We start from the raw sequence: 144,179 nt of genomic DNA, 5'->3' as shown, positions 1-144,179 counted from the left end.
TAGAGCACACGCAGGAGGAGAAACAGTAGTGCAAGTCAAATATAAAGGACATTTATTATATACTAATCCAGCAAGAACTAAGAACTCCAGGGCACCTATCTAATACATCAAGCAAACACAGAGAGTCAGCCAGAATGAGGAAACAAAGAAACATATCCCAAATAAAAGAACAGAAGAAACCTTCAGAAATGGAACTAAATGAAGCAGAGGTAACCAAACTATCAGAGACAGAGTTCAGAATACTGATGATAAGAATGTTTAAGGAACTTAGAGAGGACATCAAGAAGGATGTAGAAATCATAACGAACAACCAGTTAGAATTAAGAACACAGTTACCGAAATAAAGAACTCACTTGAAGGAATTAACAGCAGGTTAGATGAAGCAGAGGATCGAATCAGCGACTTAGAAGACAAGTTATCAGAGATCACCCAAACAGAACAACAGAAAGAGAAAAGAATAAAAAACAATGAAGATGGTTAAGAGACCTATGGATAACATCAAGCGCAACAACATGCGCATCATAGGAATACCAGAAGGTGAAGAGAAGAAACAAGGGATTGAGAACATATTTGAAGTAATAATGTCTGAAAATTTCCCTAACCTGATGAAGGAAACCAACATACAAGTCCAGGAAGTGCAGAGAGTTCCAACCAGGATAAACCCAAACAGGTCCACTCCAAGACACATTATAGCTAAAATGGCAAAGATTAAAGACAAAGAGAGAATCCTAAAAGCAGCAAGAGAAAGACAGAGGGTTACATACAAGGAACTCCCATAAGACTATCAAATGACTTTTCTGCAGAAACATTGAAGGCCAGGAGGGAGTGGCAGGAGATACTCAAAGTGATGGAAAACAAAGGCCTACAACCTAGGTTGCTTTATCCAGCAAGGCTATCATTTAAAATTGACGGGAGATAAAGAGCTTCCCAGAAAAGAATAAGCTAAAGGAATTCATTACCACCAAGCCAGCATTGCAAGAAATACTAAAAGGACTTCTGTAAATAGAAGAAAGACGAAAACAATTATCCACAAATTTAAAAATGGCAATAACTATGTACTTATCAATAATCACTTTAAATGTAAATGGTTTAAATGCTCCAATCAAGAGACATAGGGTGGCTGAATGGATAAGTAAGCAAGACCCTTGTATATGCTGTATACAAGAGACTCACCTCAGATCAAAAGACACACACAGGCTAAAAGTGAAGGGTTGGAGTAAGATATTCCATGCAAATGGAAATGAGAATAAAGCTGGAGTTGCAATACTTATCTCTGACAAAATAGACTTTAAAATGAAGAAAATATTAAAAGACAAAGATGGACACTATATAATAATAAAGGGATCAATTCGACAAGAGGATATAACCCTAGTAAACATCTATGCACCCAACATAGGAGCACCTAAATATATAAAACAGATATTGACTGACATAAAGATGGAGATCAACAGTAACACTATCATAGTAGGGGACTTCAACACACCTCTGACAACAAGGGACAGGTCTTCCAGACAGAAAATCAATACGGAAACAACAGCCTTAAATGACACATTGGACCACTTGGATTTAACCGATATTTTCAGAGCATTCCACCCCAATGCTGCAGAATACACGTTCTTCTCAAGCGCACATGGAACATTCTCCAAGATAGACCATATGTTAGGCCACAAAGCAAGTCTGGATAAATTTAAGAAAATTGAAATCATACCAATTGTCTTCTCTGACCACAGTGCTATGAAATTAGAAATGAACTACAGGAAAAAGACTGGAAGACACACAAATTCATGGAGGCTGAATAATATGTTACTAAACAATGAATGGGTCAAACAGGAGATCAAGGAAGAAATCAAAAGATATCTCGAGACAAACGAAAATGAAAATACAACGACCCAAAATCTATGGGATGCAGCGAAAGCAGTCCTAAGAGGGAAGTTCATAGCACTGCAGGCCTACCTAAAGAAACAAGAAACATCACTAATCAACAGTTTATCTTCACACTTAAGGGATCTGGAAAAGAACAACAAAATAAGCCCAAAGGGAGTACAAGGAAGGAGATAATAAAGATCAGAGCGGAAATAAATGAAATAGAAACCAGAAAAACAATACAAAAGATCAATGAATCCAAGAGTTGGTTCTTAGAGAAGATAAACAAAATTGACAAACCTTTAGCCAGACTCATTAAAAAAAGAGAGAGGACCCAAATTAATAAAATCAGTAATGAAAGAGGAGAAGTGACAACAGACACTGCAGAGATACAAAAATCCTAAGAAATTTCTATGAGCAACTGTATGCCAACAAATTTGACAACCTGGAAGAAATGGACAATTTCCTAGATGCATACAACCTCCCAAGGCTAACTCAAGAGGAGACAGAAAACCTGAATAGACTGATTACCACCAAGGAAATTGAATCAGTAATCAACAATCTCCCAACAAACAAAAGCCCTGGACCAGATGGCTTTACAGGTGAATTTTACAGAGCGTTCAAAAAGAATTGTCACCTATTCTCCTCAAACTCTTCCAAAAATCCAGAGGAGGAAGACTCCCAAACACTTTTTACGAAGCCACTATCACCCTGATCCCAAAATCAGACAAAGACACCACAAAAAAGAAAACTACAGGCCGATATCGCTAATGAACATAGATGCAAAAATCCTCAACAAAATACTAGCAAACAGAATTCAGCAATATATTAAAAAGATTATACACCATGATCAAGTGGGATTCATCCCTGGTATGCAAGGGTGGTTCAACATCCGCAAATCAATTAATGTGATACACCACATTAACAAAATGAAAAATAAAAATCATATGATCATATCAATTGACGCAGAAAAAGCATTTGATAAAATTCAGCAGCCATTCATGATAAAAACCCTTAAGAAAGTGGGAATAGAAGGATCATATCTCAACATAATAAAGGCCATATATGATAGACCCACAGCTAACATCATACTCAATGGGGAAAAACTAAAACCATTCCCCTTAAAATCAGGAACAAGGCAAGGCTGCCCACTTTCTCCACTTCTATTCAACATAGTGCTGGAAGTTCTAGCCACAGCAATCAGACAAGAAAAAGAAATAAAAGGCATCCAAATCGGTAAGGAGGAAGTAAAACTGTCATTATATGCAGATGATATGATACTATATTTAGAGAACCCTAAAGACTCCACCAAGAAACTATTAGAGCTGATAGATGAATTTAGTAAAGTAGCAGGATACAAAATTAATATTCAGAAATCAGTTGCATTTGTATATACCAATAATAAAACATCAGAAGGAGAAATTAAAAAGCAATTCCATTTACAATTGCTCCAAAGACTATAAAATACCTGGGAATAAATTTAACCAAAGAAGTAAAAGATCTGTACTCAGAAAATTATAAGACACTGAAGAAAGAAATGAAAGAAGATACAAATAGATGGAAACACATACCATGTTCATGGATAGGAAGAATTAATATAGTTAAAATGTCCATACTGCCTAAGGCAATATATATATTCAACGCAATTCCTATCAAACTACCAACGACATTTTTCACAGAAATAGAACATATAATCCTAAAATTTATATGGGATAACAAAAGACCCCGGATATCTTCAACAATCTTGAGAAATAAGAACAAAGTGGGAGGTATAACAATACCTGACTTCAAATTATACTACAAGGCTACAGTAATCAAAACAGCATGGTACTGGCATAAAAACAGACCCATAGATCAATGGAACAGAATAGAGAGTCCAGAAATAAATCCATGCCTATATGGCCATTTAATCTATGACAATGGAAGCAAGAATGTACGGTGGGGTAAAGACAGTCTATTCAATAAATGGTGCTGGGAAACTTGGACAGACACATGCAAAAAGATGAAGCTGGATCACCTCCTTACACCACATACAAAAATAAATTCAAAATGGCTTAAAGATTTAAATGTAAGATCTGAAACCATAAAATTCCTAGAAGAAAATATAGGAAGAAACTTCACAAAAGAAATTTGTAGGGTTAGGATTTTTACTGGAAAATTTTTACCAAATTTTTAAAGAATTAACATCAGTACCATACAATCTCTTCCAGAGAAGAGAAGAAGGAACAGTCCCCAATTAATTTTATGAAACTACTATTACACTGAAACCAAAACCAAATCAAGATAGTATAAGAGAGAAAATAATAGATCAGTAGCCCTTAATAATATAGACATCAAAATCTGTAACAAAATATTAGCAAACAGAATTCAGCAAAATATATTTAAAAATTATACACTAGTACTAAGTGGAGTTTATTCCAGGAATATAAGCCAATTCAATATTTAAAAAAAATAATCAGTCATTGTAATCCACAATATCAACAGGCCAATGAAGAAATATTACATAATCATATCAACTGATGCATGAAAAGAACTTGACAAATTTCAAAACTCATTCATTATAAAAACTCTCAGAAAAATAGAAATGGAGGGGGGAACTTTCTGCATTTGATAAAAAACATCTACAAAAACCCTATATGTAATATTATACTTGATGTAAGAATGAATACTTTCTCTCTAAGATTGGGAATGAGGCAAAAATATCTCTTTCATCACTTTGATTCAGCATAATGCTGGATATTGTAACCAGTACAAAATGTCAAGAAAGGGTATATAGACATATAGATTGAAAAGGAAGAAATAAAACTATCTGTATTTGCAGATGGCGTGATGGTCTACGTAGAAAATCATGAGGAATCTACAATAATGTTTCTAGGATTAACAAGTGAATTCAGAAAAGTCACAGGATACAAGATAAACCTACAAAAATGTAACATATTTCTATGTACTAGCAATGAACAAATGGACATCAAAAATAAAAATACAATGACATAGACTTGCTCAAAAATATAGAATACTGCAATGGAAATCAAACATATTCAGGACTTGTGTGTTGAAAACTACAAAACACTGAATAAAAAATCAAGAAAATATAAAATTTACTATTTTAGCTGTTCATGGATTTGAAAATCCAACATATTAAAGGTATCAATTCTATCTTAATTGATATAAAATCTTGATACATTTCCTACCAAATCCCAACAAGATTTTTGTAGATATAGCCAGAATTAACCCAAAATTTATATGGAAAGAAAAAAGGGTAGAATAAAACAATTTTGGGAGAAATTTGTGTACCCAATTTCAAGACATTATATAGCTTCAGTAATCAAAACTGTGTGATATTGGTGGAGGGATACATACATAGGTAATGAAACAGAATAGAAAACCCAGAAATACACCCACATAAATATGTCCAATTGATTTTTGACAAAGGTACAAAAGCAATTCAATGGAGAAAAGACAGCCTTTTTCATTATTTGTGCTGGAGGAGTTAGACATCTACAGGAAAAAAATATACCTTGATATGTTTCACACCTTATACAAGAATTAATGTTAATACAAAATGGATTGTGGACTTAAATAATAAATAAGTGCAAAACTATAAAACTTATAGAAAAAATAGAAAAAATGTTAGGATCTAGAGGTTTTTTTTTTATAAGACTCGATAGCAAAGCATAATCTATAAAATAAAATATTGATAAACTAAATGTTATCAGAATTAAAACCTTGCTTTATAAAATATTCAGTTGAGAGGATAGAAAGACAAGCTGTAGTGTGGAGGAAAAATTTAAAAAATAATTCCACATATCCAGTAGTATCTAGATGATATAAAGAAATCTCAAATTCAATAAAATGAAAAAAACATTCAGTTAAAAAATGGGCAAAATAAATAGACATTCCATTGAATGATATATATGACATATGAAAAGATGTTCCACACCATTCGCTATTAGTAAAATAACAATTGGAGCCATAATGTTATCAGTACACATCTATCAGAATGCTTAAAATTAAAAAAAAAAAAAAAAAAGGTGACAACTCCAAATGCCGACAAGGATGTAGAAAAACTCAATCATACATTGCTGCTGGGAATATGAAATGCTACAGCCACTCTGGAAAATATTTTGACAGTTTCTTAAAAAACTAAATGTGTAATTACCATATGACCCAGCAAGTGCATTGCTGTATATTTATCCTAGAAAAATTGAAAATTTGACTTACATAACACCTGTACATAAATGCTTATACCAGCTTTATTCGTAATAGCCCCAAATGAAAACGACTCAGATGTCCTTCAATAGGTGAATAGTTAAACTATAATACTCCATACCATGGAATACTACTTAGCAATAAAACGGAGCAAAATCTTGATGCACACAAAATGGAGATGAATCTCTAAAGAATTATGCTGAGTGAAAAAAGCTGGTTCCCCAAATTTTCATACTGTATGATTCTATTTATATAACATTCTTGAAATGACAGAATTATGGAAAAGGAGAATGGATTAGTGGTTGCCAAGGTAAAGAGAGTGTGGGAGCTAAAAAGACAGACTTGATATAAAAGGACAACATGAGGGAACTTTGGGGGAGGGAAACGTTCTGCATTTCGGCTATCAATTTTAATATCCTGGTTATAATAGTGTACTATACGTTTGCAACACATTATTATTGGGGAACTGGGTAATGGCTCTCTTTGTATGATTTCTTACACCTGCATGTAAATCTACAATTATATCAAAATAAAAAGTACATTTAAAAAGCAGACTATGTGGTTCTTTAATGCTAATAAATAAATTATACAAACTAAAATTTCACAGCCCTAGAAATAAATTAGAGGAGTCACTTAGGGAGGAATTGGGCCTGTCTGGTATTTCCCAAATCCTTTCATATATATAGAGGTTGCCAAAAAAATGTATACACATGACTTGTATTCATCTTTTGTTATCATATATATTGAGTATTCAAATTTTGATACAGTTTTTTTTCCTTTCTGAAAACGTGTATACATTTTTTGGAAAATAATAAAATTTACTACCTTAGCTGTTTTTAAATATATAGTTCAGTGGCATTAAATTCATTCACGTTGTTATGCAGCCATCACCAATATTCATCTCCAGAACATTTTCATCATTTCAAAATGATACTCCATACCCATTAAACAATAATTCCCCGTGCCCCAAAATATGAGATGCTTCATAAACTTTCATGTTGGGCGGCTGAATGGCTCAGTTGTTTAGAGCTAGAGCTCTGAACAACAGGGTTGCTGGTTTGATTCCCACATGGGCCAGTGAGCTGTGCCCTCCACAACTAGATTGCATGCAATGAGCTGCTGCTGAGCTACCGGAGGGGCGGCCGGTTGGCTCAGTTGGTTAGAGCGTGAGCTCTCAATAACAAGGTTGCTGGTTCAATTCCAGCATGGGATGGTGAGCTGCGATCCCTGAAACAAAGATTGAAAATGGCAACTGGACTTGGAGCTGAGCTGCGCTCTCCACAAGTAGATTAAAACACAATGACTTGGAGCTGATGGGCCTTGGAGAAACACGCTGTTCCCCAATTAAAAATAAAATAAATAAATAAATATTTTCAAGGTTTTCTTTATTAAAAAACAAAACAAACAAACAAACAAACAAAAAACTTTCATGTCATCCTGTGCAAAAGCCATGCTGATTTCTAGAACAATATGTTCCAATTTTAGTATGTGTGCTGTTGAAAAGAGCACCAAAAGCCTTTCTTTTGGGTGGCTATTTTTTCCACCTGTGCATGATAGTATCTGGATGATAACTCAAATCTGTCATTCCTGGCAACCCTATGATTGGCTTAGCATGTTGTGGTTAACAGAGTCAATTGTTTGAGCTGATTCTTTTGCCTTGCGACAATTTCACAGTTATTTTAAAAATTATGTTTGTAACTAAATTGATTCTATTTGGAAACATCCATTTCCTCATTTCTGGTTTCTTGTGTCTGCACTATGAAACATGTTATTGGGTAACCAGGATGCTCATTCTACTTACCCTAAAATTTTATATGCCTGTGGATAATCTGGACCCAAAGAACTTCTGAGGGAATTCTTTAATAATTCAAGAAATCAGCTATTTTAATAATTTATTCCTGGTAATTTTTGTTTCTCTATCTTTTAAAAAATGCATAGAATTCTAAACCTTCTGTTTTGAAAGCTTTCCCCTATACATAATTCTTTTCAAAAGTACCTTGAATTCAGAAATGTTGAGTAGAATGTGTTTTATTTAATTTCCCCAATTAAGTTGAGAATGTATTTTCTAAAACTTGTGTCAGAAATTACAAGAAACTCTTTTGATATTGAAATATTTTGAGTATTTAACATTTTACCTTACTGTGGAAATTGGTTGCATTTTATTTTTCAGATGACTTTACTTTTTAGCAGAGTTTTAGATTTATAGAAAAATTGAGAATCTTTTACAGAGAATTCCCATATATCTTGCACCCATTTTCCCCTATCAGCATCTTATATCACTATGGCATATTTATTATAATTAATAAACTAATATTGATACATTATTATTAACCAAAGTTTATAGTTCATTCAGATTTTCTTGATTTTTACCTAGTGTGATTTTGCTGTTCCAGGATCCCATGCAGGATACCACACTACATTTAGTTGTCATGTCCCCTTAGGCTCCTATTAGCTGTGGAGTTTCTCACTTTCCTTCTTTTTACTATTTTGACAGTTTTGAGAATTACTGGTCGATTGTTTGTAGTATGTCCCACTATTGGAATTTATATGGTGTTTTATCTCAGGAAGAAGAAATCAAGTGCCATTTTCACCATGTAGGAAATATCTGCTAAGTGTGTGAGAATTAGATAAGAAATGGTTGGGGACATGGGCTCAGGATTGCTTGGTTTACATATTACTGGCATGCTTTCACACCAGTTGTTTGCTATCTCTAGGAATTAGCTAATTTTGGGAAAGGCAGTCCCTCCCTGGTCCCACAGGCCCCAAGTTGTCAAAGCATTATAAAATGCAGAAAATAAAAGGCATTATTAATACAGAATTACAGATCATTTAATTGTCTCCTAGTTCTGCTTTGTCCAGAATGTCACATAATTGGACTCATATAATATGTAGACTTTTCAGATTGGTTTCTTTCCCTTAGCAACATGCATTTAAGGTTCCTCCAAGTCTTGATAGCACATTTATTTTAATTTGGTGAATAACATTCCATTGTATGGATGTACTATTATTTGTTTATCTATTAACTTGCTGAAGGACATCTTGGTGTCTTCTAGTTTTTGGCAACTAATGAATAAAGCTGCTCTAAACATTCATGTGCAGATATTTGTATGGACATATGTCTTCAAATCAATTAGATAAACATCTAGGAGTACAATTGTTGGAGTATACGAAGGTCTGACAATTAAGCTCGCGAACTTTGTTGCAAAGATGTTGATAACCTTTTTTATATATAGCAGAGGGATTATTCATTACGAATTTGTACCAACTGGACAAACACTTAACCAAGTTTACTATTTGGAAGTGCTGAAAAGCTGCATGAAAAAGTTAGATGATCCAAACTTTTCACCAATAATTCATAGTTCTTGCATCACGACACTGCACTAGCTCACACAGCACAGTCTGTGAGGGAGTTTTGAGCCAGTAAACAAATAACTGCATTGGAACGCCCTCTCTTTTCACCTGACCTGCCCTCCAGTGACTTCTTTCTTGACATGAAGATAAAGGAAATACTGAAAGGAAGACATTTTGATGGCATTCAGGACATCAAGGGTAATACAACGACAGCTCTGATGGCCATTCCAGAAAAAGTTTCAAAATTGCTTTGAAGGGTGGATTAGGCACTGGCATTGGTGCATAGCTTCTGAAGGGGAGTACTTTGAAGGTGACCTTAGTGATATTTAGCAGTGAGGTATGTAGCACTTTTTCTAGGATGAGTTCGCAAACTTAATTGTCAGACCTCCGTGTGTTAAGACTGTGTTTACCTGTGTATGAAATTGCCAAAGTGTCTTCCAAGGTGGGTGAACCATTTTGCATTCCACCACTGAAAGAAAATTTCATGTTCCACATCCTCATAAGTTTTTAGTATTTTCAGTGTTTTGGAGTTTAGCTATTCTAATAGGCATGTAGTGGCATCTCATTGTTGTTTAATTTGCAATCACCCAATGAAAATTGATGTTGAGAATTTTTTTATATGCTTATTTTCCAGCGGTATACCTATTTTGGTAAGATGTCTCTTCAGATCTTTCACCTATTTCTTTGGTTGTTTATTTTCTCATTGTTGAGCTAAAGAGTTTCTCATATATTTTAGATAAAAATTCCTTATCAGTTATGTAGCTTGCAAATATTTTCTTTCATTATGTGGCTTGTCTTTTGTTTCCCTTAATAGCCTCTTTCACTGAGCAAAAGTTTTTAAGTTTTTAATATTAATAAAGTTGAGTTTATCATTTTGATTTTGCATGCATGAATTTTGCTTTTGTTGTTACATCTAAAAGTTCATTGTTAAACCCAAAGTCACGTAGATTCTCTCTTTTTTTCTCAGAAGTTTTATATTTAGTTCTAGAATCTATTGAATCTATTTTTAGTTAATTTTTGTGAAAGAAGTAAGATTATTTTATTTTATTTTTTTCACATGGATGTCTAATTGTTTCAGCACCACTAGTTGTAAAGATGATGCTTTCTCCATTGAACCACTTTTGCTCCTTTGTCAAAGATCAACTGATTATATTTTTGTTGGTTTGTTTCCGGGCTTTATATTCTGTTCCATTGATATATGTGTCTATTCATTTGTCAATATCACACTGTTTCCATCCTGCAGCTTTGTAAAAAAAATAGACATTTCAGAGGGCCATAGCATTGGTCATTTAAATTTGTCAGAAAAAGGGCTAGGGAAGTGAGATTTTTAGTTTTCAATTAAGCTGTTGGTATACCTGGAATGAATGTATCCATCATTCATATCCCTCCAATACCTACATTTTCCAGCTTATTTTAAAAAGATAGCATGGCAGAACATCTAGGTAAACAGAATGTCAAGTATTTTATTAGCTTAGAGAAAATAGTTTCAATATATATAACTCGCAAAGACTTGGTATCCAGAGTATATAAATAACTCCTATAAATCTATATGAAAATTTGGGTAAACAAATTTTAAAGTAGATAGGCATATGAATGGGCAATTCACAGAAGAAATTAAAATAGCCAAATTAAAAAAAAAGTAAGAAAATATCCCTCACTATCTCCTTGAGAATCAAGATTTACAAATTAAAACAACAACAACATTTCGCACCAATCAGATTCACAGATTCACACAAATTAAAAAGCCTGATCATACCATGTGTTAGTTAGAGTATGGCACAATAGGAAAATTTATTGTTATTGCAAAATCAATTACTGTGTTTCCCCGAAAATAAGACCTAGACGGACCATCAGCTCTAATGCATCTTTTGGAGGAAAAACTAATACAAGACCCGGTCTTATTTTAATATAGTATAAGACTGGGTCTTATATAATACAATACAATACAATACAATACAATACAATACAATACAATACAATATAATACCAGGTAACATAATATAATATAATACCGGGTCTTATATTAATTTTTGCTCCAAAAGACGCAGTAGCGCTGATGGTCCGGTTAGGTCTTATTTTCGGGGAAATACAGTAGTATGACCACTATAGGGAGTGTTTCAAAAATATATAATTATATTAAATATTTGTATTCCCTATGACACAGCAGTGATTTTACCTCAAAGTATGTGTCTTAGAGAAATTGCTAAATAGGAACAGAAAAGTTTCCTTAAAAATATAACGAATTTTTTCTATATTCATCCTTATCCTTACTGGCTGATGTTACCTGGGGAGTTAAAAGAAAGCAATTACTCCAACCCTCCTCTTTTCCTAATCTGAAACCCTCATTTCCTAATCTGAAGCCCTAGGTTTAAATGTATGGGCAGGCAAGCCAGAAGCAGAGTAGTTGAAACAGCAAGCATCATAGCTAAACTTGCATCTAGGCAATTTTTCTGTTAATTACACTAAAGGAGAAAATGGCAAATAATTACAGAAGATGCTGCAGAAACCACTCCCACTTTCTTGTTGCATGTCATTTGGCAAATGAGTGGTAGAATTTTTATCATATTAGCAAACAGTCTTTATGATTGTATTGAAAACTTCTATGGTGTAAGACACCACGGACAACTGGAAATGCCGGATATTTCCATGCTATATTTATACTAAAGGGACTTTTAGAGACAAACTAAACTTGAAAAAGAGCTTTGGATACATTGTGTTTTGCTTCAGAGACGCATTTTAGAAATTAATGATCTAGCAAAATGCCTTTACAATGTTTGGAAGCAGACATTTCTGGATATTTTAACCTTGTAGAAAGTTAACCTTTTTGAAATCCAATTTCTTTGTAAATAAAATGGACCTAAATAATGATAACTTTAGAGGGTCTTGTGAGGAATATATGAATTGTAAAAGGAGGCTTTTAGCATCATGACTGACACAGAATAATAGTTTGATGAATGTTAATTCTCCTTTTTCCAATTTTCTTAGAATGATTCCAACATGCAGGGTTATAGAGCACAATAACACAAATGCCATTTAAAAAAATTGTCATATCTTATCAAATTTGCCTCAAATGATATTTTAAGAAATAAATCATTACAGGCAGAGTTAAAGCTCCCTGCGTCCTATCTCTGACTGTATTTGTCTGCCTTTCCCAAAGTAACTGTTACCCTTATTTGTTTATCATTCCCATGCATTTCTCTATGTTTTAATTATATATATATATATATATATATATATATATATATATATATGTTATTTATATATTTATATAAATAACAAACAATAAGTATGTAGATACTGTGTTTTTAAAATTTATATAAATGACAATGTTTTATTTTTATGAATTGGGTGGATTTAAAGTATAATGCATTTTTTCCAATGTAGATAACAAACTGTCCCAAATCAATATATTAGATAGTTTATTCCTTTCCCATTGATTAATAACATCATCTCAATCATATATTAATTTTACTTATAAGTGTGTGTTTGACTTTAAATTTCTTTGTGTTCCATAAATCTCACCATACATCCCTGTTTCATGACCACATTATCTCATTCAAAATAGCTTTATAATAAACATTTTAATTTTTTATGAAAACTTTTTATTTTGTAAGGAAATCTCTTCTATATTCTTTTAAATTATAGTAGCTATTATTGAACTTTTCATTTTTCATATTAATTAAAATCTGATTATTAAGTTACACATGCACACATTTCAGACTTTGATTGGTATGATATTAAATTTATGGTGCAATCTGGACAGAGTTGAGGTTATTATAATACCGTGTCTTCTAATTTATACACATGATATTTTTTGATACATTCTGTCAAAGAGGAACAAAGCCAATCAGTTGTTAATCAGTAAAATAGATTTTGAAGTAGGGAAGAGATTCCAATGTAAATTGAGCTCCACTTAAATCCATGAAGAGATGACTAAGCATATTTAAGGGAGACTGAGAGAAGAGAAACGATTGGGAGCTCCGGCAGAGTCAGAGAAAGGAAAGATACAGAAAGGGGTGGGGCAGTTGATCAGTGTGGTTAGGCTATCTGGGTTTGCTCCCTCGTACATATTGAAGTTCAGCTCCTATCCTCCCACTGAGACTGGCATATAGGAGCTCTTGTCTTCAGGTTTGGTTCCAATCACTAGTAAATTGTTTTTGGTGGCTTTGAGCTTTCCCAGGCAAGCACTTAAGGGGAGCTAGGTAATCACAGGGACATGGCTTTGAGCTGTTGTTAACCATACTAAAGTCTGTTCAACTCTCAATGTTGGCAGGGGGGACAAAATTGTGCTGAGAACCAAAAGTCTTTATAGGCCAAAGCTGAGGCCTCGATCTGAAGAAAGCTCAGAGGAGCCTGACTTTGGTCAAAGAGAGAGTCTGTCAATTCAATTTTTATGTTCTTTAATAATGTTTTGTGATTTAAAAAAAAAATCCCGTGATGAATTTATAAGAGAGTTAAATATACAATGACCTTAATAGAAAATCGGTCAATTGTTTTCAAAGTTAATAAGTCAAGAAAGCATGTGAGCATATCATATAGAATAAGTTGTCTGTTCTAAGCAGACTGAGAGACTTAAGCCACCATGAGCCCACTTATACAAAATAAAGGAAGTTATGTTTTTGTATATCTGAATTTTGGATGTTTATATTTCTCCCCTGCTTTATACACACATAGCTAGTTAGACAGATAGATAGAAAAATAGATAGATGATAGATAGATAGATGATAGATAGATAGATAGATAGATAGATAGATAGATAGATAGATAGATAGATAAAAAGGAAGAATGTATATTCAAGGAAAAAGCAACTGACAACCTTTTAGGAGCTGAAAAATATGAGACAGAAATTACCTAAATTGTCACAGGAAGAGGTCAGGCAAATGATTCTGGAGAGGTTCTAGAATGTTGTAGACATATGTCTCTTTTACAAAGGATCTCAAGACACAGATGAAAAGGTCAAGAAGGACATGAAAATGGGAGAACAACAAAATCTGTTAGGGAGATGAAAGCCATATTAAAAGCAACACAAAGTAAAATAAAACCTAAAAAGCATTTATTATAGCAAAATCACAGATATGGATGAGACAAGAGCTATAACACATATGTAATTGACATTCTTGGAAAGGACCAGATACAATATAAAATGTACTGAAATATATGAACTCAGAGAAAATCTCTTCTAAAATAAAGAACATTGTTATGTGCAGAGCAAAAGGGCACATCAATGTCCAGAAGATTTTGATATAGAAAAATTAACATCAATTTATATCTTGAGAATATTGAATTTCAAAAGTAAGTAGAAGTCTTATGTGGCTAGTCACTGAGGCAGATAAAGCACATTAGGTAGAGTGTGGGCCTCAAACTTTCTACATCAACACTCATTCCAGAAGACAGAAAATAAATTCTGAAGAAATTCTGTGGGAAATAAAGTGTGACCTAATACTCAGATCTGCATCTCTGTTGTCAATTAAAGTATGAAGATAACAAAGAGACATTTATAGATATTCAAGAAGTTCAGAACTGAAGCATCTGAGCTCCTGCTACCAAAATTAACAAGCAACCAAACAAACTCCAACAATCACAAAACCCATCTAAATAGGAAAAGAAAAATGACAGAACTCAAGATATAGAAACCATGTTGAAAGCACCCACGGTGGACATTTAATCTATTTAGTTAGAGACATAAGATATAACAGCTGTGAAAAGTATGTTTATAAAAAAGAAGATACTTTGACGTAGGCAATATAAAAATAATAATACGTGTAATGAAAATTTTGTAAGAATTTGAAAAATCATTGAAAGAAATTTCAATTTTTTTCACACATTGTAGCCAGAATTGAGGAATACAGTAGTCCTCCCCTTATCCACTGTTTCACTTTTTGAGGTTTCAGTTAACTGAAGTCAACTGTGGTCCAAAAATATTAAATGAAAAATGCCAAAAATAAACAATTCATAAGTTTTAAATTACGCACCATTCTAAGTAGTGTGAAATTGTGCACCGTCACACTCCATCCTGCCTATCACATGAATCATCTCTTTGTCCATGCTATATCCATGCTATACATGTGTGCTCCCCACCAATTAGTCACTTAGCAGCTGTCTGGTTTATCAGAGCAGTTAGAGAGAGAGAGAGAGAGAGAGAGAGAGAGAGAGAGAGAGAGACCACATTCATATAACGTCTTTTCTAGTGTGTTATTATAATTGTTCTATTTTATTATTAGTTATTGTTGTTAATCTTTTACTGTGCCTAATATATAAATTAAACTTTATCAGAGGTATGTAGGTATAGAAAAAACATAGTATATATAGGGTTAAGTATTATCACAGTTTTAGTCTTCCACTGAAGGTCTTGGAACGTATCTCCCATGGATAAGGGGGAAACTACTGTAGATACTAACATTGGGATGTATGGTTTAAAAAATACAGTGTATCAAATAGACTATTTTTTAAAAAGCAGTTTTAGGATCACAGCAAAACTGAGTACAAAGTACAGAGAGTTTCCACACACACCCGGTCCCTCCCTCAATCTCCCCCACTGTCAAAACCTGCATCACAATAGTATATTTACAATGAACAAACTTACACGAACACATCATTATCACCCATAGCCCATAGTTTAATTTAGGGTCCACTCTTGGTGCTGTACATTCATTCTTTGGGTTTTGACAAATGTAAAATGACATATCCACCATTTGAGTTCAACCTGCCAATTTTTAATGTCATTTTCTAAACTCTAGAGGTATGTTTTAGGGACCAGATATTTCTTATATGGTATATTATTCAGGATTGGCTGGGATATATTATAGTAACATACAACTCCAAATCTCAGTGGCTGAATACAAGAAAGCTTTGTTTTTTTACTTATTGCAAAGTTGACTACAGGTCCAGGCATCCAGGCATCTGTATCCATTAGATTTCATCACCATGTAGCTATATAATCTGGATTATGTAGCCTCCTTGGTGAACATGGCAGGATAATAGTGTTAGATAACCATATATGGCAATGGAATACTTTGGCCTGAAAATTGCATTATAATTTCACTCCTAGTTGGCCAAAAATAGTCATATAATTCCACTTATCAGCAAAGGAACACAGTGCAGTGTAAATCTCTCTGGAGTGCCAAAGGAGAGGAAAATCAGAACAGAGAGGGTGAGAACACGATAGCTCTACCAAAGTCAGAAGGATAACTCTCTGAAGTTCAATCACTCCGTTAGTTTTATATTAGTGTTTTCTGTCTCTCATTCTCTATGTTTCACTTAAATTCAACTGAATTCCAAGTTATCATACAATTATATAATGTTTCATAAATTTGTTTTCATTTCTTTTTTCTCTTTCTTCTTCCTACCCTAACTTTCTTTCTTTCTTCTTTGCTCCCTTTTTCTTTCCCTCCCTCTCTTTCTTCCTTCCTTTTTATATATGCATAAATATGAGAAGTAACTACAATAATACCAAATGATTTATAAATGTTAAGATTATTTTAGTTTAAATTTTCTTGATTTTGTTCTTTTTAATACAAGGATATAATATTTTAAGCACATTTAAAATGATAATAATAGGTAGAATTTTAAAATTTTGAATGAAATAAAAAAGGATAGGTACTATATAGAAAGGCTTTAGTGCATAAGGTAGATTCAACACTAGGTTCAATACAACTCCACCTCTTGTATATGTAACATATTTCTGACTCCATATATTGCTTCTTGTAATTAATGATGATAATAATTATGATAATAGTGACACAGTTTACAGAACTTCCTGACTCTTTGCTGCTTCCAGACACATCACTATCTCACTAAGTGTTAATTTCCATCTGCTAGAGTGCAATAGTCTTTAAGCAAGCCTAATTCATTCGTCATAACCCACTGACAACCTCACGCATTAAATCAGTTCTTCCAGATCATTCCCATTTCTTCCTTCTTTAATGATTTTACTGGTACTAAAACACACCGTTTTCTAGCTTTTAAAAATACTTTTGAAAGATCATTTAATCACAGTATTCTATCTTAGAATAACAAGATTCAGTAAGATTTTATTTTATTTTATTTTTAATTGAAGTTTATTGTGGTGGCAATGGTTAGTAAAATTATATAGGTTTCAAGTGTACAATTCTATAATACATCATCCATATATCACATTGTGTGTTCACCACCCAGAGTCAGTTCTCCTTCCATCACCATATATTATACATCCTTTTCCCTCTTCTACCACCTCCCTCCCCCCTTACCCCATGGTAACCACTAAATTGTTGTCTGTGTCTATGAGTTTTTGTTTCTTCATTTGTTTCTCTTGTTCTTTTGTTGTTTTCAGTTTTATATACCACATGTGAGAGTAATCATATGATTCTCGACTTTTTCTGCCTGACTTATTTTGCTCAGCATAATAATCTCAAAGTCCATCCTTGTTGTCACAAATGGCACTATTTCATCTGTTCTTATGGCAGAATAGTATTCCATTGTGTATATATACCACAAATTCTTTATCCAATTATTTATCAAAGGACACTTTGGTTGTCTCCATGTCTTAACCACTATAAATAATACTGCAATGAACATTGGAGTACATATATCTTTACAGATAAATGTTTTCAGATTTTTTGGGTAGATACCTAAGAGAGGGATTGCTGAGTCACATGGTAATTGTATTCATAATTTTTTGAGGAACCTCCACACTGCCTTGCATAGTGGCTGTACCAGTCTGCATTCCCACCAACAGTGTATGAGGGTTCCTTTATCTCAACAGCCTCTTCAACACTTGTTTTTATTTGTCTTTTTGGAAAAAAAAAAAAAAAAAGATTCAGTAAAGTTTGTCCTTCATGGCATTCTTTTTATTTTTACGATTTGTTATTTTTCAATTACAGTTGACATTCAATATTATTTTATATTAGTTTCAGGTATACAGCATAGTGGTTAGACATTTATATAACTTACAAAGTGAACTCCCTGATTGGTCTCATACCGACGTGGCACTATACATATTTACTAGAATATTGTTGACTATATTCCCTATGCTGTACTTTACATCACCATGACTGTTTTGTAACAACCACTTTGTACTTCTTAATCCCTTCACTTTTTTCACCCAGCCCCCCAATCCCTTTCTACCTGGCAATCATCAATTTGTTTTTTATATCTATGAGTCTGTTTTTGTTTTGTTTGTGTATTTCATTCTTTAGATTCTACATGTAAGTGAGATCATATGGTGTTTGTTTTTCTCTGTCTGACTTACTTCACTTAGCATAATATCCTCTAAGTCCAACCATGTTGTTGTAGATGATAAGATTTCATTCTTTTTTATGGCCAAGTAATACTCCATTGTGTATATATACCACATCTTCCTTATCTAGTAGTCTATTAATGGGCACTTATGTTGCTTCTATAACTTGGCTATTGTAAATAATGCTACAGTGAACATAGGGGTGCATATATCTTTTCTAATTATTGTTTTGGATTTCTTCAGATAAATACCCAGAAGTGGAATCGGTGGGTCATAAGATAGTTCTATTTTCAATTTTTTGAGGGATCTCTAAACTGTTTTTCCACTTATTTCTAACCAACTCCTATTTATATCAAGTTCATATATAGTTTGAAACTTGGCTTTTGGTCATAGTACATCTATTTCCCATCTGGTCTACACAACTGCTAGTTCTGACTTTTTTTTTCAAGGGCTTTGTTTAAACTTTTTTTCTCCACTTTTTTCCTGCTCCATGAAGCCAATCCTGTCCATGTTGACCCCTCAAGAGCCAGCTCCCTGCCCTAGCCCACCAGCTGGGACTGTAGCATGCTGAATACATCTTGTGGTAAGGAAGCTTCAATTAAAGGCCACACACAGGGTAGCAGTTAAGTGCCTAATGTTTGGAATAATCTAGCCTTGGTCCCAATCCAAATTCTGACTTTTACTGGAATATGACTTAGGAGCCATAGGTAAGTTCTCCAGTTCTCAGTTTCTTGGTCTGTTTAATGGAAATCAGCATGCTTTTCTGTAAGGTCATTGTAAGGATAAAATGAGATGACTTACATAGAGTGCTCACCACAATGTGAGCTGTAGGGGAAATGTTCGTTAAGGGTGCCTTTCACTTACTATAAAATAGCAAAAGCAAAGACTGTTGTAAGAAACATAAACTGGTGCACATTCTGAGATGAAAATTGCTCTTTCCAGATGAATGACTTTAAAATATGCTTTTATTTCTGTGTCCATGAGAAGTCATGAATGTAGCGACCATCTGAGTACCTACCAATACCTTAAATTGCATTTTCCTGCCTCTGAAAGACATTTTAAATTGCCCCATAGGTAATTCACATTCTTCAGAAATCTCTTTTATTCTGTTTCCATGAAACACTCCTTCGTCCCCAAAATGTAGATGAAGAAGCTTTCCCATCAAAGAGCAACACGAGTCAACTACAAACAGGAAGACGCTGTATATGGTGCACATTTCTTTTGGGAAAATCATTGTCACATATCTGACTCAACACTTATTTCTAGAAGAACAAGTTGTTCAGGAAGGAAATCTATTTCCACATCTGAAATGAAAGTTTTATTTAAGAAGTGCAATTGGAATAAATCACACAAGAGAAAGTGGTTAAAGTGCACAGCTGCCAGTTTCAAATTTAACACTATTTCTATATGAAAAAGTAGCTGGGAAAGTTTCACTTTTAGTTCTAGACCCACCGGGTAGCTTCAGGGCACATGAAAGTGTTCCTGATTCCTAGCTTTTTTTGCAAAGGCCTTTGTGCACAAGCTCTGTGGCTTTCAAACAAATAAGCAACAGCAATCAAATAAAAACCCATGCCGGTTCTTGGATTGGGGTTTTGATTTTTTTTGTGGCTGCTATGTTGAACAGAAGCAAACTATTTTCCTTTTCCTTTTTCTTTTTTTTAAGATTTTTTTTATTGGGGAAAGGGAGAACAGGACTTTTTTTTTATTGGGGAACAGTGTGTGCTTCCAGGACTTTTTTTCCAAGTCAAGTTGTCCTTTCAATCTTAGTTGTAGAGGGTGCTGTTCAGTTTCAAGTTGTTGTCCTTTCAGTCTTAGTTGTGAAGGGCGCAGCTCAGCTCCAGGTTCAGTTGCCATTGCTAGTTGCAGGGGATGCAGCCCACCATCCCTTGTGGGAGTCGAGGAGTTGAACCAGCAACCTTATGGTTGAGAGCCCACTGGCCCATGTGGCAACTGAACTGGCAGCCTTCGGTGTTAGGAGCACGGAGCTCCAACCGCCTGAGCCACCGGGCTGGTCCCGAAGCGATCTATTAATATAAAGGAATGCTTATCTGAGGGGATCTAGAACTAGATGGTGATTAAGATATCAGACCCAAGGCTATGTATTCAGGGGAACTCTGAGACCCACAGCCCAACACCTTTTGAGGCACTATGGGGAGTTGGATCATCTTATTAGGCATTTCTTCACTTTCAGGGTTCTCCCTCCACACCTTGCTCTCTAATTCCATTTTCCTCAGTCTTTTCACATTCTTTCTCTTTTCCCTTATCCTGTTTCCTCTTCTGTCTTTCCTTTTGGCTTTTCCGTGTGAGTGAGTGTGTGTGTGTGTGTGTGTGTGTGTGTGTGTCTTCTCAAGTACTATTTTTCTCCAAGGTTTTCTTCTCTTTCCACCCAATTATTTCTCCCACTTTTTCTATGCTTTCATTAACACTTCCTAGATCTATTTCTCTTTATTTCCTATATTTTCTGCATTCTGTCACCCATTGAATGATGATTAGAAAATATATCTTACTATGACTGGCAAGTTTACCATATCTTCATGAATATTCACCTTATTCTGCACTTGGAAGTGATTTCCTACTTCCCTGGATTTTCCTAACACTTGATCCATCTCTGCTTTGTCCTTGCCTCCCTCCTTCTAGCAATCTGAGCACATGCCACTTTCCTGTATCATAGTGGAAGCTCTTTTTGTGAACAGATAATGTCTTTTCCATCATTGCCTCCTTGGTAAAACTTAGGATGTATATAATAAATGCTGGTGAGTTGGCTCTACTCCTTGAGTCCCTGTGAATGGGTGACATCCACCATATCCAGTCCTCAACAGCCCTGCTCAGCTCCTGTAGACTCATGCCTATGGCTTCTTTTACAGAATCAATCCATCTCATATGTGATTTTCCACTTTTCCTGCTGCCTTCTATTTCCCCCAGCTTCATTTAGTCTTTTCCAAAGAACCCTGCCTTCTCATGATGTGCCTGAAGTAAGACAACTTCAGTTTTGTCATTTTTGCCTCCAGTGATATTTCAGGCCTAATTTGTTCATGTTCCTGGCAGTTCAGGGTACCCATACAGCTCTCCTCCAACACCATATTTCAAATGAATCAGTTATTTTCCTATCAGCCTTTTTCATGGTGCAACTTAAGCATCTGTACATAGTAATCGGAAATACGAGGGTGTGGATGATTTTAGCCTTGGTCTCTAATGATACATCTTTGCTCTTGGCAATCTTTCCTAATTCTTTCATTGCTGCTCTTCTGAGGCTCAGCCTCAGCATAATGGCTTGCAATTGGTAGAAACATTTGTTCAATAAATATTTCTGAATATACACATAAAATGGCTACTATGGCAATTTAACACGTGATCAGAAGTTGTAAGTTTTTATCTGTTGAGAAAATGCTACAAGTAACTCTCTCTATTCTGCTAAAAAAGATTTATTTAAAAACTAAATTTCCAAGGAAATGTTCACAAAAGACATGATTTAAGTACTGTGAGTTTAGTACCAGAGTAACCACTGTATTTGTCATTCAGCATACAGGGGCCTTAATGAATGTGCTGGGTGGAGGTGGGGGAAGGAAATGAGTCAGACCATGGTCCTGGGAGCCAGGAGGATCATTTGGGCTCTGAGTCACCCCATGTGGTAGATATGGTGTAGTCTAAATGATAGTATTTGAGAGACTTTGATGAATTCACTTTATTGTTTGACTTCAGGCTTCTAAGAGGAACTCTATACGTATTTCTTTTCCATTTCCTTTTCATTGAAGATCAAGGGAGAAGATAAAATACTAAATCATCATAGTAAGTATTTCAGTTTTTACTGTGAAAAGTAAAGATGGAAACCTGCCCTGGATGTGTGGGATTTTGTGTGATGTCACTCATAGTAACAGCCAAAGTATCAAACTTGACCTAAGAGGTCTTACATGATATTTGCCATATCTCTTGCTCCCACACTCCAGTGAGTCTTTGGTCTCATGTATTTCTAACCTTTCTCTTCCCTTTGTCTACTCCAGCCATTGTTTCTTCAGTAGGCTGGTCATAGGCATGCTACTATTTATGGGTTTTTATTTATTCTTTTATTTATTCTTACCCTCTGCTAAGAATATTTTTCCTTAGATGGCCCTTGGCTCTGTCCCTCTATTCCTTTAGGTCATTAGTTAGAAGACATTTCCTCAGAGAGGTCTTTCCTCTTCACCTTCCCTAAAAATTTCAAACCTTTTACTATATCAATCTTTTATACCTTCTTTTTCTTTTTCATATTTACTACGTACACTCTAACATTACATATCAGTTTACTCAGGGCCAGTTTCATGGCCCCAAGTATGGTCTTATGCTCTGCTGCCACCTTCTTAAAATTCTTAATAACTTTTGAACAAAGGTCCAACATTTATGATTGGCAATGAGCCCTGTAGCTTATGTAGCCAGTTCTGTTTATTTATTTTTATTATGGCTTGTCTCTCTTCTAGAATATAAGCTAGTTGGGGACTGAGATTTATGTCTTATTTGAGCACATTGTGCATGTTTGAAAATATTAGTATAATAAATAAATTAATACATAGAGCAACGGTATGGTAAATGTAAATTGAGTGTATTTCTTGCTTATCATTTCCCCCCATTTATTTTTTATTTTGCTATGGTATGAAAGTCTGTGTTGGAAGGGGGGTTTATGCTGCCATTTAGGTAATGAAAGTTAACCAAGGTTGGAGAAATGAAAAAGCCAGAACACTGTGAGGTTTTAGAAATCAGTACATTGCACTGTGGGTCTCTGAAGGCACAGGCTCAGGGCGTACCTATGCAATACCCATAGAACACCCAATAATGTCCTGGGCTCCTGAAAGCTGTGGGAAGCAAATGCCACAACAATTTGTGCCATGATGGGGAATTTCTTCCACTTAGTATAAATTCAAAAGTTTAGACTCTAAAATGGTAGAAGTGGTAAGCCTCCTACAAAGCTTAAAAGAAAGTTGCTTTTCTTTTTTGCTCTTTTTAAAAATGTGGTTATATATACATAACATAAAATTTACCATCTTCACCATTCTTTTTTTTTTTTTTTAATTAAATTTATTGGGGTGACAATTGTTAGTAAAATTACATAGATTTCAGGTGTACAATTCTGTATTACATCATCTATAAATCCCATTGTATGTTCATCACCCAGAGTCAGTTCTTCCATCACCATATATTCGATCCCCCTTACCCTCACCTCCCCCCCCACCCCCCTTACCCTCTGGCAACCACTAAACTATTGTCCGTGTCTATGAGTTTCTGTTTCTCATTTGTTTGTCTTGTTCTTTTGTTGTTTTTGGTTTATATACCACATATCAGTGAAATCACATGGTTCTCTGCTTTTTCTGTCTGACTTGTTTCGCTCAGCATTACTCTCTCAAGATCCATCCATGTTGTCACAAATGTTCCTATATCATCTTTTCTCACTGCGAATAGTATTCCATTGTGTATATGTACCACAACTTCTTTATCCATTCATCTATCGAAGGACATTTTGGTTGTTTCCATGTCTTGGCCACCGTAAACAAAGCTGCAATGAACATTGGAGCACACGTGTCTTTATCTCTAAATGTTTTCAGATTTTTTGGGTAGATACCCAGGAGAGGGATTGCTGGGTCATACGGCAATTCTAATCGTAATTCTTTGAGGAACCTCCACACTGCCTTCCATAACGGCTGCACCAGTCTGCATTCCCACCAACAGTGTATGAGGGTTCCTTTTTCTCCACAGCCTCTCCAACATTTGTTACTATTTGTCTTGTTGATGATAGCCATTCTGACTTGGGTGAGGTGATATCTCATTGTGGTTTTGATTTGCATTTCTCTGATGATTAGTGATGTTGAGCATTTTTTCATATGTCTATTTGCCATTTGTATGTCCTCTTTGGAGAAATGTCTCTTCAAGTCCTCTGCCCATTTTTCAATTGGGTTGTTTGTTTTTTGTTGTTGAGTTGCATGAGTTCCTTGTATATTCTGGATACTAGCCCCTTATCGGAGGCACTGTTTGCAAAAATCTTCTCCCATTCAGTTGGTGGGACCCTTATTTTGTCAATGGTTTCTTTTGCTGTGCAGAAGCTTTTAAGTTTCATATAGTCCCATTCGTTTATTTTAGCTTTTACTTCCATTGCCTTTGGAGTCAAGTTCATAAAATGCTCTTTGAACCCAAGGTCCATAAGTTTAGTACCTATGTTTTCTTCTATGCAGTTTATTGTGTCAGGTCTTATGCTTAAGTCTTTGATCCATTTTGAATTAACTTTGGTACATGGTGACAAATAGCAGTCCAGTTTCATTCTTTTGCACGTGGCTATCCAATTCTCCCAGCACCATTTATTGAAGAGGCTGTCTTTGCTCCATTGTATGTTTTTAGCTTCTTTGTCAAAAATTATCTGTCCATATTTATGTGGTTTTATTTCTGGGTTCTCAATTCTATTCCATTGGTCTATGTGTCTGTTTTTCTGCCAATACCATGCTGTTTTGATTATTGTAGCCCTGTAGTACAAGCCAAAGTCAGGAAGTGTGATACCTCCATTATTGTTCTTTTTCCTTAAGATTGCTTTGGCTATTCGGGGTCTTTTGTGGTTCCAAACAAATCTGATGATTTTTTGTTCTATTTCTTTAAAATATGCCATTGGGATTTTGATGGGGATTGCATTGAATCTGTATATTGCTTTGGGTAATATGGCCATTTTAACTATGTTGATTCTTCCAATCCATGAGCACGGAATGTCTTTCCATTTCTTTGTGTCTTCTTCAATTTCTTTCAAAAATGTCTTATAGTTTTCAGCATATAGGTCTTTCACATCATTGGTTAAGTTTATTCCTAGGTATTTTATTCTTTTTGCTGCAATTGCAAAAGGAATTGTTTTTTGTATTTCTTTTTCTGAGATTTCATTGTTAGTATATAGGAAGGCAATGGACTTTTGTGCGTTGATTTTGTAGCCGCAACTTTACTGTATTCGTTGATTGTTTCTAATAGCTTTTTGGTGGAGTCTTTAGGGTTTTCTATATATAGCATCATGTCATCTGCAAAGAGTGATAATTTAACTTCTTCATTCCCAATTTGGATGCCTTTTATTTCTTTCTCTTGCCTGATTGCTCTGGCAAGGACTTCCAACACTATGTTGAAAAGCAGAGGTGATAGGGGACATCCCTGTCGTGTTCCTGAACGTAGAGCAAAGGGCTTCAGTTTTTCTCCATTAATTATGAGATTAGCAGAGGGCTTGTCATATATGGCCTTTATTATGTTAAGGTATTTTCCTTCTATACCCATTTTATTAAGTGTTTTAATCATAAATGGATGTTGTATCTTGTCAAATGCTTTTTCTGCATCAATTGATATAATCATATGATTTTTGTCCTTTATTTTGTTTATGTGATGTATCACATTGATGGATTTGGATGTTGAACCATCCTTGTGCCCCGGGATGAACCCCACTTGGTCGTGATGAATAATCTTTTTAATGCATTGTTGTATTCGATTTGCTAGAATTTTATTTAGGATTTTTGCATCGGTATTCATTAGAGATATTGGTCTGTAGTTTTCTTTTGTTGTGCTGTCCTTACCAGGTTTTGGTATCAGGGTAATGTTGGCCTCATAAAATGAGTTAGGGAGTACTGTCTCTTCTTCAATTTTTGGAAGAGTTTGTGCAGAATTGGTATTAGATCCTCTTTGAAGGTTTGGTAGAATTCACTAGTGAAGCCATCTGGTCCCGGACTTTTGCTTTTGGGAAGGTTTTGGATGACTGATTCAATTTCGTTACTGGTGATCGGTCTGTTTAGATTTTCCAGTTCTTCATGGTTCAGCCTTGAAGGCTATATGTTTCTAAGAACTTGTCCATTTCTTCTAGGTTGTTGAATTTGGTGGCATATAGTCCTTCATAGTATTCTTGGATGATCCTTTGTATTTCTGTGGTGTCCGTGATAACTTCCCCTTTTACGTTTCTGATTTTGTTAATCAGTGTCTTCTCTTTTATCTTAGTAAGTCTAGCCAAGGGTTTGTCAATTTTGTTAATCTTTTCAAAGAACCAGCTCTTTGTCACATTAATTTTTTCTATTGTTTTTGTTCTCTATTTCATTTAGTTCTGCTCTAATTTTTATTATTTCCTTTCTTCTGCTGACCTTGGGTTTTACTTGTTCTTCTTTTTCTAGTTCTTTAAGGTGTAACATGAGGTTATTTATTTGGGAGTTTTCTTGTTTCTTGAGATAGGCCTGTAATGAGATAAATTTCCCTCTTAAAACTGCTTTCGCTGCATCCCAAAAATTTTGGTAGGATGTATTTTCATTGTCATTTGTTTCTATGTATCTTTTGATCTCTCCTCTAATTTCTTCTTTGACCCAGTCCTTCTTTAAAAGTATGTTATTTAATCTCCATGTATTTGTGTTCTTTCTGGTATTCTTTTTACAGTTGATATCCAATTTCAAAGCCTTGTGATCAGAGAATATGCATGGTATGATTTCAATCTTCTTAAATTTGTTGAGACTGATTTTATGTCCCAATATATGGTCTATCCTTGAGAATGTTCCATGTACACTAGAAAAGAATGTATAGTCTGATGTTTTAGGATGAAGTGCTCTATAAATGTCAATTATGTCCATTTCATCTAATGTGTCATTTAGGGCTACTATTTCGTTATTTATTTTCTGTTTGGATGATCTATCCATAGCTGTCAATGATGTATTTAAGTCCCCTAGTATAATTGTGTTTTGGTCAATTTCTCCCTTTAGTTCTGTTAGTAGTTGCTTGGTGTATTTCGGTGCTCCCTGATTGGGGGCATAAATATTGATGACTGTTATGTCTTCTTGTTGTACAGTCCCTTCACCATTATGAAATGTCCATCTTTGTCTCTTGTTATCTTTTTCACCTTGAAGTCTGTTTCATCTGATATCATTATGGCTACACCTGATTTTCTCTGGGTACCATTTGCTTGGAGTGTCAATTTCCACCCTTTCACTTTGAGTCTATGCTTGTCCTTGTAGCTGAGATGTGTCTCTTGGAGACAGCATATGGTTGGGTTTAGTTTTTTGATCCAATCTGCTACTCTGTGCCTTTTTATTGGTGAGTTCAGTCCATTTACATTTAGGGTGATTATTGATATGTGAGGATTTCCTGTCATTCTGTCTTTAGTTTTCTGGTAAGGCTGTGTCTCCATTGTTTCTTTGCCTTTTTTTGTTGTCTATTATTTCTGTGTGGTGGTATTCTATGATGTTTCCCTCTGTTTCTTCTTTTATTTCAGTATATATTTCAGTTCTGGATTTTTTTGAGTGGTTACCCTTAAGTTTATGTAAAAGAAAGTTTGATATTTAGAGTATTCCATTTTTTTTCAGCACGCTTACTTTCTCCATTCCCATATTCCGGGTCAGGCCTTTACTCTCCCCCTTTTTATGTTTTGGTTGCCACAAATTGTCCCTGTTGATGGTGGTCAAATAGCCTCCTTCAGTATTTCTTGTAGTGCAGGTCGTGTATTAGAAAATTCCCTCAGCTTCTGTATGCCTGGAAAGGTCTTTATTCCTCCTTCATATCTAAAGGATATCTTTGCTGGATATATTATTCTTGGCTCATAACTTCTGTCTTTCAATAGTTTGAATATTTGGTTCCACTCCCTCCTGACTTGTAGAATTTCTGCTGAAAAATCTGATGATATCCTAATGGGTTTTCCTTTATTAGAATATAGGTGATATTCTAATGGGTTACCGTCTTCTTTTCCCTGGCTGCCTTGAGGATTCTTTCTTTGACGTTGATTTTAGACAACTTCAATACAATGTGCCTTGGAGGAGGCCTGTTGGAATTGAGGTAATTAGGTGTTCTGTTTGCTTCTTGGATTCGAGGATCCAGTTCTGTCCACAAGTTTTGGAAGTTCTTATCAACAATTTGTTTGAATATATTCTCTGTTCCCTTCTCTCTTTCTTCTCCTTCTGGTATGCCCATTATTCTTATATTGCTCTTTCTGATGGAGTCAGAAAGTTCTTGTAGAGTTCTTTCATTTCTTTTAAGTCTCAAGTCTCTTTCTTCTTCCATCTGTGTCATTTCCAGGTTTCTATCTTCGATGTCACTGATTCTTTCCTCCATCTGGTCAACTCTACTACCTAAGCTTGTTGTTTCATTCTTAATTTCTTCCATTGAGTTCTTAATCTCCAGAAAATCTATTTGGTTCTTTTTTTAAAATTTGAATCTCTTTCGTAAAATGCTCATGTTGTTCTTCGATTGTGTTTCTGAGTTCATTAACCTGCCTTTCTGTGTTTTCTTCCATCTCGTTGAGTTTTCTCAGAAATGTTATCTTGAATTCTCTGTCATTTAAGTCACATATTTCCATATCTTTAAGTTCCCTTTCTGGAGACTTTTCACTTTCTTTCTGAGCTGTGTTGTTGCCTTGGTTATTCACGGCAATTACTGATTTATTATTTCTCTTCCTAGACATCTACAGGAGTGGCTTCTGCAACAGGTTGATAGGAAGCGGTCTTTCTTTTGTTTTCCAGTACTTGTTGGTTGAATATTTTATTTTCTCTCTGACTGCAGCCTTATTTTTTCTCGCTCACACGGTAGTGCTATGTTTTCTCTGCACTATTCCAGCTTCTCACACAATGGGAGGTTTCCCTGCGAGATGGGCCTGTTAATAGTTCGCCTGGGTCACAGGGTGCAGTGTCCGTGTGGGTATGTGGAGAGCTTTTGAAGTTCCAAAGCTCTTCCTGCACCTGATTCAGAGCCCGTATGTTTCAGCAGTTCTGTTTACTCCAGCAGGGATCCGCCCAGATAGGTGGGGCCAGGGGCAGGGTGAGTTGTGAGAGGTGGCCCAGAGCAATGGCAGCGACCCCCACCACAGCTGGTCCTGCTTCCACAGCTCCCTCCCCTTTGCCAGAACTAGTTGGGCTGCGAATCTGTGTCTGCGGTCCACACTTCTCAGAACAGCAAATATTCTGTTCTTTTGATCTGACACTGCTACTGTTCCGCTTCTAGCACCGGGCAGGTGGGGGCGGGGCGAGCTCTGTGAGGGTAGGGAGGGGGCGTCTAGTCTCCGTGCCTAAGGCTTCCATTCTCTGCTCGGCAGTGAGGGCTTAAACTGCCGTTTTCAGCCACCTTCCCTCAGGCTTTTCTCCGAGGTCTCTGCCATGAGCGTTGGGCCCAGTCGTGTTATATGCTGCCCCCTCAGCCCTGTGGGCCACAAGTGGAGCCCTAGCAGTCCAAGTTCTTCTCTCTCCCGCAGCTGCGGTAGCTCCGGGAAGCAGCGAGCTCGGAGCCCTGAGTTAGGTCTGCATCTTGCGCCCGGGCAGCTCCGTCTCCACTCTTCTCCCTTCTCTCCAGCCCCGCTCACGCGATTCCCCCACCTTTAGGTGAATTCAGTAGTGGGCCCCTTTGTCTTGCCTGACTGCTGTGCAGGGAGTCCTTTGTGGAGTTATTGTTTTTTGATTCATTGTAAATTCCAAGGGAGGTTTACAGAGGCTCACCTCACGCCGCCATTTTGATCCGGATCTACTGCTTTGTTTGTTTAATTATTTTTAAATAATGAGGACGAAAGATTAACTAGCACTAAAAATATTAAACAGCTCAAAGGACAAGTCAATGACCTCTTTAGATGAAATTTTGGTAAGATTTTATATCAAGCCAATGTATTGCCTCTTCAAGGTAAGCACCACCATCCTTGCTTCTCAGTTATGGCTTATCCATCTCTGATAGATGGATTTGTAAGATCAGATTCTTCCTGAAGACCTAGGTGGGGAGAACAAGAGTCATGACTGAAGTCTTTGGCCTCTACCATATTTTATCAAACAGTTTTTATAACAGAGCATTGCGTTAAGGTATGAAGTGCTTTCTTAATGCTGAATAAAGTTTCTCACTGGCTATTATGGTCTATGGGGAGTGTCCCCAAAATTTTTGAAGAGAAGGAGATATGAGGGGTAATTTTGGTTACTATCACTTACCCCAAATTCTTAGCAGTTAAGTCCTACTGGATCAAGACAATGAATCTAAGAAAATGATTTTTTTCAATGTTTTCATTAAAGCAGTAGGTTTTAAGGTGCACAGAATTGAACAAACAAACCCCCAAAAACTGAGGAATGGGGGCTCTTGGGTAACTCTACTTGGAAAAAATCATAATGCTTTTATTTTGGTCCCTGAGGGCTTTGGGATTGCTAGAGATACTGAAATACAGAGACAAGAAAAATATAGGGATTCATGCAGCCCACTGACAGGAAATATTGGAGTCTGTGAACCAAGAGAGAGCCCACATTCCTCCAATCAGCATTGGGCTACCAGAGGAAATGGAAAGAAATATGTTAAAATGTATTTAAAAAGTAGACTTTAGGAAAACCTGGGATACAACATATTATTTCAATTCTACTATGACCCAATTTTGAATACATCTCTGTAAAAGAGGGGAGAGTTAATGTGAGAAGTAGCTCCATGCTTAATTCCCATCACTGGATCCCAGAAAGGTATGGAAAAGTTAATATTACAATTCACCTGTTGATTATGACTTTCTGCCAATTGAGGTTTTTTAAAATTAAACTTTTTATTTTAAGACAATTTTAGATTTATATACAGTTATATAATAATACACACAAATTCTTCGTACACTTTGCCTAGTTTCTGTCCAAGATACCATCTTGCAAAACTGTACTACACTATCACAGCCAGGATATTGAAATAGATATAGTCAATATTCACAGCGTTTCCTTTATCACAAGGATTTCTTATGTTGTACTTTTATAGCCACACCCACTTCTCTCTCACCTCTACCCTCTCCTTGATTCATGGCAACCACTGAAGTGTTATCTCTTTCTACAATTTTTTTATATATGTATAATTATATTTCATATATATACATATATATGTATAATTACGCACACACACACCCTTGTATATGTGTATATATCCAATTCATTCATATATATATATATATATATATATATATATATATATATATATCATAAAGTATGTAACTTGTTAGGGTGGGCTCTTTCTACTAGCACAATTCTCTGGCAGTTCCTTTAGGTTATTGCAGATTTTAGTACCTTGTTGCCTTTTGTACTACAGTTTATTTAACTATTCACTTGTTAGGACATCTGGAGTCTTTGTAGTCTTGGGCTATTACAAATATAAAGCTTCTATAAACATTCACATACAGGTTTTTGTGTGAATGCATGTTTTCATTTTTCTGGAATAAATGTCCAGGGTTGCACTTACTGAGTCACATGGTAGTTGTAAGTTTAGTTGTATAAGAAACTGCCAAACTGTTTTCTAGAGTTCTGTGCCATTTTCTGCTCCAATCAGAAATAAATAAATGATCTAGTTTTTCCACATCCTTGCCAGCATTTGTGTTGTCACTATTTTTATTTTTGCCATTCTGGGAGGTATATTGTGATATCTCAGCTTGGTGTTCATTTTCATTTCTTTAATATTCAGTGATGTTGGAAATCTTTTTGTGTGCTTATTTTTTAATCTTTTTCAGTGAAATGTCTCTTGATGCCTTTTGCCTACGTTCTAATTGCATTATTATATATTTTTAACTGTTAAGATTTGAAAGTTATTTATGTACTTTATATGCAAGTCCTTTGTTGGTTATGTGGTTTGTAAATATTTTCTCCCACACTATAGCTTACATTTTCATTGACTTAATAGGGTCTTCCATAGATCAAAAAATTTTAGTTAGAACTCTTATATCGTGCTAGATCCCAAAGATTTTCACTTTTTTCTTCCTAAATGTTTTACAGTTTTAGGTTTTAATATAAGTCTATGATCTATTGTGAGTTAATTTTTTTAAGGTGTAAGATTTAAATTGAGGTTTATTTTTTTCCCTGTGCTTATCCATTTGATCCAGAACCATTTGTTAAAAAGTCTACCTTTCCTTTATTGAATTGCTTTTCTAATTTTTTCACAAATAGTTAGGCATATTTGCATGGGTGTATTACTGGGTTTTCCATTCTTTTCTACTCAGCTATATGTCTGTGCCTCTGCCAATACCGCTTAGTCTGTACTATTGTAGTTATATAGTAAGTCTTGAAATTGGGTAGACTGACTCCCCTAATTTTGTTATTCTTTTTTCAAAATTGTTTTAGCTATTCTAGTGCCTGAGATTTCCATATGTTTTGGAATAATTTTGTGTATATCTAGAAAAGTATCTTGCTGGGAATTTTATAGGGACTGCATCAAATCTGTATTTCAATTTCAGGGAGAATTGACATCACTCCTATGTAGTCTTCCAATTCATGAACACAGTATGTATATTTCCTTTAGACATTGGGTGATTTTTTCCATCAGTGTTTGTAGTTTTCAGTACACAAGTCCTAAAAACGTTTTGTTAGATTTACATCTAAGTATTTTGTGTTTTCAGAGATTGTAAGTGGTGTTTTATTTTTAATTTCAATGTTGACATGCTAATTGTTAGTATATGGAAATACAACTGATTTTGTACGCTTATTTTGTATCTTGTCACCTTAGTGAATTCGCTTACTATTTTTAGAGTTTTTTGTTGATTCCTTGAGATTTTCTGTGTAAACAATTATGTGATCTGCTAATAGGAACAGTTTTATTTGTCCCTTTCCAACCTGTATGTCTTTTATTTCCTTTTCTTGTCCTATTGCACTGGCTAGAAATTCAAGCACTGAGTTGAACAAGAATTATGAGAGCAGGTATCCAAGCATTTTTTTCAGTCTTAGGGGAAATAATTCAGTCTCTTATCTTTAGGTATAAAAATAGCTGCAGGTTTTTTATAGATGCTTTTTATGAAGTTGAGACAGTTACCATAGATTTCTATTTTGCTGAGAGATTTTTATCATGAATGGGTGTTAAATTTTCTCAGAAGCTTTTTCTGCATTTATTGAAGTTATCATGTGATTTTTTTCTTTAACCTGTCAGTGTGGTAGATTGAATTGATTGAATTTTGAATATTGAAACAACTTTACAATCTTGGGATAAACCTCATTTGGTCTTTCTGTATATTGCTGAATTCTATTTGCTAATATTTTGTTAAGGATTTTTGCATCTATATCCATGAAAGTCATGTGTCTTTATCCTTTTGTTCCCCTTGTCTGGGTTTGATATCAGAATATCAGAATAATACTAACCTCATAAAATAAATTGGGAAATATCCTCTCCTATTTTCTAGAAATGATTATGTAGAATTGGTGTTAATTTTTCTTTGAAGATCTAGTAGAAATCTCCAAAGAAACCATCTGATCTGGAATAGGCTTTTGTTCGGGCCTCCAAGTTGCCTGGGCTCTTCAGCTCTAACTCTAGGTTATATTAGGGGGAAAAATCCAAATAACAAAAATGGAAACAAACCAGAGAAAACTCACCTTGCTCTTTTTTGGGTCCTGAGGTTCTTAGCCAATCTTCATTCTTACTTTCATCTCTTAGAGTCTTTTTGTGTTGTTTTGTATGTAATGTCTAGGGTTTTTAATTGTATTTAGTTAGAGGAATAGGAAAAAGTAGGTCTATTCCATTTTCCCACCAGCAAAAGTCCATGATATATTTTTAAATGAAAAATAATGTTAGAGGACATCATCTATCGTATGAGATTATCTTTGTGTAGACACAAAAAATAAAAAAGGAAAATAATAATATTATATGTGGGAAATATATTAGTTATAATGCATAAAGATATAAGTATATATTACATAATTTAAGCATATAAATATATAATTATTTAAAAATTGCTCTCGAAGTACAGGTGAGATAAATTGTGACATACTTTCATTTTCTACTTTAATACTTCTGTATTGTTGATTTTTTCCTATATGCCACCTTTCTTCCCTCCTTCATTCTTTCTTTTCTTCCTTCTTTCCTTCCTTCCTTTCTTCCTTCCTTCCTTCCTTCCTTCCTTCCTTCCTTCCTTCCTTCCTCCCTCCCTCCCTCCCTCCCTTCCTTCCTCATGTTTTCCCTTTTTTTCAAATTAATTAAACATTAGTTGGACAACTGAATATCAAAGAAGAGTTTACACTTTGGTTACAATAATCTAAAAGTTTGTAGATATGTTCTAATTGTCTTCTCTCGCTATAATAAAACACTTTTCAATCAGCCTTCCATAGTTATCAGAACAGATTTGTCTTATAGATTAAAGAGCTTCAGTTTTGTCTTGTCATCTACTCTCTTTAATCACAGCACCCCGTTTCTCAATCTCACCCATTTTCTTAGCAACTTGAAAGAATATTCAAGTGGTGTTTTTAACAATCAGAGCAATTTTTGTGTCTTTCTTAGATATAAGGTTTATCTAATAGTGTATAATTGTGCCTCTATGGAATATATATATATATATATATATATATATATATATATATATATGATGTTCAAATGTTCTTTCCACTTGAAAATTAATGTCATTCTTACAACTTCCTCTTGAACATTATCAGGGAATGGGACCATAATTGATAACCTGTTGGATTTGATCTTGACAGCCAACTGCAATATTAGACAACCAACCAGCTTCCTTCTGGATATATAAGATTTTCTTAATTGTCTGGGAAATACTCTAGGTTCTCTTGCATCTAATATAACCTGAATTTGTTCATTGGTCTCAGAGGCAATATTTCCTGTGACTCAAGCATTGTATTCACCCCAGGACCTCATTAACTGAAACAACTTTTGTTTTCAGATCTGTCTGAATTTGTTTGTTTATTCATGTAGAAATTACTGGCTATCTGCAAAAAATAAAAGGAAAATAATAGTTATTAGTTATAGCAAAATTAAAAGGAGGAAACTGCTTGACAGTTTCTCATGAGAGATCAGTAGCAATTTTGTTACAACAGACATTTAAAAATGTCCAGGTAGAGGAGTGACGTCACAGGAATGGTGGCAGCGGTGTGCACTTTTTGAGTTCTCCTCCAGATCTTATCAGAAACGGGACATTTATAACCCATCAAAGGACTCTCTGCTTATCACGCAGAACAGCTAAGAGACTTGCACAAGGATTACTTGCAGGACAATATACACAACACAAGAGTCACCTTTGGAGCACACGCAGAGGAGAAGAACGAAACAGTTGAAGTCAAATATAAAGGACACATACTACATAAGATAACCCAGCAAGAACTAAGAACTCTAGAGGATCTACCTAATACATCGAAGCAAACACAGAGAGTCAGCCAGAATGGGGAAACAAAGAAACATGTCCCAAATAAAAGAACAGAAGAAACCTCCAGAAATGGAACCAAATGAAACAGAGGTAACCAACCTATCAGAAACAGAGTTCAGAACACTGATGATAATAATGTTTAAGGAGCTTAGAGACGACATCAAGAAGGATGTAGAAATCATAAAGAACAACCAGTTAGAACTAAAGAACACAATTACCGAAATAAAGAACTCGCTTGACGGAATTAACAGCGGGTTAGATGAAGCAGAGGATCGAATCAGCGACTTAGAAGACAAGTTAGCAGAGATCACCCAAACAGAACAACAGAAAGAAAAAAGAATAAAAAACAATCAAGATGGTTTAAGAGAACTATGGGATAACATCAAACACAACAACATGTGCATCATAGGAATACCAGAAGGTGAAGAGAGGAAGCAAGGGATTGAGAACATATTTGAAGTAATAATGTCTGAAAACTTCCCTAACCTGATGAAGGAAACCAACATACAAGCCCAGGAAGTGCAGAGAGTTCCAACCAGGATAAACACAAACAGGTCCACACCAAGACACATTATAGTTAAAATGGCAAAGGTTAAAGAAAAAGAGAGAATCCTAAAAGCAGCAAGAAAAAGACAGAGGGTTACATACAAGGGAACTCCCATAAGACTATCAAATGACTTTTCTGCAGAAACATTGAAGGCCAGGAGGGAGTGGCAGGAGATACTCAAGGTGATGGAAAACAAAGGCCTACAACCTAGATTGCTTTATCCAGCAAGGCTATCATTTAAAATTGATGGAGAGATAAAGAGCTTCCCAGAAAAGAATAAGCTAAAGGAATTTATTACCACCAAGTCAGCATTGCAAGAAATACTAAAAGGACTTCTGTAAATGGAAGAAAGATGAAAACAATCTAACTACAAATTTAAAAATGGCAATAACTATGTACCTATCAATAATCACTTTAAATGTAAATGGATTAAATGCTCCAATCAAGAGACATAGGGTGGTTGAGTGGATAACAAAGCAAGATCATTGTATGTGCTGTACACAAGAGACTCACCTCAGATCAAAAGACACACACAGGCTGAAAGTGAAGGGTTGGAGTAAGATATTTCATGCAAACGGAAATGAGAAAGAAGCCGGAGTTGCAATGCTTATAGCTGACAAAAATAGACTTTAAAATGAAGAACATATTAAAAGACAAAGATGGGCACTATATAATAATAAAGGGATCGATCCGACAAGAGTACATAACCTTAGTAAACATCTATGCACCCAACATAGGAGTACCTAAAGACATTAAACAGATATTGACTGACAGAAAGACAGAGATCAACAGTAACACTATCATAGTAGGGGACTTCAACACACCTCTGACAAGAAGGGACAGGACCTCCAGACAGAAAATAAATATGGAAACAACAGCCTTAAATGATACATTGGACCACTTGGATTTAATCAATTTTTTCAGAGCATTTCACCCCAAAGCTGCAGAATACACATTCTTCTCAAGCGCACATGGAACATTTGTCAAGATAAAGCATATGTTAGGCCACAAAACAAGTCTTGATAAATTTAAGAAAATTGAAATCATACCAATTGTCTTCTCTGACAACAGTGCTATGAAATTAGAAATGAACTACAGGAAAAAATAACTGGAAGACACACAAATTCATGGAGGCTGAATAACATGTTACTAAATAATGAATGTGTCAAGCAGGAGATCAAGGAAGAAATCAAAAGATATCTCGAGACAAACAAAAATGAAAACACGATGACCCAAAATCTATGGGATGCCACTTAAGCAGTCCTAAGAGGGAAGTTCATAGCATTGCAGGCCTACCTAAAGAAACAAGAAACATCACTAATCAACAGTTTATCTTCACACTTATGGGATCTGGAAAAAGAACAACAAAATAAGCCAAAAGGGAGTACAAGGAAGGAGATAATAAAGATCAGAGTGGAAATAAATGAAAGAGAAACCAGAAAAACAATACAAAAGATCAATGAATCCAAGAGTTTGTTCTTAGAGAAGATAAACGAAATTGACAAACCTTTAGACAGACTCATTAAAAAAAGAGAGAGAGAGAGGACCCAAATTAATAAAATCAGAAATGAAAGAGGAGAAGTGACAACAGACACCGCAGAAACAAACAAACAAAAAAATTAAGAAATTACTATGAGCAACTATATACCAACAAATTTGACAGTCTGGAAGAAATGGACAATTTTCTAGAGGCGTACAACCTTCCAAGGCTAACTCAATTTTCAAGGTTCAAAATAAATGCAGAAAAAGACTTTTACCCATAGTACCGTGGGACATGGTATCAAATTCCACTTTTAAAAACAAAGTAAATGATAGAATCATTTAATAAAAATTTAAGTCTCATATACAAAAGAACATTATTAACTTGATTAAGAGTTCCCACCCCGGAGTTCGTGTCCTGTCAGGACTTCACCATGGAAAGATAGACTACCTCAGTAGTCACCATCTGAGTACATCTTTCATGAGGAAACTGGGATAATCTGAGAAGCCATGGTTTAGTTTTCTTATCCTGATGCATTTTCATATCCTTTGTTGCTATGTATCTTTGCACCGATTACAATAAAATTTAACTACTAGTCTTACATTTATGCCACAGAGTGGTTATTTTCACCAAGCTTCAAACCTAATCCTTTGCAAGACTATTTCAAATGAGTCCTTCAGTGAACAGTGTTTAAGTATAATTTTCAGGAATGCAGAATCATGTCTCTCAGGCAAATATAAAATGATCAAATGTCAAAGATTTTAACTCATTAAATACTGAGGGAATCAAAAGATGTGACTCATTCAAAGAACATTTAAAAGGCAAGAATATTTATAGGCAATTTAACAAAGAAATGTTAAGAAACCATTGCTGAGTTAGGTGTAAACTGTTTAATGTCTAATAGACCATACATTTGTGTCGGTGTCTGTTTATTTGGCAAAACTTATTTGTAATACTACTGGACAAAAATGTTATATTAACAAGTAACATTATTAAATCTGTAACTTTCAGTCTTAAACAATGTGACGAACTATGCATGTTCTCCTAAACAAGCCTTGAATGCTCTTTGCCCCATACATGATATTTATTGAACGGGTGTGACACCCACTTTTTTATTTTCAAGTTTCAGATTATTTTTCTGATAATAGAAAGCCTCCTAAAACAGTGGGTGAGAATGCATATGGTAAAGCCTTCCATGATTAAATCTTACCATTTCTAGAACTAAAACAATGATTGGAAGTAAGAGCATGTTTCCTTTGAAAGTTTGAAAAATCACGTCAACCCATTTGGTGAAAACCATTATTTTCTAATTTTTACCAAGCTATCTGGAAAATTATTTAGGCAGCTAAGCAAGGAAGAGACTGAGCAGAAATAGATTCATCAGTTTTTACTGGAGAAAAAGAAAAGGAGAGTTTTGATGCTACCATGGCCTGAAGACTTTAGAGACATGCTAAACTGGAGCAGACATGAAGAAGGGTTTAAGTATGTTTATTTTAATAAGCCTTACAGCAGGCCTCACACTTTAGCCTATGGTAAGAATCAGCTCGGGGAGGAGGTTTGTTAAAACACAGCTGCTGGGCCCTTCCCCAACAGTTGATCTCAAAGTGTGGTGCCACAAACCAGCAGAACCAACTAAACCTGGGAACCTTTTAGAAATGCAAATTCTCGGGCACCACCCTCTATCGGAAACTCTGGGATTGGGGCCCAGTATATTTTCCATCCATCCAGATGATTCTGATGCATTCTCAAACATGAGGACGCCTTCCTTGGAGTCATTTCAGATTGAGAACAAGCAAGGATAACTGAGAAATATGGTGAACAACTCACATGTGGTAACGTCAGGCAATGTTCTAGGCACGCTGCAGTTTCCACGTCAGTTACTCTTCATAACAAAACGATTAGGAAGATGCTACCATCATCTACATTGATAGGAGACTAAAGTAGGTCACAAAGAGGTGAAATCATCAGCACAAAGTCACATACAGAGAACTGGTAGAGCCAGGACCTTCCCCCAAAGTCTATTTCTAATCACTGCGCTACTCTTATCTTCTCAAAACAATGGTTTTTTTAGGTAATACCAGATTCCTAAACAAAGGTCCCTAAAAGTAAGCACAACTCCCATTCTTTGCATTCAATAAAGCAGCTGCATCTGTTATTGAATGAAAAGTGGCAACTTGTGGAAAATCGGAGCTCAGTTTTGACTTAGAGGTAAGGAGTAGGATTATAATCTTACTGGTCGTATCTACTTGTTTGTTATGTACAGAATACTTAGCGGCACTGGGCATGTAAGCCCTCAGCTTTTGTTTTATTTACTGAAAACTACTAGCATGAAGGACAGTAACCTCAAAGTTCAGAATGGATCAAGAGTAATTGTTTAAAAGCATTTGTACTGTGTTTTAGGATTTGCCGTATCTTTCAACTCTTTTTGAACTTGAAGGAAAAACATAATTCACAAAATTAAGAATAACCAGGGAATGGCTCATTCAAATTGATGCCATTTTCTCCTGAGTAGAATCTATATCTAATACAGACTAAATCTACACTGGCAGAACCTGCCAGACCTTAGGATATCGGTGCAATATTGCAATGTCTTCTGTATGGCTGTTGTAAAAGTTTTCTAGTTTCACTTTTTTTTTCTTTTTTTTTTGCTGCTGCACCACTGAACATAAAATAGAAAAGTGAAGTCATGGAAATGTGAAGACTTTTGTTTTGTTGTTTTGCAATTACATTAGACAACTATGAAAAAAACACCCTGATTTTTAAAACACCAAAGCTGAAGGCGTTTGAGTTTAAGAAATAGGTACACATTAGTTTTTAAAAATGGAAAACATTGGCATTGGTTTTAGAAATCAAGTTAATAATGTTCTTTTGTATATGAGACTTAAATTTTTATTAAATGATTCTATCATTTACTTTGTTTTTAAAAGTGGAATTTGATACCATGTCCCACGGTACTATGGGTAAAAGTCTTTTTCTGCATTTATTTTGACCTACAATATTGGTCTTATGTTAAAACCATGACCTCTAACCTTAGTGCTGTTCAGCAGTCATACCACATTTCCCTAGCCTAGTGCTCACCAAAATGATCTGCACATTAATATCAACTGTACAGCATCAAAAAATATGCATGCCTGTGTCACAATCTCAATGATTGTGATTTAATTAGTCAGGGTTATGGCCTGGGCTGTGAATCTTTAAAAGATGTCCTGGCTTAGTCCATTTATACTTCAGCATTTTCCACATCTCTTTCCTCAAATCTCTTAACTTTTTCTTAGCTTACTTTATTTTTCACTGAGAAAATAGAACCAATAGCAGAGAACTTCTCCAATCATGCATCTGTAATACAAACCTTTACTTATCTCGACTCATTTATTCTGCCTCCCCAGCTGGAATCATTGTACACTGAGCATGTCCCTATCTACAGCCAACTTGCCTCTTATGCGCTGGGGCCCATCAAATCTTTCCCACTCGAGGGTATCACTTCAGCATAGTATATTAGTTTCCCTTTACTTGAAATTAAGGACAGACATTTTTATCACTCTTTGCTGTACAGATTATTTGCTGTTTGGCCCTAAATCCATCTGTGCCCTTTTCAGGACTTTCTCACGCTAGAGGAAACTGGCTTCTAAAGACTGCTTTACTTGGGTTTCTTGACTCACTGGCTTCCTGCTGGGATCATCTAAGGCTAGGTAGGAAATCTGGGGACAGGAGGAGAGGGGAGGACATGTCTTTCCAGCTGCAATTTGCGATAACTACTCGTATGTGTCTCCCTGACCTCTGCTCCCATCAGGCATTCCTCTCCTCCGTTGCTGCCGCTTTCACTCGGCTCTGGTGACATGAGTTTTTCTCTGTGTCAGTTTTAGGGGTGGCTATGGACCCGCACTGTTTCTGGTCTCAAGTGTGTCGACATCTTTTCTTGGCTCCTTTTAATGCTGCTCAAGCCTGTAGCACTAGTTCCTTCATTAAAGTCCATTTATGTGACCATCTGGAGAGAATTAAATCTCTGTTAGGGCTCTGATGAATACAGTTGCTTTAATAATCAGTTATACCTTTATTTAAAACATTATCATTGCCAACCTGAATGAATCTTGAGAGAATTAAGATGAATGAAAACAGCCAGTCCCCAAAGGTTACGTACTAAATAATTCCATTTATATAACATTCTTGAAATGACAAAATTATAGAAATAGATAACAGATTAGTAATTGCCAGGGATTAGAGGTGGTTGTGTGTATGTAAGGGGGTGGGGGTGGGGATGAGATGGAAGTGGACATGGCTGTAAAAGGTTAATAGCAGGGATCCTTGTGGTGATGGAAATGTTTTGGATATTGACAATGTCAATGTCAATATCCTAGTTGTGATATTGTACTGAAGTTTTGTAAGATGCTACCATTAGTGAAAATTGGGTAAAAAGTACATGAGATCTCTCTGCATTATTTCTTACAACTGTATGTGAATCTACAACTATCTCAAAATAAAAAGTTTAATTAAAACCATGTATTTACATGGGAGAGAATAACGTTTAAAATTCCACTCACCTTCACTACAATATACATGAGGAACCGTATTATTCATGTCATGAAGCCACACTGGAAGCATCACTGTTCCCCTATGGTAGGATTTCCCAACTTTGGCCATCCTAGGCACAAGCCATGTATGAAGCTCTAAAGTACTCACTCTTGTAAACCCAAACTCAGAATGAAAAAGGCATTGGCATCTTTTGGAGAACTTCCAAGTGCCATCTACTGCACAAAGCATTTCTCCTAGTAATATATGTGATTTACTTGGCACTTGAAATGGCTCTTTTAAGGAAAAGATAATTATTAATCCCATTGTGTTATTGTGGTAAAATACACATAACATAAAGTTTACTGTTTTAAGCCTTTGGAAGTGTACAGTTCAGTGGCATTAAGTATATCCACAGTGACATAAAACCATCACCACTATCCACCTCCAGAACTTTTTATTTTCCCAAACTAAAACTTCCTCTTCCTTTCAGCCTCTGGCAACCAACATTCTATCTCTGTCTGTAAGAGTTTGACTACTCTAGTTGCCTCACGTGAGTGGCATCATGCAATTTTAGTCCTTTTGTGTCTGGCTTATTTCAGTTAACACAGTGTCTTCGAGGTTCACCAATGTTGTAGCAGGTGTCAGAATCTCCTCTTTTTTTTAAGGCAGAATAATATTCCATTTTTTGTATGTGCATCATGTTTTATTTGTTCATCTGTTGATAGACATCTCAGTTGCTTCCATGTTTTAGCTCTTGTGAATGATATACACAGTGTACAAATACATGGTATACAAATATCTGAGCGCCTTTCTATTATTTTGTGCATATAATCAGAAGTGAAATTGCTGGACTATATCATACCATACCATAATTATGTTGGGTTTTTTTTTTTTTTTTTGAGGACTTGCTATAGTATTTTCCACAGTGAATGCACCATTATTCCCCTCAATTTTTAAATAAGGAAAATAAGGCACAGGGACTTAAATGACTCGCATGGTTTTGCCCAGTAAATGGTAAAATCAGAATTCTCATTTATGCCTCTTTTACTCCAAAGCCCCACTATAGCATCTTGTAAGTTACCCTGGCAAACAAGGCAAAGGGCAAACATTCGTTTTTATTATCCGATTAGTTTTAAAATTAAAAATTTAGTCACCTATTTGTATGTGGAGATCTATGTATATATACAATTCCACAGCTTCCTCACTTTGGGCTTGTCTTCCCAAGTAAAGACTGGTACATTTCTTGAGGACACAGAGAAACCCAGCTGTTTAAATATTTATATAACAGAACTGCAAAATATATGCCTAGCCAGGAAGACTTTTTTTCATGTAGACAAAATTAAACAGTCTAATGAGACCATGAAAACTTTAAGGCTCCTGTATAAATTCTTTAAGGAATCCTTTCTAGACCAGTAAGAAAATGTTAGGAGAAGCTCCATTCCCCAATGAAGAGAGAAAGATCTGGAAGAGTCAGAATGTTCATAAAAAGAGCTGCTGCGGCCATATCAGCATGAGTTTGAGTACACATTGAGATCTAGAGGAAAAGTCCTCAGAGAGTCACCCTCCCTTAGCCAGCAAAGAAGCCTCCAATTTCTATACCCCAGAGGCCTGGGTTTATTTAGATTGCAAACAGCACTTTGTGTGGGTTGCAGGGAATGAATTGAATGAAATCATATTTGAAAATCAGTTTAACAAGATCTAACTAGTATGTCCTTTTTGGTCAAATGCTTCCAGGCCATTGGCTCTCTCTTGGATGGTAATGGGGTCATAGTAAGATTAATCACATATTCATTTTTCACTTAATGCTTTGTTATAGACTGTGATCATTTATATTTAACTGTAAAATAGATAATTACAATTGTTTTAATAAAAGCAAAGCCCAGAATGCAGTAATAATAACAATAAAAATAATCTGAATAATAATGATTACTAGTATTGGACTATTAAAATATTCCTGGTACCATGCTAACTTCTTTTACGTAAGTTTCCATTTATGGTCCTCACCCTGACATAGAAACCATATTTATCCAATTTTCCTATGAGGAAACTGAGGATCAAACTCACATAGAAAGTAATTGACAATGTTGAATGTTATCTGAGCTCTGTGTTCCAAGAAAACTGCAATGATTCAGAAATCTCCCCCATTTTTTTGTGTTCCAGGATATGGTTTACTGGAACACCCTTCCTCCTATGACTTAGATGAAACTCTCAGGTGGCCGCCTTGTTTACCTATGACGAGGCCAGACACAGACCCTCCAAATTCCCATCCTTCTCCCGTGAATAATTAGCTGAACTGTTGTTACCTGGTATGGACAAAATACCTGCTACCATGACTTGAACAAACTTTAGTTAAGCTTCCCTCCTTCACCCACACCAATGATTTTGACCTATCCTCAACCTGAGCTGACATATAACCCTTCCGTCATGGCCCTTCCAAGGAATAGACTGAGTACAGGGGAAAAGTGAGTAGATCTGATCTACTAGGTCATGCCACCTGCCATTGGCATCCATTCATCTCACTTCCCACACCCTGTTCTTTCTGTCCTTTTCTCCTCCCTGGACAAGAACAGCCCTTGTAAGACTGAGGACATTTGTGCCTTCTCCCTGTTTCAAACAGGCTCTCTCCCACTATTGCAATAATCCCTTTCCTTCCTTTTCCAATAACCTTTTGGAATAAAGTCTATCTTTACCTAAGGCCAGATTTTTTTTTCATGAAAGTGGTATAATTGTAATTCAACGAAAAGTTTCTCTGCATCAAAATATTATATACAACACTGCATAGTAATTAAAACTCTGGTGAGTTTATGTAGACATCTCTCATCCCCCAAATCCAGTTCTTCCAGAACACTCTGTGAATACACGTATCACATCTGAGTCACTTCTCTCCTCCATTGCATTGTGTGATCCTCAGTTTCAGGGCCTTGATTTTGAATTATAGCAAGAGAAGAGTATCTGCCAGAATAAGTGTTTTCTGAAAGAATGTTTAGTAACTGTTATTTAGATTTAAATGACTGTGCTATTGTGAGAATTTCTTTCTTTGGTCCTCAGATCCATATTCCTACAATGAGCCCCAGATATTGAATGGTCAGTCCTCATTGCTTTCACAGTGCTATTTAAGTCAGCACTAGGAAATGCCCTCTGGATGCTGGTGAATTAGACAGAAGCTACTAGATAAATAGGGGTCCAGGGATGTGCCAACCTGCTGCTATTACTAACAAATCCACAAGACCATTGTCACTGCTGGGCCAGCAATCTGGACAAAGATAGGCATATGCACCTGCCCCTAACACTGGCATTGGAATATGCTATTACCAACTGTCATGGCCCAAGGACCAGGTTCTGTGTTTCTTGGTCTTACAGAATACAGATCCCCCACCCCCTTTGCCTAGTTCTACCTGGAGAACTCCTCAACTAGTAGCTTTATCCCCAAATGGGCTCCGATGTCCAATTCTATAGCACCACTGCCCAGTGGACCAGGAGAGGCCTGGGGATGGACAAAGGGGCCACAAGTACAGGGGCATCCTGGTTGAAGACAATAGCAGGGTCTGCGGTCATCAACAGTGGGTGTGGCATAACAGGCATCAACCTAGGAAGTCCCAGATTCACCTGAGCATACACTAGCACAGGAGGCCTAGTCACCAGGTAGGATAAGGGGCTGGTGAGAACCCTGAGTGCAGCAGGGGACAATCACCTTTTTCTGGTCTACCCTGTGTCCTGGAGATGTGTAAACCTTATCTTACCCCTAAATGCCTTATTGAGAGAGGTTAGGGAGGGAGGATGCAGTTGAAAGAGGAGAAACAGATCCAATAGGGAATTAGGAAATTTTAACTGGATAATTTATCAAAAAGAGAGTGTTGTGAATGTAAGTGGACCAAGACAGCTTCGATCACAGTCTAAACCCCACCTTCAATCAGCAGCAATAAGGTCTTCAGCACAAGAAAATAGCCTTGGTATGCACACCTGAGTAGCCGTTGAGAAATTCTGATGTCACCATGATTGTGTGTCTGGTTAGGGCCACAAACGAGAAAGCACTTAGTAGGAGGGTGTGTCCTGAAGAAGTGAGAGCGCTGAACAGAGTCAGAGAAGCAAGAAACAGAGTAAACATTATTTCAGGCAAATGGAAAATAAGAGCACGTCCCCCAAGGAAGGAAGGCACAGAGAAGTTGTTAGGAATGAAGAAGGCCAGCATGGTCCAGAGGTGGAGAAGGCACTGTCGTGTGTACCTGTGAGTATGGGGGCCGAGGGGGCTGCAGAATGACGGGTGATGCTGGCGGGCATGGTACAGGGCACGTTTGAGGAAGTGTAAGTTTACAGTTGTCCATGGTCAGCCATTTGATGTTTTTCTCATTGAATTCTATTTTAAAAAGAAAAGTGGACTTTGTATATATTTAAATAGAGACGATATCTAATTTCCCGTATTTGTAAATTTGCTTGCTTTCCTGGACAAAGCTTTATAATGTTGACATTCATGCTGAACTAAAAAAAAGCAGGGCATGTGTATGTTCAGAGATCATCTCTAAAGTTGGGAACCAAAGATGTGAACCACAGTCACCACATCCACCACCCCTTAAGCAGCACAAACCCTTGCCCAGGCAGAATTGAAATGAATCAAGGGGGAAAGAGTGCAGGAAGTGTGTCTGAGAGCTTGCTTTCTTCTTTCTCCACATCGACCTGCATACGGGATAGAGTGCTGTCAAGTTCGAAGGATAGTTTTTCACTCACTGTCCCCTAGGAACCCTCACAACTACCTGGACACTGGTGATTTTCTAATCTTGCACCATTCCTTGTGTCCAGCAGCAATAGCTTCTGATGTGTTACTTTCTGTCCCACAAGTACTTCCTATAGGGACCATCCATGCCCTCAGTCAGGTCTCTAGCCCAACCCTGCTTTTCCCATCCTTCTCCAGCTTCCTGTGCATGTAAGGGTGAGGGGATCACAAGGCTTCCCAGGGAGCTTCTCTAGGAATGACTGAGGGGTGTGAAAACTGACCTGCATGCGGTACTACACCAGGGAGTTAACAAACTCACACTGGCGCCCTGGTTCCTACCTGGAATTACTTGTTGGGTCAATAACAATATGGAAAAGTTGGTCAAGGGTCCGCCCTCTCTGCTTTTCCCACCTCTACACACACACACACACACACACACACACACACACACACTCACACACACGTGAAATTTAAACACTGACACCCAGGGAGAATGATAGGCTTGAAGAGGGCTGTAACAGTTGAAAACCCTTGTCTTTAGAAATGGCCGCACTGTCAACATCCCAGTATCTAGGTTGCTGCAGGGTAGTCTGTGCTTCTTACCAATGCTGGCAACCCATTTTCCCCAAACACCAAATGTAGAGAGAGAAATTCAGGGAGACCAGCTCGATAGCAGGGAGCTGAGGGATGGATAGCAAAGGGCCAACTTCCTGCTGGTAGTGAGCCTGTCACAAATGGATACTAGAAAATCCAAGCACAAGGAGAAAGAAAGAATCAATTAAAGAGCAAGTCTGAAAGTACTGCAGATAAAAATGGGGAACAAGAGGTCAACAGGAAGCAGGCAGCAGTGTAGACCTGAGGAAGTAGTTCAGCTGAGGTCTTGGGAGGGCCTGGATGAGGTTCAAGGGCCTAGGCACCCCTCAGGAGGTCCTAGAGAAGCAGGCATTCCACAAGGTGGTTTAGGGCACTGCCAACAGCTACTCCAGAAGAGAATGGGCTACCAGATATTGTCAGGTTGAACAGGCGGGGGTCACAAGGTTCCAGTTGGCCTGAATTAAGTTTCACATTCCACTCCCTTTGCTTTTCTCTACAGGGATTCTCTAAGCACAAAGCGTTTCACTAACAATACACATTCACTTATTCCTCAGCCGTCTGTGCTCAGTGGGGCCTTCACAGCTTATGAAATTGTAAAGAACTGAGAATACCCCCAAGCTTAATGGTCTGCACTATAATTTCAGGATGAATGCCTTGAACAACTGACAGTACACAGTAACATTTCAGCTTGGAAGGGGGCATTTCAACAGTCAGAGCGCAAAGATACAATTCTCCATCCATTTTTCAAGTTACCAGCCAGTTCCGTTCCAGAGCAAGAAAAGCAATAATAAATAGTGAGCCTAAACAGGTTTACCCAGAGATCTTAATAAATAAAAGTTGTCTGGTTCAAAACATATGAGTGCAGGTTTGGAGTCAGTTATGACAGATTGTTTGTTTCCATAAAATATAAGATGTGCATTAGAAGCCTGAGACTGCCGAAGCCAGCAGAGAATGACTGCGGCTTTCTTAGCAAGGCAATTTGTCTGGATTCAAATCCCAACCTTCCACTTCGTGAGCTGTGTGAGTTTGGAAACATCATTTATTCTACTTGTTCCCTGGTGAACTGATATGTAAAGCGGAGACAATAATGATAATTATATCTTAGAGTGGTTCTGCACGAGATAGGCCATACCCCTGTGTGAGGGACGAGTCACACCTGTAGAGAGAACTCAGTCAGAGAATCTGTGCCCCGCTGAAGGTCTTTCCAACCAGAAATGGAGTTTGAGTGGTCAAGCTCTAAGCATGAAGACATGAGTGTTGGGATGTTCTCTTGACAACGAGGGAAGTCAGAGTGCTAGGAAAAGTCTCATATGTTAGCTGGGGCTCTGCATGTGCAAGTGGGGCTGGACCCCAGAAGGAAGGAACACGGGAAGTACAGCTGATTCTTGGGGATCAAGATTTCCACCTTAGGAGACAGAGTGAGATCATCCAGGGCCTGTGAGCTGAAAGTAGGAGCAAGTTGAGATAGGGTCAAAGAAGTTCTGTATGACGAGTCAGAGGGTTGGCGCACTTGGCCCATTCTCCATTTTGATCACCTGTAGAATTTGAGAACATCCTGTGAAAACACCAGCTTATGTCATCTACACCAAAGTGTTTCCGTGTCCCTTGAGTCAGAGCTCTGAAGGCAAAGCAATGCATTCAGGAAGCAAAGGGTTATGGGCGACATCATCAATCAGACAGAGAGACCTCTCTCCCCAGTGGGATGTAAGCACCACAAAGACAGAGATCTACCCTCACTCCTTCTTCCCTAGACATTCTCTTTCAAAGGCTCAGATGTGGAGGTTATGGGTTGTATTCACCTAAAGCCACTTAGAGCAGAAAAGCGGGGAATTCTAGTGAGGGCCTTCACAAGCAAATCAAACTGTGTGCAGCCATTGAATCAACTGTGTTATTGTCCTTCAATTCTAGAATGCTCTTCAGAAAAATGAAATAAAATAACATAAAAAACAACTCTGTGCCCACAACAAAACCTTTCTTCCAGAATAGGAGTTGTGCTGACTCTTTCCTGGTGTTCTAGATCTCTCTGCAGACACTCCCATGGGTAAACCAGTTAGGCAGTGCTCCAGCAACTGTTTTGATAAAGGTGATTATGAAACGCAACCGACTAACTTTTGTACTAAATAGTCACTCTTCATAATTAGCCAGGTCAAGCAAAAGCCCACCTTCTCCAGCTTTCAACACATGAAAGATGATGCTATATCACACTTTATTCCCCAGGAATGTTAAATAGCTCCATTTTCCTTGTTTTCTTTTCACATGCAACTCTTCTGGTTATGGGAGGGTTATTTGTTGAATGTGGGGAGTCCTAACTTCTGGGAAATCTGAGTCTCCCCAGGCCCGCTATTCATGGAAAATAAAACCAGGCATTTCCTATCTGTTTCATTAGGGGGTAAAAAGTCATGGAAAAGTATTGAGAAATATTTTGTGCTGACCGGAAACTACCAGAAATGTGCAGAGAGAACAAGATAAGTTGTAAAAGCATGGATTTAGTCTCTCAAATACTTTGAGAAATTTCACTGGGTCTTCTAGGGAGCCTGGGCCGAGAGATACTAGCTGATGGAGGGGTGAGGATCAGGGAGGCTGAGGTGAGGGAGGAGAGAAGGGATCAGGAAGAAACCATGGAACAATCGGCTTCAAGAGTGAAGTGGGCTAAACAATACATGGCAGAAGCAAAGCCATTCGGGCATATTTATCATACTACTGCTACAGACTGGGAAGGGCAGCCTTTGGGGTGCACAGAACATAGAAGAGGTCTGTGAGGTGGTCACTCTCCACTGTCTACAAATTCTTCTAAAACATACAGGTGCATAGCATTTTACAGATCACACCATTTTTGGCAGATGCTAACCCTTCTATGATGGAACCTTGCTGGGAATTATGGTAGAAAGATTCTCGAGATTTGGAGTTCTCAGTTTAAACACTAGTTTTACAACTCCTCCTCACATGACTTGGCTATGAATACAGTAGAAACAAAGATTTCCCTCTCTCCCATAGGAAGGGTTTAGATAGTCATGTGACCTGCACAGAGATGGAGTAACAGAGCCAGAACTGTGCCACGGACGCTGCCTCAGGCCAGTGCTCCCTCCACAGCTGAATGGGCTGGTGGTTAGATGAGGATGCTTGCTGTCTTCTATCTGTCGTTTGGGAAAGTCCTGGGTGCCTGAGCACCTTCCCTAACACACACAGTCAGAACTTTCTGAAGCACCCATGCCTGGCTCCTGCATTCATTCAGGGGGGCTTGGACACACTCGTTATCCATGATCTTAACTGATCATGAACTGAACTGTTGTGTCCCTCCTGGCCTTCTACCAAGTTTGGCTACTTGCTGTCCCTGTATTTATCTTAGCTTCCTCCATGATTCTCCAGACCTGGATGCCAAGCCTCCTCTCTGCTCCTCAACCCTGGGTACTGTGACAGTCCTTGCCTGGACCCTGGGACTAGAAACTTAGCAGATGAACCATAGTCTGAAGGACAGATGAGGGAATGGTTCACAATGAGCTCTCAAACCCTGAACACTGAAGTCAGACTGCTTGCCTCAAGTCCCTGCTCTGAAACTTGGGGCTATGTGACTTAACTTTCCTGAGCTGCAGTTTGCTCATCGATAACATGGGGATAATAACACTTTTCCTCATATTGTGGAATATATTATAAGCACTATGACAGGCACATGGTAAATGGCCAATAAACGCATCTGTTATTATTGTTAATTTCTTCATGATGCTCTCTCTTTTCTTGTTTAAACTGAACCACAAAAATTAAGGTCTAACAGATGCCATGTGGCCTAGTATCCATTTTTATCCTTGTGGTCAACTATGTGTTCCCAGAAAAGGATTGTCTGAGGAACATTTAGGTCTGTATCTATTTGAATTTCCCCACACGAGAGCCTGAACAGGTACTGACTCCACTATACACTGTTCCGCTGAGGTCAGTGTAAATGTAGCTGCATCGATTCCCTGGTGAGTCTGCAATTGCTGCCTATGAGATTGATCTCCGTCCCATATGTACGTTTTTGGAAGGCAAGTCTGCACATAATGGGTACACTTCCTCTGTTGCTGTCTGCGATGCCCACGAGCGCTTCTCCTTCCTCTGCCAAGGGGAGGTGGCCTACAGAACTGGCTCTTTTGGCAATGAGAATCCCTGACATCTTCACACACAATACTAGGAAATAACTCGGTGCTGTCCTTTCCCCTTATCCACTGCATAAGATACTGTCAAATGAAAACATAAAAAAATTGTAAGAAGATAAAAGTCAATAAACAAAAAAAATTTACAATTTTCATCATCTTGAAGGGCAATTATGAAACAAGACAAAATAACTGCCTTTATCTCATTTAGTCTCAGAGGAAAACTGCCAAAGAGAGGGCAAGCAAGTCTTAATGTTTTCATGTAAGATAAAAAAAAATCTTTGAGAGAAGGAGGAAAAGAAAATCTACTTGAGGCTAAACTATACATTCAAAGAGGCAGATATTCCGAGTGAGCATAAGCAGTGCTCATGCCAAGATCGCATACCTACCCATTTGCTCTTTCAGGACTTGATTACAGCAAATACAGATATCTCATACTTCATCAGTCAGTACAGATGGGGACACTTCTTGTAAGGAGAGAGAGATGTCTTTTGAAACCCAAGGGCAAGAATGCAATGCTGGAAGTGAGACTTGACAGTTGCTCTCTGTCGCGTCCAGCACATTGTGGGTTGTGGGGAAGGAGAAGGGCAGCGCAGAGTTAAGAAAAGACAGTAGCCAGTAATAGAGTATAAGCACAGGTCAAGGGGAACAGTCTCAGGGACTGAACCCCGAATCGGACCAACGTGTAGTTTTCATTGGTAAGCTTCTAAAGAGGTAATGATTATTAATCTCAAGATCTGTGTGTTAGTAGCCTGCTGGCCGTCTTTCCGAAAGCTCCCATTGTGTTCCAACCTGGACTTTGCCTTCACACATGCACATCTCCAGGGAATCCATTGAAGGGGAGGAACCGATACAATTCCATCGGGTCTCAGTTTGCTGAGACTTCCCGTCAAAGGAACTTTTCCGGTATCTTTCCATCGGGCCTCAGTTTGCCGAGGCACTCCCTTGTGAAATCCTGGGAAGAGCACTGGGGAACAAGCGGCTTGGCAGCTGTATGGCGGCGACAGCTCTCTACAGAGCTGTCTTATTTTTCTTCTTCTCTGTAGGCCAGATTTCTCCACTTCCAAACCCACATAATTGGAAAAAAAAAGTGACTCATACTTTCTGAGTTGTACATTATTGGTATTACCCAAACAAAGAGAAATGAGTTCTCATTCAGCTCTACATTTTAATACTTAAAGATAAGCTTCTGATTAGCCCGGCTTGGGACACGTGGCCCAATCAGCTGTGGAGAGGGGCAGGATTGGGGGTGTGGTCACATCGTACACAGTGTCGGCCAGGAGATGCCATGGAGCACATCATGGAATAAATCTCTCTCCACTGTCCCCCAACCTGAGGCACAATGTCACAACACTACTCCAGGAAAAGCAGGTGGTAGAGACCTGAAGTTGAGACTAAGAGTTTATCACCCTAGAAAGTGTGTGTGTGTGTGTGTGTGTGTGTGTGTGTGTGTGTGTGTGTGTGTGTGCAACTTAGGGAGAGCAACTTTTGGGTCAAAAGTTTAGTATATACAAATTATTGTGCACAGTTCTGATGTGCAAAAACTAATTTTTCCATATATATGGATACAAATTGTAAATGTATATATGTAAGTATATGTGGACATATATGTGTGCTTTTTGAGAAATATATATTTGTTTCTCAAAAGTTCTCCCTACATTGTAAAGCTTCTGCCAACAAAAATGATTAGAGCTAGATAATTCTAACCTGTCGCTTTAAGAGAAAATTATGTTTAAAACACAAAATCAGATGATTGCATGGTATTCCATAGTTTATATGTGTTTTTAGATGTGTCATTCTCTTAAATAAGAGTAAAGAGGCAAAGACTGTTTAAAACACCCATGCCCTCTCAAGGACTAGGTGTAGACTCTCTCAAATTCATGTCATAGAGACAGCCCGTCTCCAGGAGGACCACAGCAAGGAATTTTCCCTTTATTGCTGATTGTCCAAATGACCCTTAATAGTCCTTAGCTATAAGCTTTGCTAGATGCTTTTCATAAGATGTCCCCTTACTTACTTACCTGTTTATTCAGTGGACATTTTCCCTTGCTCCTTTATCTACCCTATTCCATATAGATGACTTTGAGGGACATCATACATTTATCCCTCCAGTTCCATTCTCCACTCATCTTCACCCTCCTCTGAGGTCCAGATGCTGACTTGTACAGACTACATCAATGTCTTCAAATGGATAATTCCACGTAAACCAGATATTAGCTGTCCCCTCCCTTCCCGCTCTCCCGAACTGCAAATTAGTGAGCAAAATAAATGTAGTTATTGTAAGCCACTAAGTTTTGAGGTGGCTTGTTACTCCTGTTCCATAGCTGGAACACTCCCCTACTTGCTACAACTCTAACTTACACTCTGACTTCCTGCAACCTTATCTGTTAACCGTGATAAGGAATGAGAATATCTGAACTATTGAACCACATAAAGCTCCACACTAAATAATCCTGGGAACCCCAGCCCTGGTCAGCCCAGCATCAGATGGGAGGACAAGGCAAGAACAGAAGTTGTTGGCCAAGAGAGCAGGATCGAGTAGATCCAGGCTCAAGCACCAGCACAAGCTGGGCAATTCAGAGCCAGGAAGATTTGGAGGTTTTATGTTATATATATTCCGTGCACGTATGAGGTTGGATGTGGCTGCCTAAAGGGGTTGGGCTGGGATAGCCAGGAGGCAGCTGTGAAGAGTGACATGGTAGTGTTATATTTGTGCTGACCTCAAAGCATGGCCCAGTTCTGAAGTATGGAACAAATTCCCGCATGATTTCCCTACATTGACCTACGTTTGTGCTCTAACAGCTGTTTAAAAAACTGCCAGTCTACAAAATAAATGATGTAGTTAATGGGATTGCAGCCGTTCAGATTCTTCAATGAAACTGAAATTGTGTCTTTAAAAGTGATGCACACTCCTTTCTGACAGCCTATTTGCTTAAAATCTTAATCCCAGTTCTTTATGGTGGACAGTAAATGGTACCTATGACCTGGTGACTAATATTAACCTTGCATTTCATGTCATAGCAATAAAATACTCTCCTGAACATTAATGGCAAGTGAAAGGCAGCCACAATGCTTATCAGCCACCACATATGAAGGATGACTAAGAACAACAAATATGAATATAATAGAAATCTTCTATAGAATTAAATGGTGGGAAAAGCATTATTCTTCCTTTGACAATTTTATTCTGTCTGCAAGCATATGGTCCCTTCATTACCCTATATGTTTTGGGAGCAATAACTGAAGTGTTATTTGACAAACGGATGTTTTAAGAGAAAAATTACTCCAAAAATATATTAAAAAGATAGACGAACAGAAGACAACTAATGATCCTTGTAATCTGATGGGCACGATGTTGTCTTCTAACTTTCCACTGAAAGCTTTGTCCCCAAGATAGGAACTGGCTGAATTAAAGATGAAGGGCAGTGAGGAACATGAAACAGTGTCAATAAGCGTGACCTCTATGGCACTGAAATATGGCTGAAAGTGAGGAAAGGATGTGGAGAACAGAAGGAAGAGGACACTAAGAGAGACAAAGAAGCAAAAGTAAAGGGAAAGTAAGAGGAACAAGAGAAGAACAGCTAGATCTGGTCCTTTCGAGAAGTGCAGTCTGCTATAATGGAAAATAGTGTGAGTTAGTTCATTCAAGGAGTCATGGGTTTGAATCCCATCTCACCTTTTACCAACTAATAACCTTGGAAAAGTCACTTTAATCCCACGATCCTGATGTGTACCTGGGGAACAGGGTGAATGACATCTTGCACGCTCGATGAGAGAGAAGCACACAGAGCAGGGCCTGACCTCAAATGTGGACTGAATAAATGTTGGCTCCCTTCCTCTGTTTCCCAATGTTTGTTTTCTTTAAACTTCTTACTATGGGAGAGACAAACTAGCCAAAATGTCCAGTGTTTTCAGCAGAGATTCCTAAGTGAAGATATTAGCTAGATCCCTCTAGCAGTCCAAAGTCTCCCCTATGGAAAGATTTCTTGCTGAGAAAACTCTGAAGTCTCTGGAAGGGAGCCTGTATCATCCTTTCATCTGACAGCCATCAGGATCTGATTGGATCAGCAGGACAACCTCCCAGTGTAATATGTGACCCATCATATCTGGTTGGGTTTGTTTCTCAAAGAGCTCAGGGATTTGCCTATTTTCTGTTTCACACTGAGCAATGTCAATGCAGATGAAAATGCGTAGACAAAGATTTTCTGCTTGCATCTATTATGCAGTGTTTCTAAGGTTCACAGTTCAATATTGATTATATGGTTCACTAGGAACTAATATTTTCAATCAGTTAATTCCTGAACTGGTTGGTTCTCTTTGATTGCAAACTCTGGATATCAGGGTGAGTGCTAATAGGCCTCTCTGTGGTGGAGATTCAGCTCTATCTTCCGGAGTGGAAGTTCTATTTCGTCTTGAAGACTGGAAGAGCTGTAGGATTTTAAATCTCATGAAGAGTTTTTTTCCATCATCAGCAATCCACTTGGCCTGAGGTGAGAGAGACTTCCCACACTCATGTGAATCCAAGGCTCTAATCTGGAGACCCCAAGTCAGGTAGCCCACATTCACATCTCCCTCTTGCTTCATTCTCTCCCCAGGCAGGCTGTGAGAATTTGGGGCCCAAGTCCCTAATTTGTTGTTCTCTGTATTTGTTCCTTTCATACACAATGGATGTTTGTAAGCTCCTCAAATAATTAACCTCCCTAAGGAAAAAACACGAAAATACCATTTTGCTGAGTAAATACTGGTCTTCCTGATCACAAGGAGCTATTATCTGTGGAAATTACATTTTCCAATAAGTTCAGAGTAGCCTCTACCATGAAAGAAAGAAGTGGATTGGCCTCTCCTTTGGAAAGGAAAAGGAAAAGGGAAAGGGAACACATTTTGTTGAGCATCTAGTATATGCCAGATAAAGTGCTAAGAACTTCAAATAGGTTATTTTATTAAATCCTCACAATAGTACTAGGGATTTATACTTGAAACTAGAGATTACACCAAAAATAGAGACAAAAAAATATAGGTAAAATAAATTTGTACGTTGAGTCTCCCGAATGCGGTAGTTGTTTACTTAGAATGACATGATGTTACACAGAGCGCATTCATTGTGTCCAGTGGGCCTGGCGCTGCACACACCTCATCTCCCAGGTGTGACTTCAACCCTTGCTAGGAGAGACCCTTGCCCAATTCTTTTAGAGATGAAGAGTAGGGCCAGATTGCGGAAGGTGTTCAGAACTCACACCCAGGTTATTCCTCATCTAACGGCCATTTTCTTTTCATCACACCCTGTTGCTTCCGTACAGCCTAATGGAGAAGGTGAGGCTCAGACTGGAAAAGGATAGCATGTATATTTCTCTGTTGTGTGAATAGTGACCATACCTTCTAAGAAGTGAGAAAAAGAAATTCATTTCCAGAGATTGAGGAATATAGTATTATGCATTAGATGTGACATGTCACAGGCAAAACCTTCTTTCCTAGATATATATTTTTCAAAGACCAGCAACGCTGAAAACAGGTTGCACTGATGAATACTGTACTGAAAAAAAGAATCGCAGACACATTACCGGCCAGTTGTAACAGGTAGCTATTAATGCTATAAATAATGTCATATAGGTGTAATGCTCTGTGCTGAGCATAATATGTCTATGTCATCATCAGGCAACTAAACAGAAAGAAATAGGTCTGGCAGTTAGATAGCCCCAGGATCATATAGTGGCTCAGACACTTACCAACTCCATGACCTCAGGCCAAGTGCTTACCTCTGTAAAACGAGGAAGTGTCAGCTTCTCCATGGAATAGCTGGGAAGATGAAATGAGATTTTATATCAAATGACCAGAGCAAGGCCTGGTTACATAATTCATGCTTTTTCTTTTTCTTTTTTTCCTTTTTGACTTTCAGGTTGAGGATTTTGACTGAATTAATAAATCAGTTCTGCTTAAACTGTGAACTTGTGTGGTCCCAGGTTAGAAAGCCAAAGATAATCTGGACAAAAAAGGGAAGAATCAATACCACACAATGAATGGTATGGTATGGGAGAAAAGCGATGTGCCTGCATGTTGCTGCTTTCTGAATTGATTCTAAACTGAATTGATTCACTAAGCAACTTTAATTAAAGGAAAAAGGGTATTTTTCTTTTTTTCCTCCAGGGTAAAAATCAGGCAGAATCGAGGAACGAAGGAGAGCATATCAGGTTGGAAATGGAGAACAGATTGAAAAAAGAGACAAAACACAGAGAAAAATGAATTGGTGTTTTGAGTCCCAATTGTCCCAAATGTGACAATTGCTCGTTTGGAAGGGCTGACACTGCAAAAAGCACTCCATGTAGGGTGGTCACATACATATTGACCGTATATCACCAGATTGCCCACTGAAGGCCAAGAATATCATACCCGTGTACTCACAAAGCTCATCCTTCTTTCTCTGTGATTTGAGAACATCTGCATGAAAGCATAGACTCTGCTTCCTGCTGCTTTATCATGACCTGAAGTCACAGGATAGTGGTAGCCATGGCAACACCTGCAATATTGCTAACCTGGGGTTACAAGCTCTCAGGTAAGAAACTGGAGACAGACACATATTAAACAAAAAGAAATCTAAGGAAAAATGACTTCAAATGTGTCACACCCGCTTCAACTCCAGACCTCAATAGATTATAAATCAGCATCGAGGAGGCAGAGAGGAGAGAAAATATTCTTATTAAGCATCTCTTGTGTACCAGATACTATGCGATGGGCTTGCCTAGCTTTTTAACATATTTCTGAAAATAATCCAATGAGGAAGGTATGATTATTACTCTCCATTACTTACAAATAGAAGTAACAAGTTGTTAGGTAACTTGCTCAAGTGTACCAGTCTGATTGATAAGTGGCAAAGATGGAATTTGTACCAGCTTCATCAGATTCTGTTTTGACCATGGAGGTTTGGTCTCCAGTTCGTGAACATTTTCCCTATGACATTTCATTTAATGAGCTTCCATTTTCCCACCCTGTAGTGGAACCCCCAGCCCCCCACCTCTAGCGAACTTTTGTCCCTGTCTGCTTCTGTCTTAGGAACCTAGTCTGGAAAACTCGTGTCATGGTCATACTGGTCCCATGCTAACACCTTTTCTTGGTCCTGCAATGAATATGTAAGGACATCTCCATGCAAAAACACAATTAAAAAATTATCCATTATATGTGAGGAAAGGAAATGGAGACTCAAGAGGTTAAGACACGAGTTAAAAGCCAAGATAACAAAGTTAAAATTATTGAGTGTCATCTCTGGCCTAAACTTGGCATGACTGGGAAGTGAGAAAGACTAAAGAACTGAAAAAGGGACATGTCCTGATGAAGTACTGCCATTTGTGACAACATGGATTAATCTTGAGATTATTATGCTAATTGAAATAATTCAGACAGAAAATGTCAAGAACCATATGACTTCACTTATATGTTGAATATAAAACTGGAAGCAGAAACAAAGAAACAAAACTCATAGAGACAACAATTTAGTGGTTACCAGAGGGTAAGGGGGAACGGGTGTGGTAGAAGAGGGAAAAGGGGGTCAAATATATGGTGATGGAAGGAGAACTGATTCTGGGTGGTGAATACACATGTAATATATAGAAGATGTATTATAGAAATGTACACTTAAAACCTATATAGTTTTACTAACCAATGTCACCCCAATAAATTTAATAAAAAATAATAAAAGAGGGATGTGTGCAGAGTCTCCACCCTCTTCTCTTCCCCCTTCTTATCAAAATAGTGGATGTCAGTATCTGGAGACCTCTAGAATCAAACTCTGTTCTATGAGGGCTACAGGAATTTTTATCTTCCTGTTTGTGTTCTTCTATATTTCCTTAAGTTTTTATAACCTGTATGTATTACTTTTATAACTAGAGGTAAAAGTTATATTTTAAAGGAACAAAATACTGATTTTCTATTAAAATAAAATATAGTCAAATGCTCAGCAAACCAGACACATGAGTGGTTTCAGTTTAAATAAACAGCGGGAAGGGCTTGGCTGGTATTTTTAATGAGTTGGTTCTGAAATCCTTGTCAACACTGGCCACACTGATGTGATTTCAATGTGATTTTGTTTCAGGACCTGTAGAGATGAAGGTTGACTCTGGAACTTGGCACATTCAAAGATCTCCTTCACTTGTGGGACCCTGCATGGGGCAGTTGAGATTTCTCCTCTCATCACTTCAAAAACAATAGAGCAAAGCCCAGGACTAAATGCACTTCTTGCTTCTAGGGTTGTTGAGAGCTTTAATTGGGAGAATATTTGTAGCATGTAGATAATAATAGCAAGCACTAGTAAAGGAAGAAAAAAATACACTCAACATATCCTGCCTCCATTTGCCATGGCTGAGTTGCTCTGTGCTCTAATATCAAATGTGAAAATGTTACGCATTCTCTCTCAAACTGCATGAAGCAAGGGACTGTGGCACCAATGATGCTTTGTCTATGCTCTAACCATCCTGCTTAAGGAAATGTTCCTGAACAACAAACAGGAAAAATGAGAAATCTATTAGGAGAAGCAATGAGGAGATATGGTCAACTATACTCATTTGTGCCTAGTGTGTGATCAGTTCTTAGAATTCTAAGTTCTGCTTAGTATTTGTGATTGTTTCTATGAGTAATTTTGCTTTCTAACTTCGCAGTGTTTCATCTTTTCCCCTTCCATTCTCTGTGTTAGCCCAAGTCATTTTTATCCTCTGATACTGGGAAAAGTTTACTTAAAAATTAAACTCACAAGCATTGATTTAAAATTTCTCTATCTCTATCTCTATCTCTATCTCTCTATCTCTATCTCTATGTCTACCTCTACGTCTACGTCTGTCTATGTCTATGTCTATATATCATGGGTGCCAAAAATGTGTACAAGTGGACACTTTGGTCATCGTTGCTCAAGCAGTAGTTCGCCGTAATCAGAAGTGTCTGGATGCTGATGGTAACCACTGTGAGCACCTCTTGTAATTGAAGAAGTCAAATGTGACTTGTATTCATCTTTTGCTATCGGTATATATTGAGTATTACAATTTTAATACAGTTTTCCTTTCTTAAAATGTGTGTCTATGATTTTCTGGTTTCTGGAACCCTGACTCCTCCCTCACCCAGCAGAGCCCCATAGCACTTTTGACTTGTGATAGGCTGCTTGCAAACACCACTGGCCTCGTGGACTGTAGCCTACAGGCTGCAATGCTGTGCCCCTGTTTGCTCAGTCCTTTTCTCCTCTATGCGCATCCATGTCTTCTGCTGCTTCTCCACCCTAGATAGGAAGGTAAATATACCAGCTTTTACCTAATATCCTTTGGTGAATTTCCTCACACTTTAGCCTGTGGAATCACAGCATATTAAGGAGGAGTTTGAAGGAAACTATTCAGGGGTCAAAGCTACACAGCTGGAGTCCAGTCCCAGTGACAAGACAGGAAGGGTAAAGAAAAATAAGGAGGACACATTTTTATTTTTCATTTTTAAAATTAGTTTCAGGTGTACAAAGCAATATAATTAGACATTTACAATAAAAAATTTGTCAATTGGCAAATAATGGCAGATTCATTTTTCAAAAAAAAGTAAAAGAAAAGAAAAATAAGAGGAGATCAGGGATCAGGGCAAAATTCAATCGCTTGGCCACTCACACAGTGCGGACTTTGGAGCAGCACACAGAGAACAATTGGTGTGTACATCAATGGCAGGTTCCAAAGATATTCTGCAATTGTTTTAGCACCCAGGAAGAATAACACATGAACAACCAAACGTGTATCCCTCAAGAAGCTTATGTCAGTTTTCAAATTATTGCATCTCTGTTTCTAATTAACCCATTTAGCCTGCTCTGAGAAAGTGAATCTGGGAACTTAAATATTTTTGCTTTGCTAGTAAGCACAACACTAAATTTCTTTTTTCAATCACAACAATCTCTGTGTTCTTCAGCTGCTAAAAGTAGATTCCATATAATGTACATGGACTTGAATAGGTGGAAATTGTTTTTCTTTTCTTTTTTTGTAAAGTTTGGTTATTTTGTTTTATTTTATTTATTTATTTTTACTTATTTTAATTTAATGATTAGTTTCAGGTGTACAAAACAACATAATGATTAGACATTTGCACACCTCACAAAGTGATAATACCCCCAAGCCTACTACTCATCTGACATCATACATAGCTGTTATGTATGATACCATTGACTATATTCCTTATGTATGTTATATCCCGTGACTATGTATATACTCATATATATAGATATATGGATATAGATCTATATCTATACATATACATATACATATACACATACACATACACACATATATATATATATATATATATATATATATATATATATATATATATATATATATATATGTATACTGGGGGCACCAAAGGAATGTATACCCATTTTCAGAGATGTTATCTATTTATTACTTTTCAAAGTTGAATTGAATTACGGTAGCAATGTGTAGTATGATGTTCACGCAAAAGATGGTGTTAATCAAATGATTAACACCATGCTAGCGTTATTCCTTGTATTACAATTTTAATACAGTTTTTTCCTTTCTTAAAATGTGTATATATTTTTTGGCATCCTGTGTGTGTGTGTGTGTGTGTGTGTGTGATTATAGTTGACATTCAACATTATTTTATGTTAGTTTCAGGTGTATATTTTAGCAGTTAGGCATTTATATAATCTATGAAGTGATCCCCCCAATAAGCCCAGTACCCATCTGACATCCTACATAGTCTTTATAACAGTATTGATTATATTCCTCATACTGTACTTCACATCCTTGTGACTATTTTGTGACTACTAAAATGTACTTTCTAATCCCTTCACCTTCTTACCCACCACCCAACCCCCTCCCATCTAGCAACCATCAGTTTTTTCTCTGTATCTCAGAGTCTATTTCTGTTTTTTTTTGCTCATTTATTCTGTTCTTTAGATTCCACATATAAGTGAGATCATATGGTACTTGTCTTTCTCAGTCTGACTTATTTCACTTTGCATAATACCCTCTAGATCCATCCATGCTGTTTCAAATGGTAAGATTTCATTCTTTTTAAGGCAGAGTAATACTCCATTGTATAAATATACTAGAATCTCTTTATCCAATTGTCTACTGATGGGGATTTAGGTTGTTCCCATAGCTTGGCTATTGCAAATAGTGCTGCAGTAAACATAGGGGTGCATATATATTTTTTGAAATAGTGTTTGGGATCTCTTTGGATAAATACCCAGTAGTGGAATTGCTGAGTCATAAGGTTATTCTATTTGAAATTTTTTGAGGAACCTCCGTACTGTTTTCCATAGTGGCTGCACCAACTTGCAATCCCACCAATAGTACATGAGGGTTCCCTTTTGTCCACATCCTCACCAACACTTGTTGTTTGTTGATTTATTGATGATGGCTATTCTGACAGTAGTGAGGTGGCATCTCAGTGTGGTTTTTATTTTCATTTCTCTGATGATTAGTGATATTTAGCATCTATTCATATGTCTATTGGCCATCTGTATGCGCTCTTTGGAGAAATGTCTATTCAGGTCTTCACCCATTTTTTAAAATTGTATTGTTTGTTTTTTTGGTGTTGAGTTGTACGAGTTTCTTATATATTTTGGATATTAACCCCTTAGCAGATGTGTCATTAACAAATATCTTCTCGAATATATGGTGATGGAAAAACTGACTCTGGGTGATGAACACACAATGGGATTTATAGATGATGTAATACAGAATTGTACACCTGAAATCTATGTAATTTTACTAACAATTGTCACCCCAATAAATTTAATAAAAAAATTAAAAAAAAACAAAAAAACCCCCCAAAAATAACAACAACAAAAAAAACAAATATCTTCTACCATTCAGTAGGATGTTGTTTTGTTTTGTTGATGGTTTCCTTTGCTGTGAAAAAATTTTTAGTTTGATATAGTCCCATTTATTATGCTTTCTTCTGTTTCCCTTGCCCAAGGACATATATCAGTAAAAATATTACTAAGGGTAATGTCTTAGAGTTTACTTCCTATATTTTCTTCTAGGAGTTTTATCGTTTTGGGTCTTACAATTAAGTCTTCAATCCATTTTGAGTTTATTCTTGTACATGGTATAAGAAGGTGGTCCAGTTTCATTTTTTTTTTGCATGTATCTGCCCAGGTTTCCCAGCACCATTTATTAAATAGACTCTCTTTACCCCAATGTAAGTTCTTGCTTCCTTTGTCATAGATTAAATGATAGGTGTGGATTTATTTGTGGGCTCTCTATTCTGTTTTATTGTTCTATGTGTCTTTTTTGTGCCACTATCATGCTGTTTTGATTACTATAGGCTTGTCGTATAATTTGATATCAGTAGCATGATACTTCCAGCTTTGTTCTTATTTCTCTGGATTGTCGTGGCTATTTGGGGTCTTTTATAGGTTCATATAAATTTTAGCATTATTTGTTCTAGTTCTGTGAAAAATGCCATTGGTACTTTGATAGGGATTGCATTGAATCTATATATTGCTTTTGGTAGTATGGACATTTTAACTATATTACTTCTTCCTATCCATGAGCATGGTATATGTTTCCATTTATTTGTATCTTCTTTAATTTCTCTCTTCAGTGTCATAATTTTCTGAGTACAGTCTTTTACTTCGTTGGTTAAATTTATTCTTAAGTATTTTTTTTTTTTTTTGGTGCAATTATAAACGGGATTGTTTTCTAATTTCTTTTTCTGATAGCTCATTATTGGTATATAACACAACACTAAATTTTAATTGTAGAGGGCGCTAGAGAGTGATTGTATCAGAAAGGAAGGAGTTTTGCTTCCTGGTTCCAGTGTGCTGCTTAAGCAGACTCCTATAGAGTATGTGGCTTCTCCAGGTCTAGCTCCTGTAGCACATAGGAATTCACGAGCTGTGGGTGCAGTTTCTCCAGCATCCGAGTCCTGCAGTGTCCAGTGGCAACAACTGATTTCCCTCTCAAGTGCTCCTCAAGTGGTTTTGTAGAAGGCTACCTCTAATGAGATACTCCCTGTGAACAGCTCTTTAGCAAGTTCTGGAGAGTGTAGTTCCAGCAAGTTCTTTGCATATGTCACCATGGTACTTGTCTGACCTTCAGTGAGCTGTTGCTCTGCTTCCCCAACAAAGGAAGAATTAGTATACTTTCATTCTTTACACTCTCCTTTTTTGAGACAAAACCCTAGTAACTAGAATTCAGTTTTATTATTTAATTCAAAATGAATGGAAATATATTCAAAATTAACTCAACATTTCTGTCATGGGATCAAGACTTGGCATTTTCTTTATGGAAAAAACAATGGTAGAATCATAGAACATCTGAGTTAGAAGGAGAACATTTATTCCAATAACTTCATTTTGTTTTAAGAAGCTAGAATGAGGAGGTTTTCACAGGGCACGCAGTGAGTGAGGTCAAGGCCTGCAAGCTAATCACAGTGCTCTTTGGGAAGTTATTTATATTCCCCAGGCATTTCTAAAATGCTGCTAAGAATAAGAACCATAGGTGTAGATGGAAAAGTCAAACAATTACACAGGTGTAGAAAAAGGGGGTATTTGAAGGATGCCGATGTATCTCACCTACTTCAGATCTAGTTTCCACTTAGTCCTGACTTCTTTATACAATCCATCTTCCCTAGGCCTCACTGACAAGGAGATAGCTTCTGGGAATAAAGTCATAGTGATGGTAACAAAGAGCAGTGTTTGATGCCTACTTGTCATTAAAATCACTAGAACTCCAGCTTCCCCAGATGCTTCCTCACAATCTGCGGGCTCCCAAGGTGGCCCCATTGGCTTCTGAGCAGCCATGACACCTATGCAAATCATAACAAATGGACAGTGGTCCATGAGCTAGGGTTTGTAAGGCAGCGCTATACATTTCTAGGAACCCACAGGGAATTTGAAGATCATTTAGATAATAATTTTATGCATGTCTACAAAATGATGATCCATAATTCACTGCTTTTTGGTCCCTAGCCAAGGATCATCAGTTCACCTGGAGACCTCCCATGAACATAAGTGTTTCATACACTCATCTCAGTGTTAAACATGCTCAGACTTTCTCAATTTATTGGGACATGTATTAATTTTAATCTTTGGTTATAATGAACAGGTCATCTGTATTTTTTCCCAAAAGAGGATGTTGATTTTAAGTATACATGTTGAGTGAAACTGGTATTGACCTAGTACTCACAAGCTCTGTTGATTTCATGGTACCTTACTCATGATCTTTGTACATAAAAAAATATATACGATCAAAGGAAATACTGAACATAAAAAGGAAATATATATATATATATATATATATATATATATATATATATATATATATATATATATTTATTTATTTTAAATGTTTGCTACAGAGAAAGCCTAGCCTTCAGAAGATCAGAAGAACTGGGCTATCTGTATAAAAAGTACATTAAGATTGTAGATGAAAAGAAAATTTCCATTAGTCTGATCATTAGTAGAAAAACATAAGTTGCTTCTTATAATTATTATATCTACAAGGGAGGCATGCCTCTGTAGATATCAGTATTACAAAGGTCTAAGATAAAGTTGTTTTTATTAGGGAATCAGAAATATATAGGAAACGGGCTCAAGGCATTATTGATATTGGGGAAGAGTAGTAGGTAGTGTATTCTTATATTTTGAGGTTTATCTCTTAATGCAAAGATATATATATATATATATATGTATATATATATATATATATATACATATATATATATATATATATATGATTACACTAAATAATAAACATATTTATCCATATAGAAACAGGGCAAGGTGTCAGTCTTGCTTTTTCACCTTTCTGTTATAAATCTCTTTAATTATGAACACTTATTTCAACATTTCTTATTTCAAATTTCCAGAGGAAAACTATAACTGACCACATTCACTTCTTTGTGTTAAGTCATGTATCATTGTCTACCCCATTATCTTGCTGCCCTTGAATGAAGTGCTCATCTCATCTTTGGTTCAAATAGTTGTAGAGCCTGTAGACCATGGGTCAGAAAGAAAGGTCATATACTAGCTGAAGGACAGACAGATTCCTTTAGAAAGGAGTGTGGGGAGGCAAGTAGCAAAAATACCAGAATTCAGTACAGTAGTCTTAATCATTGTTGTCAGCCATTAGCCTAACTCATTCAGTCTTTAACAATCCACAAGATCCTTTACACCCTCAAGCAAATAGAAAATCTGTTAACCTACCCTGCTAGCCTGCCCAGGCATTCCCAGAGTCCCATGGGGGTAATGGTGAAGGAGACGCGGTCATGTAAGTCTAGCTTAGATACACACAGTGGGACTGGATTAAATTTATCCGACACATAACATCAGACAAACTTTTACAGATCCTTTTTCTTAAATAAATTTCGTGTAAATCTAGGCTAATCAGGGTAATGTTGGTAATCCTTGAAATAAAGACATGAAGGAACAAAGTAAATGAGATTTGGCAAGTATACATAGATTGAGAAGTATGTACTAATGTTGTGATATATGTTCATTAAAGTGTCAATGGTTGTTGAAAATATACTTTTATGTTTTTAAGAAAGCATTTAGAAGGCATTTATTGTATGAAACATCACAACAAAGGTGTGTTTTATAGACACCTTTGGTAAATCCTGAAACTCGTTGCCCTGAAAACAGGAACAAACGAACAAACAAGCAAATGAAAAAATCTCTTTCATATTGAACACACTACATGAAGAATATTCTTATTCTATTTGAAAGTGGAGAAAAGGGAGGCAAGTACATGGAATGGACAAAGAATGAGATAATTATTGAACATTAAATTGAAGAACAATGTAATAAAAGGGAACAAAAGCAAAAGGAAAAGAGAAAATGAAAGGAGAGAAAGGACTCAGACCTTATTTGTCTGAGTCCCCAGCACAAGAGTGTGGAACCCCAAGGCCAGTTGTCACAGTGGAAGCCCAGGCTCCAGCCAGCATTAGCTCTGTGACCACAACCGAATTGCACTGATGCCCCAAGACCTCTGTCCCTTCATTTTTTAAATGAAAGTAGTACATGAGTTGATTTACAAGATAACTTCCTGGTCCATGACTTAGTTTTGTATAATCATAAAAGGGATGGATTTCGTTTTATTTGCTTCAAGCTGCCAGATACCAACTGTGCCCCGCAGTATCAAGATGCAAGCAAACCCAAAATGCTTTCATGGCATAAATATGCATATGCTCATGGATACCCCTCAATATCTCATGAAGTCTCGTTCATTATTAAAATATCAAAACTGCAATTTCTGTAACTACTTTGCTTGCTTAGCTGAGGAATGCATTTGACAGGGTGGCTCTGCCTGGAACTGGACATCAGGTGAGCTCTGTGGGCAGCCTCCTAGCTAATCCTGAACAAAGCTAGACCCTTGCCCTAGCTGTGCCTGGCTTAGGTATTTGCTTCCACTGAGAGCAAATTCAGTGGAATCACACGGCTGTGCCTTCTAGGGCTTTTGAGACTTTTGTGACATATGGAAGGTCTTCCTCATTGTTTTTAGCACCTGAGGTGGGCAAGCAAACTGTGCATCAGTGGCAATGCTGAGACAGCAATTTGGCACCTACAACAGATCTGGCTCAGCCTCTATTCAACAACATCTGCCCTGCTGCTTTGTTTTATGGGGCTTACCTTCTTTTTGAGGCAATGCTGTTTAAATCTCTAACAAGCTCTTATATAGAAAAATGGTAGAATGGAATGGGCGCTCATGTTAGAGAAGGTGACTGGGTTCAAATCTCAGCCAATCATTCATGACCTGAGAGAACATGAGCTAATCTTTAGATATCTCCGAACCTCACAATTCATCTATAAAGTTGGAATAATTAGAAATGCTCAGTTGCCTCCCAGAATTTATGTTGTCTCAAAGCCTTTCCTGAGGGTAAAAAACGAAGCAAAATCTTCAAAGCAGAAAAGGAAACAGACTTAGACTATGTTTATTTCCAAAATGTTCCATTAGAATGGATCTCTTGCGCCTAAAACTAAGTTGTCAGCAGGTGTGTTCCTTCTGGAGACTCTGGGAGAGAATCTTTTTCCTCGCTTTTTTCAGCTTCTAGAAGCTGCTCATATTCTTTGGCTCATGACTTCTTTCATCTTGAAAGTTACAATGGACAATTGAGTGTTTCCCACATTCTATCCCTGAGTCTTTTGCCTCCTTCTTTCACATTCAAATGACTGTTTGATTACATTGGGCCCACTGGATAATTTCAAGGGCAGCAGTTAGCAACTTTAATTCCTTCTGCAACTTGAATTCTCCCTCACTATGTGACAACATATTCACAGGTTATGGGGAGTAGGATGTGGACATCATTGGGGAGTCATTATTCTGCCTACTATAATAAGTAATTACTTTCTGATGACATATGGTAGGGTAAGGGCACTCGGGACAGGAAAAAGTTTAAGAAGGACACTTCTGCAGGTGAGAAAGTGAAAGACTTGTTCAGGGAAAGATGAGTAGTATAATGATGGAGGTTGCTCAGTGGTTTGAGAGGGAACTGGCCAGGGGTGACCCTGGAGCAGCAAATCACAATCAGAGCATCTTCAGTGATAGGGAGCCATCAACTGTTTTTGTGGAGTGATCAAATCTAGGAAAAAGATGTGAGGTATGATAAGTAAGTTCACGAACTCATCCTAGAAAAAAATGCTACGTAACTCATTGCAAAATATCACTACAGTCACCTTCGAAGTACTCCCCTTGGGAAGCTATGCACTGACTCCAGTGCCTAGTCTACCCTTCAAAGCAATTTTGGAACTCTTTTTCTGGAATGGCCATCAGAGCTGTCATCATATTACCCTTGATATGTCCTGAATATCATCAAAATGTCTCCTTTTAATATTTCCTTTGTCTTCAGATAAAGAAAGAAGTCATTGGGGGCCGGATCAGGTGAGTAGGGAGGGTGTTCAAATACTGTTATTTGTTTACTGGCTAAAAACTCCCTCACAGACAGTGCTGTGTGAGCTGGTGCATTGTCGTCATGCAAGAGCCATGACTTGTTCATGAAAAGTTCAGGTCATCTAACTTTTCCCCACAGACTTTTCAGCACTTCCAAATAGTAAACTCAGTTAACTCTTTATCCAGTTGGTACAAATTCATAATGAATAATCCCTCTGATATCAAAAAAGTTTAGCAACATCATTGCAACAAGTTCACGAGCTTAATTGTCAGACCTCGAATATTGCTGGGATTGTAGGAAAACCATAAGAGGGTGGCTTTGAGGAGGAATGAGAGGCACAAACATCCAAGCTGGGAATATTGAAATAATCTCATAGTAAAAAATATAAAAAATGATGGGACACTGCCTTATGATGATGCTAGTGGGAAGAGATACAAGATAAACATTTGAAAGCTTTTCTGTTAAAGAATCAACTGACACTGGAGGCTAAGCGCATGCCTGGATGGAAAATAATTAATTTCCAGCTTGGATGCCTGAGTAAATTCTGACACAGTTTTCCGTGTCCTCTCTCCAAGTACTCCCCTCCACATTTGTTTTTATAACTAGCTACCAAATAGCATGACTGGTATTTCCAGGCCAAGTCACTGAAGTCGGGAGCAAGGGATTGGTAAGGGATGCTGTGTGAGCAGCATTCAAGCTGGTGGTTGTAGCAATTAGGGCTGTTCTCAGCATCCACCATATCAAACCTCTCAAACCTCTTACCAGAGACAATTTATTGCTTGGATTTTAACACATCAGAATATTTTTCTAAATGCTCACTGCATTCTCCATTACTCTGCTCTATGCCACTGTCCAATAAAACCTAAAATTAGTTTTTCAAGGGCAGTAACTTAGAATGGAATTTTTGGACGTAGCACTGTCTTAGCTTGAGCTGCCATAACAAAATGCCATGGACTGAGTGCTTAAACAAGAATGCTTTAAACAAGGGTGCTTTATTTCTCACAGTTCTGGAATCGGGGAAGTCCAAGATCAAGGTGCTGGCAAGATAGGTTTTATTCCTTTGGATTATAGGCAGCTTCCATTTTCCTGTGTGCTCACAAGAGCTCTTCTTTGTGAGTGCATAGGGAGAAAAAGAGAACAAGGTCTTTGGGTGTCCTCTCTTAAGGTTATTAATCTCATCATGAAGACCCCCCTCTCATGACCTCATCTCCAAATACCATTGTATTGGGCATTAGGGCTTCAACATATGAATTTTGGGGGACACAAATATTCAGCCCTTAATAGTCACATTATATTCTTATTAATCTCAAAGATTCAAGGAAAGCCCTCATTAATTTTCCTACTCTCTTCCCATGTACACACACACACACACACACACACACACACACACACACACACAGTTATTGCTCTGATCATCATGGCCAGCCTTTTGACTATGCAGGAAGTATTCACAGATGACCTTTCTATTTACAAACCTCTTTCATAGAGAGTCCAAAGCTTTGATCAGACTCCGCTACATATTCATTTTTCTTTGTGATCAACTGGTCTATAAGTCATCCAGTAGAGCCAGAATATTTCTGGCCATAATGGCTGTGTGAGGCCTTACATAACTGCTTCAGTTTTCTTGCAGCAAGATGCCACTGAAGTTTAAGTACTTCAAGGATCTCTCTTATTGCAATGCCTGCTTGGGTTTCTGCATTAATGTGAGGAAGATAAACCATTCTGGTTCTCAGAAATGATATTAACTGCACGAAGCAACATTTCGTGGAAGGGCACAGTTCAAGGTCCTTCTGTCATTATAATAACACAGTCCTTAACAAGTAACTGTGGTTATCAGGGAAGTTGAAGTGTTGCACCAGCAATTGCACCTTTGCTCCTATTCAGAGAGGTGGATCTGATTCCTTCCACCCTCCTGGCACACTCGGGAGCTCTATAGTTTTTAGCCCTCTGATTAGTCTTCAGTGTGTGATGCATCTGGGTTCCACATAGGTGGGAACCCAAATGGATTTCTTTAAACATATGTCTTTCTCGAACACCCAGAATTCTGCATCAAAATTGTAAACTAAATAAAATAAATCCCACATAAATTATAGATTAGAATACATCTTCCTATATCCTGACTACCAATGATGCTATTAATACCATCCCTCCAAGGGTAAGCTTCCAGAGACTATTTTGGTACTGAGGATAAATGAAGAATAATAGAGATAATTTATATGTGTTAAGGGTCCTGCACAGTGATTGAGACACAGCAGATATCTAATTCATACTGGTCTCCTTTTCCTCTAGTGATTATAATCCAGGTTTTACTCAGCCAGATCTGCTTGTCAATTGCCATGTGAAAAATAAAGTCATATAATCTCTTGGTAAAGCATCCATTCCTCTGTTTCATCTACCTTGATTGATCCATTAGTATGGATTTGTTTTTTCATCTTGTTTTCCTTCCTGTTATTTTTAATGAATTAAAATTTTACCATGAAATTATGCATATTCATTGTAAAAAAATCAAATACAGAGTTTATAAAGCAAAACATGAACGTCCCCATCCTCTCCTTAAACCCCCAGGACCCCAACCCCTACACCACCTTGCCAATCACATTCTTCAGAGGCAGATATTGATAATGCTCTTTACATTTAAATTACTTAGCTCATTGGCTCAGTAATACTAAATACAGTCTAGTAAACACAAGATGAGAAAGTCTCCCTGTTTACCCTCAAAGCCAACCTCTACTATAGGTATTTTTGTCTGCATTTGTTGTGTGAAAAATTAGCTCAGAGAGGCCAACTAACTTGTCAAGGTCACACAGCTCCTAAGTGTTGAAGTCTCTGGGATTCAGTTTACAGGTGAAACAGCTACCATTAAAATTGCTCTCCAAAACTTATCATTTTAATAGCCACTTTTCGAAGTGGCCCAAATGACTCACGTGACACGCAGGGAAATCAAATACTGCCTCAGTCCTGAGCTGAGAACAAGAAGGGTGACAGGTGGTACATAGATTTTATAAACTGTGGGCGGGCATAGATTATAGTCATTGATCAACATCGTAGAATAAGTCCTCTGGTTGCCTTTGCAATGAGGGAAGAGGAATTTGCATTTCTTATTTCCAGGACAATAATTGTCCTGCTGTCAGGATGCTCTGGCATGCCTGTGGTGATTTAGAATGCTGAAGCAACATGATTCTCAGCAGCCTCTCTGCCAAGCAGAGGGAAGGCTGCCATGCATCCACCTTTGGAAGGGAACTAATGCTACCAAGTTAGCTGTGATTTATGGCCCTGAGTACATGCTGTGTTCCTGATAAACCACATGCTGGGAATAGCAAGGAGAGAGGAGCTGACTAAGCTGATATTGAGTGAGGGGAGGTAGACACCTTAGCACTGGGAATGCATGGAACAGAGTGATTAGGAAAAGGCTCCAGGCCACACGTGGCTCCCCAATTGTAATATTAAGTAAGAAAACCCCAAGCTCCAGGCTACTGAGAAGCATGCGATTGAAGGGACAAGGGCATCAGCAGATCCCATAATTGCTGCAGGCGTGCCCTGTGCAGCAATCTGCACCCTTTGAGAAATGGTCATGTTATAGGCGTCTTTGTCATGTGCTACTTACAGTGTATATTCCTGACTAGCCTTGCCTTCAGTCCTGACTTACCCGAGTAAGACCAAAACAAGCAAACAAACTAAAAGAGGGTGTTTACTGTACCTTTTGGCAGAAAAATAAGAGAAAATAACCTGGACAATCTAGTATTTGTATCCTAGCCCCTTGGCTTCCTTAGCTCTATGACTCTGGGCAAATTTCTTAAATCTCTGTGTCTCCGTTTGTCTGTAAAGCACAGATGGTTGTAATGATTAGAAGAGAAAGTAATGGAAAGAGAACAGTCCACCTGCTTTCCTCTTAGTAATGGCAGTTATGTCTATGGTTTTGGTCCGCAGTGCCAGGGACATAGCTGATGTCTCTGTCATTTCTCCCAGAACCCACAGCCCAGCATAGTGATTGCCTCAGAGTTGAAACTCAATCCATATTAATCCGGGGCTGCAGCAGAGGGAACACATGGCCACACCCATGCAAGGAGCCAGCAGGGTGAGAATGGGAGAGAATATGCTGCAAATCCAGTGAAAATGTACTCCGCATTTTAATTCTGGCCCTGGTATTAAATGCAAATCACTTAACATGAGTGAAGCTCACGCTTCTCATCCATAAAATGCAGACACCATACTCATCTCCTCAACGACTGTTTCAACAGAAGATATACACACTAGGGCTGACAACACTAGGCACAAAATAAATGACTGTTAGGTTTTCCTTTGTAATGATGAAACTTTCCTTTTTCTGACTAAGAGAGAGAGCTCATTAGGGCATTTAACTTAATTTCACAGAAGGTGAAGGAATTACAAAGATAAATGATTCAGAGAAAGTTGCATTCTTCTCATCCATTGGTATTTAGAGATCAAACTGGCCACACTAGAGTTGATCACACGTGACACTGGCTATGTGTTGGGTCTTTCACTTGTGATTCTTCGATTTGTTCTACTACGCATGGAAAACGAGTCTCCCACCTTTCCATTGTCAGACCATCCTGGCATTGGCTTACCCTTCATAATAATCAAAACAAGCGAAAAAAGCTCCAGAGAAAGACAGACCTTTCTTTGTAATAAATGCCTGCAAGATTCTGTAACAGACACTTCAGAGGCTCCTGGCACTGTTCATATTAGAAACTCACCAGGTTGGCCACCCAATATAATTTTCACATTTTCTTAATATCCTAGCACCTTGCCGAGAGCTGTAGTAGCCTCTGCAGATAGAGAAATGTTGGCAGAAAATGCATAGGAAAGGACAAAATTGCCACCATAGTAAAGGGAACTGCTCTGTGGTGGAGGAAAACAAAGCATTGTAAAAGGAAGGGGTTCAAATGGCTTTTTCCCTAGAGCTTCAAGAGACTTGAAAATAAAAGCAGGTGGAATTATCAAGTGAGGGAGACAGAGACTATTGATCTAGAGAAGAGAGAAGGAGAAAAACATCACCCAATGAAGTCACAGTAACAAAGGCACTGGTATAAAACAAGAGAGCAGGGAGATTTCAGAAGTCCAGAGGAAGAAGGAAAATAATGAAAGATAATGAGGGCCTCTTACTTCACAGGAAATAGAATGAAAAAAATGGGTAGGAGGAAAAGGGTGGAAGGGAAATTGCTGATGCTTATAGCTGAACAACCTCCCTTTTCTGTGGTGGCTAGAGAGGGGTTCCTGTTTCCAAATGATGATGAAATGCTTGTGACTAATAGTAGAACAGACACTAATCAAAACTCTGCTCTGCCATTAATTACCTATGTGACACAGGCTCAATTATCTGCCCACATTAAGTTTTTGTTTCTACATTTAAATATTAGGTATTCTTTTATCTATACAATGTATTCATTGGGAACCTACTTTGTGCCAAGAAATGTGTTAAGGGACCATGATAGTACATCATTCATAAGAGAAATAAGGATTAAAAGCCATAACATATGCTGTGCATTGACAATAATAATAGCTGAATCATCAAGTGTTTATTATGTGCTGAGCATTGTGGTAATTACCTTATATGTATAAACTGCTTTTATGAAAGGAAGAAGCTAAGTAATTTGCTCAAGTTCACATAGTTAATTTAAGAACTGGTATTTGAAAGAAGGTAGTCTGCTCTTTAGTCTACACTCTTAGCTGCTATGCCATACTACCTATGACTAGCACAGAGGTAGAACTTTAGGTTCAGAATCCTCAACAATAAGTTAGTAAATGTTAGCTATTGTATTAGTATTTGTGACTCTGGTTTATATGGCACTCAGTGCATGCTAGATGTATAAGATAGCCAATCTGCCCAGCCGAACCTCCTCTTACTTTAATAATTCTTCCTTCTGTATTTCTACCTGCCTCATGAAATCTTTCACGAGTGAGCAGCCACAACACAATCTCAGAATTCAAAGCCAGAGCCCTTTTTCTCAGTGGTGAGACAGCACAGATGCATAAAACCTGACTTTCCTCTAAATACATAAAAATGATTGAAAAACAAACAAACAAAGGAAATACACATACATATGTCTGAGTTTGAAAGCAACAAAAGGAAATACTCAATGCTACCTGAAAAAGAAACTCAAATCCATGACAATGATCTTAGAAGGTGAAGCTTAGCTGTGCACAGGAGTAAAATGACCAAACATGTATCAAAGGCTGGGGTTTGATGCCCAATAAAGACCACTCTGTATAGGCAGGAGCTGGAACCAAGTTTACTTCTTAAAGACAGGAAACTGGACAGAACGACTATTAGCAAAAAGGGACACAAACACACACACAAACCCACCCATAGCTTGGGAACTCAACAGAGAAATAAGCAGCCTTCCGAGGGCCATAGCCAGAAGAGTTACCTACAATTATTAGAACATGAACAATGCATGTACGTGTGTGTGCTGGGATGGGATGGGTTCAAATGCATGCTGCTAGGAGGGAAAATTAATATATAAATTATCCTTGAGCTTGCTACACCTATGGGGTTTCAGCAGAGACAAAATGAATCTTCTGAGTCATTTCTCCAAGCCCAGCACTCAAAATTTTAACAGTGAGTACACCTTCTTTTCGAGTACAAATGAAACATTCTCAAAATCATTATATAAAAGTGATAAAAATAAAAAATAGCAAAAAATCTTCATACATTTAGAAACTATGAAACATACTTCCACATTACTAAAAGGTGAAATAAGAAATAGAATTGTGAATTCTGGAATACATAAAATGGATTGACATTGAAAGCAAACCATTTCAAAACATGAAGAATGAATCTAAAATTATTTTTTGAGGAAAACTGATATCTTAAAATGCATGCATTAGAAGACAGAAACACTGAAAATTAACTGAGTTAGACATACACCTCAACAAGAAAACAAAAACGGTAAACCTTGGCTGGGGTTCTGAGACCATGGCTGTGACAGATGATCCCATCTTTTGAAATCTCGATGGAGGCCAGGCTGGTGCACTTTATGTGCTTGCAGAGATGGCACTGCAATGGTCACTGCTAAAATATGCAGCCTGTGTCCTCTACCATGGCCCACACTGCACTGAGGCCCATGAGAGCTGCATTGGAGGTGGCTGAGTATGGAGTCAGAATGCAGGATGGGAAGCCCTCAAAGTGATGGGGTGCTGGCTAGTGCCTGCTAATGTCTTGCAGGCACCAGAGGTCGCTCCTTTAAATCCACTCTGCCTCCCGGGCCCTTGCACTCTGGGTCTATGATGGGAGTGGCAGCCCTGATAATCTCTGAATTGCCTTCAACATTCTGCTTTTCTGGTTGATCTCTGGTTGATCAGTTTTCAGTATGGGAGTGGTTTGAGGGGGACAGAACATTACAGATAGGGACCTAGATTGGTTCTCCTATCAGACTATATTTAGAAGCATTGGCGACCCTGATAACAGTAGTATGCACATTGGTAGTCTGTAGCATGATGTGGTAAAATTTACTTAAGTTGTCACATGTGGTCACCAGGAATTTGGTGTCAATAAGGCTTTGGGTGACCAAACACTTAATGTTACAGAGCATTTTATGGAAATGGAGTATTGGGTCTATGGATTTGTTTACTTGCTTCTAAGTTACTGTAGAAAAATGTAGAAAAAAAATTTTTGAGTGCAGGGTTTTAAATTTGCACTTCAAATTCTGTGTAATGAACTGAAAGAAGCTCTATCTCTGTTGATCACAGAATTGACTTTTCTGAAACATAAACCCAAAGACTAAGCTTGTGGGTGGCTGGATGACAGTGTAAGTGATTCATAATCTTGGAGGGTGTTTCGTTTTTTGTTGTTAATGTTAGGGCATTGATTGCAAAATAGTAAGACCTTATATTGGGAAGGTGACATCTGGTTGATGTTATCAAGATAAAGACTTTGATCTTCCAAATTTTGCTAAACATCCTTTGCCAATAGAATCACCTTCCCTCCCCTATTTGAGAAGAACATAAAGGGCCTCTTCTGAGGTTGTCTTGAAGAAGACTCCTGATACTAGAAACATTGCTCTTAGATATAGTGGGGCTCAACCCCAACAGGTCCAAGAGGTGAAGTACAAAACGTGACCCGAAAATGCACACAATACACCCCTTTCTCTCATTCATTTTTGCAAAAATATGTCAATATGTATTTATGGAAAGCTAAGGAATGAGTGTGGAAAATAATTCTAAGGATGTTGAATAGGAGTGAAATAAATGTAATTATGTTGGGCGGAATTTATATTAGTTTTTACTTTTAATAATTTTTTTAAATTTTTCAATTACAGTTTACATGCAATATGACATTAGTTTTAGGTATACACCATAGTAATTAGATATTTATATAACTTACGGAGTGATCACCCCAATAAGTCTAGTACTCATCTGCCACTATACATACATAGTTATTATCAGGTTCTTTACTATATTCCCCTTGCTGTGCTTTACATCCCCATGACTGTTTTTATAACTGGCAATTTGCACATCTTAATCCCTTCCCCCTTTTCGCCCATCCTCCTAACACCCCTTCTATCTAGCAACCATCAAAATGTTCTTTGTATCTATAAATTTGTTTCTCTTTTGTTTGTTCATTTGTTTTTTAGATTCCACATGTAAGTGAAATCATATGGTATCTGTGTTTCTCTGTTTGACGTATTAATCTTAGCATAATACCATCTAGGTACACCCATGTTGTTGCAAATGGCAAAATTTCACTCTTTTTTATGGCTGAGTAATATTCCATTGTATGTATGTATCACATCTTTATCCAGTCATCTATCAATGGACACTTACGTTGTTTCTATATCTTGGCCATTGTAAATAATGCTGCAATGAACATAGGGATGCATATGTCTTTTCAAATTAGTGTTTTGAGTTTCTTTGGATAAATACCCAGAAGTGGAATTACTGAGTTCTTCTTTGTCTCTTGTTATAGTCTATTGTCTCATTGTTTTAAAGTCTATTTTGTCTGGTGTAAGTATTGCTACCCCAGCTTTCTTTCTTTTTTTTTTTTCATTAGCATAAAATATCTTTTTCCATCCTTTTACTTTCAGTCTGTATGTGTCTTTTGATTTGAAGTGAGTCTCTTATAGGCAGAATATGTATAAGACTTGTTTTCTTATCCTTTGAGCTGAATTTATTGCTATGGATACCCTAAATAGGGATTCTTGATTGATTGTATTAGCATAGTCATCTGGGACTGGCTTGTAACAGTTTCATGACTGAAACATGAATATAAATGTGCCTATAATAACTGAAGGTGAGATGCCAAAATTTGCCCAATATTGTAGCGAAAATATCCAAGGACTAAGGGTATTTAAAATGCTGGAGTGATTTACTATGGAAGACCTGCTCATACACTCCATAACTATAGCCCACAGAAGGGTGCAAAGGACACTCCATTTATCAAGCCTTTAAAAGGAAAATGGTGTGGGGAGCACTGTCATTCTTGAAGTGGTCTATAATGACCATTCTTTTGGTCAAGAATGACAGTGAAAGATGCTGTAATAGAACTGGGCTCCCTGAATTCAATGAAAATCATGGTAACTCATAGTAGTAGGGCCATATGGTTTCACTTAAGTGTCAGAGACTCTACATACAAAAACATTAAACCAAACAAGTAACACAATGGTGAACCTAGAGTAACTATATATAATTACATTAAATGTAAACAGACTAAATAGGCAAAGAAAGAAGAATTAGTCAGATTGGGTAGAAAACTAAAGTTCTCCAACTACTATAAATTTTTCAACAGAAGCACAGTTTAATTAAAAAGACCAGGAAAGTTTAAAGTAAATGAAGGAAAAATACACCACAAAAACTGTAAGCATAATAAAATTAGAGTAGCCAGATTAATATTAAATAAAATAGACTTCAAGAAAAGGATACTTCCAGACCTGAAGAAGACATCGCATAATGATATAAGAGTCAAGCTCCAAAATGCACAAAGCAAAACTAGGAAAACAGAAGAAAGAAACAGACAAGCCTACATCTATTGTGGTGATGTTAGCTCTCCTCTCTCGATAGCAAGAGTATGGATAATGTTGAACTAGTTGATATTTATAAAACATTACACAAAACAATTACAGAATAGACAACCTTTTCAAGTGCACATGGAGATTTCAAAAGGAAAGCCATATAATGGTGAATTGAATAGGTCTAATAATTTTTAGAGTTTAAACATTACCATTTCTTCTCTTATCATAATACAATAAAATTAAAAGTAAATATAAGAAACGTAGGAAGCACCATGTATTTTGTGATTAACCTTACTCTTCTAAATAACATGAGTCAAAAAGAAATCACAAGAAAAAAAGTTTTAAATATTTTGAACTGACTAAAAATGAAAATACAACAGCAAAATTTGGAGGATGCAGCTAAAGCAGTGCTAAAGAAGAATTTATATATTGAAATGCTTTTATTGGAAAAGAAGAAATGTTTAAAATCATTTTCCACTTAATCTGGAAAAACTTTCCACTTAAGAATCTAGAAAAAAGAAGCAAATTAACCATAAAGTACATAAAATGAAGGAAATGATAAATATGGCAGCAGAATAATAAAATGAAAAACATGTAACAACAGAGAAAATTAAGAAATTAATTTTGGAAAAATTAATACAATTGCTATAACCCAAGCAAGACTAATCAGAGGACACACACACACACACACACACACACACACACACAGGGGTGGGGTGGGGGGGAGAATGAGAGACTCAGAGAGAAACAGAGACAGAAAATTATCAATATCAGAAATGAAAAGGAAGCTATCATTACAGATACTACTAATATTAAAAGTCTAAAAAGAAAATTGTACAATTGTACAAACAATTGTATGCTAAAATGTTGACAATTTGTATGAAATGGCCAAATTTTGAAAAAAAAAAAAAAAAAAAGAACAGTGTCTCAAGTAGGCTTAATCAAAGGATTACAAATTCAGTTTAGCAGCTGCAACATCAATCAATGTATTTCCCTGTTGCAAAGATTACAGTAGTGAATAGCTGAAAGGACCCACAAACTTCACAGATCATACTTAGGTAATGCAAAGAATATGGTACAGCAGGAGACAGAGCATACAGACAAGCATCAGGGTCCAGGAAACTTCCAGGCACAGATAGCTCCCTAAGATCTTTCTTATTTCACTTATGCACAAGGATGTATTTCACTTGTGGATTGAACCACTAAAATATGTGCAATGAAACTTGGTTTCAGGAGAGTTTTCTAAACTTGGCAGCAGAGATTTTTATGTTCCTCTGGCCATGTGGAGAAATGAGGACATCTAACTGATTTTGCCAAGTATGGACAATTAATAAACCAGATAGAGGTGTTGCCAGGGGAGTTTCAAATATGAAACTTCACGCAATAAATCATTACATGTCCCTCTGCCCTCATCTTGGTCAAGAGTCATTCCCAAATTTTCAGGCATCCTTGAGAATAAGCATACTATTCTAATCCAGCTGTAAAGTAACTTTATCCTGTAACCCATATAAACATAATGAAATAGCATATTATTTTATCAATGGAGAAAGAAAAGGCATATGGAGAGGGACTTTTATCAAAGGTACATAAAGAATCTCTACAAACAAATAGTGCAAAAAGCTGTAAAAAAATTGCAGTAGACTTGAACATAAACTTCCACAAGAGATGTATAAATGCCCAATAGTTACATAAAGAAATGCTCAATATTATTAGTAAATAGAAAACTGCCAATTAAAACCACACTAAGATAATACTTCATACTCACTAGAATGACTAAAATTTGTAAAAGCTGACAACCCCAATATTGAATAGAATGTGGAGCAAATTTAACATTCATACATTGCTAGTAGGTCAGCAAAGTGGTTCAATCATTTAAAAAAACTGCTTGGCATTTTCTTATAAAGATAAGCCTCCATCTATTTTATGACCCAGTAATTCTAGGGATTTATTCAAGAGAAATGAAAATATGTGTCTGCAAGTAGATGTGCCTAAAAGTGTTTAAAGCAGATTTATTTAGACTGATCAAAATTGGATGGTGGGGAATACAAACGTCCATTAACAGGAGAATGTATGAGGAATTTGTGGTATATTGATACATTAGAATACTTCTCAGCACTGTAAGAGATTGAACTATTGAAACATGCTACAACATGCACGAATCTCTAAAACACTAAGTCAAATGAAAGAAGCTAGATACAAAGGGCTATATATTGTACAATTCCACTTACATAAAGTTAAAGAAGAAGCAAAACTAATCTACAGGATAAAAATCAGAAAAGAAGTTACATATGGCTATCTTAGGGGCTTTTCTGAAGTAAAAATTGTTCTCTGTCTTTATTGAGAAGATAGTTACCCATTCATAAAAATTCACTGAATCATGCACTTAAGATCTGTGTATTTCACTGTCAGCAAATTTTATCTCAATGAGAAAAAGCAAACTTTTTAAAAGATAAATAAAATGCAGTATGTTGAAAGAAAGATGATAGACACAAATTAGTATATACAATATGATTCCATTTATCTAAAATATGAACCAAGAAAATTTTATGGGCTTAATAATCCCACAAGTGGAATTGCTAGATCTTATGGTAGTTTCATTTGTAATATTTTTAGAAACCATACTGTTTTTCTTAATGCCTGTACCAACTTATATTCCTATCAACAGTGTACAGGGTTCCCTTTTCTCAACATTTTCATCAATACTAGCTATCTTTTTGATAATAGCCATCTTAGGTGTGAGGCAGTCTCTCACTGTGATTTTGATTTGCATTTCTCTGATGACTAGTAATGTCGAACACATTTCCACATGCCTGTTGGCCATTTATATGTCTTTTTTGGGAAAAATAAATGTCTTTCAAGTTCTTTGCCCATTTTTTGATCAGGTTCTTTTGTGGGTTTTCTTGCTATTGGGTTGTATGAATTCCTTATATATAGTTTGAATATTAACCCATTGTCAGACATATGGTTTACAAATATTTTCTCCCATTCTATTGTTTGCTTTGTCATTTTGTTGATGGTTTTCTTTGCTGCACAAAGTGTTTTAGTTTGATGTAGTACCATATATATCTTTCCTTTAGTTTCTTATGCTTTTCATGTCATATCCGAAACAAAACAAAAAAATCATTGCGAGGACCAAAGAGCTTTTCTCCTATGTTTTCTTCTAGAAGTTTTATAGTTTCATGTTTTGTGTTTAATCCATTTTGAGTTGATTTTTATTTATGGTATAATATAAGGGTCTGTTGTGCGGGGCAGCCTGCGGGGTCTCAGCTCCTGCTCCCCACACAAGAACACAGCATACGCTGAGGCCAAAAAGGAACACCCATGGAGCCATAGGTAGGGGAGTCATACCACTATAGTCTCACTGAAGGCTGGATTCACACGACGTGCGACCTGCTTCCGCTTTTCTGCCAATTGACCGACTCTCCCTCTCCACCACAGCCGCAGCAGTTATATCAGTGGCCAATGGCTCACTGGTTACAGCTGATGGTCAACTAGCCACAGCTGATGGCCATCCAATCACAGTTGATGGCCATTTACTACCTGAGCCAGCACCTTTCCACATGAGGCCGAGAGCTTGGAAACTGCTCTCCTGGCTCTGTCCCCACAGGGTCCAATTTTATTCTTTTGCATGTAGGTACCTAGTTTTCCCAACACCATTTATCGAAGAGACTATCTTTTGGTCATTGTGTGTGCTTGAAGCCCTTGCTGAAAATGAGTTGGCCATATGGGTTTGGGTTTATTTCTGGACTCTCTCTTCTATTCTGTTGGTCAATGTATCTGGTTTTATGCCAGTACTATACTGTTTTCATGACTATGAATTTGTATATCATTTGAAATCAGAAAGGGTGTTGCTTTCAACTTTGTTCTTCTTTTTCAAGATTGCTTCAGTCTTTTAGAGTCTTTTATGGTTCTATATGAATATTAGGATTTTCTATTTCTGTGAAAAGTGTCATTGGAATTTTGATAAGCATTACACTGAATCTGTAAATTGCTTTCGGTAGTATGAACATTTTAACAATATTAATTCTTTCAATCTATAAATATGGGATATCTTTCATTTATTTGTGTCTTCTTCAGTTTCTTTCATTAATGCCTTAGTTATCAGTGTACAGATCTTTCACCTCCTCGATTAAATTTATTTCAAAGTATTCTATTCTTTTTGATGGCATTATAAATGGGATTGTGTTATTCATTTAGTTTCAGTGAAGTTGCAAGGTATAAAATCCACATAGAAAAATCAGTAGTTTTTTTTTTTTTATATAACAACAACAACCTATCTGAAAAGGATATATTTCTCCTATTCATTTTCAGATTTCTTAAGATAGAGAGTTATGCGTTTCTCAATTTCTCATATACTTCTCATGTACTCCTTCATCAAACTTCTACTTTAAGACCATCAGTGACCTCCATGCCCCAATTCCAATAGATATGTTTCAGTTCTCATTTTGCTTAATCATTCATGCAATTACAAAAATTGAATATAACTCATTTGCTGAAACTTGTTTGTTTCGACTTGAATTACCACTCTCTTGGTCTTTCTTGTATTACTCTGGACTTTTCCCAGATGCTTTAACTAGCTCAATATCCCCTATATTAAGTTTGACTATTAGAGTTCTTCAGGCTCTAGTCTTAGACTTAGAGTCTTAGGCTATAGTCTCTTGTCAGTCTGCTTCCTTTCTCTTGGATTCAAGGTGTCAAATGGTAACTTACATGCTGTCTCCCTAATATTTATCACTAGCCCAGATTCTTGCTCTAAACCACTGATTCATAATACTTTCTTGACATCTCCTCTTAGAGATCTAATGAGAATCTCAAACTCATGTGGTCATCCTGTGCCTCAGCTTTGGTCAATCTTCTATATCCCTTTCTTAGTGAATGTCACCTTTGAATCCACCTTCCTCTCACTCAGAAGTTCCAAAATTTAAACTTTTCCTCCATATATTTTTCAGAATCACTGAGTAAATGACTTCAGTGATAGTCACTATGCTGCTTTAATGACCTGATAGAGTGTGTAAGACTCTGGGGGCTGGGACAGGAAATAAAATGTGGTAAAATGTGGTTTTGAAATAAGAAAATGAGTAATTTTTTTTAACTTTAGTTTTTAAATAAGCCTTGGAGGTACTTACAGTTGCTCAGGATTGTTTGTTTCATTGTTTGTATCAACAAGGAAGTGGCTGAATCCCTGGAGTGTGATCCAGTCTTCTGTATTGATTGACTCTGGGGATCAGCTCTGTGGGATTTTTCTTTGGTTGCACTTCTGGCATTTAAGGTACCCTCATCCAATGGAAATAACATATGATATTTGACTCCCATGTAGCATTCTGGATCGGAAACTAGATAAACTCAAAGGTACGTACAAAGGAAATGGTTTCCAAGTAGTCATAGCATATATTTATTTTAAGAAATTATGGTTCAATGACAATTTGAATCATCTGACAGTTTAGTAGTTTATGGATAGAGTTCTAAGCTTTGTGCTTCTAAAATCTCTCTTCAAAGATCTATGTTCTTTGATCTAAATGGTTATACAGGTGAATTCTGTTTAATGATATTTCCAGGGACATCACAATTGCTGTTATATTCAAATTTTAAAATGGAAACCAATTATAAGATTACTGAATATGTGCATCATGGGAATTTTTATTCCTATATCAAGTAATGTTTGAGAGATGTGGTGTCTGCACACTATTTTGCATGTATATTTGTAGCAAGAAGAGCTATAATTACATTTAAAGTTACATAACTTTACGTCTCATAACTCCCACCTCTGTGCTTCCCTTCACAGTAAAATACCTCAAAAGCTATTAATGTTAATAAATATAAAGAAATAATAATAATAATAATAGGTAACGTTTATTGAATGCCTAGTATATATAAGGTACTTTGCTAAAAGGTTTATATGTATTACTGCATGCAATTTTCACAAAACATCAATGAAGTTGGTACTGTTTTTCTTTTTTTTTTTAATTGGGGAATACTGGGGAACAGTGTATTTTCCAGGACCCATCAGCTCCATGTCAAATCATTGTTTTTCAATCTAGTTGTGGAGATTGCAGCCCACTGGCCTATGTGGGACTAGAACCGGGGACCTTGGTATCACGAGCACCTCGCTCCAACTACTGAGCCAACCGGCTGCTCACCTGTGGCTCAGCACCAAGCTCAAGCTATTGTTTTTCAATCTAGTTGTGGAGGGAGCAGATCACTGGCCCAGGTGGGAATCCAATGGGCAATCTTTTTAAAAGCTTGCGCTTTAACGAACTGAGCTATCCGGCCACCCTGGTACTGTGTTTTTTTTTTTTTTTTGTGTGTGTGTTTTTTAATTTCAATTATAATTGACAATCAATATTATTTTATATTAGTTTCAAGTATACAGCACAGTGGTTAGACATTTATATAATTTATGAAGTGATTCCCCCCAATAAGTCTAGAAAACACTGGGCACTTTACATAGGTATTAGAATATTATTGACTATATTCCCTATGCTGTACTTTATATCCCCATGACTATTTTGTAACTACCAATTTGTACTAACCTTCACATTTTTCACCCAGCCCCCCAAATATCCTCCCATCTGGCAACCATCAATTTGTTCTTCATTACTATGAATTTGTTTCTGTTTTCTTTATTCTTTAGATTCCACATATAAGTGAGATCATACAGTATTTATCTTTCTCTGACTTATTTCACTTAGCATAATATCCTCTAGGTCCATCCATGTTGTCACAAATGGTAAGATTTCATTCTTTTTCACAGCAGAGTAAGACTCCATTGTATAAATGTACTAAAATTTATTTTTCCAGGCATCTATTTATGGGCATTTTGGTGGTTTCCATGTCTTGGCTATTGTGAATAGTGCTGCAATAAACATAGGGGTGCATATATCTTTTTGAATTCATGTTTTGGATTTCTTCAGATAAATATCCAGAAGTGGAATTGCTGGCTCATGAGGTAGTTTAATTTAAAATTGTTGAGGAACTCCATTTATTGTCTTCTAATTTTCTCAGTGCAGACTTTTACCTTCTTGGTTAAATTTATTCGTAGATATTTTATTTTATTTATTTGATGCACTTGTAAATAGGAATATTTTCTTAATTTCTCCTTCTGAGTGTCCTTTATTAGTATAAAAATGCAATGATATCTAAATATTCATTTGTACCCTGCTACTTTACTGAATTTATTTATCAGTTTTAATAGTTTTTTGGGGGATGAAGTCTTCAGGGTTCTTCATATATATAGCATCACGTCATCTGTAACTAATGACAGTTTTACTTCTTCCTTTCCTAATTGGATGTCTTTTATTTCTCTGATTGCTGTGACTAGGACTTCCAAAACTATGTTGAATAGAAGTAGTGAAAATAGACATCTTTGTCTTGTTCCTAACCTTAAGGAGAACTCTTTTAGCTTTTCCCTGGTGAGTATGATGTTAGCTTTTGGGTTTGTCGTACATGGCCTTTATTATGTTGAGGTATGTTCCCTCTACTCCCACTTTGTTGAGAGTTTTTATCACAATTGGATTCTGGATTTTGTCAAATGCTTTTTCTGCATCTATTGCTATGGTTTTATGATTTTTATCTTTGATTTTTTTTATGTGGTGTATCATATTAATTGATTTGTGGATACTGAACCAAACTTGCATCCCAAGAATTCCTTGTATTCCCAATTAATTGTGGCGTATGATCTTTTTAATGTAATGTTGAATTCAATTTGCTAATGTTTTGTTGAGGATTTTTTGCCTCTATGTTCATCGAGATATCAGCCTAGCTTCCTTTTTTTGTAATGTCTTTGTCTGGTTTTAGAATCAGGGTAATGGTGGCCACATAGAATGAGCTTGGGAGCCTTCCCTAGTTTGATTTATTTTTGGACTAGTTTGAGAAGAATAGGTGTTAATTATTTATTCAATGTTGGGTAAAATTCACCTGTGAAGCCACCTGGTCCAGAGCTTTTGTGTATTGGGAGGTTTTTGATTACTGATTCAATTTCATTAGTAGTAATTAGCCAGTTCAGGTTTTCTGTTTCTACTTGATTCAGCCTTGGATGAGTGTATAATTCTAGGAATTTATCTATTTTTTTCCAGATTGTCCAATTTGTGGGCATATAATTGCTTGTAGTGTTTTGTTATATTTTTTATATTTCTATGGTGTCAGTTGTCACTTCTCTTTCATTTCTGATTTTATTTATTTGGGTTCTCTCTCTCTCTCTTTTAAGATTTCTATTAAAATATAGCTAACATACAATATTATTAGTTTCAGGTGTACACCATAGTTATTCAACATTTATTAATATATACCTAAAGAAGTGATCACCACGATAACTCCAGCAACCATCTGCCACTGTATCACACTATCACAATATTATTGACTATATTCCTTATGTTGTACATTACATCCCCATGACTTATTTGTTTATACCTGGAAATTTGGACCTCTTATTCCCCTTCACCTTTTTCCCATTTTAAATTTTCAATTATAGTTGACATTCGATATTATTTTACATTAATTTCAGGTGTACAGCATAGTGGTTAAACATTTATATAATTTAAGAAATTATCTCCCTGATTAGTCTGTACTCGCCTGGCCTTATTTAAAGTTATTACCACATCATTGACTATATTCCCAGTGCTTTACTTTATATCCCCGTGACTATTTTGTAACTACCAGTTTGTAATTCTTAATCCCTTCACCTTTTTCACCTTGTCCCTGAACCCGCTCCCATCTATCACCGCAACAAATATAGTATTCATCTGACACTCCAGAAGTGTCCCTAGTGTGGATTGTATGTGCCCTCCTGTTATATTATAGTTGAGTCTTGATTGCTATTGGCAGTTTAGTGTGTGGGATTGACCCGCAGGCTGATTGACTGTGGCACTGACCACATCCACAGCTTATAGGCTGCTGTGGGATTTGCCCCATTGGGCTCTGGTGCCTGTTGAGACTGCCCTTTGAGTGTGCCATCTGTGGGGCTAATTTGGTGGTGCTGTCCTGTGGTCTGAAGCAAACCTCCAAGTATGTTGGTTCTGGGGCCTCTTGCAGGCCCAGTTCAACCATTGACTGTGACTGGGGGAGTAGCTGATAGGAGCTACAAAGCATCAGTGGTTGTTTGCTGCCTGTGCTAACCCTGGAGGTGTGTCGGAGAGGCCACACTGCAAACTGAAGATGTCTGCCATCAGTACCTGGCCTGGAGTAGCTCTGCAAAAATCCAGGACACCCTGGTTCTGCTTCCACCTGCTAGCTCACTTAAGGTTCAGCCCCTGATAAAGACTCCTGTGGCACATGAATTGGGTGAGGCAGAGTTTCAAGGAGTCATTACAGTGCAAGAAATTGTGGTCAATAGGTTAATGTAGACTCTGCTTTGGTGGCAGTCCTGAGTCTGGAGCTACTCAGCAAAAGTCTTAGAGTGCACTGAGGCCAGCTGCTGCCCACCTGGGTCCTGCAGATTTCAGTAGTTTTTCAAGAAAGAGTGCAATGCGGGTGGGGCTAGCTGCTCTCAGAGTCAGGTAGGGCGGGGTCCCAGTGAGTCAGCAGGATGGAGCAGCAGAGCTCACCAGCCAATCAGATTCAGATTTGGCCATGTGGGGGCGGGCTAAAAAGAGGAAAATGGTGCCTGTCTGCTGGCTGCATGGGAGAAGTATCCCCACACAAGAAAAATGGTGACTGTGCTCCGGTCCTAGTCTGAAGCCACACACCTCAGTCTGCCCCCTGTATGCCTCCAACGTTCCCTGAGTTACTGTCCCTCCACTGGAATCCAAGGTGAGTGCCTGTGAGAGAATCTGTGCACGGGTTGTTTAAGAAGACGTCTGGGTTTCCTATAGCCTTCCGTCCCACCCGAATGGTCAGAATCCCCACTATTTTTCACAGCCAGATGTTTCAGGGATTCCTCTTCCTGGTACCAGTACCCTGGGCTAAGAAGGCCAGTGTGGGGCTCAAGTCTCTCGCTTCTCCAGGAGGGAAATTCCATGGCCGAGATATTCCTCCTGGTTCTCAACTGTCACACGGAGGTTTGGGGCTTATTTTGCGTCTCCACCCCTCCTACCAGTCTTGATGTGGCTTTTTCTTTATATCCTTAGTCAGAAAACTTTCATTCAGCCAAACTTCAGCTGATCCTCCAGGTTGATTGTTCTATAATTTAGTTGTAGTTTTAATGTGTTCATGGAAGGAAATAGACACAGTATTTATCTACTCTGCCATCTTGAATCTCTGTCTCTCTCTCTCTCTCTCTCTCTCTCTCTTTTATGAGTCTGGTTAAAGGTTAATCAATTTTGCTTTTCTTCTCAAAGAACCGGCTTTTAGTTTCACTGATTTTTTTTGGTGTGTGTTTTGTTGTTGTTGTTGGTTTTTTGTTTGTTTGTTTTTTTGTGTGTTTTTTTTGGGGGGAGGTTTAGACTTTATTTTGTTTATTTCCACTCTGATCTTTATTATTTCTTTTTTTCTATTCACTTTGGGTTTAGTTTTCTTTTATTTTTCCAGGTCCTTTAAGTATAAAGTTACATTGGTTATTTGAGATTTTTCTTGTTTCCTAAGAAAGGCCTGTACTGCTATGAATTTCTCTCTTAGAATTGCTTTCACAGTGTCTCATAGATTTGAGGTTGTTGTGTTTTCATTTTTTGTTGTCTCAAGGTATCCTTTGATTTCTTCCTTGATCTCATCATTAACCCATTCATTATTTAGTGGCATGTTATTTAGCCTCCATGTGTTGGTGTGCTTTTTAGGGTGTGCGTGTGTGTGTGTGTGTTAATTGATCTCTAGTTTTATACCACTGTGGGCAGAGAAGATACTTGATATGATTTCAATCTTCTTGAAATTATTGAGACTTGTTTTGTGGCCTAACATGTGGTCTATCTTGGAAAATGTTCTATGTGCACTTGAAAAGAATGTGTAGTCTGCTTTGGGGTGAAATGCTGTAAAAATATTAAATCCATCTGGTCTAGTGTGTCATATAAGGCCTCTTTCCCTTATTGATTTTCTGTTTGGATGATCTGTCCATTGGTGTCAATGGGATGTTAAAGTCCCCTACTATGATTGTATAAAGTCAATCTCTCTCACTGTTCATCAATATTTGCTTTATATATTTAGGTGCTCCTATGTTGGGTGCATAGATATTTACTAGGGTTGTATCCTCTTGTTGGATTGATCCCTTTATCATTATGTAGTGTCCTTCTTTGTATCTTACTATAGTCTTTGTTTTAAAGTCACTTTGTCCAATATAAGTATTGCTATGCCAGATTATTTTTTCATCTCCATTTGCATGAGATGTCTTTTTCCATCCCTTTACTTTCATGTATGGGTCTTGTTATCTTATTCATTCAGCTACCCTGTATCTTTTGATTGGAGCATTTACTACATTTACGTTTAAAGTGATTATTGATAGGTACACATTTATTTCCGTTTTATTATTCATTGTTATATTCCCCCCACCTTCTTAAAAAAGTTTCTTTAACATTTCTTGTAATACTGGTTTGGTGGTAATGAATTCCTTTAGGTTTTTCTTTTCGGGAAGCTCTTTATCTCTTCTTCAATTTTAAATGATAGCCTTGCTGGGTAGAGTAATCTTGGTTGTAGGGCCTTGCTTTTCATCAGCAGGCACAGCATTTACCTATTCCAGCATCCTTTTCATGAATCTCTAATGCAGTAGGTACTGTTAATAGCAGTGTGTTCCAGACGAGAAAATTTAAGCTTAGCAAGGTTAAATGATAAGTCCTAGTTTCCAAAGTCAATACACAAATGATAGAGACGTTATTTGAAATCGGGAACAGTACAGTGACTTCACAGTTTACAATTCTTACCTTTAGCTTATTTTACCTGCAATAAATTGTCCATTCAAGGTGACATTTCCTCATCTCTCTTAACTACTCAGGGATTTAAAATACAAAATATTTTACAATCAGTATCCTTGCTTGGCTCTGTGATTTGCATACTATTCTGCTGTTCTTTTGGTTCCTTTCTTCATGTTTCTCCTCTTTTATCTAAATTCTTAATGTTGGAGTGTCCCAAGGAATGGTTTTCTTTTCTCTCTTCTTTCCTTTTCTTTCTTTTTGTTTTTTAAAAATAAAACCTCTCTTTTGCTTATTCCATTTATTCGCCGAGTTTATAAAACATCTATATTCTGATAAATTCCAGATCTATATCTTCAGCTTTACTTCATCTGGATTTTTCTGTTGAAGTTCAGATGTGTGTAGCCAAGTGCCTACCTGACCTTTCCATTGCAAATCTAATAACATCTCACACTCAATGTGACTAAGCAGAACATTTGAATCTTATCCTCCTTTCCCCAAGTTTGAGTAGTATACAGACTTCTCCATCTCAGTTTTTGGCAACTATTTCCTTCATGGTGCTTAGGCCAAAACCTAGAAATCTTCATTGACTGCCATCTTTCATTTATACCCATATCCAAAGTGTCAGGATATCTTGCTGGATTTACATTCAAAGTATATTTGGCATCTGACAACATATTACCCCTTTTTCTGCTATCATCCTGACCCAAGTCAACATAATCTGCAGTAGTGTTCAAACTGATTTCATGCTTCCAAAACCTTACCACCACCACTCACATGATCTATTCTAAACACAGCAGCTGGAATTGTAAAAACCAAGTCATACCCCCTCCCCCACTTAAATTCTTTTAATTTTTCCATTTCTTGCTTAGAATACATGAAAAATTTGTACAATAACCCTGTTGATTTACAGCATTATTACCTCCTATTCTGCTCCCCTTTTGACTCTACTCCAGCCACGGGAATATACTTCCTTGCTGTGCTGTGAATATGCCAAGCATGCTCATGCCGTAGCATTGGCTTTGCACTGCCTGTTCCCTCTTCCTCGAACATTTTTTCTCAGATATCAATGGTTAGTTTTCTCAGTTCCTTCTAACATTTCCTCAAAATTTATCTTCTCGAAGAGGCCTATCCTGACCATCTTAATCAAAAGTGAAACTTTCATCCCTACACACATCTCTTCAAATCCTCCCCCATGCTGCACTACTTTCCATAAGACTTTTCAACTCCTAACATATCAAATGATATATTATTTTTATTGTGTATTCTCCAACTCCCTCTGTAGGATATTAAGTTCCACAAGGGCAGGGATTTATGTCTGTTTTGTTCACCAAAGTTTCTCAAATGCCTAGAACAGTATCTCGCATATAGCAAAGCCATATATGTGTATATGTATAAAATCCTGAATGAACTCATAAGACGGAAGAAAAAAGAAGTCAGGACCAAGAAAAAAAATATGCAAATATCTCAAATCTATAAGCTGAAAAAAACCCCATATTAAACAGTTCTAAAGCAATGACACCAAATGTTATAAATGCTTATATGTGTGCATTTATCTTTTCTACGGGTATCATTGAGATGTAACTAAAGAAACTTTGGCGATCTCACTTGAACGGGAGCCTACTAAACAGGGCTGGTATAGAGTTTGACCTAGAAGTAGGTGGATCCAGTGTGTGGCAGTGCAAGGGGTATTCATAAATGAGTCACCTGAGGGGAACACACACACACTCACACACACACACACATCTCTATCCACACTCACAGCTCAAATAAAAACTCAAATAATAAATGACTCACGTCAATAAATGACTCAAGTGAGCAATGAGTCATTTTCTGGAAGAAGCATGGCCTTGAAGCCACACTAAAATTGATGACAAGCACAAACTCATTCACTATTAGAAAATAATTTGGACAAAATTTTAGCTTTCCTAAGCCTCAGTTTTCTCAACTTTATTATAAAAGGGCAATAACAGTAATACCAAAACAATTGAGAGCTTCAGGAGATTAACATAGGTAATGTATATGAAGCAGTATTTACTATATTTTATTAGGAGAAATTTGCTCTAGTTTTAGGATATCAGTTAAAGGTTGGCAAATATCTTATCTCCCTTGCTTACATCCCCCATATTAAAAGGCACCCCAAATCTCTGGAGCCAGAAGCTGTCTATATAACGCTTCTGAACACAGTGCTCCCCAAGACGGTCTCCATCCATGCAAGCTGGTATGTAACATGAGACATATTTGCCTTCCTGAGGCTGGGAGTGTTCCAGAGTTTCTTCCATTTTTAGGTCTTTTTTTTTTTTTTTTTAATTTTTTTATTAAATTTATTGGGGTGACAATTGTTAGTAAAATTACATAGATTTCAGGTGTACAATTCTGTATTACATCATCTATAAATCCCATTGTGTGTTCATCACCCAGAGTCAGTTTTTCCATCACCATATATTCGATCCCCCTTACCCTCATCTCCCACCCCCCACCCCCCGCCCCCCTTACCCTCTGGCAACCACTAAACTATTGTCTGTGTCTATGAGTTTCTGTTTCTCATTTGTTTGTCTTGTTCTTTCCTCTTGTTTGGTTTATATACCACATATCAGTGAAATCACATGGTTCTCTGCTTTTTCTGTCTGACTTGTTTCGCTCAGCATTACTCTCTCAAGATCCATCCATGTTGTCACAAATGTTCCTATATCATCTTTTCTTACTGCTGAATAGTATTCCATTGTGTATATATACCACAACTTCTTTATCCATTCATCTATCGAAGGACATTTTGGTTGTTTCCATGTCTTGGCCACCGTAAACAAAGCTGCAATGAACATTGGAGCACACGTGTCTTTATCTCTAAATGTTTTCAGATTTTTTGGGTAGATACCCAGGAGAGGGATTGCTGGGTCATATGGCAATTCTATTCGTAATTCTTTGAGGAACCTCCACACTGCCTTCCATAACGGCTGCACCAGTCTGCATTCCCACCAACAGTGTATGAGGGTTCCTTTTTCTCCACAGCCTCTCCAACATTTGTTACTATTTGTCTTGTTGATGATAACCATTCTGACTGGGGTGAGGTGATATCTCATTGTGGTTTTTATTTGCATTTCTCTGATGAGTAGTGATGTTGAGCATTTTTCATATGTCTATTTGCCATTTGTATGTCCTCTTTGGAGAAATGTCTCTTCAAGTCCTCTGCCCATTTTTCAATTGGGTTGTTTGTCATTTTTAGGTCTTATGATTAAAAAATACTGTGTTTCAGGCAGCCTTGCCATATTAGAATTGCATTAAAAATTGTTGCTGCTAAATGGGCAGACAGCTGTTTATAGTTTTGTTCTAGAAGGGCAAAATATCTCATTTTATTTGCTAATACCCTCCTAATGGCCTATCAGTTTTAGTATAGGCTGTTGGCCAGTATATGGAGAGAGACTCAGAAAACTATTTCATATTTAGTTTACAATGTTTCATTTTTGGTTCTGTTGTAAGATATATAATTATGAACACTAAATAATAATTTATGTTTCCCTTCCTTATGCTCTTCCAATTGGTCAAATCATTTAGTGTCCTATCAAATTAAGGAAAACAGATTAAGGAGCATTTTAGTCAAATAAAAGGAAAATTCCTCATGTAAAGTAGCAATATTGTTCTTTTTTCTCTTTGATCATAAATCTAATGAAAGTGGAGCACAGAACTCCTGGTGTCAGACATATATGAGTTCTAATCCAGGCTCTCTGGTTATCCTCTGGGTGATTTTATATATGTTGATTCACTTCTCTGACCCTTGGGAATTTGTTGTTCCTTCTCAAAATGTGTTTAGTAGAATAAAATTTTCAAAAATTATTGGGATCAATATATGAAGTGTTGTATGTAAAAATACTCAACACCTAGCACAGGAACTACTAAGAAGCATTGAGTGTCTTCCCTCATTATCCGTTTTCTTTTTTTCACTTACCTGGTCCTTATTGTTTTAACGTACCTATGCCTATGATTGTGTTTCATATTCACATCTTGCTTTTGGAGTATTTGATTTTCAGTTTATTATTTTCTCCTGGCCCCAATTTATTGTGGGGATTGGGTGAGGTTCAGACTTCCAACATCCCTGGATGTTAGGCTTCAGTTCAGGTGATACTGTGACTCTTCCCTCCCAGTCAGCACTGCTACGGCAGTGACTCCTCAGGCACAAATCCAGCGTCACTGTCTTCCTTCACCTCAGACTCTAGTAGTGCCTCAGTTTTATTGTCCAAACATTGTAAGCAAACACCAAGAATCAAAATGCTCCATGTGTGGAGAACGAGGTAAAGGTGAGTGCTGAATTTCCCACTATGTTTGTTTTCTAGATTCCATGAAATCAAACACTCATTTTGTAGGGGTCTGACTCCACCACTTTTCTGTGTTTGGCGGAAGGGGTAATTGGATGCTTGGCTAGGGATTAGGTGCATTTCTGTTCTGCCCTGAGTTAGACTTGATCTACACTCAATTATTACATACCACAAAAATGGAAGTAGAAAAGAAAGCTGAAAAATCATATGTGAACATTGAGACTCAATAAGTACGATGTTTAGAGACTTAGCAAAACCCTACTGGTTCAGAGGAAAGGCTTGAAGGTGGCAAAGGAAACCAGAATTTGGAGGTCAAGTATTGCATGTGAGAAAAGCTATAGAGATATAATCTCAAAATCCTGCTTTCATTATTTTGTTTGCTTTTTACTACCTGCCTGGGTTGTGCTGGAAGAGTTGTATAGCCTGGCTTGAATTGACAAGTACATTTTAGACAGCAATGGCATTACCAATCTCTTATAAAGGCAAGGATTATGCTCAATCCTTCATTCATCCTTTCATTTATTAAATAAATAAAGCAAAGCAGTAGAATCTAAGCTCCAAAAAGGCCAAACACGCTGTTTTGTTTGCTGCTGTTTCTCCAGCTTCTATAAGAGTGCTGGCACATTCGTTTGTCTTGTTCTTTTGTTGTTTTTGGTTTATATTCCACATATCAGTGAAATCACAAAGACAAACAAATGAGAAACAGAAACTCATAGACACAGACAATAGTTTAGTGGTTGCCAGAGGGTAAGGGGGGTGGGGGTGGGGGGTGGGAGATGAGGGTAAGGGGGATCGAATATGTGGTGATGGAAGGAGAACTGACTCTGAGTGATGAACACACAATGGGATTTATAGATGATGTAATACAGAATTGTCACCCCAATAAATTTAATAAAATAAAATTAAAAAAAAAAAAAGAGTGCTGGCACAGAGTGAGTACATTATAAATTTCCCCAGAGAATTGATATTTTGGGGTGTTTTCCTAAGAATAGGGAGGACTCTCTATTTAGGACTTGTACTCTTTTCATCGTTTATCTGTTCTGACATCAAACACTTCCTGACAAGGTCATGGCTCACTCAGCATCTGCCACATTTTAGATGAAGGTCTTGAGTGGGAATACACGTACATCATCTTCATTGAGGAGAGCTTAGTGCTCTGGTTTAGTCCTGCTAAGTGACACTTTGGGGATAATGAAAGGTCAGGACCCTTTGGTCACTGCTCAGCTGGAGGAAAAAGGCGTGCAGACCCTTTGTGTGTCATTGACAGTGTTGTTGGACATTACAAATCAACATGAAGGGCTGCAAGGAACAGCTCAGAAATTTACCGAATCTGCCTGAAAATAAGACAGGCTTTCTGCCGATTTATCACGGCACTCACTCTGTTCGCTTCATGGCAGAGGGAATCATAAATACTGGAGATGAGAGTGAATCTGCAGTTTGAGCATTTTAATTTGGAGCAAGTAAATATTCGGACCTCATAGGGGCCATTGTCTCCTGACAATTTCTGTCATTGTTATCCGTCATCTCTCTGGCAGCTGAGGAAATGTAGGGTGTGGAGTGTAGTGCTGAGCTTGTGTCAGGGGCACAGAACCAAGAGGGCTTGCTCATAAATTTCAGATTTGTAAAACCTGGGAAGAAAGAGTTGCATGATCAACTTGCCTAGCCCTTGATTTAATTCAGGTAAAATGAAAACATCTAGAATGTTTGGTTTTCTTCCACTCACATGACTTAAAATTCTCCTTCATTCCTTATTCCACTGTGTTTTTGTTGTTCTGTGTAGCAGTTTCACTTTGATATCTAGTCATACTTTCTCTTGTTTCATTTAGCAGGTGATTTTTGCAGGACATCAATAAATTCCTTACCATCTTCCTGGGGGTGGAGGTGAAAAATACACACTTTTGAAGTTAACAGTAAAGTCGTCTCTTACCTTTCTTTGCCTCCTCTGCTCTTTATTCCATTCAATAAAAATAATATTAATTCAAAAAATATTAACTCTATAATAATTTTCCAGGTAGTTTTCATGAATACAGAGTACTATGATAAATTCATTATGGTCTATGGGTTAATAGTTTAGCTACTCTAGATTTCTAGGAGAAATATACACAAAATCCAATAATACTACAACATCATGAAACCACTTACAGGAATCTATATGGTCAGAGGAGTGACTGCTAATGGGTATAATGACTTTGATGTGGTCACGAGAGGAGGCAAGCACAGTATTTACCTACTCTGCCATCTTGACTGGCAAATAAAAATACTTTGAAAATATTAACTAAATAACAATCATCGTAGATGTCCCTAAATCTTATATTTCCTGTTTCGATCCTTGACCATATCCTCAAAGTCCTCTCTCAGTGGTGGATAATGGCAAGGGTATGGGTTAGGGTTTGAGGATGGGGGGGCTACCCAGAGATAAGGTGAGGATCTTCACGTCTCTAATTACTATGTCTTACAAAATATATGTAATATTACATATATAAACTGAGTTTTGAGAAATAATTTACATATCATAGAGCTCACCCATTTACAGTATTAAATTGAATGGTTTTTAGTATATTTACAGAGGTATACAACTAAAATTATATAGTCTTATCATATTTTTAAAACATTTTATCACCTCAGGAAGAAATATTATACCCATTAGTAGTCACGCCACCTACCCCCCCACCACACACACACACACCTGTCCCCCTCCAGCCCTAAGCAATCACTAATCTCCTTTCTGTCTCTAAAAATTTTAAGTTTATTCTGGACATTTTATTTAAATGGTATAATTTAACATGACCTTTTGTGATTGGCTTCTCTTACTTAGCATAACATTTTTGAGGTTCATCTATGTCATTACATTATCAGTACTTCATTCCTCTTTATTCTTAAATATCCCATTGTGTGAACACACCATTTGTTTATTAATTACTCAGTTGATGGATATTTGGGTTGTTTCTACTTTTTTCTATTATAAACAGAAAAAATGCTATTAACATTCACATGCAAGTTTTTGTGTGGACATATGTTTCCATTTCTCTTGGGTATACACTTAAGAATGGAATTGGTGCATCATATGGTGACTCTATGTTTAACATTTGAAGAAATAAAGGGATATTTTAAAATTGAAAGTGAATTTTTGTTTTTATAGTTTATTAAAATATTTATGTAATGCAGCCAAGTGAAGATATCACATACGCATTGAAGTAAGTCTTACAAACGATAGGACTCATGCTATTCAAAGGATAAATAAATCATGAGTCTACTCACAAAAAGATCATGATTTAGAAGTGAAAACAGACCATGGCATTTCAAGGTGTTTGGAAGCAGGGGAGAGCAAGTGGAGGGGAAGTGGGCAGGGCAGGGATGTCAAGAAATATATCTTGAGGACATAAAATATTGTAAATAGTCAGAAACCAGTGGGAAAGGGGCAGCAGGGGAATATGCATTGTAAATGGAGAGAGCATTATACTCCATAGCATAAACTGGATGAAAAGGTACAACATATTTACATAGGGGCTAGTTGGGGAGGAGGTAGCAGATAACCTCAGACCTTTAAGTACACTTTAAGCAAACTATTTTTCATCTATTTTCTTTTATCCCTGAGAGAAATAAGAAAAGAAAACAACTGTGAAACTGAAAAATAGAACCGGCTATGGAAAAGTTTATTTGTATTAGAACATTAATAGGAAAAACAATACCTTATTTCCAATTTAAACTATCCTATTTTAAGACTTTACTTTTCATTTTAAAAGACATAACTGCCTATAGTATAAAATTTGAAAAATACAGAAGAGTGAGTATAAATGAAGCTGAAGTTGAATAACATTGAATGTCAACTACAATTAAATATTGTATATAGAGAGTCATGGGATGTGGAGTACAGTTTAGGGAATACAGTCACTGGAATTGTAACAGCTATATACGATGTCAGACAGGTAGTAGATTGTGGGGGTTACCACTTTGTTAGGGGTGTAAATCTCTAACTATTATATTGTTTTGTACACCTGAAACTAATAAAAAAAATCAATAGTAATCTCACAACCTAGAAATGATTGCTAACATTTTGGAATGCAGCTATATTATTTTTCATATTTATAGCTGCTTATATAGTTGAATACTTAAATGTAGTTATATTTATAAAACAGGGATTAAGCTATAACAATTGTTTTAATTGATTTTTTTATATTAATACTATGTTATAGACATTTTTGATTCCTAACTTATTCTCCAGGAAAAAGATTTTCATGGCAACATAGACTTTCACCATAAGAGTTATCAAATGTCTTACATATGGTCATTTTGTAACATTCTTTAATCACAATATAATCTATAACTATTTCGATGTCAGAAATGGCTTTTTGACATGGATAATCGTTCACGAAAGTGATTTACAAATGGATTAATTCAACTCAGTATACAAAAAGAAAGTTATTTTTAAAAAGGACGAAATTATTTTGAATATTTTTCTGGACTTTCAAGGGAAAAAGACTTTCTAGCCACATATAAAAACAGTGGAGACCAGTGCCAAGACTACAGATGATGGTTTTGATTACAATAAAGATTTAAACAGCAATGCATTCTAAAAAAGTTAAAAACAGAAAAGTCAGGCAGAATATTCACACAAAAAAAGAAGAAATGTTGGTATTCTTACTGTATACAGGACTAATACTTGTATTAAAAGCAGTTGTAGAGAGTGCCTAACAGTAATGAAATGGGTAAAGAATATGAATAGTCATTTCTCAAAAATTGTCAAATACCTAATAAAAATTTAAAAAATTATTTGTTAGTTGTTATCAAAGAGAGGGTATTAAATAAAAGTCAGGTATCATTATTTTTGTACACCTTATTAGCAAACAGTTAAAAACTGATAATTTTCAAACTGAGGAGGTTTAGCTGAAATGTGCATTTCTGGCATTCTTAGTGGTATTACAGAGTGGTTAAGACTTTCTTGAAAGCAGTTTGACAATATATATAAAGTACATGTCTTTAAAACGTTTATGCTCATTAATACAATCCAAGGAAGTTTGCAGCAACTGAGACAAAGATTTATTACCAAAAATATTCCTGTCAGGCATTTTTATACCATATCACATGTTTCACAAAATAATGACTATAAAGATGTTAAATAAATCATGGAGCCTATATATAATGAAATATTGGTCTTCCATTTAAAGTGATACTTTAAGGAACATATCTGACATGGGCTAATTTATACAATTTATGTGAAAAATCAGAGTACAAAACTACTTATAGAGTATGATACCAATTTTAAATATATATATTTATGTATATGTATATACATATACATATACATATATATATATATATATATATATATATATATATATATATATGGAGAGAGAGAGAGAGAGAGAGAGAGAGAGAGAGAGAGAGAAACAGAAAAACATATTTAGGATGTTAATATTGGTTTCTTCTTGGAACTCAGCTATAGTTCATTTAGATTTCTCTATTTCCTAAATCCTGTTTTTCATTCTGGTAAGGTGAGAAGGGCATATAAATTGGGATCCCTATGCAAGGAGATACTTACCGGAAGTATACAGAAGGGTATCAAGATTATCTTCTTGATTCTTTTCTTTTTAGTGTTTGGTAGGTCCAGAATTTGTCATGCATTCTCAGTATGAGGATTGCATTCTTGTTCTGTATTGATCCCTGTCTAGTAGGGCATCCTGTCTAGTTCATGGCAGCCTCTCATTAAAGGCTGAAACTTGTCCACATAGCCTCGGTTGGCTGAATCCTGCCTTAGATGGATAAACCCTTTGAGACTGGAGCTGTTTCCACAATGTAATCTGCTATCTTGATTTCCTGCACCTGATCTGGCTTTTGTAGTTATATCTGGTTCCTCAATAACCCTACTGAATTTCTTAAGATTCTGGGATCTTTCCTGGCTTTGTGCTGCCTCATCATACATAACACATTAGCACACCTGCTCTCCAGAGGGTTTTCTCTGGTGATTTTCACTACCTCAATGGGAAGCAGAGAGCAGCAGAGAAGCTGGTGATGGAACCAGGCATAGGAAGAAGTGTACAGGGTTGTAGATCCAAAGGGGACGTACAATATTAAAGACTCAAGGGGGAATGAGGAAACCTGGAGCTCTGTTGAGCTGTGCAATTTCTGAAGGCTGACTGGAAGTAGTAGAATAGTAATGTCTGCCCAGATCCTCCTAGCCCAAGAGGGCCCTTGCTCTTGAACATCCGGGACATTATGCAGACCATAAGCAAACCTTCAGATCATATTCAGAGGTTTTCTTTTTTCCACTGATGGCTTCACCCAGAAGTCTAGTCCCTCATATCCTTGAAGAAAAAGCATGCTTCTCATGCCAGGCAAACCAGTATATGTTGTATTGTTGATAACTGAATTCTTCTTATCAGTCAAGATAATAATTTTAAAAATACCAAGTATCTACTATACACAGAGAATAATATTAAGTGTTAGGGCATTAGAATATAAATTATGGCACCCGTATATGGGAAACTAATTGTTTTCCTGGAAAGATAATTCATATTATATTGTAAGCACTTGGTTGCTATATAGAGACAGGTATTTGCATGCCTTATACCTAGGACAGAACATAAAGCCGTTCAGTGACTGTTGATACCAGCAATACAAGCACATGGAACAGTTAAACTTTGAAGCCAGAAGAAATTCAAATTCAGTCATGAAACTACTAACAATCTGTGTGATCGGGGGTATATATCACATATTGTGCTGGACTTTAATTTTCATGCATCTAAAGGGACTATTTTCGCAGACATTTTGGGGGCACTGGAAGGCTTACTTAATTAACGGTGAGGAAGAAAGAGGACTGTAAACAACTCCTGTGTCAGACAGAACACTAAAATTTTACATTTGGGGTGATCACCCTGGTAATAAGTATCATGTGCATATAGAACAAGGCACTTTTCATATGGATGTTATTCAATTTTCATTGTAGTCCTGGAGGTAAATATTAGTTTCCCAAATTGAGTCTGAGTCTCTTCACGGTTGAACCCATAATTATCTGTATCTCTCTCACCTGGCTAATGCTCAGCTCTCAGTAAGTATTTGTTGAAAGTCAAGGGGAAAGAAGGTGACAGGCTGGAATTTTAAATAGTCTGTATGACTTCAAAGTCAGAATGTCTAGACTCTTCTGTTTGGCTTTGGGGAAGTCATTTCTCAAAATACACAGTCTCCTTACCTGAAGGCAAAGACCACTGGTTTCCTAATCCACAGTGAATTGAAATCTGAGAGCCCCACATTCAGTCAGATGAGCACAAGTCCTGAGGAAGTGGGGATGGGAGACAAGCAGAGGAAAGGTATCAAAAGTGTGGACTTTTAAAACCTCCCCTGAAATGTAGCCACAGCTGATGGATCCACTAGCAGGCAAACTCTACCATGCTCTCAGCTGCAGTGTCCTCTGATTTGATGATCAAAAGGAAGCCCTTCTGTTGTAACTGACACATAACCAGGATGGAAAACAGTATGTGATTTCAGGGAAACATAAGGACACATTTCACCTCTAGACTCGTGTTGCCCACTACATATAGGATGTGTGCTACATAAGTGATTTTAAATTTTCCAGTAACCACATTGAAAAAGTAAAGCAAACAATAGATATAGGGGTGCATATGTTTTCAAATTATACAATGTTAGAGTGGTAGTAGATGGGGGGCATTATCACTTTGTGAGGGGTGTAAATGTCTAACTTATACATTGCTTTGTATACCTCAAACTAATAAAAGAAAGTAAAACAAACAAACAAAAAACAGGTGATGTTAATTTATTAATTTTAATACTTTATTTTCTTTAAATCAAAATATCCAAAATATTATAATTTCAATGTGCAGTCAACGTAAATATATTGAGATATTTTATTCATTTTTTTAATACTAAGTCTTTGAAGTATAGTGTGTATTTTACACTTATAGCACATCTCACTTTGAACTAGTCACATTTCAAGTGCTCTCATGTGGCAAGTAGCTGTTGTATTGGACAGTACTAGACTCTATATTTTGCTCTTAAAATCTAGAACCTGAGGTTCACACTTGCTCAGAAATCTAATAAGGTTTGAACAAGGCAAAAGGTCTCTGTGGAAGACCTATGTTTTTGTGCCTCTTCATATGTACTATACGTTGAACTTTGAAGTTCAAAAGTTTTTTTTATATATACACTGTCTCATTTAATCAATACAACACTAATATATATTAATAGGTTTTATAGTATTCATCATATAGACGAGAAAGGGAAGGTGTATTAGTTTCCAGGGGCTCCTGTAACAAAGTAGCACAAACTGGGTGTTTTAAACAACAGAAATGTATTGTCTTATAGTTCTGGAGGCCAGAAGTCTGAGATGGAGGTGTCCGCAGGGCCGTGCACCCTCAGAAGGCACTAGGGAAGGACCTATTCCAGGTCTTTCTCCTAGCTTCTAAAGTTCCTTGGCTTGTGGCTGTATTAACTCCACTGTTCACATGGTGCTTTCTGTCTCAGTGTCTTGTCCAAATTTCCCCTTTTTTATAAGGATACTGGTGACATTGCATGAGGGGACCACCCTATTCCACCATGACCTCATCTTAACAAATTCTATCTGCAATGAACTTATTTATAAATAAGGTCATATTTAGAGGTGCTAGGGAGTTAGAACTTCAACATAGGAATTTTGGGGTGACATTCAATTGACAGCATAAACTTGAAGAAGTAATCACCAATTACACTGCTTTAGACTGACTAGTTTTGCATGGTGTGTGTGTGTGTGTGTGTGTGTGTGTGTGTGTGTCTGGGTTTGTGTTTGTATATTCTCCTGAGCTTCATGGGGGCCCACTCATCACCCCAGCTTCTAAGCATTCCTCAGCACATAGTGGGTTCTCAATAAATGTTTACCGAAAGATCAATATTTCTGGCAAATGGGGTATTTTATTTGTGGTGTTATTATTGCCACAGTAGGAAGGTGTGCACCTTTTATCGCTTCTCCTCACTTTGGCTAGAATCTCTGGATTTCAGGTTTTATAACACTTATTATAAATTCCACCCGGATGGAAACTTGGCTAAGCTTCTTGGCCTTGAGTTTTTAATTGATGCTATGTTTATTGAAATGAGAGAAATATGAGTTCTAGTCTTTATGATGCTCTTTCATGTCTCTATAATTTACAAATAGTTTGTTGCCACAAAAGGCTCTTTCTCATTCAGTTATCAGTTTTTATAGGTATGAAATATAGATGCCTTAAGTATATACCTACAAAGTGAGCACCACGGACTGTGAAGTGGCAGGGTCTTGAGCAGCCAATTTTCTTATATTGAAATGTGTTTTTTGGGGGGTACTCTCCAGAAGAGCCCTCATTCTGCCACAGGTTGAGTTAAAGATAATCCATATCCAGACACATAGTGCTGCTTTCTCATAAAGGGGCTCCAGGCTGCCCTCGAGCACGTCACCACCTGTTCACAGACACACTTTCAAATCTCAGTCCAGCTGGTAGAATTTTATTTCAGACTCTATGATGTGGAACACAGGTTATTGGCCTTAGAGATACTAATGTATGTTTTGTGAGTTAGAGATATAATATACCTGGATTCATTTATTTATTGAACTAATATTTATTTAGTGCCTGTTGTTCTTTCAGTGCTAGGAACACACCTAAATGAGACTATGAGTTTACCCTTGAAGACTTTGAAATCTATAGACATAAACAATCCATACTATAATCAGTAAAGATCCATAGAGTCAGGACAGGGCACTGTGAGAGCAGAGGGAAGGCTTTACTGTGAATATTGAAATGAGATGGATGGGGGATTCAATCTAGCCCTATACGAATTTGTCTCAGAGTGAGCTGACTTTGGAAAATATGGGCAAATTAGTAAAGATTAGCATGATCGAGAGCACAAGAGAAAAATAATATGACTTCTTCGATCTAACGGTACATGAGTACATTGAGAGAGGGCTCTTTAAAGCACATCTGATGGCTTCACTGGACCAAAGGACTCCTGCTTCCACAACTCCTGTATTCCCCCTCCTCTCCTGCACCTTCATAATAACAATGATAATATATGCATATTTTACACTGAACTTTGAAGTACTCTTATATAATTGTCTCATGTGATTATCATCCCAACTCTTAGAAGCCATTTTATCATATCCACCTTACAGACTGAAAAACTGAGGCTTGGGAAGATTATATGACTTACCCAAGTACACATGGGTATCACGTAATTGTATTAGCCAGCACTTTAACTTTGAGAAATGATAGAAATCAAAACTGGAATGAACCTAAATAGAAAGAGAATTTAGTGGTGAACTACCTGGAAAGTGCCAGGCAGACATCATGCCAGGGAGGATTAAAAATAGGGATGCTAAAATCATTAGGACTTTCTCTACAATGAACCTCTCCCTTTCTGTAGGCTGGCTTCCTTTCCTCAAGCAGATTTCTCCACGTGGTAGTTTACTCTTTCTCTGGAAACTTGGAGGGCACAGGGGTCTTTCCTACCACCTTCAGATATGATGTCTTACAGCTGGGCTCTGAGTGGTTCATTTTTAATCAGGTCAGCTCTCCCTACAGCTGAAGCAAGGGTCACCACCAACACAATCACATGTTTGGGAGTATTTCTTAGAAGAAAAATTGTGTTATTTTAGGCAGTCAGAATAAGGAAAGTCCACCATGGTGGTGAAGCTGGAACTGAAATCCATAGTTGATGACTCCGAATCCAACATTGCTTCCTTCTTTTGGATACTGAGAACACCACAGTAATTTTTAAGTTGTATATCTAAAGAACCCTGTGATTTGCACTTGGATGTTTCACAGGTACCTCAAACCCATGTCAGAACAGACATTCTGTGCTGCCACAGCCCTCTGGCCACATGCCCACCTTGTCTTCCTCCAGTGTTCTGTCTCAGTGACAACTGGCCCAGGACCACATTATTACTTTCATGGGCCCTATGTACTTTTGCTTCCTCTATAAAAATATTAAATATTACATTTTACTGCATTGGTATAAAGATGGATTTATGAATATATATTTAAGCACTTTCTTTGGATTAACTTTCATTTTGCTTTTATGATTTAAAAAGAATTATAACACTTTTTTGGGCATGTAAAAATAGTGTGGGCCCCAGATACTGTACTCTCTGAACCTAATGGATCAATTGGGATTGAATTGGCTAGAATCTGCCTAAATAGTGCAAGCCAGACATTCAGGATTTATCCCTAACATTTTCTCTCCATCAGCACATCTCAATTCCCATATTCCATCAGATTTACCATTTAATTTTCTCTCCACATTGCAAATCACCTATATTTCTTTTTTTCTGTCTCCACTTTCACCGCCAGGTTTTAAATAGCCATACGATCGTGACTGGTCTCCTTGAATCCATTGTTATATTTCTGCAATCTATGATAATTAGTGCAGTGAGAATGGTCTTTAAAAAAGGAATCTGTTTTCAAGAATTTCTTCTTTTTCTTGGGATAATGGAAAAAAATAATCTTAACATAACCTGCAAGTTCCTGGAAGTGCTAGCTCCTGCCTCATCAAATATATCATGTAGGACTCTGGCTCGCTCTTTCTACCATGGCCACGCTGGGCTTCTCTCAGTTCCCTGAATGAAACTTTACCCTTTGAATCTTGGAGTCCTAAAACATATTCTTTCTTCTGGAATGTCCTATCTTCTCTCTGACCTGTCATATTAATTACTCATCATCATTTACATTTTGTGACAAGTGTCACTTTGTCAGGGAAACTTTCTCTGGATCCTGTTCTCACAGCTTGGATCAAGTAATGTGTTTTCTTAGTAAACTGTATTTTCTCTTTGTAGTGAAATATCTGCAATTGTAATTAAACATCGAATTGCATAAATGATAATTTAGTGTTCGTTTTACCCACCAGAGGTTAAGCTCCATGTCTAAGTTGTTTATCATTATTTTCTCACTGTGCCCGCTACACAATAAATACTCAAAATCTGCGATTGAATGAATGAATGCAATATGTATATTGATAGACTTTTTTTTTTTTTTTTGCTAACTGGTGAGACAGATAGAAGTTAGGTCAACAACAAATTCATTAAGTTCTCCCCAGTTGTGTTTAGTGTTCTAAAGGAGTGAGAAGGATGCTGAGTTAGTTAGCCTTTAAAAACTTCCTCATCTATAATACAGCAGTAGTTTAGGTGCTGGAACAGTGTGGTTCCTTCCTAACATTTGTGACAACCTTTTTTCCTCTGCTTTGAATTTACTGTGAGATATACAGAGTCTTGTAGAAGAGTTGGATACTAACAGCTTGTTCCACTGCCACTGTCACAATCACTGATTTCATGCCTGTTAACCTGGACATTTAGTTGCACTAAACAAACATCCAGCCAGGGGGTTGAAGGTTTTGACCCTTTGTACTGGATTTCCCGTTCAGTTGATTTGGATACTACCCTGATGCTGATTCAGAACTGATCAGACTAGGTAGTTATTTAAGTATAATGAGGCTCTGGAAAATATAAATTGGATCCCTAAAAATAAGCGCAAATATTGATGGATGCGTTATATGGTCAAACTAGTATGGAAAAGCTACAACTGCCATGCTCTTAATCATTGATTGACCTTATAGATCAGAAAGTGTCTGCTCATCTTTTGAAATTTCAGTGCAGTTTTAGGAGCATGGACCAGTCCAAAAACTGATTGGTAAATGAATTACTGCACAGGGAAATAGTATGATATTGGCCTCTTATGTAATAGTGACCCTACTGTCCATTTAATATACCAATTTCTGGCATAAAAAGTTGAAATAATAGTTTCATTTTATAGTCGATGCTCAGTGAAATGAAATATCTATAAACTGAATGTGCTACCTTATGAAATAGGATTATTATTACCCCCCCTTTGAAGCTGAGAACACTGGATGTCAGAGAGGTTATGCCACAGGTAGGAGATACTAGAGCCAGCACTTGAGCCAAGTACAACTGATTATAAAGTTGCATTAGCAAATGTTGTGCACTTCTTAATGGGGAGGGTATAGGGGAAAAAAAAAACACAACTCTAAACACTTCCGATTCTCTACTGCGCAACTGAGAAGAGACGGGGAAAGAAGCGGCAGCTTAATCCTGAGTAACACAAGGCAGCATCTGCAGGTTCATTTCCACATTTGGATTCAGTCTGTTGTCAAATTATATGAAGAACAGAGTGAGGCTCAGGGTAAGAACTGAAAGACTGGTAATTTCAATCTCTGCTCTAGAGAATCACTGGCTATTTTGCCCAAACTCCAGTTCTATCAATAAAACAAGGTATGCTCTTATCTGAAAGTGAGGACGAGGAAGTGAGTTTGGGAGCTTAAGAATTATGAAAGAAGCCATGAGGTCACTGTGGAGAGAAATCAAATATTGCTTGGAGCCCTGCGGAAGAGCAATATCATGATTCCTTGTACATTTACCAGTCAAAGGGAAAGGATATAACGAGGGTGAGGGAAGGAGAGACTGAAAGAGACATTGTGCAAAGTAAGTAGTAATATTTCATGTGAAAATATTTCACCAAAATACAGTAGATAAAAGGCATTTACAAAAGAGAATTTAAACCCCCTGTTTGGTTTTCTGTACTGGGATATACAAGGTCTGACAATGAAGTTCTCAAACTTGTTGCAACAATGTTGTTAACCTTTTTTGATATCAGAGGGATTATTCATTATGAATGAATAACAGTTAACCAAGTTAACTGGAAAAACAGTTAACCAAGTTTATTATTTGGAAGTGCTAAAAAGGCTGCGTGAAAAAGTTAGAAAACCTGAACTTTTCGCCAACAATTCATGGCTCTTGCATCACGACAATGCACCAGCTCACACGGCACTGTCTGTGAGGAGTTTTTAGCCAGTAAACAAATAACTGTATTGGAACACCCTCCTTATTCACCTGATCTGGCCCCCAATGACTTCTTTCTTTATCTGAAGATAAAGGAAATATTGAAAGGAAGACATTTTGATGACATTCAGGACATCCAGGGTAATATGAGGACAGCTCTGATGGCCATTCCAGAGAAAGAGTTAAAAAATTGCTTTGAAGGGTGGACTAGGCTCTGGCATTGGTGCATAGCTTCCCAAGGGGAGTACTTCAAAGGTGACCATAGATGAGCTGTGTAGCACTTTTTCTAGGATAGTTTGTGAACTTAATTTTCTGACCTCGTGGCTTAACTATTAACAATTCTCCCTGAGCTAAGAAATTCACAAGACACACTGCAGCCTTCAATTCTGCATTTTCTCCTTACTCCCTCACCTGGCAGATGTTCCCGCTATCCCTGTCCATTGGCTGATCCTGTGATTATTTAGCCCAGCCAAAGCAGAAGCGTACTTCACATTTTCCTAAGAGCCAATTCCTTCACAACTTGGTTAATCCTACTCTATTATTTAACAGTATAATGTCAGCCAAACCAAGGGAGAATTTTTAATCTCAGCAGCCTTACGTGACTCACATAGATCACGTGCTTCTTTGTGTCAATGAGCCAGGACTTTCAACTTGTAGTGAAGCCTACGTCCTTCATGCTGAAGTACAGTTATCCTGGAAAAGAGACACAAATGTGACCTGTGCCGTGGCGCTGCCTTCAGGGCCTGTAGGAGCCCAGCTCATACAGGATTGCCTTCACAGGCACTATGAGGAAACGGATACCCGTAATGTTAAACAAGCTCTCACATTCTGCCAGATGGAAGGTAATTCAAAGTGTGTTCTGAGTTCCACCCTATAGATTTTACAGCAGTCTTCTGGTGTAGTAAGGCATTACCACTTTCCCTTCTTTGTTCTTGCGTGGTATATGATGCAGCAGCCTGCAGCACCGGACACATACACAGTAATGCTGCTGAGATAAATGAAAACATAAAAAATGGGTGTGCTTTTATTGGGGGGGGGGGGTGTTCCTATGTATGTTGTCAGAGAATATGATGGATTGAGTGCGGCTCAGAATGAGGACTGAATCCGAGAGACTGGTAATGTTGACCTCTGATCTAAACCACTTAAAACAGATCTCTAATGTTGAATTTAACAGGATTCAAAGCAGCAGTGGTGAAAAGGCCTTCGATTAGGGTCCCTACAAGAAGGATTCAGGAGCAGAATAGGCAAGATAATTAGGTTGTTCTGAGTAAATGTGAGGAAGTAAAGTTTAGGGTAGCATAATGAAATCTTAAAATCACCTAAAAATACAACCATTTTTACGGTCACCTAAAATTATGAGTGTTGCTATATGTCCATCTTGCCTTTGACTTTCATAAGAGCTACTGTAAGATGAGTTCTGAGAAGTCTATCCATGAAACATTACATTTATTATGACATAGGTTTAAAAGATCCATTGGTATTACATTGGAGAAGTAATGCTCTGGTCCCCCATTTCCTTTGACTTCTTTTGTAGTTTAAAAAAATCACTCAGGTTTAGGATGTTTTGAGTTGTTGATAATCCTACTTTGTAATGACAGTGGTCAATCCACCTGTCACTTCTTTTCGCCTCTTCTCCAATTGAATAACGGGTGACAAGAATTAATCTTAAACAGTCTATAAAATTGACAGTTCTCTGATGAATGTATCTTCAAACTGTGATAAGAGACATAGAAAATAATTCACATTCTCTGTAGTGATCTGCTGGCTATTTTTATAAAATATCACTAGACATGGGTAGGTTTTGTGAATCGGTAAAATATCCATCAACATGAAGGTTTAGGAAGTGGTATAATTTGGTTAATGAAATTTTCAGGATAAAGTTAACGAGAAAAACATTTTTAAAAAACGTTTTTAGAGAGGGAGTGAAGTCCCCAATTCCCAGGTATTTGGCTACCCAGACTAAGAACTCTAACCTCCTCCCATGAAATATACCCTTTGCATTGCCAAGGATTGATATTTTTTCAAGTCTCTGGGTGATTTGCAATAAGCGTTTTCCTTACCTTTATTTATGATTATCTTTTTAAGTTCCCCATAATAGATAGGCTGATGGAGAGAAGGCTCTTCTCATTTGGGGGCCAACAGTCCAGCCTGTGTTGGAAAAAAGCAGAGAACTTTCCAACCTGGAATGTGGTTGTGATGGGGGTTAGAGAAGGCTATAGACAGAAAGGAGCCTGGAGGGAGACAGGAGAGTCTTGTTAAGCCTCTAGCAACTTGAGTGTGTTTATACACTGACAGTGAAATAAGCAGGGAGGCTGCTGAGAGAGGAGATGGAATATAGTAGTAAGTTGCCCAAAGAGTAAGTGAAGCGAGGGAAGGCAGAGGGGTTCACCTTGCACAAAAGGAGAGACCGCTCATTTTATGAGGTTTCTGGATGAAAGCATGGTTGTCAGTTCAAGTGAGCATGGAAGTACAGGTACAGGAAACTGACGATGTTCAGCCTAATGGACCTACTGACAAATGCAAGGGAATTGGAATAGAGCAAGGGTCTTGAGAGATGAAATGCTTTTGTGTCCATATTGCCCAAAGCCAGTCATTTTTTAATGGCCAGGTGAGATTAAAGAGACCCGGGAACTGTTGCATTAAAAATATTTTTTATGTGATCCATTCTTATATAGTGATTATGATGTTCCAGATACTGTTTGAAACAATTTACAAATAGTATTTCATGAAATCTTTACAAAAACCCTAGGATGTAGGGACCACTTTGCAGATGAAGAAGCTGAGACTCAAAGTCATACAGAGGGGGCACATAGAGCCAGGATTCAAACCCAAGCAGACATAGGGGTCTGCAGTAGATGTTCTTACCTATCATGCTGTGTTTTAGTGGAGTAAAAATGGTGCTCCAATATATTATCTGTGGTTTTACCAGGACAAGGTTCAAAGTTCAGGTCTTTATGTGAGTTGCTTCCTGAAACTCCTTCCTCCTAGTCTATACACAAATCAGCTCCTTTTAGTTTGAGCCACTTGGAACAGAAAAGAAGCACAAAAGCTGCCAAGAACTCTCAAAGTTGTCATTCCCAACGCTTAATATTGTCTGTGCTTTCCAGATGACATCTTAATCTGCTACTGTATTTTATAAGTAAATCCATCTCTATTTGTCCAAAGCTGTAAATTAGTGTCGTTTTCATACCTACCCTCTTCCGTTTTCCACCCCCAATATTATGATCCTAAACAGCCCTTCCTATGAGGGATCTGCTGATGGGCTCGTGGAGCAGGAAACCTGCAAAGATCAATTTCCTTTGTTAAAAGAAACAGAGTAACTTGCCAGCTCTTTCCCTCCCTGACATTAAGTCCCAGAAATCAGAGAAAACTCTTGTTGTGATGGTTTCTTAGATAGGTTTTAAAGGGCTTTTGTACCTCTTGTCCAAGTCCATCCCTGCTCCCGTTGGTTTATGGCCAGGCTGAGTCTGAAATCCGGGCCAAAGATGGCCCGAGAGCTGTGGATCACACCGCCGGCAGCGGTATCAGCTGCAGTTTTCGTTTGGGAACCCATGAAAGGGAGAAAGGGACTGACTGGCATTTAGGGAAATAATTTCCTCCAGTCTAATAGCGCCTGTTAATTAAAACTGCTCAAATTGTCACTCTGGGCAGTTACAGAAAGGTTCTGGTTGCCAGGCAGAGTGAAATGCTGCAGTGGGATTGATGGATATGTTCAGGCATATTTGACAAGAACAACCTTCCAAAAGGGTCACGGTTAAAAAAGGAAAAAAAAAAAAAAAAAGAAAAGGAGATTTTGGTTTCATGTTTTGCAACTAGCAAGAGTCAAATTACTTTTAACCCTTTGCCTCTCTTTTGCCAAAGCAGCCCATATGAATATTCTGAGAGTCGAACAAGTTCTAAGAGAAGCCGTGCATAGCTTGGAATTGTGTTATCCTTCTCTTGGAATCATTTGGTTGTTGTCATCTACTCATGTAAAATACGGACTGGGAATCAGGTAACCCTGGGTTCAAATTCTGATTCAAATACTTCCTAAATGTATGACTGAGAACAACTTAAACTTTTTGAAATTTTCCACCTGAACTGCTAAAAATTTGGGGCATAAATTTGTGTATCTCAAGACTTCTAGGACTAAATGAGATAATATATATAATAAGCTTGTTATATAGCAGATATTTGATAAGTGTTATTCTCTTTTATCATCCCCTATCTTTTAGAGTAGGTTATATTTTGGGGACAGCAAAAGGCATTGCAAATCAAGACTTACAAATTAGGAAATATTTCTTTTATTTTAGAAACAAATGACCACCACATAGGAGGAGTTCATATAGTTTGATTCACCTATATGATAAAGTAGTTTGCAACCATTTCAAAAAATCACTTTTTAATACGTACTGCCATAAACATACTTATGTGAGAATGTTGTGAAAAATTAAGGATACCAGATTGTATATAAAATATGATCATGTTTTCTATTTTTAAAAGAATGTAAAAAATTATATTGATTTTTATAAACATGTTAATACTTCTTAATTCCTGCTGGTGATTTTGTCGGAATTTTTTAGTTTCTAATATCTTCTATGTTTTAATACAAAATGTATAGTTTAAGAAAGAAAATATATAAATGGCTCAAAAATTAGAAATGCAACCAAACACCAATGGAATGGATTTCCTGGCTGGCTTAGAAAATGACTCTGGGAACAATTTTTTTATTTTTTTATTTTATTAGTTTCACGTGCACAAAACAAAGCAATACTTAGACATTTATTATTTATATCCCTCACACTGTGTGAACCCCCCTCCCCACATCCACTATCCCTTTGACATCGCACAGAGCCATTACATTTACTGGGAACAATTTTGAGAAAGAGACTAAAGTTGTTTAAGCAGTGACAGTGTTCTTTAAATTAGGTAACTACTTTGAAAGAGTCAAAGTCATTTACACTCAGGAGTTCTTCTACTTTGATGTAAAAATCCATTTTGTTATTTTATAATGGCCTTTTACAAAATTCCCAGCAATATACAAGAAGAGGGGTGTTGAGTCTCGGGGAAAGAACACATATATTTATTGAAAACTTCTTAGAGCTCTGCACTGAATTGGTTTTTTGTGCTTCTAATCCTTGAGAAGATTCTACTGTTATTTCAATTTTTAAAATTGAGGAAATTTGGGTTTAGCAATATTCTGTAATTTATCTAAGGTTGGCAGCTTGGATGAGGGGGAGCAGGAATGGAAAGGTCTATCTATCTTTAACACTGTCCAAATCATTACCACATAATTACAAGGAGGTTCCTCAGTTGTGTTGGCCGATGCTCTAGCCATCGACTACATATACCTATGAAATTTCATAGGAACACTAGCCGCATTTCAAGTACTCTGTTAGCCACACATGACTAGTGACTACAGTATTGGACTGTGCAGATATTGGAAATTCACATCATCTGTGAAGGATCCATTGAACAACCCTGCCCAAATTGAGAGAGTTACAGAAGAAAGAGATGACTGATAGTTGATCAGAGTGGTCACAGAAAGCTCCATGTTGGAGAACGTAAGAATCAGCCAGGGTAAAGGGGAGTAAACTTGATTTTTAGTTATCTTTGCCTCGCCTTTCAGATTCTTTCTCTAACCCTCGTTCCTCACTGAGTACTCCAAGTCCTGATATCTAGTCCTTGATATCTAGTCCATGATTGTGGTCCTGAGTTCTGTATTAAGAGTGCACACTCTGGTCCATTGATATTAATTTCCCTTCCCAGGGAACACAGGTTATTACTCGAGTCTTATCATGGAGTTCCACTGATAAAATGGAATAAAGATCGTCTTCAAAGTTAATGAAAACAAGGTAATGGATATAGTTGCCTTAATTAAATTTTTTTCATCCATAACTGTTCTTAAACATTGACTCTTGACCCTGATTTTCTGTTAGGGGTGGTTGCAGTGTGCGAAAGGAATGACTCTTCAAGTATCTTTCTTTTCACAAAAGTAATGGCTAAATCCTTCCTGTTTGTTATCAGATCACTGTCCTTCCCAGCGCTTCTTTCTATTGCAAGAGGCTGCATTTCCCAGGCTCTCTCACCATGGGGTTTTCAGGTTGGGTTAACCAATGAGAGACACTGTTAAGACGGAAGAGTAAAAAAGGAGAGAAGCCAGGGTACTTCTCTCCCTCTCTACTTGCCTCCTGAGGCATTTCCGGTAGCTGTTGTGTGGGTCTAGCTCTTGCCAGAAAGTCCTCCTGTGGTTCCTGGTTTTAGCAGCTGATCCCAGTCCCAGGGTCCTCCATGTACTCCTTCAGTCTCGACAGCAAAGAGGCTTCCTGCTGTTGCTAAGCTCTACTTTCCTTCTCTGTCCTCTGTTTAGTTCCCAGTTCTTCATTTATCCCTGTATTATGTTTGGTCTATTTTGAAATATTTAGAGCGATTTTTTTGTTGTCTTGATTGGATGTGACTAAAATACTTCATGGTCTGCCCTCTGATAACCTCTTTAGCCTCATAAACCATCCTTACCCATCAATTTCTGAGTTCTAGTCATACAATGCTTGTCACTGAATGTGCCCCACTTCCCTTCATTTGGGTAATTCCCACTCATCCTCAAGAGCTTAACTTTTCCTCCAGCAACCATCTTGACTTTCCTAGGCTACCCTAGCTACCCTCCTATTTTTCCCATAGAAGCCTATTGTACCACTTAACCACATTTTAATGTAATTGTTGAGTTGTCCATCTTCCCAATAAGAAAACAAATTCTGCGAGGGTGTGGGCCATAACTTCCCCTTTTAACACTGCCTTTGTAGCTTCTGACACAATGCCTGATACATGAATGGTGGTCAAAAGTACTTTCAAGTGAGAAAAATAAATGATATATAAGCAAGTGATTTTTAATGAAAGCCAATCCATGTCAGTGACTGATTTTGTGTTGTAAATACACAAGTCAAGTTTTAAGCTTCTAAAATAATTCTTTATTTGTATGGTGGAATTCTGGACATTTCACGATGTCCTACAAAAAATACCTTGATCTCCGGGTGTTTGGGCACCCATAGATGCCTTAGGACCACTGCTGCCATCTTTTTTTTTCCCCTCATCCCCTGTCTTACGTCTTGTTTCACTAAACCCTGCTTTGGTGACCCATTTTTAATGGGTTTCACAATAATGTACTATTGGGTAAACGATAGCATATATTTAAAAAAAAACAAGGAATTTTTGGAGAGCACTGCTCATTCAAAGTAGATGAGAAAATAATGGGATATTCAGGCGCCAATAAAATAAGACTACTGAGGATATATTTTGGGATAAAAAAAAGCCTCCTGATCTCCCTTATCATACCATATTGGTAACCCTTGTTGACTGTCCAAGTATGATTAGGTGTGTGTGTGTGTGTGTGTGTGTGTGTGTGTGTGTAAGATAGTCACAGAGACTTTGAGAGAGGGACAGAAAGAAAGAAAGAGACAGATAAAGAGAAATTGACAGAAAAGGGTTTTTTGGTTTTTTTTTCTTATAGTGTTTATTTTTTCTTTAGCTTTAGCATGGTTCTTTCTATGAAGTAGAAATAACATACTGTAGTGCTAAGAACCTGAATTTTGCATTTAGACAAAAGTATATTTGATTCTTAATAATTAAGTGAGCTTGGGAAAGTTAGTAAAATTGACCCATTATTTCTTCACATGTAAGGTGGGAAAGGTGGGTAGCTTATAGGGTTGTTGTCAAGATTGAATTATATAAAGGTTGCAATGAATTATGTCAAAACTTAAAAAGTGGCCTACAAGTATTAGTTATGATTAAAAGAGGCTCATTTTAAAAAAATATCATTTAAAGGCTCAAAAAGAAGGGCACAGATGTGACACTGAATAGCCATCTCCTGATCGACTGTCCAATAAATGGATGATACGGGAGAACCTCCCAGGGAGGTCCTTTTCACCCCTGAATTTTCAGGCCATATAACCCACAGTACTGGAATATATCTCAGATGACAAATGTCCAAGTACTTCATAGGCTCTTCCCAATATAAAAGGAGAACTGGGCTTACTCTGTGTGGCTTTAAGAGGCAATCCTGGGTCTCTGGGAAGTTTAGTGCAGATGCGTTTAGCTAATATATTAGCCATCCACTGACCTTGGGTGGGTGTTAGCTCTGGATTTCAGGGGAAGGGGATGTAAGTGGAAGCTGGTGAAATAGATAGGGATATATTCTGAGTCTGATTAGAGTTTGGACCCTGAAGAGTTTGGACCCAGCAGCCACATTCTGCATTCTGACACATAGCTGGTATGGGATCCATCCTGTGTGTTGTCTCAGGAAATCAACAGTGGCTTGTCTGAGACAGAAGGAATAATGACACTCAGGATAACACTTCTTAGGAGCCAGAGCCGACACTAAATATTTTATACGTATCTTCCCAATGAGACCTTACAATTGTTATCAGGTTATAGCTTTGGATCATGGTTAGACATAACATTTTATGCTCTGAAAATTTGCAAGTATAAGAGCAATATTAGGTCACGTGGATACTGCCTTACTTTTTTTTTAGCAGTGATATGAAGTTGTTTGTAAAAAATATCCCTTTATGAGGAGACATTTTGCCCTTTTTTTCAGCTCTTGACAATACTCTCATTCTGATTCACTGTCCTGTATCTCTTTATGTTTTGAATGCACAATCTCAATCCTCTGTCTCAGAGATCAGATTTTTTTTCTTCTGAGGATTAATTGTTTCTTCTGACGCAGGACAGTTTTGCTTATAAAATATCCCAGAGAAAAAAATATTAATCCCTTATGGAAATGGAGTCCGAGAAAGATTACAGAGAGCAGAGGGGGCCATGCACATACCTCTTCACACCAGTTGTGTGTCAGCAAAGCTTGAAGTCTCCTTCTAACTGATTTACAAGGCATGATAGTTAAATAAGATCAAATGTGGAGTTCCATCAAAACTTTTTAAGAATGATCACCGGTCATTGTTCTATTGCTAGATGGCATTTGCATCTCCTGGTCTAAGCCTGTCATTCAGGGCTGAAAGATGGTCTCAGCCTTTCAAAAAGGAAACCTGTCTGTTAAATTGGCCACATAGGTAGATGGGAACAGAGATGGTCTGAATGATGCATTAAGTCTCAAATTATTTGAGGTTATTTACCAGAACTCAGTTGTACGACTTTAAGAGTGCAGATTTCACATTTCACACTTTCTGGATTGAAGTGTCACTTAGAAATCAAGTTGTCTTAAAGCAAATGCAAAAATTAAAGCAGATTCACATATGGTAATTTACCAGCTAAGCCTTTCATTGCAGATTTCTGATTTTCTCTCCCCTCAACTCTCGCTGAGAAACAAGGCTCCTTGGAATGAAAGCTGTTGTGATAACATCATCATCATCGTCATCAATCATTTTTATTATTGTAATCATTACTATTGCTATTTAGCCCTGAAATTAGCACTGGAAAGAGGTCATTGTAAGTGATAACCAGTCCAAGAGGTGTGTGGAAATGCCAGGAATCTGAAATGAGCAAATTTGAACCACTTCTTTTATAACAGTTAGACCGTAAAGATATACCTCGGAATGTGAGATATCTGAAGGCAGAGCACACTTGGCGGTGGGCATATAGAGGCCTGCGTTCTCATCCCAGATCGGTAATAAAGTGTGTGCATGTTCTACAAATCTTGAATTCCTCCTTTGGCAAGCAGACCAAGGTTATATGAAGGCCTGGATGTCAGATTGAAGTTAGTTTGTATCTTGCTCTACTCTTGACTTAAACTTTCTAATACTCAACTTTTCTCATCTGTCAAATGTAGTCAATGATAGCATTGTTGGGAGACATGAATGAAGCAAAACATGTGAAAGTGTTTAGCACCCACTTGACATATTGCATAGAAAATGCTTTACAGGTGTTAGTTCTTGGTTTTATTAAACTGATAAAGTATGGATAAGTGATCCTGAATATTCTGTGAGGATCTGATTTACAGTCTCATTGAAAATACTTTGTATGTGTCTATCTCATAGGTAAGAATTAACTTGCAATCAGATAAATTAAGACATAATATTCTCTTGAGATTTAGAACTGAAGTTTCTTAAAATATTTCATCAGTAAATATGATAAAGGCGAACAGGAAGCAAAACAGATTCTTGCCTGTTGATTTTCTTAAGATTTCTAGTGTGAGAAAGCTGCACGGGGTGGCTTTTGGGAGCCTGATGTATCGGAGAGGACTTCTGGTTTAGTGCTTTTGAGCTAGGTTGCTGTTTACATCTATTGTGCTGTGTTCCTATTTCCATAACCCTACGCAAGTAATCTGGTTACTCTGAGCCTCTGCTTTCTCATTGGAAATAATACCTGTTTCTTAGGAATTATGGTGATAAATAAATTAGGTAACTGAATGCTGAGCCCTGATGCAATACAGTCTTGTAAATATATAAAAATATTCTTGGACTAAGTCAAAATTATTAGGAAGTGGGAGATGGGAAGTAACATATAAGAAGCATCCTTATGACAAACAGGTTGAGAATCAGAGGTGGGAAGGTGGTAAGACAAACTCCAGAAAATGAAGCTATACTGTCACTCCATGATTTTCTAGTTAGTTCTTAATCTCACTGAATTTCTTTTCCCAACAACAAAACGATTTCATCTTTGGTTTTCATAATAGATTTTGTGTTAAATTTTGTTTTTTCAAATAAGGCAGGGGCTATAGACTGAATGGTTGTGTCCCCCAAATTCATATATTGAAATTTTATCCCCAATGAGATGGTATTTGGAGGTGGAGCCTTTGGGAGGTGATTAGGTTATGGGGCTGGAGCCCTCAGGATGGGATTGGTGCCCTTATAAAAGAGATGCCAGAGGGCTCCTTTGCTGCTTCCACCATGTGAGGACACAGCAAGAAGATGGGTATCTATGAAGCAGGAAGTGGGTTCTCGCCAGGCACCAAATCCACTGGTGCCTTGATCTTGGACTTCCTAGTTTCTAGAACTGAGAAATAAATTGCTCTTAGTCATAAACCAGCAAGTCTATGGTATTCTGTTATAGCATCCTGAACAGATTAAAACAGGAGGTTGTTAGTTTTTTTTGTTTTATTTTGTTTTTTAATTCCTCTGGCCCTTTTTTCGTAATTTATAAACAAGCAAATTTAACTCAATATTACTTTGGGTAATTTTTGGGATCAGAATGTGGGAAGGTTGTAGAGAGACAAGCGTTCTGGCTGTGTCTAAATTGAATTCCTAGCAAAAATATGTGTTTCCCAACAGGGACTCAAGCTCTCACCATGAAGACCTGGAGGGCAGAACTGAGCATTTTCGATTTCAGACACATTTACAACATGTCCTGTGAGCCATGAGGACATCTGAAACCATGACACAAGCACAGACACAGCCCTGTGCATTTCTGTTTCCCACAGAAACCTGCAGACTCAGATGCCTAATTCTGATCACCCAGAGAAATCACAGACCTGGTGGTAGGGCTGCTTGGGGGGGAAATGTGGGGAACTTGACCTCTATCCTTTCCCTGGGCAAAACCCTACAAGATGCCCAGTATTCCAGAGGGTGGTGTGATGTTTTGATCATAGAAGCTCATGGGGTACCAGACCTGAATCAGCCATTAAACAGCCATGGGACCTTGGAGACTCTATTCGTCTTTCCTGAACCCCACTTCCGACATCTAGAAAACAGATTATTTACACATGGCATTGTTATTAAGTGAATTATAAGCTGTAACGGTTTATAGATGCTAGTTATTATTTTTAAACAGCACAATTAGTAGAGTGGGTTATGTAAAAGAGGGATATTTGTTGGTTTTCTGTTGTTTGTTGGTTGTTGTGGATGGAGTGTGAGTGTGGGTGTAGGGAACTAGATGAGAGGTCAGAGCTCTGGCTGTATGGGGCTATATGTGACAGAAAAGCGAGATCTGGCCTGGCTTCCCAAGGAGCACTAGAGTGTGGGGCGTTGAGGGAGGGCTCAAAGGAACAGGTGTGTGATGGATGCTGATTTTACACACGCTCCCTGTGGGCCTGCAAAGTGTCTGTATTATTATCATAGATGCCATGGGGAATGGATGGCAGAAAACAGACATGATCTGTTTTTAAGTTACAGATATACCTAAGGGTACTAGGAACAAGACTGAAAGAGACAAAAAAGCAAGCTGGAACTCAAACAAGTATATATGGACAGGAAAAAGGAAATGGCATGGTGATAAGGTGTTAAATTAGAAGGAATTTGTAAGATTATTAGTCCTAATCTTTTCATGGTGCAGAGAAGATGGGAACTTAGACTGAAGAGGGACAGTTTCACAGCATCTTGCTTAATATGGGGAGATATGTAAAGCTGTAATACACACACACACACACGCACGCAGACACACTACTTTACACTATTAAGTCTTCACAATGCTGCTTTACATGTTGTTGGTTTTTACAAGCAGGATCAGTGGTACTGATATTACTGAGAGGAGGGTCCCCCAAGCCAAACTATACCATGAGCTGACACACTTCCAGAGACTCTCAGGAACCCAGGATGGGAAAAAGAAGGAGGATGACGCTGAGTTATAGCTGCTGTTCCTCAAGGGGCGGCATGGGTTAAAAAAAGAAAAAAAGTAAAAAACAGCCTTAGTGCTTAACAGGCTGTTCAGAACCATAAAGTATCAAGGGTGTGTTATGATTCCTTTGGGTAAAACATGTTTCTATTCCATAGTTGAAATAAGATGTGAAGCACACGTTCTTTTTACTCAGGCTGCATGTTTTGGGATTCTTTTTGATGGAGCTACTAATAAATACAATCAAGTGGTTAAAGCTGCCTCCATCCCAGCCTTTAAGAACCACAACTAGAGATACAATTGCAAGCAGCAAAGAAATAAGTAAGATTTGGTGTTCTGTGTTATTGCAGCCTCAAGGTGAGGCATCAAAAGAAAGGTTGAAACATCAATTTCAGTGCTTCCTAACTTATGTAGCCTTAAGCTCAGCTTCCCAGTATATAAAATAGAGATGATAATTCATTATCTTATTTGAAATCCTATAACATGTATTATTTATGTATCATTGTGCAAGAAACATTTTAATTAATACTGACTGGAATATTCAGACAGACTTTAAGTTGGAGGTTGAATGTGAACATTGAAGATGGTTTAGAACTTGGCTATAAAGAGGGTACAGTTGATAGTTGGTTTGAGTGGAAGAGCAAAAGCAACAATGTACAAGGTGACGCAATGGTGCTGTATTAAATGCAGCATGTTTGGAGCATACTGTTTAATTGATTTCAAGACTACTTTGTCTTTTTTAGATTAGAGAAATAGTAACTTTTCTTTCCAGCAGTATGATAAAGTAGATATCTTGGCAGATCCTTCTAATGAAAACAGTTAAAAATACTGGGTTAAAAAAAAAATGCATTGTTGCATAAATTAAAAAAAAAAAAAAAAGTAAGAAAGAAAGAAAAGAAATCCTAGAGGCATTTGTCAAAGTGGGAACCCACAGCAATAACAATAAGTCTTTTACATATAAGTCATTTGCTGAATCTTAGTGACCTTGAATTTGATTTTTGTGAGCTGATGGTCCAGGGTGCAAGGTTAAACAAGCAAACAGACAATCTCAAATGGGGGTCGAGTAGGAGGGCCCATACAATGTTGTCAGGGCATACTAGAAATAAGTCAGCTGCCCCTGTACCACCAAAGACTCAGGAATAGGTATACTTAAACACAAATATTCTTACTATGTTTAAATAATAAAGAAAGAATTTATGTCGAAGTCTTTGGTGCTGGATACAGCGGGAAATACTTCCCTCTGGGAGTAGGTAAACCATAAGGACTGATTTAGACTGCCTGGATAAAACCATAGACTGAGACTGAGACATAGACTATTAAAACCATAGACTGAGAATTTAGGTAGAAGTGGTTCTGAGTCAGTGTTGTCCCCAGGAGCCTGAAGAAGCAAATGTAAATACTCTTGGAAGTAATCCACCTTCATCCAACACCTCAAAGAGTTCCCACAAGCAAATTTTTTAGGATATAGGAGATTATAATTGGAAGACAAATTAAAAAAGAGAAAAAAAAGAAAAGAAAATTAGACAAAGCAGAATAAGTGAAAGTGAGAAAAAGTAACCGTGGACTCACACACTCAAAGTCTTCAGGAGTAGCTGTACTTTGACACAATGTTCTCGCTATGTTTAAATAACTTGGAGTAAAGACTATAGTTGAGTAGCAAAAGACTATGAAAATGAAAAATGACATTTTAAAAATAACAAGCACAACTCTTGGAAATAACATTTAAATTTTGAAAAGAATAATATGAAATAGCAGATTAGTAAAACTGCAAACAGAATTATAGAATTGGAAAGAGCTATAAAGAATTATTTAGAAGGCAACACAGAGAGACAGTGTTGACTGGAACATTATACTGAAATTTCTAACAATGCTAAACAAAGATCAAATCATAAAATATTAAATTATATATATGTTAAAGTTATGTAATCACTAAAATTACTTATTTCCCAAAATAATTCACTTATTCAACATTTATTAACTCTCAGTCAAAATGTACTAGGATTTGGTAGTACAAAAATGGGCAAAAAAATCCCCCAAAACACCTAGATTGTATAATATTGTGAAAAATTGACATATAATAATAAGTACACTGTTAGAACACTTAAAATTGATGGGAAAAATATTTTTCAACAATGAAATCTATTAACAGCCTTTGGTGGGTTATAGTGCAAACAGAAGTATGGCCTTAGTAAACCAGATATTGTGAGAATTTCCTAAAAGACAGTAGGAAGATAAGATTTTATTGATGCAAGAAAAAATAACCTATAACAAACTGAGGAAAGAATTAGATTAAAAAAGCGGATAGGGAGGCAAAGTTTCCCTAGCTAAGAAATGGAGGAATCACAGAGAACAGGAGGAATTATGGAACCACTCAGGGATAAGCGGTTGCAATACCATACATGATTTCCAGGCTACTTGATCCGTTGTCTCTATGGTGCTTTGTGCAAAGCCCTGGGTCTCGGAGTATCTGTACCAGACAATGAAGGGCGTGGGGGTGGGGCTGGGGGTAGGGGAGCTGAGAGTCAGAGTAGTTTCCTGGAAGGCTGGAAGTTGCAAGTGGTATTGTCCTCACTGCTCACTGAAAAGTAGATATTTCTGTACTGCTGAAAACTGCCTTTTACTTCTTTCTTATGGTTGCTAAAGGAGGATGGCAATCCTAAATTATAGCATTCACACACATGCTGCAGGGGATCTATTATAATAAGCAAATATGAGAACCCACACACAGACCAGACAATACCTGAGAAAACTGATATAATTAAAAAGAGGCAAGCAGATTTAATATAATAATGAAAAGGAGACTTTCAAAAAGTATAAAGTTTAAACAATAACATTGTGTCTTAAAATATATCTATCTTGTCATAAATGTGTTAAAATAGTGACCTTCTAAAGAAAAACTGTAGTTGTAAACATTACAAAATCAATAGTTATCACTGAAGAGCAAATCATTAAAACAGAAATAACAATTGAGAAATTCTTCTAAAATAAAGAATAAAAAAAAGAAAGATCTGTAAACTTTTAATAAAAAATTGAGAAATATATGAATTCCAGAAGGAAAGACTAGAGAACATACAAGAAGGAAATACTTAAAAAATTAGAATGTTTTATAGATTGAAATATATATGTCTTTATGTTGACCAGCCTCTCTGAGTGACAAGCAGGATGAAGAAAGATATTATCTCAGGCATACAAACAAAAACAGGCATGCACACACAAACACATATATACATATACACATACACATATACACATTTGAATATATAAAGACACATATATACTGATAAACATAGATATACGGAAACACAAACACACTTATCCTCATATGTACACATATGGCAGATACAATACAAAAATGATGATAAGCATGCACATACAAATATACAAACAAAATATTCATAAGCAAACACACACAGATACACATCACACACACACATATCCATAGCATGCACATTTGTATGTACGTATAAACATATCTATTCCCAACACATCCATACACACATATATACAAACATGCACACTGGGGGTGTCAAAAAATGTATACACGTGACTTGCGTTCATCTTTTGCTATCGGTATATATTGAGTATTATAATTTTAATACAGTTTTTTCCTTTCTTAAAATGTGTATACTTTTTTTGACACCTCTGTGTGTGTGTGTGTGTCTGTGTGTGTGTGTGTCTGTGTGTGTATGTAAAATCCTGAATTGATAAAAAAGAAATGCATTTAAATGCATGTTAATATTATAGAAAAATTACTGGATAAAAATAAAAATATTATCAACAGCTGCCTATGTTCTGTGAGATTGGAAATTATTTTCTAAATGATTTTTCCATATTTTCCAAAATTTTATTTAGAAGTAAATATTTTGAGATGTTATATAATAAATATATTTCTTTAATAGAATGATTTGGTCAACCTCACTCTTTTTAAAAATTATTTATTTACTTTTTTCAGTTATAGTTAACATTTAATATTAATTTATATGAGTTTCAAGTGTACAGCATAGTGGTTAGACATTTATATAATTTATGCAGTGATTCCCCCTCCCATTAGTCCAGTACCTACCAGGCACTATACATACTTGTTGCAATATTATTGACTATATTCTCTATGTTGTACTTTATATCCCCATGACAATTTCTAACTATCAATTTGTGTTTCACAATCCCTTTACTTTTTTCACCCAGCTCCCCAATCCCCTTCCCTCTGAAAACCATCAGTTTGTTCTCTGTATCTATCTATGAGCTTGTTTCTCTTTTATTTGTTTGCTCATTTTGTTATTTAGATTCCACATATAAGTGAAATAATATGGTATTTGTCTTTCTCTGTCTGACTTATTTCACGTAGCATAACACCCTCTAGGTCCAACCATGTTGTTGCAAATGGTATGATTTCATTCTTTTTTATGGCTGAGTAATATTCTGTTGTATATATGTACCACTTCTTTATCCAATCGTCTATCAATGGACATTTGGGATTGCTTCCATATTTGGTTATTATAAATAGTGCTGCAGTGAACATAGGGTATGCATATATCTTTTTGAATGATTGTTTTGGATTTTTTCGAATAAATACCCAGGGGTGGAATTCCTGGGTCATAAGGTAGTTTTATTTTTAACTTTTTGAGGAACATCCAAATCATTTTCTGTAGTGGATTCACCAATTTGCAATCCCACCAATAGTGTACAAGAGTTCTTTTTTCTCCACATTTTCCCAAACACTTGTTCTTTGTTGATTAATTGATGATTGCCATCCTGACAAGTGTGAGGTGATATGTCATTATGGTTTTAATTTCCATTTCTCTGATGATTAGTGGTGACCTTAAACTTCTTTTCATATGTCTATTGGCCATGTGTATGTTCTCTTTGGAGAAATGTCTATTCAGGTCATCTGCCCATTTTTCAATTGGATTGTTTGTTTTTTTTGGTGTTGATTTGTATGTGTTCTTTATAAATTTTGGATATTAACCCCTTATCAGATGTCTCATTCTCCCATTTAGTAGACTGTCTTTTTATTTTGTTGATGGTTTCATTTGCTGTACAAAAACTTTTTAGTTTGATGTAATCCCATTTGTTGATTTGTTGTTGTTTTTTCATTGTCCAAGAAGATAAATAACAACAACAACAACAACAATAATAATAAAAACACTAAGAGCAATGTCAGAAAGTTTGCTGCCTATGTTTTCTTTTAGGAGTTTTGTGGTTTGGGGACTTATATTGAAGTATTTAATTCATTTTGAGTTTGTTTTGTATATGGTTTAAGAAGGTAGTCCAGTTTCATTTTTTTGTATGTATTTGTCCAGTTTTCTGAACACTATTTATTGAATAGACTGTCTTTACTTCACTGTATGTTCTTGGTCATTTGTCATAGATTAAATAACCGTACAGGTGTAGGTTTAATTCTCAGCTCTCTCTTCTGTTCCATTGATCTATGTGTCTGTATTTATGCCAGTATCATGCTGTTTTGATTACTATAGTCTTGTAATATAGTTTGATATCATGTAGCACAATACCTCCAATTTTGTTCCTCTTTCTCAAGATTGCTGTGTCTCTTCAGGGTCTTTTGTGGTTCCACATAAATTTTAAGATTATTTGTTTGAGTTCTGTGTAAAATGCCATTGGTGTTTTGATAGGGATTGCATTGAATCAATAGATTGCTTAGCATAGTATGGACATTTTAGTGATGGTAATCCTTCCTATTCATGAACACAGTATATGCGTCCATTTATTTGTATCTTCTTTAATTTCTTTCCTCAGTGTCTTCAGAAAACTTTCTTTGAAGTTTTCCTACTGCAGGTCATTCACCTCCTTGGTTAAAATAATTCCTAGTTTTGTTTTGTTTTGTTTTTGGTGCAATTATAAATCCAATCGTTTTCTTAATTTCTCTGTTAAAGTTCACTACAATGATTTTATTACTGTAGGTCTCTCCCTTTATGTCAGTCAATATTTGCTTTAGATATTTAGGTGTTCCTATGTTGGGTATATAAATGTTTACTAGGATTATATCCTCTTGTTGAAGTGATCCATTTATCATTATATAATGTCCCTTTTTGTCTCTTATTATAACCTTTATTTTCAAGTCTAGTTTTGTCTGATATAACTATTGTTGCCCCAGCTTTTTTTTTGTTTTATTTTGTTTCTATTCACATGAAATATCTTTTTCCATCCTTTACTTTCAGTCTGTGTGTGTCTTTTGTAGATGGCAAAGTGGATCTCTTGTAGATTGCATATGTATGCGTCTTGTTTTCTTATCTATTCAGCTACCTTATGTCCTTTTTTCCTAAAATTTTTACTGTATTTATTGGGGTGACTTTGATTAGTAAAGTTATATAGATTTCAAATGCACATTGCTATAATATATCATCTATACATTGCATTGTGTGCTCACCACCCAGAGTCACTTCTCTTTCCATCACCATATACTCGATCCCCTTTTCCCTGTACTACCACCCACCCTCCCCACTTCCCTTCTGGTACCCACTAAACTATTTTCTGTGTATATGAGTTTTTGTTTGTTTGTCTTGTTTATTTGTTGCTTTCAGTTTTATATCCCACATATGTGTGAAATCATATGGTTCTCCACTTTTTCTGTTTAACTTATTTTCCTTAGCACGATAATCTCAAGATCCATTCATGTTGTTGCAAATGGCAGTATTTCATCTTTTCTTATGGGCAAGTAGGATTCCACTGTGTATATATATACCACATCTTCAATATCCAATCATCTATTGACCAATACTTTGGTTGTTTCCATGTCTTGGCCACTGTGAATAATGCTGCAATGAACATAGGGGTGCATATCTCTTTACCAGTAAATGTTTTCCGATTTTTTGGAGTAGATACGCAGGAGAGGGGTTGCTGGGTCATATGGTATTTCTATTTTTAATTTTTTGAGGAACCTCCATACCGTTTTTCATAGTGGCTGTACCAATTTACCTTCCCACCAGCAGTGTACAAGCGTTCCTTTTTCTCCACAACCTTTCTAACACTTATTAATTGTTGTCTTGATGATAGTCATTCTTTTTTTATTATTATTTTCTAAGTGCTATTGACTTACTTTTTTAAATTGAAGTGTATTGGGGTGAAAATTGTTAGTAAAGTTACATAGGTTTCAGGTGTACAATTCTAACAGATGTGAGGTGGTATCTCATTGTGGCTTTGATTTGCATTTCCATAATAGCTAATGAAGTTGAACCTTTTTTTCATATATCTGTTAACCATTTGTTTGACTTCTTGCAGAAGTGTCTGTTTGGATCCTCTGCTCATGTTTTAATTAGATTGTTCATTTTTTTGTTGTTGAGTTGTATAAGTTTTTATTATTTTGGATATTAACCCCTTATCGGAGGTGTTTGCAAATATCTTCTCCATTCCATTGGTTGCCTATTTATTTTGTTTACGGTTTCTTTTGCCATGCAGAAGCTTTTTAGTTTGATATAGTATCATTCATTTATTTTTTGCTTATACATCCCTTGCCTTTGAGGTCCAATTCATAAAATCCTCTCTGAACCCAAGTTCCGTAAGTTTAGTACCTATGTTTTCTTCTATGCATTTTATTGTTTCAGGTCTTATATTCAGGTCTTTCACCTATTTTGAGTTAATTTTGGTACACGGTGAAGGATAGCAGTCTAGTTTCATTCTTTTGTCCATGGCTTTCCAATAATTTTTGACAAAGAAGCCAAAAACACACAGCGGAGAAAAGAAATATTTCAATAAAAGGTGCTGGAAAATTGGATATCTATGTCTTTTGATTGGAGCATTTAATCCATTTACATTTAAAGTGATTATTGATAGACACACAGTTATTTTCTTTTTATTATTCATTACCTTTATATTCTTCCCCCAACCTTTCTTCTTAAAGAAGTCCATTTAATATTCCTTGTAATACTGGTTTGGTGGTGATGAACCTCTTTAGCTTGTTCTTGTCTTGAAGTTCTTTATCTGTCCTTTAATTTTAAATGATAGCTTTTCTGGGTAGAGCAGTCTTTGTTGTAGGTTTTTGCTTTTCATCACTTTGAATATTTTGTGTCAGTCCCTTTTTGCCTGCAAAGTTTCTGTTGAGAAATAAGCTGATGATTTTATGGGAGCTCCCTTGTAGTAGCTCGTTGCCTTTCTCTTGCTGCTTTCAGAATTCTCTCTTTGTCTTTAACCTTTGCCATTTTTATTATAATGTGTCTTGATGTGGGCCTGGTTGGGTTCATCTTGTTTGGGACTTTCTGTGCTTCCTAGGCTTGTATATCTATTTCCTTCACCAGGTAAGGAAAATTTTCATTCATTATTTACTCAAATAGGTTCTCAATCCCTTTCTTTCTCTCTTCTCCTACTGGAATCCCTATGATGCAAATGTTGTTATGCTTGTTGTTGTTCCAAGTTCTCTTAAACTATCCTTATTTTTTAAAGTTCTTTTGCTGTTCTGATTGGTGTCTTCCAAATCACTGATTTGATCTTCTGCTTCATCTAGTCTGTTTGTCATTCTTTCTGGTGCATTCTTAATTTCAGTTATTGCATTCTTCATTTGTAACTGGTTCTTTTTTATGGTTTCTATGTCCTTTTTTAATGCTTACTATCTCTTTATTGAAGTTCTCACTGAGTTAATCTATTTTCCCCCTAAGTTCATCAGGTATCCTTATAACCATTGTTTTAAACTCTGTCTGGTAGGTTGCTTGCTCCTTTTCATTTAGTCTTTTTTTCTGGAGTATTTCCTTGTTTTTTCATTATGCACATATTTCTTTGTTTCCTCATTTTGACTCATCTCTGTGTTTGTTTCTGTGTATTAGGTAGATCTGCTACATCTCCAGTCTTGGCCAGATGGACTTATGTAGTAGGTGTCTTGTGGGGTCCTGGCACAGTCTCCCTGGTCACCTGAGCCAGGTGCTCCAAGAATGTTCCTTGTTTGGGTTGTGTGTGTCCTCAGGTTATAGTGGAACTTTGATTGTTATTGGCACATCAGTGGGTGGGATTTACCCTCAGGCTGATTGGCTGTGGGGTTTGGCCTTGTCCATAGCTTACAGGCTACTGTGGGGATAGGGGGGTCTTACCTCGTAGAGCAGGATTCACCTTAGTGTGATTTGGTGTCTTTTGAAACCACTCTTTTTGTGTGCTTCTTGTAAGGCTAATCAGGTGTTTCTCTACTTTCATGTGAGCTGACCTCTGGGTATATTGATTCTGGGGCCTCTTAGTAGGGACTCTGGTGCAGCTCCAGGTCAGACATTGCTTGTGACTGGGTGGTGATTACTTAGCAGGAGCTATAAAGTGACCTTCTGTTGGTTTCTTCCTGTGCTGGACCTGGAGACACATGGGAAAGGCCACACTGCAAACTAAAGCCCCCTGCCACCAGTACCAGGCCTGGGGTAGCTCCACAAGAAACCCAGGACAACCAAGGCTGGCTGTAGCCTGCTGGCTCCCATAAGGCTAAACCACTGATACAGCCTCCTGGGATACAAGAGTTGGGTGAGGCAGGATCTCAAGGATTCACCAGGGTGGGGGGAGTGGTATTCACCAAGTTAATGTAGATTCTGGTTTGGCCCCAATGCTGAGGTAGAGCTACTCAGTAAAAGTCTCAGAGCAAACCAAGGCCAAGTGCCACCCACCTGGGGCTCATGGACCCCTGAGAGTTGTCCTAAAAAGAGTGCATCATGGGCCAGGGCTGGCTGCTAGCCACAAAAATGCCTCCAGTGACACATAAGTTAGGTGTGGTGGGGTCCCAGGGAGTCAGCAGGGTTGAACAAGCAGAGTGCACGAGGCCAATGCAGATTCAAATTTGACCATGTTGTGGAGTGCTCAGCACAGGAAAGACGGTACCCACCTGCCAGCTACATGAGAGGAGGGGTCTACATAGGGAAAATAGCGACTGTCCCTCCAGACCTCATGCTAAGCCACACAACTCCGTCTTTCCCTGTATGTCTCTGACGCCTTCTGATTTACCGTCCTTCCACCAGATCCAGGGTGAGTGCCTGAGAATGAGTGAAACTGTGTGCGGGCCATTTAAGAGGATGTCTTGGTTTCACACAGCCTTCTGTCTCAGGAGGAAGATCGGAAACCCCACTGTTGTTCACAACCAGATGTTGCGGGGGCTTCTCTTCCTGGCACCCATACTCTTGGTTGGGCGCCTGATGTGGGGCCAGGGTCCCTTGTTCCTCTGGGGGGCTCTTCCACGGCCGAGATAGTCCTCCTAATTTTCAACCACCACACGCAGGTGTGGAGCTGGCCCCTTTCATGCCTCCACCCCTCCTACAAGTCTCAACATGGCTTTTTAAAAATATCCTTAGTTATAGGACTTCTGTTCAGCTAGTCTTCATATGGTTCTCCAGGTTGATTGTTCTATAATTTAGTTGTAATTTTAATGTGGTCATGGGAGGTGGCAAGCACAGTGTTTATCTTCTCTGCTATCTTAGATCTCTACTGGGCATCTTAATCTCCTTATTTCTTAACATGGCCCTTTGCTTTCTACTTTCTTATGAATATAATTACACAAAACTACCTTCTATGGACTCTACATTCTTTGACTTTTTCTTTAGTCTCTTTGAACATTTTCTGTGAAAGGAAATAAATTTCTCTTTTAAATTTTTCTTTTTTATCTGTTAGCGTATAAGCTCAACTGTTTAAAAAAATGAAGCTCAAGGATTAGTTGCAGATAGTTGAAATCATCTGCAATTTTGGACTTTATGTTAAAACTATTTTTGACTACATTACTTGTAATTCAACTAGAGGATTGGGTTAAATGTCTCAAAATTTGTATCAGTTATCTGCAGAAGAATCCAAGGGAGGGGATCTTTAGAGAGAAAGGAGGTCAGAATAAAAAGGGGAACTGAGTGTCTATACTGTCCCAGCAGGGTGATGTCTCTGCACACTTCAGCTCACTTAATTTAAATGATAAAGAGACCTGGCTGAGTGGTGTGTAAAGAAATGGAGTTTAGTTTATATCTGTTTGTTTAACTTTGAGGCTGCTCTAAAAACTCTTCAGGGAATTGTTATTTAACTTTAGAAAACTACTTTCTGTGTTCATTTACAAAACCCAAGTGCATTTTGAGAGAAAATCAATTTTAAAATGTGTTTTCCTAGTTAAATGAAACTTGAGTTCTGTAAACAGTGGCTCAGCACCCCCAGGATAATAAAGCCTTGGGCTTGTTGGTGTTTATTTTAGGGAAGGAAATTGGCCTAAGTAATTACCAGTTTCCTCTGAGCCTCAGTGACCCCTTAGAGGGGCTGGCATGTCAATCTCCTACACATATGTTAACTTGCCAAAGCCAGGGAGCAGCGTGGTGTCTAAATGGCTGTGCCAGTGTTTTAATATCTTAGCGGTAAGCTTAAAATAAGATTTAAAAGTGTATGCCACTGTCTTGGGACCTGATTATGTCCTGTTTTCAGGTCCCAAGACAGTGGCATACACTTTTTAAAAAGACAGTATATTTTGTGCTTTGTAAAGTGTTAATTAAAATGGGGAAAAATAAAAGTGTATGCCACTTCCTATCAATCTCTTGGTGACTACTGAGTGGCCGTGTGTTCTTTTCTTGGGGTGGGGAGGGCAGTCAATGTGGAGAAGGGAAGTTCTGAAAACTTTCCAGGCTTAGCACAAAAGAGCATGCTGATTATTTAGTTGTGTTTATCATGAGTGTAGTATACAGGGGCTCTGGCATAGAAGCATTTATTCTCACCAGCACTGTGACCTTGGGTAAGGCATTTGCCTTCTCCTGCCACAATTTCCTCATGTCTAAAAACCCTGCCTCACAAGGTTCCTGGACAGATTAAATGAGATAATACATGTAAACCCATTTTGTATGAGAGTTGTTCACTCAATAAGCATACTTTTTCACTTTGTTTAATTGATTTATTTTAAGTGATTTTCTATATATAGTACTGTAGATCTGGTTATGATTTAGCTGTTTACTTCCAAGTCTGGCATAGGATAATAGAAAAAAATACTCACATTTTTTCCTAATATCCAGAAATTGTTCTTGGGATAAAAATTCAAAGGATGCTATTGACCTTAGGACAAAGGAATACTCATCCATGATCCATGCTAACAGTTATATTAATGAATGTGGAATTGACATTTCTAGATCTGTAATATAAGCTGTTGTGCACAGATAATTACTAGCAGAAATCTCGACATTGGTAAATAATTTCTAACACATGACCAGATACACAGACAGTTTTGGATCTTTAAATGGAGACCCAGCTCCCTCTGTAGAGCCAGGAGACACAACCTCCCAGCCATTCCCATCAACAGTCAGGATGAAGTAATCAGCTTTCTGGAATTGGGATGGATGTCACTTTCAGAGAAATTTACCCATTGAGAGTGGGAAAAAATATCTAAGAACTGTCAAAAAGGGTTTAAAGAACATAGAATTGGGGATTAGACAGAACTAATTTTGAATCTTTCACTTCTGGCCACATGACATTGGGAGAAACATTGAGTACCCCGGGGCTTTAGTTTCTGATCTGTAAAGTGGAGCTGATAATAACTATGTTTTAGGGTCACTTGGGGATTATAGTAATGTATGTAAAGCATTTTGACACAATGGCTGGCACACACTTGGTGTTCACATGTTCACAGAATGGAGAAATACAACTTTATGGGTCTTAGGTGCTAGAACATTTAGTAATCTTTTTTCATTTTTATTTTTTTCTAAATGTGAGTTTCATGTTGAATATTATCATTCTTTGGGACAAACTTTTCATGCTGAAATTTCATTACGTATGTAAATCTGAGGTTTTTTTCCTACTTCCCAATAGGATTAGTACTTTGCCAAATCACTAATTACTGAATTAACGAAAACAGCTGGTTTAAATCAAATCATTGACAGAAGTTAAGGTGAGGAATAGCAATGTCAGAGCGGCATTGATTTGAACAACAGACAGGCGTGCCGTATTTAACCCTCAAGCTCAGATCACACCATTAGGAAATCCACCACTGATGCTAATTGGAAGGAGAAAATCAAATAATCCATTTGCTGAGTGGAAAAAAGTAGATCAGCATTATTGGAGAATGATCCCCTTCAAATGAATTGTGTAACACAGTTTATAGTCTATGAAGCCTAAAGCTCAAGGTCTTTAAGAGGTGAACGGTTACTCTCAAACAATCAAGTTGGGCAGGTACCCAACTGTCGTGCAGGGCGGCCTGCGGGGTCTCTGGTCCCGCTCCCCTCATAATGCAGGATATGGTGAGGCCAAAAAGGAACACCCACGGAGCCGTAGGTAGGGGAGTCATACCACTATATTCTCTCTGGCGGCACTATACTCTCAGTGGAGGCTGGATCCACACTGTCCGCAAACCGCCATCCACACTCGCCAGCCCAGCCGCCATCTTCTTGCTAGCCCCCATTCTCTCTCTTCTCCTTCCCTCTGCTGGCGTAGCCACAGCAGTTATATTAGTGGCCAATGGCTCACTGGTTACAGCTGACGGCCAACTAGCCACAGCTGATGGCCATGCAATCACAGTTGATGGCCATTTACTACCTGAGCCAGGCACCTGTCCATGTGAGGCCGAGAGCCTGGAAACTGCTTTTTGGGGTTCTGTCCCCACACCAACAATCACTGAGCCTTTCCTGTGGAGGTGGTGGGGACACCCCTGGGAACCTGACCCTAGAGATGCTAGGATAAGGGAAGGACTTTTTATTTTTATTGATCATGGAGAAGACAGACCCCCACACTACCCCAGTTTACTAAGATATAGTGAATGAAGATCAACAAGCAGTTAATTTTTTAAAGATCCCAAATCTGGTTTTATTTTTAATGCTCTACCTTGAACACCTATGCTCTTCTTCTCATTTACCTTAGGATTTGAAGAAGTCTTTCCTCTCCAAGTGCCCATGAGAGTAGAGATTAATGATAATCATACTGTGTGTAGCAGGATGCTGGGTTAATTAGACCAAAAGGATAATAACATGCCAACGGGCTGTGTGACAATGCCAGACAAATAGACTGTTATGAACAGAGATGGATGGCTGCCAGGTGAATTCAGGGCTCAGTGCCAACATATCCATCATGGAGACTTGATCAATTGGTTAGAACTTTCGTTATGATGTGAACTCCTGAAGAATTGTGATACAATGCTTGAATTTGGGGTAATGATTGATTGTGTGATGGTTAATTGCATGTGTCAACTTGACTGGGCCAAGGGGTACCCAGACATTTGGTCAAGCTTTATTCTGGGTGTGTTTATGAGGGTGCTCCTGAATGACAAGTATTTGAATAATAAAAATTAGTCAAGTGGATTTCTCTCTCTAATTTGGATGGGCCTCCTCCAGTTGGTTGAAAGCCTGGATAGAACAAAACGCTGAGAAGGGGGACCTCCTTCTGCCTGGCCATTCTGAACTGGGACATTGGTCTTTTCCTGCCTTTGGACTTAAACTGAAAGCCCTTCTTGGGTTTTGAGCCTGTTGGCTTTTAGACAAGGACTCGTACCATTGGCTCTCCTAGTTCCCAGGCCTTAGGACTTGGACTACAACTAAATCATCAGCTCTCCTGGGTCTGTAGATCTTGGAACTTCTCAACCTCCATAATTACATGAGCCAATAGCCAATACCCTGTAATCTCTGTCTCTGTCTCTGTCTGTCTCTCTCTCTGTCTCTGTCTCTGTCTCTGTCTCTCTATCTATATCTATATATACATATATATATAATATATATGTATATATATACACATATATATATACATATATATGCATATATATATATATACACACACACACACACACACACACACACACACACACTCACAGAGGGTGCCAAAAAATATATACACATTTTAAGAAAGGATAAATCTGTATTAAAATTGTAATAATACATACCAATAACAAAAGATGAAAACAAGTCATATTTGACTTCTGCAATTACAAGAGGTGCTCAAAGTGGTTACAATCAACCTAATTTTAATACAGTTTTTTCCTTTCTTAAAATGTGTATACATTTTTGGCACTCTCTGTAGATATAGATATAGATATAAATATAGATAGAGATAGATAGATATAGATAGATAGAGAGATATAGTGACTCCCAGGATTACCTATGTAAGAGCCAATACTAAAATAATAAGATCATTCTTATTATGCCATCCTTTCCTCACATAATGATAGATTACACATAGGCTCTCTCATAATCTTCACAACCATGATGTGAGATATTGTCAGCTGCTGATGGGGAAACTGGAAGTCCAAGTGTTTATTCACTCCCAGACCACATATTTATTAACTCAGAGTCAAATTTTAAACCCCTATCTAGGGATTGCCTTTTGTTGCCCTCAGCATTAACTATTAGTCCAAAAATAGCCCTCTGACCTCTCTTACCTATGCCACTCACAATTTCTTGCTTTTAAACAAAAGAACAATAAAATAATTGAATCTATAATTTTTCTTAAATTTTTTAAACTTTCAGAGATGACTCCCCACACTCCATGTCCTCAGTACTTTCAGTAGTACTGAGCTCTATAAATAATGTTATTGCAGTGGATATGGTGATGTTCCACCTCTATACCCCTCAAGACTGAAGAACTTACTTACTCATTTCCCCAGCTACATGGAAGACAACTGCTGGCAGGCAGAAATCAACATCAGCACTTTGAAGGAATTGCCTTGGCTGAGGAGAGTTGACTGCCTACAGTTATGCCTTCTTCTCATGGCTGCCTGCATCAAATAACTGGACCACATTGAGGTGTAAAGATCTGAGCTCAACTCAGGGTAACTCGAAGCACCAGACCAGCTACAGAATTTTTTGAGGAGTAAGCTGACACCTTCATTGAGACTTCTCCAGAGCTCAATATCTCTCTCCTTCCAATTGGCTTCCTTCCCTTCCACAGGTGTCAATCCCAAGAACACTTCCCAGTGTACTTCCTGTACTGTAATGTCAGATCGTATTACCCAGGGAATTCAACTTGCAAGAGTCATAGTGCTATGAATTGAGTAAACAAGATAAACTATTCCTAGGGGTCCCTCTGATCAATATTCTATAAAGAACATGCTAAAACTTAGGAAAGTATTAGTGAGAAGAGAACATTTAAATTGGATCTTGAAAGAGGAGAAGTTTCCAGGTGAAGAATAAAGTGCAGATAATTTTAGAGAGAAAAATATTAACAATGAATGCCTAGAGATGAGTCTGAGTCAGCATGTGAAATGCCATTATTAAGTCGAAGGAGTTGGGTTCCATACTGAAGACAAATGGGTTTCTGCAACAGTCATCCCTTCTCCACCATCACACTCAAGGCCTGGCAATTTCAGATCTTGTTTTAGAAGAAGAACTCTAGCAATAAAGTGGATGAAAGATTACATTTTGGGAAGAATAGAGAAAAGGTATCACAGAGTCTTCTAAGAGTTCCAATTTATTGTCTGCTTTCTGTTTTTCTACAACCCTAGTCTCACAGCAATGGCAGGAAAATCACAACAGCAATTTTCAAGGGTTGTAACAAGTCAAAACTTTGTGATATCCAAAACTTGAGGCAGCTATTTGTATTCTATTACATATTTTTTTAACGTTAAAACTTGATGACTTTTTATTGCAATTGCAGTTAAGCATGCTACAATTTGAACACATTAGGACATTTACCATTAACATAATCACTTAGCCTTGCTAATGGTGAAGTTTCAGGGATGCAAATGTTCCAGAGTTTCAGTATTTAAATGATATCTGTAGCACCCTTGACAAGTGTTTGTGCACCAGATAAGACACAATGAGGGCTCCTCTTTATTTCTCCAGGAAGCCCATTTATTCATGGAAGAGCTCCAACTGCTAGAGACCTCTTCCTTGTATGGAAATTTTTTATCTTTTAACAAGATATTTCAACACAAGTTTTCTAGTTCTAAACCTTACAGAACTAGATATTTCGGTAAGGTTTAGAAAAATATTTCTCTACCAAGCTACTGAGATCTATGTATGACTGAAAGATATGGAGAAGTCTAGAACTTTGATTCTCAAAGTATGGTCTACGCACCAGCAGCACTGGCATCATCTTGAAGGTTGTTAGCAGTGCAGACTCTCCAACCCTAAAGCTACTGAATCAGAATTGGCGTTTTAAAAAGAATCCACACCCAGGTGATTTTTATGCACATTAAAGTTTAAAGAGCATTCTTCAACTATACATGCCAGTTGAAGGAGTTGAAAGATATTTAAACACAAGTTTTCTAGTTCTAAACCTTACAGACAAACAGTTCACAGGAATTGCAAACTTTTGCCTGATAAAACTTGAGTTACTTTTGTCCTTGACTCTTCTTTCCATATCTTCCTCTTCATCCTCACTCACATTCATGGCCCTTCATCACACATTTCATGATAACTATCAAATCCACATCTCCAGCCTGAGACTCTTTCTGATCTCCAAACTACTATATCCAGCTATCCTCTGAATACTTCTGCTAGAATGTCTTTCATATAAATTCCAAATATCCCAAACAGGGCTGCTCTTCCCCCCTCTCCCAAAGTGCTCTTTCATAGTTTTGCCCTATTTCAGTGATGATCACCTGATACATACATCATCTGATATATCCATTTGGTCACCTGATCTACGAAGCTGGCATGTATCATTGAAGAATGCTCTTTCAGTTTTAATGTGCATAAAAATCACTTGGGTGTGGATTCTTTTTAAAACGCCAATTCTGATTCATTAGCTTTAGGGTTGGAGAGTCTGCACTGCTAACAACCTTCCAGATGATGCCAGTGCTGCTGGTGCATAGACCATACTTTGAGTATCAAGGTTCTAGACTTCTCCGTGTCTTTCAGTCATGCATAGATCTCAGTAGCTTGGTAGAGAAAGCATGGGCTTTGGAATTGGACAGCTCTGAGTTTAAACAGCTCTGATCAACAATCATGTGTCTATGGACAAACCTTTTAACTTCTGTGCTGTAATCACCTCTTCTTAAAATGAGGATGGCCTGTCTCATGGGGATCTTAAATTATACAAAGTAAGTAAAATGCACATCTCAGTACCTGCCTTATTATATAGACTCAAAAATGTTAATTTTCTTTCCTTGGTCCAACCTGGAGCCTAATAAAAATAAACTGATCGTTTGATCACAAAATTTCCATGGAGGAAAGAGGCTTAGTCTTCATCAGAGAAAAGGACTCCTGTCTGGGCTGAGGCTAAGGGTTTAGTGACCTGAGTAGAAGATGGACTCAGAGCAGGTGACAATCTATGATCCAGTTCACAGTTTAGTTGCCCATAAGAGAAAGGGTTTCCCTCTGAGTAGTTGCACAGTGATCCCACCCTTGGAGCAACTCTGTGAGTACTTAAAACTCTGTGCATATTAAATCTATCAGTTGCTAGTATCATTGTCAGATTAGGAAGCAAACTCTGAAGTCCCACCTGATGCTCCCCCTGGAGACTTGTGACCTAGTGGCTGAACTGTGAGGAAGACAGATCCGGAGGGAAGAAACTGAGATTTGTAGAAGAAGGATTGAGTGAGGATTGAAATTAAGACTTCATAAGCAATGTAGATTCGTGCTTATGACTGTGGAGTTGAGAGTCCATTGGAAGCTATGAATAGCAAATAATTGATTTCAGGATAGGGCAGAGCTAAGAAGAGGCAGTACATAGGAATCACACATAATCCAATGTTAGGTGATAAGAGACCATTTTCAGAAGGAAGGACAGACTACCACTTAACAGCATGTCATTTAAAAATGTGTTCATGTCAGTGTGTAGAGATTATCACTTTTCTTTGCATTTGTTGCAAAGCAGTCCACAATAAGGATATACTGTAACATATTCAATATTATTCAATCAGTAGATTTTTATAAAAAGTTGAAATTTTTCCTATTATGAACAATGCTGTCCTGAATAATTTTAGCATTTCTCCATGTGGACTTGTGCAACGATTTCTCTAAGGTACATAGAGAAATGTTTCCCCGACAATAAGACCTAGCCGAACCATCAGCTTTAATGAGTCTTTTGGAGCAAAAATTAACATAAGACCGGATCTTATATAATATAATATACTATATGTAATATAATGTAATATAATATAGACTGGGTCTTATATAAGACTGGGTATAATATAATATAATAATAATATAATACCGGGTCTTATACTAATTTTTGCTCCAAAAGACGCATTAGAACTGATGGTCGGGCTAGGTCTTATTTTCGGGGAAACAGGGTACTAGATTTGAAAGAGTTAGGTAGTAGATTTCACTTTTTAATAGACATAACAAATTATATTACAAAACAAATAGTATATGAGGGTATTATTTTTTTACCATATTACCACATTATATTATTCAACTTTTTAAATATTTTCTGAACCAACGAATAAAATATACCTTTTTTTTCATTTATGAATTACTTATTGATATCCTTTGTCTATTCTCTATAAAATTGTTTGGTGTACTTTAGGTATTTAAGGTATTATTCCCTTGTCTGTTATATATGTTGTTCGGTCCTATACAATTTTGGACAAAACTGTCCATTTTAAAGGTTCTTGCTTTTGTTACTTTTTAGGAAAAGAAGCTTATGGAATTATTGATCAATTCCAGCTTTTATTTTCCATTATGTTAGTTTTCACTAATATTATATTCAAAATTCCCTGCATCTAATATTTTTGATTCATTTTGTTGCTACTCTTTTATCGGGTTGAGATGAAAAATAGTTACTTAACTCTCCATATTTGTTTCATACATACACACACACACACACACACACACACACATATATACACACACATATACATATATGTGTGTCATTTGGTTTGTCTATGTAGTACAGTTATTTTCGTCAACTTGAAACAATCTTTTAATTTCTAATTTAACTTCACAGTTATTTAGAATGATTTAAAAAACTTATTGGAACACATAAATTTTGCTGACTATTTTTGCTTTTTATTATTTGATTAAATAAAATTTGGCATTTTCTTCAGTGAACTGGTCCATATTATGCCTACTTTGAGGTTATGAGTCCTAATATATGGTGAATTTTTATGAATAATCCAAAAATTTTAAAAATTGCTTTCTTTGCAAAACAAAAATGTCAATAAATATGAAGCTAATCAAGCAAATATATTGTATATTCAACTCCTGTATTTCATATTTTTTTATCTTGATTTGTCAGTTTCAGAAATGTTATAATAAAATCATAATGACTATAAGTATCCAAATTTCTCCTAGTTTTGACAATATATTTTATAATTATATTATCGGTTTGAGTTTTACTATATATCTTTTAATTTTGAATTTTTCACTCTGATAGATGCCCTTTTGATCCTTTTATTTATCTGTTTTGTATTATGTTTTGTCTTGTATTCATTCCATATTACTATACCTGCCATGTTTAGTTGAGTCTCCTTTACTTTTTAGTTTTTCCAAGTTCATTTTAGGGTGCTTCTTTTAAATAATTATGTAGCTTTTATTTTTTTTAACAAGAAAACTAATATTTTTTTCAATATATTTTAATAGCTATTTAATGTATTTAGCTTTATTGTAATTTTACTGACAATTTGGAACTTTTTGCTCTTTTTTTAAATTTTTATCTGCTTAATTAACTCTGAGTTATTGCACCTTTTGTTTCCTATGTTTAGATTAATCTATTTTTATTTCTACCTTTCTTACTCAAATGGACTGAAAATTATACATTTTATTTCTATTATGTTATGTTTATATTTTAACTTAAAATTTTCTGAAAATGTTATTTTAATTATTATTCATATTGTTCCTCAAGAGAGTCAAGAATCTTAGTATATGCTTACTTATTTTCTCTATGTATGTGTTGCTCATGAAGACTGATATGGTTTGAGGGTTTTTTTGTTAGATTTTTATCATATTTAGAATTTATAATATGCTTGCCTGTTACTTGTTATTCCTCTTGTATCTCTTCTATTTTTTAAATTATTTTTTTAAGTTTTGCTAGTTACATTCTCAGTACTAATTTACTTAAGATTTATGGTTGCTAAATTTTTTACATTTTTATGTTTGAGAATGTTTTCACTTTGCCCTCTAAATTAAATGATAATTTTCCATGTATAGTTATGATGAGGTAGCTTATAGCAGACCAATGTTGCTCTTGCCAAGAACTACTAGAAAAACTAGATTTTAAAAAAATAAAATCTGGTTGAAGGTGTAAAACAGTTTATGGGACAGTCATAATTTAAGTAGAGAGACGAGATACATTGAAATGAGTTTAACAGTCTGCGTGTTGTCGCTTTTCCCCTTAGGACATTTCCTGATTCTAAGCTGACCTATGTTAGCAGTCTAATTTGTGTGTGTGTGTGTGTGGTGAGGGTGGGGTGGAGGGAGAGACAAAAATGAAGGACAGGATCTGTAGATGAAGAGGCAGTTTGGGAAACACTCCAGGCTCATGGCCCACAGCTGGGACATCAGGAGTGATAAAAAAAAAAAAAGAAAAAGAAAAAGAAAAAAAGACCAGGTCTTTCAAAATCCAAAACCCCACTTCAAGTCAGCCCGTTCTCTGATTAATCAAGATGATGGACGAACTGATAGGGTTAGTATTCTCTGGAAAGAGATAACATCCAGAGACTCCACTATCCTTTACACGTTTGGGGGGGGAAAAAAATCTCAGCAATGGCAAAAGTTGGGCCAAGAAAATCATGATTGATAAAACAGATTGACAGACCTTCCAGGTGTTAATGTTCTTAACCATTGAAGTTAAAACAATGGTGAGAATAATGAAGTAGGAAAACACCTGGAGAATTTCAGTAAGAAACTGGAATCTAAAGAAAAATTAATGTAAATGTTGTAAAACTGAAAAACACAATATCTAAAATTTAAAGCTCGACAGATGGGTTTAGCATCAGATTGGACATAACTGAACAGAGGGCTAGTAAAATACAAAAAAGAGGTTGGTAGAAAATATTTAGAAAAAAGTATAAAAAGAAAAATAAAATATAGAAAATAGGGAAAGAGAATTACAATGTATGGGATACCATGAAATAGTCAAATATATGCCTAAGTTTAGTCCCAGCCAGGGAGGACAAAGAGAAATGTGATAGAAACAATATTTGAAGAAATAATGCATAGGAATTTTTCAAAATGGATAAAAATTATAAAGCTTCAGATTCAGAAGTACCACTGCTACCAGGATTAAAAACAACCACAATAGGCACATTATAGTCAAATTTTGGTCAAAATCCAAAGAAAAGAGAAAAAACTCTAAAAGCTGCCAGAAAACAAAGATATATAACTTAAAAGAAGCAATGATTCAATGAGTGCTGACTTCTCAACAGAAGTTGTGAAAGTCAATTCAAGGCAATGATATCTTTAAATCCTGAAGGAAAAGAATAGCAAACTTAAAATTCTATACGCAGAGAAGATATCATTTAATAGCATAGTTTGCCAAATTAATAAATTATCAGTCAATAACTAATCAGTTTAAAAAGTATATAATTTTTATATTTTTAGTGCCCCTCTTGCACTCTGGAAG

This window comes from Rhinolophus sinicus, linkage group LG07 (genome assembly GCF_036562045.2).
Source record: "Rhinolophus sinicus isolate RSC01 linkage group LG07, ASM3656204v1, whole genome shotgun sequence".
Lineage (NCBI taxonomy): Eukaryota > Metazoa > Chordata > Mammalia > Chiroptera > Rhinolophidae > Rhinolophus > Rhinolophus sinicus.
This window is presented reverse-complemented; position numbering follows the sequence as displayed.